A 121925-nucleotide genomic window follows, 5' to 3' on the forward strand; every position below is an offset into this window, starting at 1 on the left:
CAGTACCCTGGACATTCGTTTTCCACATAGCTTCGGATTGCCCAGTACTTTGGGAATGGAATTTAGAAGACAGAAACTGGATGAAGATGTATGTGTGTGTGTGTGTGTGTGTGTGTGTGTGCGTGTGTGTGTGTGCACGCGCGTGTATTTTAAGTGTAATTTATCAATTCGACAAATATATCGATACAAGCATCAAGCTTAAACAAGTAGTAGGGTTGATATAATCAACTAAACCCTCAAAAATAATGCTCCAGTATGTCCGATGACAAAGACAGAAACCAGTAAGAATCTAAGAATGTATTTTTCTAGTTATAGATCTTTTGTTGTCTTTTATCTTTTACTTGTTTCAGTCATTGGAGTGCGGCCATACTGGGGTACCGCCTTGAAAGTTTAGTCGAGCAAATTGACTCCAATACTTCATTTTTAAACCTGATACTTCTGTCGTCACTTTTGCCGGACGCAAACAAACCAACATCGGCTGTCAAGTAGTTGTGAAAGAATATAGCGCAAACACTAACACGCACACATATACATACATACATACATACATACATACATACATACATACATACATACATACATAATACATACATACATACATACATATGACGGACTTCTTTCAGTTTCCGTCTACCAAATACATACACAACGCTTTGCTCGAAGCAATAGTGAAAGATACTTGCTCAAGGGACTGAACCCAAGACCACATGACTGATAACCAACCTTCTCACCACAGCCACGCCTGCGCCTTTAATTGTTGATATGTTTATACTCCCGTTTAATATTTCGTTACAACAACTGTTTATCCAAAAATAGGAGGCGCAATGGCCCAGTAGTTAGGGCAGCGGACTCGCGGTCATAGGATCGCGGTTTCGATTCCCAGACCGGGCGTTGTGAGTGTTTATTGAGCGATAACACCTAAAAGCTCCACGAGGCTCCAGCAGGGGATGGTGGTGATCCCTGCTGTACTCTTTCACCACAACTTCCTCTCACTCTTACTTCCTGTTTCTGTTGTACCTGTATTTCAAGGGACCGGCCTTGTCACTCTCTGTGTCACGCTGAATATCCCCGAGAACTACGTTAAGGGTGCACGTGTCTGTGGAGTGCTCAGCCACTTACACGTTAATTTCACGAGCAAGCTGTTCCGTTGATTCGGATCAACCGGAACCCTCATCGTCGTAACCGACGGAGTGCTTCCTCCCTCCTTTATCCAAAATGACATGATGTATTCTACGTTATTATTTTCTTTAAGCCGATGTTTATCAAGGGAGTGACCAACAGCATTTTGGGTGGGACGTAGGTTACTTCAGGATGGGGCTGAACTAAGTAACAAAGGAATAAAACTTGCAATAAAGTTTTGATTAAAACTTCTTTTGAATATGTATACGCTGAAAAAGGTGGTAAACTGGCAAAATCATTAGCGCGCCGGGCAAAATACTTCGTGGCATTTCGTCCATCTTTACGTTCTAAGTTCAAATTCCGCCGAGGTTGACTTTGCTTTTCATCCCTTTCGGGATCGATAAAATAAGTACCAGCAGAGCACTGGGGGTCGATGTAATCGACTTACCCCCTCCACCGAACTTACTGGCATTGTGCCAAAATTTGAACCCTATATGTATACGCTGTATACTAATTTTTTCCGTTCATGCTGGATCACGCTTTTTTCCCCGAGTCATCCTACTCTGAAAATCGAAGTTGGGTGTGGGTCAAAAGAGAGTTTTGAGAAATGTTGCTTTCAACAGAATATTCTAAGAGTGCTGTAGCTTGTTTGAAGTGTTGTGATACAGAGGTAAAAATAAATGATAAAAGACAGAAGGTTTGTAGTAATGCGAAAAGGGCCACAGTAACGTTTATATATTTCAGGCACAAAGGACCATCATCAGAGTGAACATCTGAGACATGTGAGCTTAAGTTAATCCTTTGAAGTCGATTACCAATTTTTGTCTAATTGAAATTCCTGTCTACTCTGTGATATATGAAATGTCTTTAACTTATTGTAGTTTTTCTCTTTTCGTTGGCTATTAGGAGGAGGAGGAGGAGGAGACCCCCTTCGATCATGAATGACCATGGGATTGGACCTAGGAAGTTACCCTCCGAGGCACAAGTCAGGACAAGATTGTTTCTGGAAGGCTAGCAGTCGCCCATGCATACCAGCCTCCCCTCTCCATACCTATTTCTTTATTACCCACAAGGGGCTAAACACAGGGGGGACAAACAAGGACAGACATAGGTATTAAGTCGATTACATCGACCCCAGTGCGTAACTGGTACTTAATTTATCGACCCCAAAGGATGAAAGGCAAAGTCGACCTCGGCGGAATTTGAACTCACAACGTAACGCAGACGAAATACCGCTAAGCATTTCGCCCGGCGTGCTAACGTTTCTGCCAGCTCACAGCCCTCTCCATACCACTGATGTTATCCAAGGGAAAAGCCGATACAGCTTGGCACCAGTGATGTCGTAACTCATTTCTGCAGCTGAGTTAACTGGAGCAACGCGAAATAAAGTGTCTTGCTCAAGAACACAACACACAGCCCGGTCCGGGAATCGAACTCACAACCTCACGATCGTAAGCTCTAAGCTCTAACCACTGAGCTATGCGCCTTCACACTCGTTGGCTATTATTATTATTATTATTATTATTATTATTATTATTATTATTATTATTATTATTATCTAAGTTTTGTATACATCACCTAATCGGAAATAATCCAACATGATCACAAAATCGACGAAGAAACGTTTAAGGGGAGATAACTTTCTTTATTAGATTCTGCTGTTACTTCTCTTTAAATTGAACATGCTTTTTAATGCAGGTGATTGAATATATGCATACACTAAAAATCCTGTAGAAAACAAAATACAAATAACAGGCTAAGTTAACATAGCCTGTTTATAAATACAATAAGAACTGAACATATTTTCTGTCCTGTGAGTAGTGTGTTGAAAGACACTGTCTGATGGTCAGTCGAAATATTTTACTATTCTTTTATAGATTTCGAAGCACTATGGATTTTTACTTGATTACATTAACCTTAATACTTTGCCTGCCATTTATTTTATCGGCCTCAGAAGGGATCTGAAAGAATAAACTAATTGGCCGTGAAAGAAAGCAACTGAGACGAATCCAAATTCTGTTTAATTTATATATTTTTTTTAAGGTACCATTTCTTACCTTATCACGTACTAGCAGTATCGCCCGGCGTTGCTCATGTTTGTAAGGGAAATAACTATATAAGCATTTTTAGAGAGTTACTTCCCTTATATAATAGCAAAAAATGCATTAAAAATGGGAAAAAATGATGGTAAATTTTTTTTTAAATCGTAGACTCATAGACGCGCGCTAATACCCAGAAGGGCTCGATATGAATGACGACTATGAGATACCCGCTTTTGGTTAAACTGCACCGCAAAATGTGGGAGTAGTTAGGAATCTAAATCGTAGGAAACAGACACTCACACAACTTCACTTTTATATATAAAGATATACAGATGCGTGTGTGTGTGTGTGTGTGCGCGCGCGTGCGCGCGTACGTGTACATATTCCCTACAATATTATATACATAGTGGGCCCGAATGTTCATGTAGTTAGGAAGAACACTCCGCGATAACCTGACTCTTCGTTTGAACCAAGGATCACCTTATTGCGAAGCGAATTTTTAACTACATGACCAGTCCAGCCGACTAGGTATATAATCTAATACCACAGAAATGTATAAGAAATCTTGCAAAAGATAACTTACAGTAACCTTTTAAATGATCAATAAAATTAATGCCAGCAAAATATGGTAGTCTGTGCCATCGATTCTACCCTTCTTCGACAAGCATTAAATATCTACCTAATCAAAAGAAATCAATAATTTCCATTATCGTAGCGTCTATTGATACAAGGGAGATAAGTTTTTATTGTCCAGAACGCTATTATTAGTGGCTGAAGTCTTAGTTGAAATGCAATGGTCGAAAGCACAGCCAACGTCAGTACATTTTATGCAAGGAATATTAACTAGAAATAGTCACATGGTACAGGAAAAGCAATATTAGTCTACGACTAAAATTAATTTCATTTGTTCGAAAAGTATGGGAGACAAAACAGGTATTTTTTTTTTTTTTCAGGTTTATTGTGGACCTCACTAGCAAAATACATCCACAGTTCTTGCCTAAACATTGATACAATTACAAAGTATTCTTCTTATACTTTGTTTAACTAGTAGAGTCCCTAATGCCTCTCTTTGTCTCTCTCTCTCTCTCTCTCTCTCTCCTCTCTCTCCTCTCTCTCTCTTCCTCTCTCTCTCTCTTCCTCTCTCTCTCTCTCGTCTCTCTCTCTCTCTCTCTCTCTCTCTCTCTCTCTCTCTCTCTCTCTCTCTCTCTCTGTGTATTTAAGACATCGAAATGTTTCAGTCTCTAATATATTGAGAACATTTTCATATTTAAAGAAAATAAGACGAAATACAGCAAATATAACTTAAAACAGTACATGATATAAACTGAAATGATGCAATTAATAAAGATAATCAAATAGTTTTGACTTAATAGATGAAATAAGGGATGAAATAAGGAGTGAGTCTGTGTGTATATATGGATGCATGGATGTGTGAGTATGTATGTATGTATGTAGGTAGGTAGGTAGGTAGGTAGGTAGGTAGGTAGGCAGGTAGTCAGGCAGGCAGGCAGGCAGGCAGGCAAGTAGTTAACTACCGTATTTTAACGTGTATAAGGAACCCTTTTTTGTCAAAAATTTAGGTTTAAAAAATATGGGAGTTTCTTATATATAGATAGTATTATAATCCCTTACAAAACGATTTTTCCAAATTTTAAGCCCATAATTTGGGGGTTCCTTATACACGTTAAAATACGATAGATAGATATGACTGTATAATTCTCTGTTGATTCACCAGGAGCGATTAATTATGAGCTCATTACAAATGAAGAGTATTCTTTAATACATTATGACAGAAAGGCTCCGATTTCCAGTACTCAGAGTTGCTCCTTTCCGATCATCAGCTAGTAAGCCGAGCTTAGTTTTCCTTTGAATATACACTGTCCGAATACTTTTGAAATATGAAATGGGCGTTTGAAGGAAAAGCTCGTCCTTATGTTCCGTTTAAAAACCTTTGTGAACGACATGTGCGGAAACGGTTTTCATTCCATTTATGGTCCTCGTGGTAACACTAATATAAACGTCATGAAATCCCTACAATCGAAATGGTGAAAGTTCGTGGTTGTTTAAGCAATGTTGCGAAATAATATTTTTAATTAATGAGTGTGTATGCGTTGCTCATTTTGTATGCCCCTGAGTAGACGCATACATATATACGTATGTACACACATATACGAACATATATACACAGAATTACGCATTCGTGTATAATCTATGCGTATAAATTTGACATGGGCGATTCTTTCTTGTCTTGGGATTCACGGTCAAACGGCTGGGTGAAACTGCGAGAAAAATTACACAGATGTGTAGAATGATCTGCTGGTGATGCAGAGCTTTGTATTTTTTCATAGCTCCCATGGTTACCGGGATAATCTACTATAATAATACTCTTGTGTTTATGAATATTCAGATTGGGTATTGAAATGAAAACCAGGCTCGGTTTACCAGCTGTTGATAGGAAACGAGCAACCCTGAGTACTGGAAATCAGATCCCTTTTGTTACAAAGTGTGTGTGTGTGTGTGTGTGTGTGTGTGTGTGTGTGTGTGTGATATTCCTATTTGAACATAAATGTGGTTTCCGATCTGGAAGAGGAACGATGGATATGATTTTCACAGCGTGACAGAGGCAGGAGAAGTGCTATGAGCAGAATATGGATCTTGTCCAGGTATTCATTGATTTAACCGAGGCCTTTGATTCTGTGAATAGGGCCTCCCTACGGAAAATACTCGGCAAACTTGGATGTCCGGATCACATTGTATCAATAATTAAATCATTTAATGATGGAATGGAGGCTTGGCTCAATGTTGGTGGTGACATGGCGGAACCCATTCTTGTAGAGAATGGTGTCAAGCAGGATGACAACTCTCTTTTCTATGTACTTTGTTGCTACTCTTACTCATGCTTTTTCTGTGGACAGATCTTCTGTGATATATGTTAGGTATCGCTCTTCTGGCCGCCTTTTTAACCTGCGTCGATTTTCTGCCAATTCAAAAGTTTTCCAGTCTCTTATTCGTGACCCTCTTTATGCAGATGACTGTGATTTAGTCACTCATACAGCGGAGGATATGCAAATACTTGTGAATCATTTCTGCTTCTTGCAAGGCATCTGGACTCAGCATTAGACAGGACAAGATTGTTGTAATAGTCCAGCCTGCACCAGGAAATCCATTCGTAGAACCAGCTATCTTCGTTGAAGGAACAATACTGAAAGTGGTAGACAAGTTTGTCTGCTTGAACAGCACCCTCAGCCGGTCTTGCTCTCTGCGTGTTGAAATATCTTTCAGGCTGCAGAGAGCAACTGATCCCTTCAGGCCTCTTGAATCTCGTGTCTGGTCCCAACATGGTATCACAAGGCGAACAAAAATTGCTATGTGCCGTGCATGTGTACTGGCATCGCTCCTTTACACATGTGAGACATGGACCCTTTACAAATGTCATGTAAGGGCCCTTCAACGCTTCCATCAGAGATGTCTGAGACACTTTCTGGATGTTACCTGGACCTTAAGAACTCCAGATACACAGGTCCTGAGGAAAGCCGTTATCCTGAGTATTGAGGCGATGGTGCACAAACACCGGTTGTGTTGGACTGGACATCTTGTTAGAATGAATGATAGCAGGATCCCTAAACAGTTGCTATGTGAGCAACTTGTTAGTGGAAAGTGACCCCGGCAAAATCCAAGACTGCAGTTTAAGGACTGTGTAAAGTCCCCATTAAATGCCTGTGAAATGTTTGAGGCTGACTGGGAGAGTAATGCTTGTTATCGCCAAGGATGGAGGAAACAGGTAAAGGATGGAGCTGATAAATTTGAAAAAGCATGCACTCTTCATGAAGATTTTAAGCGTGCGACTCGAAAACGCATAGCTAGTGTAATGAATGGGGAAAGCTTGGTCTGCAATGTTTGTCAAGATCAGGGCTCTTAGTCACCAACGGAGCCGTGTGAAGTATGAGGTAACCTTGAGCGCACAATGTTCCTAAAGGTCAGTAATGGTTTTCCTCGGTTACGAGTGGACTGCCATCATGTATGTAAGCATGTATATGTATGTGTGGGGTGGAGGGGATGAATGGATGGATGGATGGATTAGGCCCATATGTATGAACCTGGGTATATATATATATATATATATATATATATATTATATATATATATATTCTTTTCTACACTCGGCACAAGGCCCGAAATTTTGGGGGTGGGGCCAATCGATCAGATTGACTCCAGTACGCAACAGGTACTTAATTTATCGACCCCAAAAGGATGAAAGGCAAAGTCGACCTCGGTGGAATTTCAACTCAGAACATAGCGGCAGACGAAATACCTATTTCTTTATTACCCACAAGGGGCTAAACACAGAGGGGACAAACAAGGACAGACATAGGTATTAAGTCGATTACATCGACCCCAGTGCGTAACTGGTATTTAATTAATCGACGCCGAAAGGATGAAAGGAAAAGTCGACCTCGGCGGAATTTGAACTCAGAACGTAATGGCAGAGGAAATACGGCTACGCAATTCGTCCGACGTGCTAACGTTTCTGCCAGCTCGCCGCCTTATATATACTATTTATATTATATTATACTATAATAAGGCAGTGACTTAGCAGAATTGTTAGCTCGCTGGGCAAAATGTTTACCGGCATTTCGTCTGTCTATGCATTCTGAGTTCAAATTCCGTCGACGTCGATTTTGCCTTTTATCCGTTAGAGGTCGGTGAATTAAGTACCAGTCGAACACTGGCGTAGATGTAATCCAATAACCACTTCCTCTAAAAAATGTCAGCACTTATGTCTATGATAGAAAGGAATATATATAGATAAAAATTCCAAGTATCGAAGTGTAGGAAGAAAAGTTAGCTTCAAGCAATACGTAGTAAATATTAAAAACAACTTTCAGGGACTATAGTAGTTTATTGAGACGGAAGGCTGTGGATTTTTTTCTTATCGAAGTACGATATATTGAAAAAATTTTATTTTTTTTTTATATTTCACGGTAGGCAACCAGGAGACGCCGCAAAACTATCAAGAAACAACAGGTCAAGGGAAATAACTTTTACATTTTGTTATGCTATTGCTTTGCCTTGATAATAAATTGTTATTGCTTCTATCCATTCATCTATGAATATAATGTTTTTTCATATATTAGGAGTGGTTTAGGGCGGCAAGGTAGCAGAATCATTAGCACGCCCGGCAAAATGCTAAACAGCATTTCATCCGTCTATACGTTCTGAGATCAAATTCGGCCGAGATCGACTTTGCCTTTCATCCTTTCGTGGTCAATAATATAAATTCCAGTTGAGTACTGGAGGGCATCTAATCGGCTTAGCTCCTTCCCCGAAATTTCTGGCCTTGTGCCAATATTTGAAAACAATATTTAAGGAGAGGTTTCTAATAAATGCACAGGATTGAAATATGGGTATAATGGAGGGATTTTAGAGTCTAATCTTTAGACTATTAAATCAACCGCGATTGACTAGTATTTTATTTTATCTATCTCGGTGGGATAAAAGGCGAAAATGACCACGGCAGAAAAGAGAGGAAAAAATTGGTGTACGATTTCGAAATGGGGGGAAACTCGACGAAATAAAAAGGAGGTGTGTGTGTGTGTGTGTGTGTGTGTGTGTGTGTGTGTGTGTGTGTGATTGTAAGACCCTAGGATCTAGGTGTAGGAAGCCATTAAACTTCAAGCAGTCCGTGGTAGGTATAAGGAAACAACGTTCAGGAACAATAATAATTCATTGACGTCGAAGGTTATAGGCTATTCCTAGATCGAAGTTCGATAAGCTGAAAAACTCTTTTGTTTCGCTCATGGTCAGCAACTAGAGTTGAGAGAGTGAAAACAGGTAAAATCCAGGCTACATATGTTTCCTAGCTAGCTGATCCTCTGATGTAATAATTACTCAACGAGGGATACTTACCTAGCTAATCGTCAAGCCGAAGGTACCTTAATTATATAAAAGTTACATTGTCGTTTAGGAACCCCAAGTTAACTCACCGAAGATGTAGTTTGAAATGACTGGTGAAGTCGGAAGAAGTGAATAAAAAAAATTAAAAGAAATAAATTGGTCAGTAAATAAGGAAAGTGAAGAAAGCGGTCAAATATTTGGTAGTGGGGAATCGTATAAAAATGTTAAGAATAAAGAAAAGGAAAATGGGGAAAAAGAGAGGAGTTAAGGTAAATGAGAAAAGGGGAAAGGTCGTTGTGAATATTAAGCTGGGGCCACTTTAGTATGTCAACGGTGAGCTGGCAGAGAAGACGGCGAGCTGGCAGATAAGGCGGCGAGCTGGTAGATAAGGCGGCGAGCTGGCAGATAAGGCGGCGAGCTGGCAGAAACGTTAGCACGCTGGGCGAAATGCTTAGCGGTATTTCGTCTGACGTTACGTTCTGAGTCCAAATTCCGCCGAGGTCGACTTTGCCCTTTATCCTTTCGGGGTCGATAAATTAAGTACCAGTTACGCACTGGGGTCGATATAATCGACTTAATCCGTTTGTCTGTCCTTGTTTGTCCCCTCTATGTTTAGCCCCTTGTGGGTAGTAAAGAAATCGGTATACAAATGCTTTGGTTCACCCATGCATACACATTTATACAGAATAAAAGACATGTTAGAAGAAATGAAATGGTAAAGATTAAGAAGAAAAGGAAAGGAAGAGGTCAAATATTTAGGAGTGGGAGTTGGGTGGAGTTGTTAGGAAAGAAGAGAAGAGGAAGAAGAAAGTGAGGGAGATAGTCATAAAACGTTGTAGCCTTTAAGGGGAAACATAACAAGCACAGGTAATGTTGGTCGCTAATGTTGGTCGCTTACTAATTTACAATAAATATACACAATCGCGCACCCATGCATACACGTGTACACTCACTGTGCCCCCATGATATCAACATAAGTGTGCGCGCATACGTGTACGCATATCCCCATATGCAAAACGGATGGTATAAAGAGATCACAAAGTTTTAAAAATGTATTTTAAAAATAGCTCAAAAAAGTACGTTATGAATACATAGGAGAAACTCAAATGGGGGGGATGTACGAGGATTAACTAGGGAATTATCGGGGAAGGTATATATTGGATCATCCCATAAATAATGCAGTTTTTTTATACTTTTATTTTTCAAAATCAAGATAAAAAAAAAGCTCTTTTTTAATCTAAAATATACTCTCCTTCATTTTCTACAATGCTCTTCCATCTATCTGGTAGACTTGCATGGCCCCTCTTCCAAAATTTACTTATCCATAACGAAAAATACACCTCCAGTATTGTTCTGATCTTGTCTACAGAATGCATATTTTTTCCGTCCAAATGATTTTGAAGACTGTGGAATAAATGATAATCAGATGGGGCAATGTCCAATGAATATAGAGGGTGGTGCATCATCTCCCATTCAAACTACTCCAGCCTTTGGAATGTCATCCTTTCTGTATGTGGCCGAGCATTATCCTGGTGGAAGAACATCTTTCGTCTTGAAACCAAAGATGGTCATTTTTCTTCTAGCGCTGACTTAAGCTGTTAAAGCTGCTCCCAGTAGATCTCCTTTGTTATCGTTTGGTTTGGGTTTAAAAGTTCAAAGTGGACTAAATCTCTCATATCCCATCAAATAGATAACAACACCTTACATGGGTGAATACCTTCTTTAGCCTGGAGTGCCGGTGTTTCTCTTTTCCCTACCCATTGTCTTCGGCGCTTGACATTTTTATAGAGAATCCATTTCTTATCACCAGTCGCTTTTTGGCCAAAAATGGTCCATTTGTGAGACGTGACAGCAAAGAATAACACACATTCTCTCCTGCGTGTAATTAGACTCGGAAAGTTTGTGAAGAACCCATTGACCCAATTTTCTGACTTTTCCGATGGCACGCAGGTGGCGAGGAATGGTTGACTGACCAAATCCAAGCTACTCTGCTAGTTCCTCAACAGTTACAACGGGATATGACGTCCTCGTCAAGTTCTACAGATCTTCCAGGACGAGGCTCGTCTTAAAGGCTGTGGTTTCTGGCTCAGAATTTCTGGAACCACCGCTGACATTGGCTTACGCTGAATGAATGACCATCTCCGAGAAAGGCAATCTCTCCGAACCCTAAAAAACTATTGCACCTTGCACTCACTTTTAATAGCTGTAAGGTGAAGAAGACAATGGCATCCCTAGCCTCACTCACCTTCTCTCTCTCTCTCTCTCTCTCTCTCTCTCTCTTACTCTCTCTCTCCCCTTCTCTCTCTCTATCTATCTTTCTCGTTTTCTCTCTCTCCCTCTCTCTATTTCTTTCTTTCTTGAGCTGTCTGGTCTCTTGCCATCTCCTCTCAGCTACTCTCCAACCACACTTTCTCTCCCCTTCCATCATCTTTGCCGTGTCCAATACCGTACGTCCGCATTAATCACTATGCCTAATCCTTCAATCCCAGAGTGTTGGTCCTCTGGAATTTTAGCTTATGTCAGGACACATGACGTTCTTGTTTTGGGGGTTTTTTTAATCAACAATAGTAACACATATGCGTAATAATGACGAAATAAAAACTCAACGTAAATATATTTTCAGTATTTCAAATGTTTCTTTTATTCCGTCCTTTTTCACCCCCAGAGGTAGAAAATAGCTAGAGAAGAAGAAGAGACCTATAATGAGCAAGACCGAGAAAGGACCTAGAAAATGAGTAAACTCAATCGAAGAAAACAAAGGACAGGATCAAAATAAAACGAAGATAAAATAAAGGACAGACTAAGACCAAGAAAACATTGGTATGATGTAGATTGTGTCTTGTCTGTTAAATCCATGACACCATTAAGATACTTCACAGGCCAGTATGGTAAGATAGACGACGAAGTTAGCCTGCAATCACCAAATACCTTTAAACACTCAACGAACACAGAGAATTTTATCCCTAAATCGTATGATATCCGGGTAAGGATATATATATATGAGATGCCAAATGAATCAATGATTATCTTATGAACTTCATTAGCTTACAGCTATTTTCTGCTATGAGATGCAGTTGAGTGGTTGCAGTCAAATGACAAACAAATAAGAGAATAAAAGAGAATAGAAAATATATACAGGGGTTGGACAAAATAATGGAAGCATGTAGCATCATAGCATCATAATTTTGCAATATCTATAAAACCGTCAAAAGCTTGTTTATTTTCATGCTTTCTGATTTATTATTAATGTTGCTTAATATGTTTTGATAAAATTGCTGTTTCTTTTCAGATATCACCAGAAAAAGGTAGTTAAAATTCATTAAAATGACAGATCTATCGGACTTTTAAAGAGGTCAAATTGTAGGTGCTCGTATGGTTGGCGCTAGCGTAACAAAAACAGCCGAAATGTTCGGTGTATCAAGAAGTACTGTCTCGAAAATAATGACAGCCTTTGAGAAAGAGGGAAAAACCTCCTCGTCGAAACAAAACTCCGGAAGAAAACCATAACTTTCAGATAGGGACCGTCAGACTCTTACGCAAATTGTTAGAAAGGATCACAAAAGTACAGCTGCCAAAATTGCTGCAGAGCTTAATGACCACCTCGAGAATCCAGTTTCCACAAAACCTGTTCGCCGGATTACGGGAGGGCTGCAATCAGAAAACCACTACTTTCAAAAGCAAACGTTGCAAAGCGTTTAGAGCTGAGTAAAAACCTACAGAATTGGTCCCTAGAGCAGTGGAAGAATGTTATTTTCTCGGACGAGTCATCCTTTACCTTATTTCCGACCACCGGCCGAGTATACGTGTGGAGACAGCCAAAAGAAGCATTTGATCCAGACTGCCTTAAACATGGAGGAGGATCTGTGATGATTGGGCGGGGGAGGCTATATCTTGGAAATCTGCCCGCCTAATGGTTTCCCTTCATGGCAGAATTAATAGTGAAGACTATTTAAGTATTTTCAAATTTCGGAGGGGAATGCAATCTTTCAGGATGATAATGTACCATTTCACACAGCTAAGATTGTTACTGAGTGGCACGAGGAACATTCTAGTGAAGTTGAACATCTTATCTGGCCACCACAGTCCCTAGATCTCGATATTACTGAACATTTATGGTGCATTTTAGAAAAACAAGTAAGGAGTCGATATCCTCTACCATCATCACTACAAGAACTGGAGACTGTTTTAGCTGAAGAATGGAGAAAAATTCCTATGGAAACAATTCAAACTTTGTACGAGTGCATACTTCGTAGAATTCAAGCTGTAATTACTGCCAAAGGCGGTCCTACCTCATATTAAAATACATTTGCTTGAAATTTTAAGGTATTTCCATTATTTTGTCCAATCCCTGCATATATATATGTAACGAAATGTGAATATCTTCTCTGCACTGTTTGGGTGCAAGAAGCAATCACTATCCGTTGCTTTTTAATAATCCAGATTCTACCTGTCAAAGAAACACAAAACGCAGACGTAAAAAATAGATATACTTTATTGTCTTATACCGGTGAGAAATAAGTGGTATATCTGATATCCCTTGGTTCTGGGCGCGCAAGGCTGAAAGTTAATCGCTTGTAAGATTTTACAATGTTCAGCCGCTAAAAACAGAACAGGTTAAAGATGGCTGCGGAAAAATGAAGACGATGTTGTCTGCAACAATTTGGTTAAAGTCTTCAGCCGACTGCTATCAAATACGGACAGAGAGAAATATACGTCTGCTTGTATCAAAAGCCTTCTGCTGTCTCCTCGACGCTAATGGTCAAGGTTTTTGCGTTCCCTTGCCTCTTTTCTAAGGGTCGCTTTTCCTAGCCAATCAGCTAATTCCACGATAGCAATATTCCCTTTTCTGGTGATGAAAACACGCGCGAATCAGAAAAGGGCGTTGCGCGCGCGCGCTGTTGTATAGTGTCACTACATATATATATATATAATATATATATATATATATATATATATATATATATATATATTATATATATATATATATATATTAAGTTTTAACGTTCTAGCCTACTTCTGCTGTTTACAGCAGTGCTTGGAAGAAAGGTGTGCAGCGTGTGATCGTCGCATTGACCATGACAGAGAAAGTTGTCATGGCGATACTTGCTCAGAGGCCTACGCAAAGTTGCAAAAAGATTATGGAGAGAAGTGTATGAGCCGCACACAAGTGTACAAGTTGTTCAGTTGTTTTCAGGATGGCCGAAAATATGTCGATATCGATGAACGTTCTGGGAGACCTGCAACCAGCAGAACTGAGGAAAATATCGCAGATGTGCGTGCAGCTGTGAAGGGAAATCGTCGAATCACCATCCGTCAGTTATCAGAAGATGTGCAGATTCGTTACGGTTCAGTTCAATCCATTATCACTGAAGATTTGGGTATGAGACGCGTGTCTGCCAAATGTGTACTAAAACTGCTTTCAGCTGACCAAAAAGATATTTGGGTTTCAGTTGCACAAGGTCTCCTTGATTGTGTCCAGAACGATGAAAACGTTTTTGAAAACTTTGCGTAGGCCTCGGAGCAGTTATAGCCAAGCTTTTGACAAAATTTGATGCAGATTCTCTGCTCAACTTACTGATCAAACTGCGTGTCCGCGTGCGCGCGCGCGTGTGTGTATTTGTGTGTGTGTATGTACTCTGTCTATCTTTCTTCCACTCCCTACTATTTTTTGTTCCTTCTCTCCTCACTCCCTTTGTTTCTTTCCCTCATCCTCTCTCTTGTCCTCCTTCTCCTCTGCTCACACGTGACTACGGGCCATTTTCTTGCCCCTTTCATTTCTGAACTTGACGTCCATCTGGCTGGACGTCATTTCGCTCGCCCCCTGACATTTTTCTCTTCTACTATTTTCTTCTATTTATTGTGTATCCTTTCAAAATTTCTCCTAGGCGTTACCCATTACAATGCGTCTAAGCCTAACGACCTTTAATGTTTGTCATCGTCGATTGTTTACTTTGTACGTCCACTTTGTTGTTGTTTGTTCATTCGAAGCTCTAACTCTCCACAAATTTTATATTTTTAAAATTTCTAAATGCTGCTGTCTTGTGAAGTTTTCCTATCTTGTCGTTGAAAGCACGAAATGTAATAAACAGTCGACAACTGAGGAGGGTTTAGACTTTCTTTAGTATTTTGTCCCGTAATTGTCTCTCGCTATGTGCTTATGTATTTTTCACTCGCTGGTGATGTGCTGTTCTTATTGTGTATGTTTTGATATTTTGCACTATACTTATTTCTCGTGCGCTTACGTATTTTTCTCTCGTTGGTTATGTCCTGTACTTAATGTGTATTATATATATATTATATATATATATATATATATATAAATATATATGTGTGTGTGTATTATATATACGTATGTATGTATGTATGTATGTATGTATGTATGTATGTATGTATGTATGTATGTATGTATGTATGTATGTATGTATGTATGTGTGTATTATATATATATATATAAATATATATGTGTGTGTGTATTATATATACGTATGTATGTATGTATGTATATATGTATCTGTATATGTATATATCTGAATATATCAGTGTGTGTGTGCGTGTGTATAGAATGTTTAAAATAAAACGATGGAAAATGAAAATCAACGGAAAAGTATAAATTAAAAATAAACAAGAGTAGACATAAAGATAGACAGGTGAGGGAAAGGATACAAAAAGCAGGATGTGCACGAAAGGGTGTTTAAGGGGGAAGGGGATAGAGAGGGTATATTGTAATGGTCATTATTTTAATTCAGTTCTTAAAGATAACACCTGGAGTTGGGAAAGTATGTGTGGCTTATGACCCTACGTTAAATTGGTAACACCTAGTAGATAAAGGAAAATGTAAGTAACATAGGATTTAAAGGTCACAATATATAACCTCAGTTATAGGTAGGATCAACAAATTACTTCATCCGGTGAGAAATAAATATCATTCAATATATACAATTTACAAAAGAGTTACAAATAGTTTCGTGTTTTAGAGATACAATAATTTGGTAGATTTATATAACATATATATGTATCGTTCTATATTTAAGAGATGAGGAGTTATGTATATGATTTACATTATTTACATTCGACAGGTATTTGTCCTCATCTTGTTTGTTGTCAACACAACATTTCGCCTGATATACCCTCCAGCCTTCTTCAGGTGTGTTGGGGAAATTTCGAACCTGGGTTCTTATTCCTAAGGTATTATGCCCGGGCATATGGTGTAGTGGTTAAGAGCGTGGGCTACTAACCCAAAGATTCCAAGAAGTGACCAGAACAATAATAATAATAATAATAATAATAATAATAATAATAATAATAATAATAATAATAATAATAATAATAACATCGAAAAATACCTTAGGAATGAGAACCCAAGTTCGAAATTTCCCCAACACACCAGCCGAAACATTGTGTTAACAACAAACAAGATGAGGACAAATATCCGTCGAATGTAAATAATGTATATATATATATATGTATCTCCAAGCAACCTTTCAAGGCTCAGTACATAGCGTTAAATGCATTTAAAAACCAAGATGCTGGTCTATAAGAAAGCATGAGAGAAAAACAGGAAGAAAAAAGTGAAGAAGGTAAAGGCAAAAAGTGGAACGAGAAGGAAAAAAAAATGAAAGGAATTAACCCAAGATCTTCTTCCCCTTTGTCTGCAGAAACCATAATTACCTCCGCCAAGGAAGGAGGTTATGTTTTCATTGGCGTTGGTTTGTCCCTCTATCCGTCTGTGTGCAAAATAACTCAAAAAGTTATGAAAGGTATTTGATGAAACTTGCAGAAAAAGTTGGTAATGACACAAGGAACAGATGATGAAATTTTGGTAGGGATCTGGGAATTTTTATGGTCTCCGTGTTGAGTATGAGGCTGTGTGGGAAAATGAATGGAGGCATAAACACCATGATGCTGACTGGATGTTTGATTTGATTTTTATCACTCTCGGTACATGTTTTGGGGATGTGGCAAGCCAACAGTTGTTCTGTGTGTTCACCATCTGATCCTGGCAGAAATTTTCCTCGTCTGAGATAAACCAAATCATGTTTGGTTGGAGGGGATGCTTGAGTTTGTTCAAAAATTTCGTAGCGCAGTCTTTCCTCTTGTCCTTGATGACTTGGGATAAAAGTTGGCCCTTTTTCATCTTGTATGAGGAATACCGAATGTCTTCATGCACTACCTCCCTGATCAGAAACTCAGACATTCCCATGTCCCTGGCGATGGATCTCACTGACTTGGAAGGATCGTAGTCAATTATGGCCTGGATCTCACAAATAAACTCATGAGTTCTTTTCTTATCAGAACGATCAGAGTGGGTTTTCCAAGCTGCTATACATTTGTAATCACCCTTAGACTCACCCAACTCTTTCCAAATCCTCTGCACTGTCCTCAGATTGACACCCAAACACTCTGAAATGTACAGCATATCGTTTCCAAATTTCTGGCAAAGGGAATTGCATCATAGTGCTGTTTTTCTCACAGACGGTGCCCAGCTGACCCTACTATACTGTGTAGTCAGCAAAATCAAAAACAAACTATGCACATGCACAAAATTAAAAATATAAAATGGTGACAATTTACCCATCGCTCCCTGTATGTGTGTGTATATATATATATATATATATATATATATATATATATATATATCTGGTGGTCAATGAGGAAACTAGGGATAGATGAATGGCTGGTGAGGGCTGTGCAAGCCATGTACAGGGATGCCGTAAGTAAGGTTAGGGTTGGCAACATGTACACAGAAGAATTCAAAGTAGAGGTTGGGGTCCACCAGGGTTCAGTACTCAGCCCCCTCCTATTTATCATAGTCCTCCAGGCAATTACGGAGGAATTCAAGACAGGTTGCCCCTGGGAGCTCCAATATGCTGACGACCTTGCTCTAATTGCTGAGTCACTATCAGAACTGGAGGAGAAGTTCCAGGTGTGGAAGGAGGGTCTAGAATCGAGGGGCCTTAGAGTCAACCTAGCTAAAACCAAAGTACTAATAAGTAGGAAGGTAGACAATCCACAAATGTCTTCAGGAAGATGGCCCTGCTTGATCTGTAGAAAAAGTGTAGGTAGAAACTCTATAAGATGTACCCAGTGTAAGCTATGGACACATAAGAGGTGCAGCAATGTCAAAGGAAGGCTAACTGGGAAGATAGTTTTTGTATGTGGCAGATGCTCGGGAGCATTAACCTCTGAAAATCTGCAGAAAACAACTTCTGTCACTTTCCAGGGGGAACAACTAGAAGTAGTTGATAGCTTCCGTTATCTGGGTGACCAAGTCAGTAGTGGGGGTGGGTGTGCTGAAAGTGTAACAGCTAGAGTAAGAATAGCCTGGGCAAAGTTTAGGGAGCTCTTACCTCTGCTGGTGACTAAAGGCCTCTCGCTCAGAGTAAAAGGCAGACTGTATGATGCATGTGTACGAACAGCCATGCTACATGGCAGTGAAACATGGGCCGTGACTGCTGAGGAAATGCGTAAGCTCGTGAGAAATGAAGCCAGTATGCTCCGATGGATGTGTAATGTCAGTGTGCATGCTCAACAGAGCGTTAGTACCCTGAGAGAAATGTTGGACCTAAGGAGCATCAGTTGTGGTGTGCAAGAGAGACGATTGCGCTGGTATGGTCATGTGGCGAGAATGGATGAAGATAGGTGTGTGAAAAAGTGCCAATCCCTAGCAGTGGAGGGAACCCGTGGAAAAGGTAGACCCAGGAAAACTTGGGACGAGGTGGTGAAGCACGACCTTCGAACTTTAGGTCTCACTGAGGAAATGACCAGCGACCGAGACCTTTGGAAATATGCTGTGCGTGAAAAGACCCGGCAGGACAAGTGAGTCCAGCCCACTTATGCATGCCTTTCCTCCCTTGGACACACAAAGACCTGTTGAGGCAAGCGAAGTCAATATCGAACCTCATCTGACGACAGGCACCTATGCTTGCGAAGACCTGTTGGGGCAAGTGAAATCGAAATCGAAATTGTACCAATCCTATGACTGGCACCCAGCAGATGCTGGACTGGAGATACGTAAAAAGTACTATCCGAATCTTGGCTGATGCCAGTGCTGCCTCGACTGGCTTCCGTGTCGGTGGCACGTAAAAAGCATCATCTGAATCGTGGCCGAAGTCAGTACCGCCTCGACTGGCTTCCGTGCCGGTGGCACGTAAAATGCACCAATCCGACCGTGGCCGATGCCAGCCCCGCCTGGCACCAGTGCAGGTGGCACGTAAAAAGCACCCACTTCACTCACAGAGTGGTTGGCGTTAGGAAGGGCATCCAGCTGTAGAAACATTGCCAGATAAGACCGGAACCTGGTGCAGCCTTCTGGCTTCCCAGATCCCCGGTCGAACCGTCCAACCCATGCTAGCATGGAGAACGGACGTTAAACGATGATGATGATGATGATGATATATATATATAAAATATAAATTAGAGACAAAACCACTATTATGCAACTCAAACAGTGATAGACATAAACCAAAACATAAATAACAAATAATATACATTTTTGTAAAACATATAACTTATAACTAGATCTCAAAAAGTATAAAAATGAATGATCAATATATATATATATATATATATATTATATATATATAATATAATATAATAAGTAAAAAAAACTATGTACGTTTCATGGCTACAATTAAATTCGAATTACAATTAGTTTTAAATTCAATTATTATTATTATTATTATTATTATATATATATATATATGTATACACACAATATTTCTTTATTCAGTATGTTGAAATTGTGTGACATTGTTCAAATTCCTTCGAAAGCTTTTCTGCCTTTAAGATGGAATGTACAAAAGGAATTTTTTTGTTTGTTCCCCCCACCCCCACTCCACTTTACACTTTTCGAAAGCTATGTAAAGAGAAGTTGCAGGGTGGGCGGGGCGAAACAATGTCATGGAAATACATTCAGAATGAGAAATAAGAGACAGCTTGACAGCAGACAAAGAATATTTAATGGGAAGTCTTTAATTACTTTTGTTAAATTGCTCGAAGAATTCTCAAGTGTAATTGGATCTCTGGCAACAATTGCTCATAAGGATGACTCACTTAATAAGTGCATCTTAAAACCTGGCAGAGCATGCCAAAATTAGTGAAACTGATATCCATTCTATTTGATAAAATTGTCATCTTATATTCTGCTGGTGATACAAAATTTTGACTATTGCACAGTATTACTATTATTCTTTGATTATTTTTATTTCTTGTATTTAAAAAATTGTATTTTCAATTTGTATTCGCTATCTTTTTGTTTTTTGTTTTCACTAATTTTTATTTCCATGTATAAATTGCTTAAATTTTTTTCCTTAAAAATTTGATTTTCAATATCTGTTTAATCCTTTTTTCATCATTTAATATTTTTTATGGCCGATTTTTTTTTAGACTATTTCTTAGAATTATTTAATATAGAATTAAATTGTTTGACAAAGAGACATTGTATTGATAAAAACTCTTTGTTCATGCATACGCATCTGTGTGTGTGCATGTGCATGAATATATATGTGCTCACATGATCATGGTTGAAACGCCTTTGATCATAGTTTATTTACTCATATCTAATCTGGAGCTAAATGATTGTTACAACACATCCTTATGGTTTTTCTCCTTCCTAAACTATTCATAGGAGACTAGTCAGTGTCTAAACTCTTTGGTCTAAATATATTCTGATTATTCACACTAAAAACACCTTCTGAAATGTTGAACTCATGTGTTTTGTTTCTTTATTAAAGAATAAAAAAAAATCAGCCCAGAAACTTTTTCTCTTAAGTATGGATTTTCTTTCTGTGCTATGTAAGAGATTTTGAAACAATGCAAGATAACTTTACACAGACTGTATGCTTTAGCTGTGTGTGTCTGTGTGCGTGTATGTGTGTGTGTAAGTAAACAGAGCGGTTATAGTAACTGACTAAGGGATAAAAATATCCGTATATACTATTGGTATCCATTACCTGTATTATCCCTGGGCATTGGTATGCAGGTACACCATACACGTAGAGTGCAGATAACAACAGGATAAACAAGAGTTTATCAGGAACCAATGCAAATAATTAGAAAATGGAGAAAAACCACAGATTAACCAACATATCGATTGGACCACATTTATTGCTTATTTTTTAATACAAAGCATGACATAACAAAATAGGAAACATAACAAATCTTATGGCCATTACTGATCAGATTGCCAAAATGCAGTCTATAAATAAATGTGAGAATAAAGTTCTTCATCTTCATAGGGCATTTGAATTAAGGCAACGGATTTTCATCAGAGTGAAAAACAAGAGCATACAACATAAACAAAAGGAAAAGGAAAAGGAAAGAAAATATGGCTTAGACAAATAGTCTAGAAGCCCAAAATGTTAAGATCAAATAATTTACCATCAGGGCTACAGGGTCAGTAGGTAAAAAAGTGAGCTATTAATGGTCTAGGGAATACTACAATTTATTAACAGGTAGGTGCAAATAGAAGCAGGGTGGTCAGGCTGTTTAAAAATGGAAGTTATCAAGAAACTATATATAAGGAAAATACTAACATGATTGTCAAAGGGCAGTACCCCAATGCTAATAAATTGTACCCATTAATAAATTGTAGCCCTATAAATATGAAGAACTTTAGTCTCGCATTTATTTATAGACTGCATTTTGGCAATCCAATCAGTAACAGCCATAAGATTTATGTCATGCTTCATATTAAAAGATAAGCCATAAATGTGGTCCATTTGATGTGTTGTTTAATCTGTGGTTTCCTCCATTTTCTAATTATCTGCTTTATATATATATGTATATAGCAAATATATATGTTTTATTTATTATTTTGCACATTACTTAATCATTGTTATATGTTTTATTTTATATTTAATCTTTCTATAATATGTAAATTTTCTAAATGGTATAATTTAATTTTTCATTATTGAATTGATAAAAGATGTTTTTTTCTAATTTATATATATATATATACATATATATATATTATATATATATATATATATATATATGTATTGTGAAATTTGATTTAGTATTTCTAAATTGAATTTTTCCCAGTAAGTTTGGAATAATATTCCCTCATAATATTATTATTATTGAGTGAGAGAGCAGTGCATGCCATCAAAGTGACACTGGGGTAAAATATACAAAGCCCAATATACCCATCATGACTACCTGTCTGATAAGGGTACACCAGGCACATGCATCACAACCATATGTGCGCGACATGCTGATCTCATATCAAGATAAACAGCACATGACCTTGCAGGTGGGGCCCAGTTAGAATTTTCTTCAGGTTGAGTAGCCCATCCCGCTCAAAAGGTCCCTGAATAAGGGTTGTTTAAGGATGTTGAAAGAACCACCCATGTTTCCAGAGGTGAATTATTCAAACCCCAAAGAATCCCTCTCAACACATGGCTATGATGCTCCCCCACTACTTCTGCTCATGATCAGAGATGCACATATCGTCAGCCACTAAGGGACATGCTCAACTGGTTAAGGTCAAACAACTGACAAGCAAATCTGTGGTATTGAGCAGAATATTTGCTGTAGCCCATCTTTTATACCAAGACAAAACAATGTACATGATAACACTTTCAATCAGTTAAGATCAGAAGCCATGAGAGCTACTGCCTGGTACTGCATCAGGGCATTTATTATTATTATTATTATTATTATTATTATTATTATTATTATTATTATTATATATAATCACATATATGTATATACATGTATATGCAAATATGTATGTATAGATTGTTTGAAGTAATATACAGATTTTATATATTAAGAAAAAAGAGGTAGTCAGAATTTTGGATAACTTTTATTAGTGCGTCCTGAAAGAAATAGAAAGAAAAGAAAAGAAAAGAAAGGAGAAAGAAAGTCAGAGAAGAAAGGGCTTTTTCCAGTTGCATAAAGTATCAATGGGGTCAGCCAGCTGAAGCTGAATTACAATTCAAGATGTCGATTTTGATTTGGTCATTGTTTTTGAAAACATCTCTCTCTCTCTCTCTCTCTCTCCCTCTCTCTCTCCTACTTACTCACTCCTTTATAGAGGGAGAGAGAAATCTTCCTGATTACCTCTTTTTTCTTAATTTATGTATGTATGTATGTATATATATATATGTGTATGTATATATATATATATATATAATATATATATATATGTATATATATATATATATATATATATATATATATATATATATATATATATATATATATATTATATATATATATATATATGTATATATATATATATATATATATATATATTATATATATATATATATATATATATGTATATATATATATATATATATATATATATATATGTATATATATATATATATATATATAATATATATATATATATATATATATATATATATATATCTATATATATATATATATATAGATATATATATATATATATATATATATATATATATATATATATATATATGTATATATATATAATGAAAATAGTAATGCAATACTTTTTCATATATATATATATATATACACACACACACACACACACATATAGAAATGTGACCACACGTAGACTGTAGGCGATTTTTCCTTCTTTCTATTTAGACTTTCCTGTTTCCGACGAAGAGCTATGCTCGAAATGTTAACAACTTTCTTTTTTCACCGAGCATCAAATTAATATATTGCTTGTGCCCGTCCTAACGTTCGTTTTTTTTTCTTTTTTTCTTTTTTCTCTGCTTTTTTGGTTTTTGAATTGACTACACACGCGCGCGTATGCGTGTGTGTGTGTGTGTGTGTGTGTGTGTGTGTGTTTATCTAATATTTAAATGTATTTATAATTGTGTTTACATCTGTGGGTGACTGCGCACGCATATGAGTGCGTATGTTTCTAGTAACCAATGAGCTATTTTATAGCGGGGACTTATTGATTTACAACACCGTCCTACATTGTACTGAGATAATCCTAATTCAGTTGTCAGTTGATCAGTCTTTGTTACATCATGGCATCGGAGAAGTGCTCGTTCGGTATTGGCCTGGGACTTTTAATTCTATCATTCACACTTTATATTATCGGATTTTCTACCTCTTATTGGTTAGAGACATTTGAGGAAGTTAAGGTTGGTTTAGAACGATTGGGACTGTGGGAGATTTGTTTCACTCGAGATGGAATGTCGTTGAATTCTGGTGACCAGGCTAGGGGAATAACTTACAAAAATTGTTATTGGGTCTTTCATGAAAACATAAGACTGGCTTCGGACACATTTGCCATACGTAAGTATATATAGATATAAATATACACATTGTACCACTTCTACGATTCACTGATTGATTTATTCATTAATTTTTGTCATATTTTCGACAATGAGTTAAGTTTCTTAATTAATGTACCATCATTTTGTTTTAATTACTTTTTTTTTATCACAAAAAATTATTTTCTCTGCGTAGTTTTGAAAAAGCCATATATTGTGTATTTTGATGTCACTATTTATTAAGAAGTTTTTTGATTTGGATTCAAATTAATTTTGTTTATCATATTTATGTATATTAAGCTTTCAAATGTGACATCAGCGAGCGAGAATACTGTACATTGTTACCTTTTGTATGCCAATCCTCCATGACATACTTAATGTAGGTATGCTATAATGACAAATAATTACAGGTAAATACATATGAAGGTACTATACAAATGTTTGGTTTTGATGTACTCGATCGAGCACGTATAATATTCTTGATTTCTGTCTTCTCAATTGTAAGTTCCAAAACTTTACAGAAAAATGTACAGGTAATATAAAGAAGTTGGGGCTGTGAAAGTTTCGCTATTCTTGTTGTGTGTGTTTGTTTATGTAAAATCTAACTAACGCATTATTAGTACTTTGTTGTAGCTACTGGTAATTGTATGAATGTTACAATTTCCCATTTATCTCCAATATTCAAGCTAAAAGGATAATTATTTAGTTTATTATTGTCAAAATCTAGCAAGTGAAATATTTAACATAGGTATTTTAGCTCCTAACTTTTTTTCTAGTTTCATTCCCTCCTTTTTAAATGGTCTCCGGCAGAATTGAAAAATAAGAGGCCTCCTGTAAAATCGTCAAATTTTCGTGATAATTTATAAAACCTAAAGCATTGATAATATGTGGATATAATTCTAAAATTCCGGGATATCTTCAATAAAAAATGGTCAAAAAACACTGAATTAAGTTTCTTTAATTTTTATTGTTTGGCTGTAAATCATTGGTCCCGCATCGCAGGTGGTTCACCCCACCCTTCAATTTTTTAAATAAAATTGGAGAATTTGCTGCTATTTCTAACAGTTCGAACTGCTACACAGAGGCTCCCGATGAGTAATCAAACTACACTCGGGACTAACGCCAACACCTGAATAGGTGTAACTTACTAAAATGAATACGGGCAAACACGGAAATTCCGTTCCAGTATAGCTATTTTCATTATTATCGATAATTAGTGAGATAAAAATAAATAATTGTGATGTAATGTTATAAGTGACGGTGTGTTTGTGTGTGTGTGTGTATTATTTCCGAAATCCAGCTCCTAAAGCTTTTGAAACTTACTTCCTGATGAAGCGTTTACAAACACGCCACAAAACTTTTGATAGTTAGTTACCTTTCACAAATGGTTTGCAATTATATTTTTGTATTACCTAATAACTAAATCCTTTACCTATAGTTTCTTCAATAATAATTAATGTGAATAATGATATGCGTCGGAAAAAAATGTGCAAATAGGTGTAAAAAAAGTGTGTATTAAACGAATATGAAAACCAAAATTTGAGCCAACGAACCGGGAGGTGGGGAGAGAGAACTTTCGGAAAATTCACAAGATCCGATTTTTTTTCCCTCATATCTTTTGAGAAAATGGTTATCTTTTAATGAAATTTTATATAAAAACCTTTCAAACTGCATAGATTACGATTATAAAGAAATTTGTGGCGAATTTTTTTTCATAAATTTTTATATTTTTTTTTGCTTGATTGTAATGGAAATAAGTTTGAAAAAAATTTTAGATTCATTTATTTTTTGTTTGAGTAAGAGAAAAAGGTTTTTAAAAAGATCACGTGTATCATGCATGGTAAGAGAAACAAATTCATAAATACAGTTGCACTACGGAAAAAGTTAAGAGCGATTTAGCTGTTGCTTTTTTAGCACGTCTCCCTCCACCGTTGGGATCATTTTAAAAATATTTTTCTATTACTCAAACGAAAAATAAATGAATCTAAAAAATTTTTTTCAAACTTATTTCCATCACACTCAAGCAAAAAAATAATTTATGAATTTCTTTCTCTTCGAAAGTCCCCTCCCCACGCCCTCGGAAAAAATTTTCCCCAGAAATTTCTTTATAATCGTAATCTACGCCGTTTGAAACGTATTATATAGAATTTCATTAAGATATCCATTTTCCTAAGGGTTTAGAGAAAAAATCGGATCTTGTGAATTTTCCGAAAGTCTTCTCCCCAACCCCTCGGAAAAAATTTTCCCCACAAGTTTCTTTGAAATCGTAATCTATGCTGTTTGAAAGGTATTTATATCAAATTTCATTAAAAGATATCCATTTTCCTAAAAGTTATGAGGGGAAAATAGGATCTCGTGAATTTTCCATCATTCCACTCTCCACCCCCCGGTTCGTTGGCGCAAATTTTTGTTTCCATATTCGTTTAATACACATTTTTTTACACCTATTATACTTTTTTCTTTTCTTTTTTTTTTTGCTGACCGGGAGTAAACATTAGCCGAAAATATTGGTTATTATTTGACCCTTTCACCCGCATGGTTTTCACTAAGGAAAACAAAATCCTCGGATTTTTTGCGTGGAATCAAGTATCCTGACCTAACGTTTTATTCGGAATCGTTGGAAATTTTTTTTTGCATTGATTGAATTCCAGTGACCTCCTAACATGCTACAAATCTTCTTTTTGGGTCCGGAAAACTGGGTGGGGTGGATCCCTCGGAAATTTCATCCCCATTTTCAAATATTTTGACCAATATAAAGATCTTCACCCGTGAACAAAAAAAATGATAAACCAGCCGGCTGGGTGTTAACAAGTATGTAGAAAATGAATAGGAAAAAAAAATTTGCACTAACGACCCTGGGGGGAGAGATGACTTTCGGAAAATTCACAAGATCCGATTTTTCCGTCATAACTTTCGGTAAAATGGATATATATTGACTTTTTTTTTTTTACCGAATCCCAAGTTTTTGGTTATGGAGGATCCGATTCTGAAAAAAAATTTTCAAAGATCGCAATCCCCACCCCTTCATTTTTACTTTTTCCGGGATTTTTTTTTTTTTTTTGCGAAATATGTTGAAAAATCTGAAGATTACGATTCTGAAAAATATTTGTTTGTAAAATTTTAATTTTTCAACAAAATATATATATATATAATATATATATATATATATATATATATATATATAATATAAAAAAAGGAACCAAGAAGTGGACCGAAACGATGAATCGGAACGAACCTGATGCGGGGCGCTGTCAGACAATAAGGTGATAAATAAAAATATATGCATACATGCATGCATGTATATATACATGTAGATGTAGGTACGTACATATATGTTTGTATGTATGCATATATTTTTATTTATCACCTATATATATATATATATATATATATATATACCCCAGGCCTTCAAGCAGGCTAGCCACTTGCTAGAAATAACAGCCATATCTCACAAAACTGCAGTAACATAATGTAATCAATTTACTCACCTTTCTACAAAGATTTCTTTCAGAGTAATATGACAAAGTAATTCTTGTGAAATAGACAAAACAACCGTTCATTTTTACTTTTAGGCGGCAGGGAGGGGAGGGGAAATTTTGGGTCGGAGTTTTTCATAAAAAATTTGAATTTGTGTTTATTTTTTCCATTTTCATAACCTCCGTATTTTCCCACGTAGATTGATTGAAAAAAATCTGTGGGAAAATACGGATATTAAGAATATGGAAAAAATAAACACAAATTCAAATTTTTTAGAAAAACTCCGACCCAAAATCACTGTCTAAAAGTAAAAACGAATGGTTATTTCATCTATTTCACATGAATTACTTTATCATATTACTACAGGAAATTACTCTAAAAGAAATCTTTGCAGAAAGGTAAGTAGATTGATTACATTATGTCATCGCAGTTTTGTAAGATTTGCAGGTCATTGGAATTCATTCAACGAAAAAATAAAATTTCCAATGTTCCAGGATATGGGAATGTCTGGGTCCCCCCCCCCTTTTTTTTTTCAAACAAAAATAAGGGGTTTACAGCATATTAGGAGGTCAGGGTACTTGATTCCATGTAAAATATCTGAGTTTTTTCTTAATGAAAATCATGCAGGTGAAAGGATCAAAATTTACCAAATATTGTAGGTTCAAAGAGTATAAAAAGTATTTATTTTAAATGGAAGTACAGTAATCCCTCGACTATTGCGGGTGTTCCAAACTCTCCCGCAATAAGTGAAAACCCACGTAGGAGAAACTGTATATTTTTTTTTATTATTTTTATAATTTGCATATATTATTTTATAATAAATGCAAAACAACACCATTAGGAACCGACATAAGTTTAAATAATATTCTAATTAACATTGCTATATTAGTCATTTGGCTCTAGACCCTTGATTTGTTGATGCTTTAAAAGCAACAAAATTTTTTATTAGGAAATTAAGGGGAAACTCATAATATTGGATCTATAGTGACTTTATTAAATCTCACTTATTACAGGCACAAGAGCATACATTTGATATGGTGATTTGTATCGTTGTGAAGATCCATTACACATTCCTTTCCTCCTTAGAGAAATAGCATAGATGAATCCCTACAGCTGAATTATCCATTCCACCACATTGTGACTGAAGAATAGGCACAGATGATGATGGTGGTGATGTGATTTTTTTTTCTTTATTGCTCTTCTTTTATATCTTAATATTGCACAGATCACAAGGGGTGGGGGCATTAATATTCTGTTGAAGAATTTGGATAGATTAAGACTGGGTGCTGAGTCATTTGTGATGAGTCAGTTATTCCGGTTGGAATTCCGAAGGAATTTTTCATTGGAATGTAGATGTAACATGCAGATACTGCACTGGTCATGGCAGCATCTCAAGCTAGAATATAATGGAACAAGTTGCTCTAGTAAACTATTGTTTCCTATACCCCTTTCACAATCATGAACTACGAAGCCTTACATTGTTATGTTTGTGGTTTAGTTTTCTATCTTTTTTAAAGTTATATAAGAATAAAAATGTTAGTTATTAGTTTGAGGAAAGCATCACTGTTTTAAGGTTATTTTTTTTACTTGTTTCAGTCATTTGAATTTGACTGCAGCCATGCTGGAGCACCATATGCATTTAAAAAAATTTTTTTTTTTTTTTTTTTTTTGGTAACTTTATAATTGTAAATATATCAAGCCAGCAATTCCTTCTTATCAGAAAATGCTGGTAGATCATTTCTATCAAAATTTGTGCCTAATAGAAACATAACAAGTCTGATATAGTTGTTTGAAACAGAAAAGTTATGTACAGTTATTGATACCAGCTGCTCTGCTGAAGTGAACATTTCTTTTAAAATCAGGGAGAAAGGAAATATTTACAGACTACGTTTTTGAAACCTACTGCTTTTCTTCAGGGATATAAATTCATTTACATTTATAATCAATGGTGCACTTGGCTATGTTGATAATTGAGGTGTCCAAATAAAGAAAATGATCTGCTAACACTCAATTTGAAAATATATTCCATAAGCAGAACAGTAAACAGTATGCAAAATGGTAAAAAAAAATATGTAAGTCCAACACACAAGCATGGCTGTGTGTTTAAGAAACTTGCCTTGTAACTTTGTGGTTTCAGATTTTCCTACATCATGGCACCCTGGGCAAGTATATTTTACTACAGCTCTGGGCTGACCAATGCCTTGTGAGTTCATATGGTTGACAGAAACTGTGTTGAAACCTTTCATATATGTGTGTGTGTTTGTCACCTACCTCTTGACAACTAATTTTGATTTGTTCACATTCTTGTGACTTAACAGTTCAGCAAAAGAGAATTATAAAATGTATACTAGGCCTAAAAAATAAGTGCTGGGATCAATTTGTTTGACTAAGCCCTTCAAGAGGGTACCCCAACAAGGCTTCAGTTCAATGACTGCAACAATTAAAAGATATAATTTTCCTCTTTTGTTCTTACCCAAATTCCAGCAATGGAGCTTTGTTTTTTGTTAGAAACCAGCTTTTTTTTAATTGGAAGAATTCAAATAATTAAGAAGAATAATGATACTCATTTGCACAAAAATTGATGACTAAAATGGTATAGATTATAATTGGATGAGACCTATCATATCTTGAATAAAAAGATTGTCTCAAAGAAAATATTGGTTTCAAATTTTGACACAAAGCCAGTAAATTTGATGATGGGCATAAGTCAATTACATTTACCCCAGAATTCATCTGGTACTTATTTTATTGACCCCAAAAGGCTGAAAGGCAAAGTCCACTTCCAGAATTTGAACTCAGAATGTAAAACCAAGTGAAATGCCACTAAGCATTTTGCTTGGCATGCTAATGATTCTGCTAGTTTACCATCTTAGTCTCAAAGAATATATTAGTAGAAAATAAAATAAATTAGAATATTTAAAATAGAAAAAAAAAAAGACAAAGAAATTAAATTGGTAAGACAGAATTTGTAAAAATATTGCTTGTGTGTGTGAGAGAGAGAGAGAGAGAAAGAGCCAGTAGCCATGTAGTCCCCTGACAAGAACCTGCTCTGCCCTTCCACTCGGATTTCATAAGCCTGCACAAGCTGCATGGCAACCTCATTAGTGTTGATGGCATGAGTAAAGTACCCAATACACACCAGTTGGCATTAGGAAGAGCATCCAGCTGTAGAAATCATACCAAACCATCCAACTCATGCCAGTATAAAAATTGAAATTAAAGATGTAGGACAGGGGTACACTCTGCAATTGTGTGATCTTTTAAGAAGTAATTGATCAAAGAGAGATAGATTGAAGCATATATGCATGCAATTTTGAGAGGAGATTCAAAAAGCATGGTCATAAGTTTTACTGATATTGAGAGCAACAACACTGCTTTCCCCAAATTTCTCCACAGTGGATTTGGCTTTATGGAAACTACTGGTGATCATTAAAGAGAGAGAGAGAGATTCAAGGTTTTGGAGGAAATCATTGTTAATAGTTGTTTCCATTACCTTAGAGATGGTGGAAATAACAGCAATAGCGCAATTGTTGATAAGGTCAGAGATTGCCTTACTTAGGAATGGGACACTGTGTAACATGTTTCCAAAAGCAGTTAATTCTTACTGAGAAATGGTGAGAAATGGAAGAGCTTGATGAGTGTAAGGGTGAGAAATGGAAGAGATTGATGAGTGTAAGGGCACTGGAGTACAATGCTTGAGGGTAAGGGAAGAGTCATTGTCTGTGCCCATGGCTATGTTGATTTGAATCCTGTGAGATTGCAGAACTTCCACTCTATCAAATGCTGGAGATAGGAGTTGAATGATAGCAATAAAAACGATTGATGGTAAGAGAAAATTTTGAGTATAAGGCAGTGTAAAGAAATTGCCTCCTATTACCAAAGGGTTTTTAAGGGCCAATAAGTATTTCACTCCATTCTTATGGCATTGAATAGATGAGAACTTTTTCCTGTATAGAACATTGGTATATCTCAGATAATGTATTCTTGATATGGCCAAGTGGTTAAGAAGTTCACTTCACATGTATGCAAACCCAGGTTCAATCCCACTGTACAGTATTTTTTGTTATTGTAGATTTGGATTGATCCAAACCTTGTGAGTGAAACTGGCTAGAAGGGAATTGTGAAAGTCTATTGGGGATGGGTTATACCTGTTCAAAGAGCCAGCTTTGTCACTTACTGCGTCATACTGCTTGTGAATTATGTTGAGGGTACAAGTGCATGTGGAAAATTATGTTACACTATAATTAGCAGGTATTTCAGGTGATTGAACAACAAGAATTTCTATAGACAAAACTGGCATGATTAATTTACTTTACTTTTTATTCATGACAAACAGATGAACTGGGGCAATGGAAAACAAAATATTTTGCTCAGAAATGCAGCAAAATGCTTGCTGGGATGTGAACTTAAACTGATAAACATGTGGTCACTTTGTCACTCCACAATATTCCAATTGCCACCAACCTTTATGGCTTTCTCTGCATGTTCTTCATACTTTCAGCTTAGATACTGGCCAAGGAATTTGCTTTTCATCTCTCTTGAGTTAATGAAAAACAGGTTTTGGATCTATTTAACTATTCTTCTTTTTCATAGAATATGCAATCTTTTACCATAATTACTTGTGTGACTCCACGAAAATTCTCAGTTTCGTAAATTTTATTTTTAATTTGATGCATAAATCTATCTTCATAACATTGTTTAATTATGTTAAAAACATGAATGATTATGAGCTAGACAAAGACTTACAAGTTATTAAAAAATTGGGATTTAAATAGAAGCAATATTTACCTCATCTTATTTCCTACTCCTTGACAGCTGCCATCTTCCCCATTAACACTTGTTAATTCTTCCCCTTCCCTTGTTGCCTGTCTGTTCAAATCATATAAGAATAACTATTGTGATAAACACAGCTTATTTCCCTTCAGCAAGCATAACATTCAAACTGAGTTCAAAAAAAAAAACAAAAGCGATGGTGGCAAGCAGCTGATTCCTCTCAAATTTATGAGAACCCTTTATTAATTATGTGGATGCTGTTGTTTAGCCTCAGATTTGCCCTGATCGGTCACTAGCCTTGCTAAAAGGACATGAGCGGGAAGCACCTTTGATGTTTTCTTAGGAAAAGGAGGGGGCAAACACAAGGGCTACCCAAGCAGCATAAACTCGCTCTGCACTAATGGCCCTGGTTGAGCCAACTTTTGTTCAAAGCTGTTCCAACCATCTCCTTCCCATATTTTTTCAAAGGCATAAGTGTACTCTAATGTTGTTGATTTTCAAACTGACAAATACCAGGCTCCACCATAGTATTAGGAAATTTTTTACCCCCTCCGCCTCATTATTAACAAAAAGACAAAATAGTGTATTCATATAATATTTTTTTTTTGTGTGTTGAGCAAGTTTTAAAATATTCAAAACCGTCTTAATTTTATTATGTTGTATCTTAGGAGAGTCTTTTTTTTATTAATTGACCCTTTAGCATTCAGATTATTTTGTCAAATGTATTGCTTATTTATTTACATTGTTTTGAATTAATCATACATTATCTGATAGTTTAAAATTTTGATGTGATTGTATATTTTTAGAATGGCATTGTAGAATAGGTTGAGAGTCCAGATTTGGTTGATTTGAACAAAACAGATAGAATATGGCCTGTTTAAATGCTAAAGGGTTAAACTTGGCAATTTGTCTACCTCCTTTTCAGTCTGTATGGGTCTCACTGTCATGAGCAATGTTGCTCTAATGTGTTTTATTTCAAGACAGTAGTGTGTGGTTTCTAGCAAGTCAACCAACCACATCAAAGAAGCTGCTTCTTCATTGTGGTAGTTGAGATTGTTGGCACAACCTGTTACCTGAAAGAAGTAATCTCTGCATAGTTGCTGAACCTGCTAGAAATAGCAAACTAAACCTCATTGAAATTACACCTCAGCCACCTCAGAAAGAAAGGACATTGGATAATGTTGTCCTGCATATGAAATACCCAACAGATGATAGAACGCTCATTGTTGGAACACATTTGATCCTAGGTCTGCTTAGTTACTTGACCTGGGATTGAACATGCGTCTCCTACCCACCACAAGGCAATTATCCTCTCCCTCTCCCGTCAATAGGCAAAACCCAGTTAAAAGGAAGGCTGAGGACAGTGCTAGTAATAAAAATCACTGATTGTGTCAAATTTACATTCGTAAAAACCCAACTATGAATCATGGCATGATTAAAACCTCTCGGTTTAATATGAAACTCATTTAGAACTTCTCTACAGCTTGAATTTTGAATTTTCCAATTTATCTCTACTTTTATATTTCAGCTCCAAATATTTTAGTTATGATTTTTTTTTTAATTAAAACAAAAAAAAGTGTATGACTGATTTTAATTATAATCATTCTTATATGATGTAACATTCATAGTATCAAATATTGTATCAAAAATTGATAAAGTTATTGTTATAGTAAAACAAGAAAATCATGTTGTCTAATTGAGCTTTATTTTAATATTATTCTTTATTGTGTAATCCATTTTCATTCTTACTCATTCTTTGAGCATTTAGATTTATTTATTATTTTTGTCATTGTTATTTTGCAAACTTTTGTTCTTTCCAACACTTAGCTGATTCTAGTGTTCTTTGATAGAGTAGTGCTTAAAGCTAACAGTGATTTATCAAGACTGGAATTTGAGTAATAGGGATGACATATGTTTCCGTAATCTGGTGACAAGATCTTGACTGGATTTCGTAATATTTTTTTTTTTTTATTTTGTAAAGAAATAGACCTCACACACACACACTCCCATCTCCTCCCATTCACCTTCCACTTCATCCTTTCTTCTTCCACAATGGTAAAATTGCTGTTGTAACATGTCAGTCACAGAAGTTGCCTTATGTAAAATTTTTATTGTTTGAACCTTTTAGTGGGCTGGGGGAGGGGAAGTTTTATTTGAGATTTATTGTTATTTTTCATTCTCTTCTGCCTGTTTTCAACAGTAATCTTGTTCACTCGTTTCTCACTGCTTTACTTTATGTCCTCATCTCCTGCCCTTATCCCTCACTTCCTCTTCTCTCCATCTCTCTTTGGTTTTTCCATCAACTTCTTTCTGTCTTCACACCCAGCTTTATTCACTCACTTTCTCATTCTCACTCTCTAAATCTTTTTATCTCTCTCTCTCACCATTTTCTAAATCTTTCTAGCTCTTTTCTTTGTTTTTACTCTTTCTTCAGTTACTTCCATATCCTTTTTTAACATTTCCTTTTCATTTTCTCTACCCCTCTCTCTCTCCCACAATATATCCTGTGCAATATCTTACTACAAAGGCAGCTGCTCTGTAGAACACCTTTCTCTTCTATGTCTTTTCACAACTAACAAACCTCTATCCCTCCAACTCAGTACAAACACTCACAAAATTAACAACAGCAGCATTAATTACCTCATTAGTTCCAAACATTGTAATGAGATGTACACTACTAAAGATAATTACAGAGGAACAGCAACTGCCACACTTCAACTGAGTCTACCTTGACCATCTCTACTGTGGCCACCACCAGGACTGACTAATAAAACAATTTAATAAGGGAAACTGTCAACTTTATAGAAAGGACAGCCAAATCTCCCCCTAAGAGTGTCTTCAAAAATGAAAAAAGAAAGACACACGTTAGATAATGCAGTCTTACATAAACTGTCTGAAAAAAAATGCGATTGTCACTGCTGGAATGTCTTTGATCATAGATCTGCTCAATCACTGATGATTGAGGCTAAACACTAGGTACATGAGTTTGAAAAAAAGTGTTTAGTGAGATGAAGACAGACAGATGGTATCAGGTACAATTTTAATTGATGGTAGTACACAACTTGATTGTTCAGAGAAGCAGGCATCAATGTAGTAGCAGTAGATAATACAGAGACAAAGTTTAGTGATTAGTGAATTGGTATGGAGTAACCCATCAGTGACTGAATATATTCCAGTAGAGATTGTTTGTGGTTCCCACAATCTCTACTGGAATATACTCGTTACCATTACCATTCCAGCTGTGTAAGCAGAAAGAACTCTGTGAATTCCATCCAAGCATTTTTCATACAGAATCAACATCTGATCAGGGATGAAGTATTTTCTGAGCCTGAAGAAGAAACAGTGTTAAAGATACAGTGAGAGTTCATCAAAATTGTGATGATTCTCACAATTTTGAAGGTTTGGGCTGTGTTATGTATGGGATGGGTATAGGGTAAAACTGTTTCCTTGATATGTACTGTAATTTTGTTTTGGTGTCAAAGGTGACCATTTGTCATATCCCCTAGTTCTTTATTTTATGAATGAAAAGTAAAGATGACTCCAGTTGTCAGCACATAAGTTTTCAAACTAGACATATCGAAGTATCAAGTATGGATACCCTACTGCTTTAAGGACTCTCTTCGTGAATATATTCAATTTTGATATGAATTAATAGAGTTTTGCATACATCTTTAAAATGATTATTTTCATCAAAATTTGATCTGCTTTGACAAGTTCAACATTTTATTAAATGTTTACAAGTGGTAGATTGGCAGTACCATCAAAGCATCAGACAATATGTCTCTAGTTATGACCTCTTATTGTTTACAGCCTAAGTTCAGGTCATGCTGAGGTTAACTCTTCCTTCATTCTTCTGGGGTCTATAAAATACCAGTGAGGTACTGGGGTCAATTTAATATTTTTCTAAAGTATCCATGATGTGAATGGCAGTCATAAAATACTATGACTTTTTGTGAGTGACAAAATCAATAGACTTCCTGATAAAATGCCTTGTGGTATTTAGTTATGCTACTACTTTACAATCAGTGTTCAGATTTTTCTACCACCACCACCACCACCTACATAAAAGGATAAAATAAATTTCAGGTTACATTATCTTAACATTACCTGAAAATCCCTTTTTTGTTTTCTCTTTATTGTAGCTTTCTTCCTTGGCACCCAGCTGCTCTCTGCCTTCTCTGTGGCTCTCCTCATCCTGGTTTTGATCATGGCAGTAATACGAATGTGTGGTTGCTGTCAGACTGGTTATAAGGTCCATGTTGCAGTGATTTCAGCTCTTCTGACACTATTAGCAAGTAAGTTTCCATTTCATTTTACTTTCTGTTTATGTATTTTGATGTTTGTTCATTTGTATTTCTCTACATAACATGGGAGCAAGGCTTAATTGTGTGGTTAACAACTTTATTTTACAGCCGTGTGGCTTCACATTCAGTTTTGTATAGCAACTTGAGCAGCTGCTTTGGATCTTTGTAGTTTAAGTCACTGCATGTTAAAATCTTTAAAAAACAATTTTGATGTAGACACAGACACATTGCAGCCTCTCCATTGGCAACGCCAGTACAAATTCCCATGAACTGTTTTTTTGGGGTTTTTTTCCGTGGGATGTCCTTTGTAATAAATCTTCTTTTCTGGTATTATTCCTTTCTCTTGGAAGAAATATGCTGCATCATCTTCTATCTTTACTTTTTCCATCAAACAGGAAAGGTTTAAAGTTGTGGCCATCTCGTCACTGGTCAAATCAAATTTCTACTATTAGGAAAACAAACAATTATTGAACATATGGTGGTTACACTCCTTGTACACATGTGCAACATATTTGGTTACTATGGAAACAAGTTCTTTACAAACGGTTATGGAACACAATGTGGTTACACTCCTTGGTTACTATGGAAATAGTTCTTTGCTAACTATGCTAACAGAACTTCACAGTGATGTGTAAAATACTCACTTCTGATTGGCCAAAGTACACAAATTTTGCAAACTTTAAAGGCTAATAACTTTTTAATTATAAATTAAAGGAACCAAGCCTAGAAGTTTTGTGATGCCTAAAAAATATGATAAAGACCTCAAGCATCTTCATGACATGCTAGAAGTCACAAATCTATGTTTGTTTTTGTTTCAAGTCCTTAAAATTATATTCTTCATTACTACCTTTAATGACATCTCATTCTATATTTCTTCTATTTCAGTAACATTTCAGATCTCGGCCCTGTTATTATTTGGTCTGAAAACTGGTCACAAAGATTGGCTTACCAACCATCGACACATCCATTTATCCTGGTCCTATGGTCTTTGTGCAGGTGGAGCTTTGATACTTATATTTGCAGCATTGTTTTTTGCTTTAGCTGCATTTTCTGCATATGATACTAAAAAGGCAAAAGCCAAAGCCAAAAAGTTTGCCCTGTCTGTGCATAGATATTAGCACTGATACTCTGGCTACTTAAATCATTCTGATTTTAAGTAGCTAAAGTATATTGGTTGTATATTATTTATTCATACTTTACATAAGAAACTGTAGAAATATTTTTTTACTTTTACAAAAAAAATATGAAACAAATGTTTTCTAATTCTACATAAAGCTATATTTAATCTCTGTAAGTCTGTCACTGCCTACATCTCAAACCAAGGCACAGCTCTTAGCAGAGCTGTACATTTGAAAACAGGGATCAATGGTGAGTGGCTGTTGATGGTTTGCTAATGAAAATATCTACTTTTACTTGAGTGTTGTTAAATATAGCAGCCTGCTTGTAATGCAACTTAAATCATTTAACACATATCATATGAGATTTATGTGGCAGTTTTACATGTTTAGATAATTGTTTACAAAATTTCAAAATTGCACAGTATCATTCTTGGTCAAATATTGTTGGTAACTTGGGTATTAACCCCCCAAACAATCTTTACATACATGTGACAGATAACCATGTTTATTGCATTTTCAACTTCTTTTATTGACACTTACCTCAGTATTTATGGAGTTGATTTAGAAACATCAACCTCCTTGATAGGGAACACTAATTTATTGCAAGTTTTATATTCTAGGATAACACTTGTCAATTCTACATTCCTCTCTGTCTAGAGCAATAAGCTGTGCATCAGCCATACAATAAGCTGTCCATCATAAAGCTGATTGACAGTAAACTAAATCACCTTCAAATTACAGTCCACCTTGGGAAAAAATTGACATTTTATAGTAGCCATAATAATCCTAAAATGATGAGGTGGTCATGGCTGAAATGCTTCATCAGGCTGACCGGGACCTAAATAGCAACTAATACATAGCTATGTAACTCACTATGCTTTTGTTGAGTACACTGCATATCAGTGACAAGATATGAACTGTTGAGCTTTGAATTAATTATTTCATTACTTTAAAATATTAAATATATTCTTGTAATGTCTTAGTTGAAATATAGACATTCATCAAACACTTCACATAATCTTTTCTAAACAAATATATTTTTTAAATATCAAATTCACATTTTTTACTTCATCATAAAATATTTTTTTAAATCAAATTCTAGAAAACATTTGACAAATTTGCAATCTTTGCTTATCAGCAGCATATCACAGCTAATAATTAACACCCTTTGTGATGCTAATTATTAGTTAAATATATTTTGTAAATAGATTTTTTTTAAATCCATTTTTATATATCCTGAATACACTGTACAACAAATTTCAAGGTCAAGAAAAAAAAACATAGTTCTCATGTACATTTTATTATGAAGGTGATTGTGCTAAGTTCAAATTTTATAACAAAAATCTCCATTCATGTCACATTTTCTTGTAAATTACCAACTTAATAACTATGCAATTTATACCAATTTCTATGATACCATAAATTTATTTTGCCCCCAAAGTCAGATTAAATATGTCCATTGTAATTACTTCATAAGCATTATATAATGTATTAACCTACATTTTAGTATTTACATCTTTGTTTATAAGACATCTTATGTGTCACGCTTCAGATTCCAGCAGAAGTCAGCCAGCATAGCTGGGCTCCATTTTCCCTTATACCTGTTTTCCATTGATGCTATATCTTGATGGAACTTCTCTCCGTGTTCATCACTCACATCTCCTGTATCCTCTGGGAAGAAGGACAGATGAGAATGAAGAAAGTGTATCTTCAGTGACATATTGCATCTGAGATCTTGGTAGCACTTGATTATGCTCTCCACTATACTCACTCACTGGGTCACTTGGTGCTTTCCCAGAAGTCCTTTGCATACATCTTTGAATGCATGCCAGGCCGCTAGCTCAGTTTTATCTATTGTCACCTTCAAGTCCTCATCAGCTATAAGTTGACAAATCTGAGGACCTATGAATATGCCTCCTTTAATCTTGGCATCACTTATTTTAGGGAAGATCACCTCAAGGTACTGGAAACATGACTTGTTATATTGCTGTGCTTTAGTAAATTGCTTCATTAGGCCTAATTTTATATGCAGTGGTGGCAAAATGATTTTAATTAGTGGGTCATGACATTCAGGTGTCATAGTTTCCCAAGGTGGCCATTCTGAGCATAATGTTCTGATCTAGCCCTACCGTCCCACTTGCAAAGGAAACAAACTTGATGTATCCAGTTTGTAGCCCATTAAATAGGGCTACTACAGTCAAGTCTGCACAAATTAGCCACTCATGCTCCTTGTAACTTATGTGGTCTAGAATAAAAGTGAGGTTCTCATATGTTTCTCTTGAAATGACCGAGTGAACTATCGGAACTGAAGGCATGGTGTTCCCAATGTGCAAAAGAACTGCTTTTATGCTGTAAAAGATGCATCTGTGAATAACCTCCACTCATTTGGTTCACAGGTCAGCTCAAGGGCATTGAATAGGTCTGATATCGTTATAATAAGTCAAGTTGTTTTCCAAAGTGAAGAATTGCTATAGACCTGCAGAACACTTCCCAAATATCGTAATTTTGAGCATCTTTATCCAACGGGTTCCATTGTTGCAGACATGAGGCCAGGATTGCTTACTATTGCTTAGTAAGTATTAAATCACAAACTAGATCATTGAGTTCAGGTTGAGTAATGAGGTGTGGTTTCTTGTCAAATTTACCACAGATTTGGACCCATATAACTATAAAAATATGGAGTGTACTTTTATAATTTTCATAGGTTAGGTTGACAAATACCTTTGGAACACACCACTAAAATTATATCAAAATCTGTTCATAACTTTTAAAGTTGTCAGTTTCAGCCCAGTCCTGTTTGCACTCAATTCCTATGGAACCATCAGTGTATTTAACATAAAATGGTAATTTACAAGAATCTGGAGGGTCACAAGAAGAAATGGATGTTAGATTTGTGATCTACACACAAAATATCCCTAGAAAAGATTTTTCTCATTTCCGGTTTTTTTTGTTTTTTTTTTGCATTGTTATACAATGATATCGAAGACTTATCATATTTGCTCTTCAAATTAAAATATTTGTAACATTTTTGGATTGAGTTATAAAGGTACTTTACATTTTATATTTTTTTTGAAAAGAACATTTTAGAGGAATATTGTAGCATCTATAATAATTTCTTTTTTGTTTATAAGTTTATTACTTCTGTTGCTAATTACATTATAAATGAATAGCCTGTATTATCAAATGATATTGAAGCTGTTTGAGTTGATTAAATGTTGTAATTATTCTTAAATGTCTCAATTTTTCCATAAACTAATTCCACTGCATTTAAAGCCATTGTTCTGAACTTAAGTTTTGCAGTAATTAAAATTGGAAATAAAGTTATTTTATTAATTAACTGGACAATGGGGTTTTATCAAATTAATAGCTGAAGTTCATATATTTTGATAATCTTAATATTTTTCATCATATACAAGAAGTTAAACATTTAGAATATTTTTCATTTGCTTCATTGTGTAACTTGCATATTTATTGAAACAGTTAGCTTGTGGGCCTTCTGAAATTCATGTTTCATCACACATTAAATGTTTTTATACCTGAAACTCCAATCTTGTTTGAGAAGTAAACATCTTAAAAGTCATAATTATAGACTTGTTATTATTGTCATGTTTATTTTCAGTGCAGTCAATGTGAGTTATGAGCTTTGATAAGCTTAGAAGTTACTTTGTCTTTCCTTAACTACAGGAGTTACGTAACCAAGCTGTATTGGTAAGCTGTATGTTTAAAATATTTCCCTCAGATTAGTGTTTGACCAACATGACCAATAAGAGAAACAAACAATCCAATATTCTTTTCTTGGTTTCAATCACTGGACAAATTTGAGAGAGTCACTTTTCCAGAATTTTCACTCAGTCATATCAACCCTATTTATTTCAGTGTGGTACTTAATACATCAATTGCTATTTTACCAAACTGCTAAGTTACAAAATACAAACAAAACTGATTTTGTTTTTGATCAGTTTAAATATAAACACATGCAAAACAGATGGGTTTTTACACAGTTTCTATCAACCACATTCCACTCAAAGTATTGGTAAATCAAGGTGTTACACAGTGGAACCAAATTTGTTACAAAGCACCTTGATTTACAAAAGCAAACCAAAGCAATTTCAACCAATTGACAATGGTTGTAATGCAGGAATCTCAAATGAATTTATGTTCATGCTGTGTGCAAAGGGAAGTGAATGAAAATTTTACTGCACTTTTCACCATTGAGATTGTAAATTTTATTGTATGGGAGACTAACAATTATTATAGTCTTTGTGAAAATAAGTACAAAAATTACCCTTAAGAAAAAGATTTGTTTGTTGTCTGTTTGGCACACACATTTATGCAACCCTCTCCTGCTATTTAAAGGTTATGGGATAAATTCTGAAGGGAAGACAAGCATTGAATCCAACTATTTCATCAAGTCAAATTATTGTTCTGAGTACACACAGTAACAAATAAGATATAACAAAATTTTGTTTAAGAGATAGTTGTCAGTACTATAGAAATGTTTTCTTCGCCAATATTTTAATAAAGAATTGAATACTAGAATAATGAATATTTACTATCAAAGTTGCATTTATATTTTTTTTTATGAGAAAACAATTTATTTTGAAATTGAGGAGGAAATAGAAAGGAATATAAAATAACAAAACTTTAATTAAAATAAAGTGCTTCCTAGGATTCCGATATATTGAAGCATAGAAATTATGTTAACTTATTTTTATTCTATTTAAATATTACTTCTCAACCCCCTTGGGCCAACTGGTATGAAATTATTACTGATAACAGTTCATGTTATTAGCAATAACTTAATATGAAGTTGCACATTGCTTTTTGAAGTCATTTCAGATTCTACTCAATTGAATGACTCTTGTTCCACTAATTATTCCAGCTAGAGGAATCAAAGAATCCCTTCCTTGAAAAACAAATGGTGGGGAGGGACAACAGCAGGAAAAGCATCTGGTCACACATGCCAGCATAAAAAAAAGTGGAAGTAAAATAAACAAACCAACAAGAAAATAACAATGAATTATTAAATACATATCTTTCACAAATTCTGTGAAAATAACTAACCTGCATAGGCATTAAAAAGAGTAATAGAATTGTTAATTTAGATAAAAATAAACACATCAAGCATAGAAAAGGCCTTGTAGAAAGGAATGTACAATATTTATTATGGCAACATATATATACATACACACTTATTAAAAAGTCATGGACTTTAAAAATAAACAAAAGTCTTTTGACTTCATGTTAAGCTATCACAATGACTGCAGGTCTTAAACAGTGTTTCAGACATGCATTAAAAGCTAAAAGTATATATTAGCTTGCATTTATTGGACTGTAAGTTCTAACCGCTTTATCACCTTAATTCAAAACTATCAGAGTAAAAACTTTCTGAAGTTTTACAATATATCTGAAAGAATGAAAATATTTTTGCATTAAATTCGAAAAAAATCATAAAAATAAAATTCTTTAAATTTTTTTTTTTAATTGTTTTATGTACAACATTTATTTTCTTTTAAGTGAGTCTGATTTTTAACATCTGATAAATTAACTGTACTCTTTGAGTGAGTAGGCTTTATGGCTAAGTCTGATGTATAAGGAAGACAGTATTGTAAAATGTATTCAAAAACTTCATCTACATTATATCCTGTACGACTTGAAGTCTCAAAATAAGGAGGCTTTTGTAATTTTTCCATTGGTTGGTTTGCATTCATTTCAAGTGCCAGTTTCTCAGCAGCTTCTACTGACACTTGCCTTGAGCCTGGGGATGTAATGTCATATTTGGTTCCAACTACTATTTTTAAGCAACTATCCTGTGCTGATGAAAGAAGTGGTAGAAAGCGCATCCTTTGAAAAGAAAAAAAAAACATTTTTTCAAAAGTGAAACAAGTTAAAGATAATATTACATTAAATGTTATCATAATTATAAAAAGCTAACTAGAAATATATATGCAATGAGGTAAAATACAATATTAGTTAATAACTAAAACTTAAATTATTTTAGCAAATACAGAAGACTTCAAACATGTTTTGGTCTTATGTCTTCATCAAAAAAACAGATTTTACTATATATGCCAAAGTAGTTGAAGATTGTACACTGGTTGGCATAGAAGACTAGAATAACTTAAATATATAATTCAGAGATGTTATTTGCATGAAAAACAACAGTCAATTTATAATGCTCAAAACATACATGTATGCATAAATATGCACGCCTGTCAGCTGTATATGCAACTGAATACCCATCTGCACAGCCATATACATGTATGGGTGCTTACATTGTAGATACCCATGACTGCACATCTGTGTTGGTGTAGCTTCATTTACATAAAAAAAAAAATCAGCTTATTCAATAATTTTATGCCTCCTTAAAGTTAAAAACAATTTTATTAAAATACCATAAAGAGAGAAAATAAAATTTCACACCGAAAAAATATCTGAAAGTGTTAGATTAGAAAAGAACTTACCCAAGAGATTCAAAAGATTTCAGGCAGTTCAAATTAAAGGCGAATATCGCAGCCCCTGCATTACGACAATAGAATGACGAAAGTCCGGTAAACCTCTCCTCACCAGCAGTATCCTACAGCAAAAGAAATCTTCAGTAATCAGCAACACATTTAAAATATTAATGTCTCGTTTAAAAAATTAAACCAACACAAATAAAAGATAAACATTTATTCGTAAGAAAAACTGCAGTTTGTTGGCTATACACAAAAGCTTTCAAACATTTATATTCAGAGCACATCACAGAATATGGCATTTGTGATTAATTGCATGAGATTTAGTTACACTGAAGTAATTTATCTGCTTGACGCAACAAAAAAGTTATCTCCCTTGAAAAATTTTCGTTGCGTCTTGCAACCTTTTCTGAAAAGATTGCTAATAAACCATCAGTCTACTTGTTAGTATGCAATAATTCTAAATAGCCCCTATCTCTTCTTGCAAGTAGGAGCAGAAAATTACAATACTATGACAATACAAAACTCTCTTCCCTTCGCCTATAGCAAAGAGGCCGACAGCAAGCATTCACCTTTGGTAATATTCTATAAGGTTGTTATGCTTTGCTTGATGAAGATATGCCTTCTGAACAGTTACAAATACTAGAACTGCTAAAATTTTCTGAAGTCGTAAAAGAAATGTAAACTTTACATAAAGACAATTGATAACATATTGTGAAAGCAGCTTTTCTAAAATAAATGCACAAGTATATCGTTCAGTATTTTTCATTTTATGCATTGTAGTGTAAAGAGCTTTTAACATTCTACAAGATAAAGGCTAGAAATTTTGAAAATAAAATGAAGTCAGCATTTTTAGTGTAGCAAACTTCAAAGATAACAGTAACTACATTAGATGAAGATTTTCAACTTGTTATATCACATAAGTGGGACTATACTGTGTTTACAATAAAAGAAGACCAATAGGAATATCTTGGAGTTGACAAAATAATAATAGATCAATAATTGATCTAATCTATATATATAAAACTATAGTTGTGTGAGTGTCTGTCTCCTACGATTTAGATTCCTAACTCCTCCCACATTTTGCGGTGCAGTTTAACCAAATTCGGGTATCTTATAGTCGTGATTAATATCGAGCCCGTCTGGCTATTAGCGCGCGTCTACGATTTTAAAAATAATTTAACATCATTTTTTATTCCATTTTAATGCATAATTTTTTGTGTGTCGATGGCGGCGGAGTTGGCATCCACGCTCAAACACCTGCACCTGTGTTTGCTTCTCCCCCTTCTTCCCTCCCTCGTGAAGCTGTGGGGAAGGGAGTTTAAGGAAATCAACGTCGTAATGCGTTGTCAAGGAGACCAGCGTTCTTTTAGAACAACGACTTCATGGCTTGAAGACACCAAAACAGAAATGGCTAAGAAAGCCCGAATTGGCATCTATAAGGGAAGTAACTCTCTAAAAATGCTTATATAGTTATTTCCCTTACAAACCCGAGCAACGCCGGGCGATACTGCTAGTAAGTAATAAAACTGTGTGGAGACAGCTACACTATGTTCAAAAATCACTATCTTCAGTGAATAGAATTTGCATTTAATACTGAACTTAGGTGAAGTTATTTGACCCAACTGTAGTGTTGGCTTTATAAGAAGGAAATAGCAATAGTGTTTCAACACTTAGTAACAATGCATTAACCTTTGCAACAACATATGCAGTTAATAAATCTCAAGATGTTTAGTACTGAATGGAAAGCTGCCAGAAAACATTGAATTCAAACTACATCTATTTTAATTCGTTGCAGCTGAAAAAAATGATTTTCAGTTTAAAATTTTAAGAGTTCAGAGTTACAACGTCAAAATTTACTAAAATGTACTATGTCGATATATTGCAGTACTGTTTCATACATAAGTTATTACCATTGTTAACTGATTTGGATACCAAAACTATGACATAAGAGATAACAATCGTAAGATCGTGGCAGTCTGTCGGTTACAACGACGAGGGTTCCAGTTGATCCAATTAATGGAGCAGCCTGGTCGTGACATTAAAGTGCAAATGGCTGAGCACTCCACAGACACTTATGCCCTTAACGTAGTTCTCGGGGAGATTCAGCATGACAGAGGGTGTGACAAGGCTGGCCCTTTGAAATACAGGTACAACAGAAACAGGAAGAAAGAGTGAGAGAAAGTTGTGGTGAAAGCATACAGCAAGGTTCGCCACCAACCCCTGCTGGAATAAACACTCACAACGCTTGGTCTGGGAATCAAAACCCCAAGTCCCCTGCCCTAACCACTGGGCCATTGCGCCTCCAATCATAAGATATAAACAATAGAAACAACCTTTTATGAAACGAATAATGAAACCAAAGTATTCTTACCCAAACAGCAACATTGTAGGGACCCCAGTGTTTCATGAAAAAGGAGGCTCCAATAGTCTATATAAAGATAAAATATATAAATTTTTAAAGAAACAAAGATTTAATAAAATGGCAGTAAAATAAATACATCTGTTTGATGTATCTATGGGGTACTACAATGGGGCTGAGAACATTGGCCTCGTTAGGTTAGTTATATTGGATACTATAAGGAAGCACACACATACCCATACTAAGGTTCTGAACAAGAAGGGCATCCAATCTTGGAAATATTACTTCAACAAATCTCATTCAAGCCATGACAGCATGGAAAAACATGCCAACACAAGGATACAGTTTTTCCTTACAGAAAACACAAAACACGGTGTCATAGCATTGAGAACTCAATCAATAAATGTACTACAAAGTTCAGTCTAATATGGCTTCCATTAATGAAAAATGAAGTTAATTATTCCTTCAATTGAGAATAATTAACTAGTTGTCTGTGGTAATGTGATATCCTATGTACACCCAGAACCACGCTAATAGCTTAGGAGTGAAATTTAGGATTTCCCAGTTTTCTGTGAATCAATTTTAATAAAACTTTTCCCAGCTGGTTTGCACACTATGGCAACATCATTATTCTGTGTAGCATCCTTTCTTTTTTATTTCAGATTCTTCAGTTTTTGGGTGAATCATGCTAATAGCATCTCTCCTCTCTAAGACCACTGGGATGTGGAAAAGGCCTTAATGAAGAAGGAAAGCCTGTCTCTTCATGTCATTGCAGAGAAGTCAGGTTGTCATGTGGACATGATTAGACGAGTCCTGAAGGACCCTTTGCCAAGGAAGGAACAATCTAATTGTGGAATCTCCAAGACTGTGACTAGGGATTTAAGGAATATTGGTCGTAAGTTATGTGGGAAGCCTGCACAAACAAGCAAAGCTATTTTCACCACTTCCGGACTTCCTCATGTACTGAAAACCACTGGAAATTGCATCCTCGGGACCATGGCTTCTGTGCCAGAACCCCTGAAACTGCCTCTTTTAAAACCCCATCACAAAGTTTGAGACTTTAAATGGGCCCAAAAGTACATGACATTAGACATCAGTTGTGTTCTGTTCACTGACGAAATCAGTGCAATCTTTGACAGACCTGATGGTTGGGTCTATTTTGGAGATGAGCAACACCAATGTTTACGACATCAACAACAGGGTGGAGGAGTCATGTTGTGGGCTGGTCTCATTGGGGACAGACTTGTTGGCCCAGTCAGGGTACCTGAAGGAGTTAAAGTGACCACAGCCACCTACTGAAATCTCCTGAAGGAGGTCTTGGATCCCTGGCTAGATGACTGTCACTTCTAAGGAATCTCATATTCATGCAGGACAACACTCCCACCCACTCTGTTAAGACCACCAAACATTACTAGGGTCTTACAGCATACAGAGTGAAAGGTTGATGGTGTGGCTGCCAGCGTCTCCAGATCTCAACCTTATCAAAAAATCTTTGGTCCATCATTAAACAAGATGTGTATGCCGATGGATGCCAATTTACATCAAAAGATGTCTTATGGGCGACCATCAAAACTGCAGTAGAAGCAGTCCAACCTGCTATTAAGAAATTGACAGATTCCATGACTAATAGGGTTTTTGGAAGTTATCCATCAAAAGGGAGCTCATGCGGCTAAATAATTCATTATGTCAATAAATGCTATCATATTATTATGGTTTACTGCTAAATATATATACTCAATGCATGCTTAATAAGTATCATTACCCTTCTTCATTTTCTGAAAAAAAATTGTCAAGATTAGCTACTTTTATTCAAAAGCTATTAACGTGGTTCACCCAAAAACTGAAGAATCTGAAATAAAAAAGAAAGGATGGCATACAGAATAATGAAAAGGTGTTGCCATAGTGTGCAAATCAGCTGCGAAAAGTTTTACCAAAATCAATTCACAGAAAACCGAGAAATCCTAAATGTCACCCCTATGCTATTAGTGTGGTTCTGGGTGTATGTCATGCATGGCACTTCATAACAAATGATGACTAAATAACTTAAAATATTGATGCATGTTTTCCAGATCAATTCCACACCCGAGAATTATCATAGACATTACAATCACATTTCTCCCTAATAATCTCCAGAGAAATATCTAAGATAGACAAGGAAGTAAACTAGGTATATTTATTTTAGCAAGTCACTGATGTTCTAACTATTCCCTCAATGTTTCAATGAACAATAATATTATCATTTTAAGGTCCTTTCATTTTCCTAACATAAGGTCCATACCAAAACATTATATATATATATATATATATATATATATATATGGAGTCATCTAAGAATCCATAATTCATCAAAAATATAAACTCATATATTTACCAATAGAGTGGACATATTAATCAAAGTATACAATGTCAGAGATCCATTTCAGAAGGATCTTACCAGTCAGTTTCACGCTGGGGATTATCTGGGTATTAGATAATAGCACAGTTAAATAATACCCCACGCTCTTCAGAGATGAAAGGTTTGGAAACAAAATGGCATATCTCAATGAAGTGCATGTGTGTGGGTGTGTGCACATAAGTTTACCCCAGGTTTTAGAATACACATGCTGCATCCCTACAGGTCACAGGAGACAACTAAAAGTGTTGGCATTAGTAAGGACATCTAGCTGTAAAACACTGCCTGAAAATATGCCTTTCAACCCGTTCAGGTTTAGGAAAACAAACAAAATGATGAAATTCATCATAATTTAATGTCCATGTCCCAAACTGGCATGTGTTGGATGGTTTAACAAGATGTGATGGATCTAAGAACAGCATCGAGCTGCATCTGCTCAGGCAGAGATTTTATGGCTTGACACCAACCACAATATTTTATACATATATGTATTTGTTTTGCAATATTCATCATCATCATCATCATCATCGTCATTTAGCGTCCACTTTCCATGCTAGCATGGGTTGGACGGTTCAACTGGGGTCTGTGAAGCCAGAAGGCTGCATCAGGCCCAGTCTGATCTGGCAGTGTTTCTACGGCTGGATGCCCTTCCTAATGCCAACCACTCCGTGAGTGTAGTGGGTGCTTTTTACGTGCCACCCGCACAAGATACCAATCTTGATGTGAAATCATATGTTGAAACAGATATTGTTATAATTGGGGATGGTCATATTTTTGAAGAGGAAACACATGAGATAAAGAGATGCTGAAGACGTCACAGGATGTTTGATGAAAGGGCTTACACAAAAGACACTAAAACAATAATGATGGTGATGATGATAAAGCTAAAACGAAGACCAAATATACAGTGCACGTGTTTAATTGACAAAAATATGACCATCCCCAAATATAACAGTGTGCATGTGTGTGTAGGTGCGCAGGCACATGAACTCACATGCATACACATGTCTGTTAACTATTTCCTATTTTAACACAATTTCTTTCAACAAGTAATCAAGCCTGAGGAGATAGTATGAAAAAGGATATCATTACAAAAAATAAACACCTCTCCAAAATATGTGTGTGTATATACTAAATACACACACACATACTCATACACACACAAACACATATACACACACAAACACATATACACACATACATGCATTTAAAACTGTGTACAGTTAAAAGATATTTTCCATGGGTACCAAATAAATGTACATTTCTGTCACACTTAGAAATACACTATTCTGGCTCATCTATTTAAAATCTCATCAGCATCATCATTCTAAGTTTATTTCTCATGCTAGCATCATTTGAACAAGTTGTGACTCCCTTTGTTGGATCAAGGGAGCATATTTTGTCTTGGCTCACACAGCTTTCCAATGACTGTTTGTACTACTATATACATAGAAATGAATTCCTAAAACTTTATTACATACATTGACCCTAACTCAATATTTACTGCATTCACTGAGCCTGACTTTGATAATACTACATATATATATATATTAATCCTGATTCATTGATAATATATACTAAATACATTAATCTTGACTTCTTGATATTAACTACATTCATTGATCCTGCTAATATTCACTACATTCATTGATCTTGATTCTTTAATAATACTAACTGCATATACATGGATCCTGATTCTCTGATACTACAAATACACTATCCTGACTTTCTGATAATACTTACTACATATATTGATCCTGACCGATAATAAGCATCTTGGCTAGGTTTACACTTTGTTCTAAGTTTAAATTACTCAAACAATGCTCAAATAATATGTTCATTTTTGTTTGTACTTTGTGTGCGTGTGTGTGCATGCGCATGTGTGTATAGCATAAAAGTCATCAGTCCTATACATGTTACTTCACTACAACCACAGTTCAAGTAGATATGGTTCTCCTTTATTTTTTTTTTTTTAAAAGTAACAAATTTTAAAAAGTGATGACATAGCAAATAGAACAGGTCACATTGCAGTACACTGAAAACAAGGAAAATAGAAAGATAAACAGCTGAATGATATGGATAAATAGAAAATAGAATATAATGGTCTAAATTTTAGCAACACAGAGCAGAGACAATGCATAAGATTGTTACTAATCTTCAGAATGGTTGTAAAGAAAGATGCATAAATACAAGAGCAGGTAAATTTACAAAGTTAATCAAGATACCATGGAAACAAGTGTGACCATGAGACAATAATAATATAACAACTATATATGGTAGCAATTGAATACTAAATATAACAATCATAGACGTTTTGTGAAAACTTGAGATAAATCTCCATTTGATGGTCATTAAAATAAAGAGCAAGTAATGCATTTAAAAATTATCTTTATTCTTACATTGAAAATGAAAACACGAACAGGGGCTTGTTAATTGTTGCTATTTTCATGTATTGATGTCAATATTCAGTAAACATAAATAGAAGCAACCCATACAAAAAAAAAACGACAATCAGAAAAAAATTCATGATTGAATATTAACTATAGTGCTCATATAATCCTTCAAATAGGACAGCACCTAATAAAAAGTTTTTAAAAAGTGAGAGAGAGATTAGCAAGAAGCAGCATTTGGGATGAAAGTCCTATTTGCAATGAGGAAGCAGTATTAAAATTGAGTATATTAGATTACATATAAAGTGAGATAATGAGATGATGTTTTCAAAAAGATACATTATATATAATTATATTTGTGCATAGCCTACATACGCACATATATACACAGAGCTTATGTGTTATGTTGTGGCACAGGTAAATGAAAACTAATCTTAAGTGGGTCTGACTTGATCTTTGAAATCAGTTTGCAACTGATAAAATTGAAGCATTTTCTAGCCATAAATAAGAAGTCAAGACCTAGTGATATAATTTAGGCAAAATTATATATTTGAGGTTATGATTAAAGATAATCAGAGATTGTAATGACCTTGCAACTGTTCAACTTTGAGAACATTAGTTGTGCATACAGAGAGAGTAGTGCAAAACAGTTCCTCTTCATGTTTAGCAATTGTATTTATGCTATCTTTAAAGTCACTGTTCATGAATGTAGTCTAAGTTTAGTTTGATATCTAGGTTGGATGTCATGACACTTGTGTGCAATACAATGAAGAAAGAGGGGGGTGTTGTCTTTAGAGCTGACTGCAGTTAGAAATAACAGCACAAAGGTCATAGTGTATGAAAAAAAAGAGTGTTAAAGTCTTAAACCAACCAAAGCATACCAGAGTTTACAGAAATGTAATACTAGAGAATCTTGTAAATGCACACTGAAATGGAATAGCCAGTAAGGTGAGAGACAGGTAAATTGATAAGGTAGTTTTTGTGTCAGACACAACAAAAGACTTTGTTAGTGTTGTGGACAACAAAATTACTTGCACTAAAACTTTCAAGACTGAGAGATCACTGACATTTGATGTAGAAAAGAAAATCTCCAGTAGATATAAATACAGGGTATTGCTAAAAAGCAGATAAAAAACAAAGTGTAGAAGCAAGTGGTTGTTTATGAAAGTTTGTACAATCATCTGAATATTAGAAGGGAAGGCTATAAACCAACAGTGACAGGTGAGACTGCCTTACTTTGGACAATTTGTCATAAATTTTCATGCATTTGAGACAAGTCCATGCAGAATGAAACTGAAAAATTAAGTGAGGACAGGAGCTTTCTCAAGAGCACTTATAATAAAAAGAACACTGACAAGACCTATTACCTTTGTAGATTGGAGTGGTCTGAAAAGCTTTTGCATTTGGTAGCTATGCATACATTGTGAAGTGGAGAAGGTAAGTTTGAGAAGGATTTTGTTGTGTACAGCTCATAGCTAAAGAAATAAAAAATGTTGCATAGCTTATTTGTAGATACTATATTAATTATAGATACTATATAACAACTTATTGTAAATTCAAAACTATATACCACAAATGTTTTGGTAACTGTATCACTTACAAGAGAACTCGAAATACATCTCCAAGATTCCTTCACCAGGAAGGTTGTTTTAACTATGTTAATATGGCATACAAAACATTTTAGTTTCCTTGATTGTTGTTGCATAGCACTAAGTTAGCTCATGTTTTAGTTCCACAATGAAGTGCTTCAATAATTGTACTAAAGAAATATTGGTACTTGACACTAAACACTTTTCCTTCTTTATCATCCATCCATCAAAACTCCATAGCTCAAGGAGGTCATAAATACATAGAAACATGTGTTTCAAAAGCATATAACCTGATGGTATTTATCTCCTCTCCAGATATAGCTGGCCATTAGCTTCTCTGTAAAAAACTCTTCAGCCTTTTGATAGGTATTTTTCTTTTTTAATTCTGCTAGATCCCCACACACCATTTTCACCCAGTAAACTGAACTGGAGGTGGTTAATTACCAGCCACCAGCTATGAGTTAGGTAGTAGTAGATAACATGACACAAGTAGCATGTAGCACATGACATATCAAACCCTTCTTATGATATTTTAAAACTTCATGATTTGAATTGTACACATACACTCAATGCTACTGCAGAAGTAAACTTGATTTCTTACTTAGACCAAACAATGTCTCCGATTCTGAGAAAAGGGAAAATGTCATTGCATACTATTTAAAATAAGTTAAATCTTATTAGTTAATTATTGCTGTTCCGATTCCATTCATATCGTAACTGCTACTTTATTTGAACGACTCAGGAAGGATGAAAGGTAATGATGACCTTGAAAGGATTTCATAGAGATTAAATAATAAATATTTACAAACTATTGAATTAAAACTGGTTCATCAAAAAGCTCTTTAATTTGCTCAACAGAGTAATAGAATGTAATATTAATTCATATATTCATCCCAATTCTGATGGCCTTAAAATCTCTGCTAATGACTTATCCTTTTTTTTTTGTTCTTTTTGATCTTTAAGAAAAAAAATACTATTCAACATACAATATTAGAGTTTGGAAAGCTAGTTCCAACAGAATATTGCTACATCATGCACTGTACAACTCACAGTACAACTTATGAACTGCCTCAGAAATTTGCTTGACTGTTCCAGCTTTTGCCCTTACCAAATGTTTAAAATAGTTTTATCTTTGGATCTGACCATTTATCTAAGTTAACATTGATTGTTTCTTCCTTCATCAGTAAAAATAGTGGTTTGTGTTATTACTTAACCCTACCCTGATCAAGTAGACCTATGACCAAAGGCATTTCAGCAGTGACCATATTTTTTTTGCCTTTTTTTATATATTTACATCTAGAACTAAACTGTGTAATGTATCATTTTCTGTTTTAAGACAGTATGGTGTGATTAGTGAGAGAGGGTCGGTTTTTTTTTTTTGCTTCTTTTTAGCATTCTGAGTAACACTCATGTTTAATGTAATTTTAATGATATATAAACATGTGACAGTGCTGCCAATGTTATTATGCAATTTGACCTTAACAACACAGAATTTCTGAAATTCATAGCTGACTTAATAGCTGCTACAACCATTAAATAAGGAGTTATTATCTAAATTAACCATTTTACTGCTACACCATTTTATACCGTTAAAAAAATAATATACTACTGAACATTTTCATACAGATATTGGTGACCGTTTTTTTTTAGCTTTGATATAGCTTTAGGTTTTCTTCAACAGGTCAATTGTAATGACCTATTATCAAAGATGTTTTGATATCATGAGACCTCTTGTGTAATGATCCTTTTCACAGTGGCATACTTGATGACAAAGTGTCAAAATGTGTCTCTTGGATTAAATTTGCTAAATAAATAGAAAGCAGAGTAATTTCTGACAAGTCTTTCCAAGATCCTACTTTCAGAATCACAGAACCTTTACTTCTTAAAAACTGAATTATCCTTTTTACCCTGCTGTTACTGTCACTTCTTTTTGAAACAAACCTCAGCAGGTTATTGTTTCTGTCTCATTGTGAAATTATTATTCATGTTTTGATGAATAGCTAGACTAGATGTATATAACTTATTTCACAACAAGTGAAATTTGGTTCCCTTTCACATCTAAGGGCTCAATAGTTTTAAATAAGAAATGACAGATTGTAACAACCAGTTCAATCTATGCTACTATGGAAAAGTGGACATAAAATGATAAAGACAAAGTGAGTTTAGCTGTTATTTCAGCATAAAAGCTGAGAAACAAACTATATAAAAAATTTCAAGCTAGATTCACTAATAAACTGCAAAAATATTATGAAGGCAAATCTTATAGATTAGAAGCTATCATAAGTGAATACCCGTAAGAATTATCATCAAACTTTTGAAATTTGAAATCACACCCAACAGAATAAAATGTTTGACTGTCAACCTAAAAAATTGACAAGCTCTTAATCTAGGCTGCACTATGACATTAGCCAAAACATTTAATAAAGTAAACTGTATAATCTAAGGAAAGTAGTGCTAATCTGTACTAGAAATTAGTGCATATAAACAGTTCAAAAATGAAAAAAATGTTTCTATAAGGAAGGGAAAAAAGTCAAACATTTCAAGTAGTTACACTTCAAAGAATGATACATTCAATCCTATTTTTAAAAAAAAGGACCCATTGCTCTTCAATGAAGGGCTCTGCCTAAAATATTAGTCTTTTCTTTCCCTACGGCAACCAATTTATTTCACTTTTGAACTGCTTGTTCTGAGAGGTTACCCTACCTAGCTACAAGTACATACACACCTTGTGGGACTGAACCCAAAAGAACATGATTGGAAAGAGAACTTCTTAACCACACACCTAAGCCTATAAATACTTCCTTGTAATACTAAGAAATTTCTGAGGCATAGCAATGTCACACTGTCATTATTTCAGAAGAAAATTTACTTGCAAATTCTTCTCTACAAATAATGTTAAGCAATATACATTTACAAAAAAAAAATTATGTGATTATACGTGTGCGGGTAGATGTAATTATTTATACATATATCTGTCTATGAACAAGCCTGTTTCTGGGTGTACTAACAAAGAAAAAGTGCTCAATATAAAGAGTTCATTCATATGAAAATGATGGCTCACTCCTTATTTCATGTTTGTTCATGCAACAAGAAATTAATCTGAAACTTGAATAAATATCAAAAAGAGAGAAACTCAAGAGTAGTGACAGAGTTAAATGTCAGATTTGACCAATATATATAAATATAAATATACGCATACATAAACACTAGTTATATATAAAGTAAATAAAGTTATATATAGCTGTTCACATCAACAGATTTATCAGAAAACTTTCTAAATCTGCAGACGCTTTCTATACCACAAAATGTGTATATGCCAGAATTACATAAACATTGCTTACTGAATCGGTGGTGACAAATTTTCCATCAATATATCGACATATTAAGGAGGTTTTACCAACATCTTTATCTCCAAGAATCACCACTTTCAAATCTCTGAAAAAATATGAAATTTAGGAAAGTTATTTTATTTTGATATTTCATCATATTTCTTAAATATAAACAAAATAGTTTTTCTATTAAGAAAAAAAATTATTTGTCAGTTGAAAATATTCAAATATATCTGAAATGTCAAATAAAGAGTGTTAATAGTCCATGAAGTCTCATACGCCACAGGACAGGATTGGCAATAACAAAGAGCATATTTATAAGCTTCATTAGGATGATGATGACAGTAGGTCAATCATGACTATGTCATATAAACTCTTTTAAACAGGAAACCACCAATAAAACATCTGCAAAACGTGTCAGCTTTTTAAGGACACCTAATTTAAAAGCTCTAACTTTCTTCTGGCTTATTTTTTTTTTACCTTACTTTTCAGATAAATAATGTCAGACATCAGGCTGACTCAGCAAATAAAAAGACGCACAGTAATCATTGTCTTAAAAATATAGAATGATGACACAGATGGCTCACTTCTTGAAAGCTACCTGATCCTTCGTTGTCAAAGTTCAAAAGGAACTGGGAGCTGCTGACAGAGATCCAACATCAGCAGCTAAATAGAAAACACATGCACAAGGTCCTAATACCATCAGGACACAACTTTTTGCAAAAAGTTGAAGGTGCAGGTATGGCTGCATGGCAAGAAGTTTCCTTCTCAGGATTATTTGTACCAATTTGTTTTCAAATACAGCTTTTCCTTATTGAGCTATGCATCTTTTTCTAAATTCAAACAAATGACCTCAAACAACTGATGCATCCTGTGTTGATTCAGTACAAATTTTTGCTATTACAGAAGAGTGTATCTTTGGGAAAGAAATTACAATTTCCTTCTTAAGCTTACTCCAAACTTACAATGTAATGCATTGAATGGTTAAGATATAAGAATTATGAAACAAATACTGAATTTTAAAGCATAACAATACTTTAAAAATCCAATATACCAAAGTACAGTTAATGCTGTATACATGTTTTTATGTAGATTGAAATAAATTATATTCAAGTTTTCACTAAGACAGTATAGGTATTAGAGCTGGTTCATTAATAAAATATATTACTTTCCAGTTTTAACTAAAAACAGTAATATAAATCTAAAACAATTAGTTAAAAAAAACAATACAACAAAATATTCTAATATATAAATGATCACAGCTATTTCTTCAGTAAGAAAGTGAACAACATGGATTTACCATTTCTCATATACAATGGATGGTGTATATATGAGGATGGGCTGAAAAGTTCATATGCTGACTATGAAGGAATGAAGCTAGAGCTATGAAATCTTGCATGCATTAACTTCAGATCTTCTTAATAACTGCATTGTTTCTTTGCAGGTAAACTGACATATGACTGTTCAAAGACTTCAAAAGTAACTAGTAGTGACTTCCTTTGAAAATTGACAAAATTTGGCATTATGCTGTTATCAAGTACCTGCAGAAAATGGGTTGAGCCCCCAAGGACATTCATGCTGGTATGCTTACTACATTAGGGAATGACACACCAGCTTTATCAACAATGCAAGTGGGCAGCAGAATTTAGGATTGGAAGGGAGAGTCTTGAAGATGACCCAGTGTCTGGACATACTGCAGCTATGATGACATGTTGAAAAATAAATCTCATTTGGTTACATTCCATGAGAGTATCTTTGTCAGCTTATGAACTTTTCACCACAAGAATGAATTGTTGAAAAAAATGAAAATTCAATTCCCTTAAGCTCAGTTATATTGTATCTTTAAAATCACACCAAATTTAGATTGTTTGTTATTCTTGGTTAGTCATCATTACTGAAACATAATGCAAACTTGTACTGTAAAAATATACAACACTCATTGTGGAACTGTTCCAATACCTATCAACTTCACTATTTTGCTACTATATCAGTTTAGGTAAATGAAATATATTGACGAACATTACTTTGAAAAAAAATTATAAGTAGAAATAAATTTCCTTGAATCAACCACTTCACACTAAATCCACTACAAACATTCTAGGAGAGAGTCACAAATACCATGCCAGATCACTCAACTATAAAATCTGTATTTATATCTAAGGGTCAAATATTATTCTTTTACTAGATTCAGTCATTGGACTGTGGTCATGATAGACTCTGAGCAAGCCCAGTACTTGACTGATATCTATTTTACCAACAAAGGTAAGATGAAGTGCAAAGTCAAATTGGGTTGGTTTTTGAACAAAAATGGGCAAACATAAGTTATTTTGACACTTCTGATTACTACTACCCTCCATATACTACTTTAAAAGCTGTTTTAAAGAAAGCTCTTCAGCTATGTGAAAAATAACAGATTATAAAGGAAACAGATTTCTTTAAATATCTAGGGGATCCTTATAAGTAGTAGATAGTTCTCATTACCAAATTAGCAGCAGAGGAGGACGTTCTGAAAGCATAGTTGCTAGAATAAGAACCAGCTAGGCAAAGTCCAGGGTCCTATTAGCTTTGTTGATAACAAAAAGCCTCTCTCTGAGAGTGAAAGGCAGATAGTAATATACCTGTGTACAGACAGTTATACTACATGGCAGTGAAATATGGCTGTGAATGCATAGGACATGTGAAGGTTTGAAAGAAATGAAGCCAGCATATTCCACTGGGTGTGCAATATCCATGTGCAAGTATGACAATGTGTAAATGTTTCAAGAGAAAAATTGGATATAAGTGACATCAGATGTGGCATGGAAGAGAGAAAACTGTGTTGGTATTGTCATGTAATGCATATAGATGAAGACAGCTGCATAAAGAAGTGCCATTCTCTAAATGTGAAGGGAACCTGTGGAAGAGGAAGGCTCAGGAAGATGTAGGATGGAGTGGTGAGAAATGATCTTCAGTTATTGAGCACTACAGAGAAAATGACAAAGGACTGAGACAATTGGCAATTTGCTGTGTTTGAGAAGATCAATCTAGTTAACTAAATTTAAGGCCATAAGGGCATATCCTTTATGTCCATCCCCCCACCCACCCACACACATAATCTGTCTCTGACAAACCTCACACCCGTATTCCATCTTCCCAACACCTCTCTCCTCTTCCTGGGTTCATCACTCACTCTATTCCCCTTCCCTCTATCTCCCACTCTCCCTTGCAAACCTACCTACACACAACCTGTCCCTGTCGAATCTGTTCTCCACAACACATCCTCCTCATACCCCCTCATCTACCTGAGTCCACTCACATCACTGCACCCTCCATTTCCCACTAACCTTTTGCAATCTTGCAAACTTACTCACCCACTTACCCTCCCCAATCTCCAGTCCACTTCATTATATACACCTCTCTGTAACTTGGGTGAATGCTCCCCTCCACATCTTACCTATCTCCTCCCTCTCTTCCTGAGGAAGCCATGTTTCTCCCCACTCTCTGCAGGGGTGGTCTGGTCTTGCCAGTTACTTGGTGACTTCACTGTTGCTGGTGCTATGTAAAAAGCACCCAGTACACTCAGCAAAGTGGTTAGTGTTAGGAAGGGCAGCCAGCTACAGAAACCATGCCAAAAAAGCAGTCAGTAGAGCTTGGTGCAGTTTTCTGACTTGCCAGCTCCAGTTGAACTACTGTCCCACCCACACCAGCATGGAAAACAGATGTTAAATGAAGATGATGATGTATCCCAATCCAGTTGTCTTCGTTAGTAAAACCTAACAGTGAAATACATAATGCTTAAACAATGAGCATAACACTTTCAAAAGCAAAAACTGTAGGAAAATTATAAATGAAAAAAAAAAGTAAAATACAACAAAATAACAACTAGCCAAAGCAGAAGTTAAAATATATTCTACAAGAGGAATATTTTTCTTTATTGGTATGGAGCTGAAGTGTTCATCTACTGTACCACATTTGGTGTACAGGTACACAATGGATTTTTGAGGTGAGTTGAACATGCCAGTTATTTAGAATACTAGAGTTGAATTAGTTTACAGCTTAGCTCTGTATCCATTACAGTTCAAATTGATTATGCACATTCTTGTCATTGAATTGTTAGTAACATTTAAATCGAGACAACATACTTCGTGTGTGTCAGTCACAGTTTGACCTTTGACAATAACATGAACTCGGTTTACTTGAGATCTTTTCACTAAGTAGGGGGAACCTCTTATAAATCAGATGGTTTATTTTTACACTTCCTTTGCTAGAATGATACTTAACATTTAAATTTATTGCACTGTATGTTTGTGCACAGGAGTGGTATGTCTTTAAAATGAAATGACTAATACTTCAATTTTTCTAAAAATCATTTATGCTTTCTGCATATTGTCTTCTATCTGAAAATAGTTTCTTTTCAGCACTTTTTTGTTATATTACTATTGTACTTATACCTGTATTACAATACATAGAGTGGACAATCTAAGTTTTAACCAATAGTATAGTGTTAATTGATATAATTAAACATTATTAAACACTGTAGTGCTTACCTAGATAGCTTTTGCTTTTCTATACATAATGGAAAAAAAAGGACCACTGGAAAGGTGAAAAAAAAAAAGAAAACAGGAAAGGGATAAAGATGCTATGGACAAAAAAAAAGAATCAAAAATGGATTCTGTGCAGTATTTGTAGTAATAGACATAGTGTCATTAGTGTTGGTCCCAAAAGCACAATACACCATTATAATAAAAACTATCTGTCCTCAGAAGTTAACCATGTCATATACATAATTGTGATGAGAAATAAGTAAATTTGATGATGGTCCCAAGCTATTTGAAAAAGACATCACTATTTATGCAAGAAACTGCTTAGCTTGATGATGACTGATCAAGTACACCAACTTACCATGTCCATAACTATTTTGGACCAAGTTCAAGAAGCAAGCTATGCAGCTTCTGAAATCCTGGCAAAATAGTTCAAATTACTGAGTCAGTAATTTTACTAACATTAATAAAAAGCACCTATTCTATTTAGCCATTAAAATCAAGGTTTTCTTCACTCTGTTCTTCAATAGAAACTGTCCAATCAAGGATTCTATCATGCATGGAAGTGAGACAGTTATCTCAAAGGTATTTTGAAGGCTTATGAACTAGGAACTTCTTTTGATGTTTCAAGATAACTGGCTAAGATATGGCACAATAAAGTTGCATTCGAAGCTGACATTTTCCTAACATTAACCCTTTCGTTACCAACCCGGCTGAAACCGGCCCTGGCTCTGAGTACAAATGTCATGTTTTCATAAGTTCTGAATTAAAATCTTCCACCAAATCTTAGTCACAATTTATGTTTCTAACACTAGCTTAATGATAACTAAGTTATTTTACTAAATTCTTTGTTATATTTAAAGTAATTGAAAGAAACACAGAGCATCTCAAAATAAATACAGTAATGAAAGGGTTAATACACTTAACAAAAATATGCAAGGAGTCACTGAAAATATTTTTGCTTGTACTGACAAAATTAACTCTTTTACAGAAATGCTTTGAATTGTCTGGACAAAAAACTTGAATTGATTCAGCAAAATTTTGTCACTGCTTAATATAAATAATGGTGTGGCACAAGGACAACAATTTCAGGGCATAAAGTAAGTCAATTACATCAACCCCACTACTCAAATGGTACATATTTTATCAAACCTGAAAGGATGAAAGGCAAAACTGACCTTGGTGGAATTTGAACTCAGAATATAGACAGACAAAATGCCACTGAGTATTTTGCCATGTGTGCTAACAATTCTACCAGCTTGCCACCCTACTGCTGAATGAAAATATTGATTTCAGATTTTAGCACAAGACCAGCAATTTTGAGGGAGGGTTTAAGTCAATTACATTGACCCTAGTACTCAATTAGTACTTAGGTTATTGAGGACAAAAGGATGCAAAGCAAAGTCAACTTCAGCAGAATTTGGACTCAGAATACAAAGACAGATAAAATGTTACTAAGCATTTCACCTGGCCTGCTAACAATTCTGCCAGCTCACCAACTTCAACATGAATATAAATATTGAAATGGCTCAATCCTCAGCCCTCTCTTGTTCATCATAGTCCTCCAGGTAATAACAGAGGAATTTAAGACAGGCTGTCCTTGGGAGCTCCTCTATGCTAATGACCTTACTCTTAGGACCAAGTCATTACCAGAACTAGAGAAGAAATTTTGGGTGTGGAGGCAAGGTCTAAAATCAAAAGGCCTTAGAGTTAATCTAGCAAAAACCAAAGCCTTAGAAATTAAGAAAGCAGACAAATCACAAATCCCTTCAGGTAGATGGCCCTGCTCAATCTGAAGAAAACACATAGGTAGAAACACCATAAGATATACCTGGTGTAAGCAATGGACACAAGAGGTGCAGTAATATCAGAAGGTCAACAGGGAAACTAGTTTTTGTGTGTGGAAGGTGCACAGATACAATTAACATTAAAAACATACAGAAAATAGACTCCATCAAATGCCAGGTGGGGAAACTGGAAGGAGTTGATAGCTGCTGTTATCTAGGTGACCAAGTCAGTAGCAGAGGCAGATGCTTTGAGAGCGTAGTTGCTAGAATAAAAATAGGTTGGACAAAGTTCAGAGAGCTCCTATCTCTGTTGGTAACAAAGGGCCTCTCCCTCAGATTGAAATGCAAATTGTATGATGCTACATGGCAGTGAAACATGGCAATGACTGTCAAGTACGTGCGCAGGCTTGAAAGAAATAAAGCTAGTATGCTTCATTGAATGTGCAATGTACAACAGAGTGTGTCTTGAGAGAAAAGTTGGGCATAAGAGGCATCAGATGTGGTGTGTAAGAGAGACAACTGCATTGGTATGGTCACGTGATGTGTATGGATATGGACAGCTGTGTGAAGAAGTGTCGATCTCTAACAGTGGAGGGAAGCTGTGACAGAGGGAGACCCAGGAAGAAATGGGATGAGGTGGTGAAGCATGATCTTCAAACATTGGGCTTCACAGAGGCAATGACTAGTGACAGAGACCTTTGGCGATATGCCATGCTAGAGAATACCCATCAAGCCAAGTCATAGCTATGGCTGTTGTTGATGCCATGTTACTGGCACCTGTACTGGTGGCACATAAAAAGCACCTTTTGTGCTGGGATATAAAAAGCACCTTTCATGCTTGAGAAGACCTGTCAAGCCAAGTGAAACCATAGTTGTGGCTGTTGTCATTCCCACATGACTGGCACCCATGCCAGTGTCATGTAAAAAGCACCATTAGAGTGTTGGACCTCACAAAGGCAATGTGGTCAATACCAGCATCACATAACTAGCATCCATGCCGTTGGCACATATAAAGTGCCTTTCAAGAACTGGACCTCATGGAGGAATGACAAATGACCAAGAACTTTAGCAATATGCTGTGCTTGAGAAGAAGACCCATCAAGCCAATTGAACTCGTAGTTGTGGCAGATACCAGTGTTGTGCAACTGGTACCCATTGCCAGTGGCACATAAAAGCACCCATTACACTCTCAGAGTGGTTGGCATTAGGAAGAGCATCCATCTGTAGAAACCATGCCAAATCAGACTGGAGTCTGGCACAGCCTTCCAGCTTGCCAGCCCTGGTTGAACTGTTGAACCTATGTCAGCATGGACAATGGACATTAAATTATAATGACAATGATGATTGAAAAGTATTTTTATCACTTGATGCATCTTCCTTGGAGTGGTTGAGAGATGTAATTGTCTTAAACTATGAGTCAACAAAAATGTACTGTTTCAGAAGAAGATGAGCTAACAGAAATTAAAAATGACAAAGGACTCATTGACATAGCCTCCTGATTGTTTTCCAGGGAGGAATGTCCCATCATCATAAAGAAAACACTTAAAGCACTCCTTCCTTCCTCAGTTTCAGATCTTTGTAAAACAATTTTCCCTATATTGAATATTATTAAGAACAAGTACAGGTCAGTTTCAAACACTGGGAGAGGAACTAAGAATAGGCTTGTCAATCATACAACCTCAGAAAAGATGTATCATAAGACATTAACAGTTATCATACATTCAGTCTAGAAATGCCCAGTATCTACACCAATATTACAATAAAATCTTTTCACTTTCACTACTTCATCTTTAGTTTATGTGTACAATTAGAAGTAAAATCAAACTTTATACTAGAGAACTGCAATTTTTAATGCAGTACACTGCTGTGCATTCCTTTACAGAAAAGTTTAGTATGTGCACCCATCTATTTTAAAACAATTTAACACTCTTTTTATATAATCAAACTTGAAATGCTCATGTGCTGTATACTTGTAGCACCTTATTCAGTGCACTGGTTGAAAATTACTAATCTGGAAAAAGGGTTTGTGCTGATGTCTTGTGTGGGCTCTTTAATATTGAAACAATGATTATGGTGTCTGGTATGCTAAATCAGGAACTTTTGAGATGAAGGTATTATTGTTTTAACCAGGTCAGCTTTAACTGACCAGAGTATGGTGAAAGGCATTCCACCCATGAACATCTCATTTTTTCTTCACTCAGTGTATCTAAGATGTTATCCATCTACTTCCTTTTGTTAAAAATAGGATGTGAACTGAAGGATATTTGGCTGCTATTTCTTGAAGCTCCTTTCTTGGTTAGTATGTAGTGTATGTTGTTGCACAAACATTTAACCAACTTTGCCCTAAGCCCATCACTAAGTTGCTTACTAATTATAGTGACTGTTCTTATTTACTCTAGAAATAAGTTTGACAGCTTACAGTATTAATTAACATAGTGTGTTGTTTAAAAGAAAACTGTAAATGACTGGAGCTAGCACAGACAAAAAGTAAAAATAAAAATCACTTGAAAACAAGACCAGAAGTTCAATGGATTCACTCTTTGCTCTTAAGCTAGAAGCCACCATTAGCAGCTCATTTGCTCCATCACACATCCTTAATGCTAAAGATAAGAGTTATTACATCCATAGCTGAATAAAATTAGGTACTGAAATACCTTTTTTAATTTTTTTTTGTCAGTTGATTACGTTTTACAGCCTGTGGCTTTTAGGAGATGCTGGATCTCTGTCAAAGAAGTTTTTTTACTTTTGCTAGCATCTGCCTCAGCTGTTCTGGTGCTTCAACCTTGCAATCACCTGTGGTAAAGTGGTGGATGTTTTAGGGATGACTTAAAAGATTTTCGTGGGAAACATCAGTCTCTTCTGGAGCAATGTACAATTACTGGGAGTGTGTATACCTGTTTTGATTATTAACTAATTTTCTTTCTTTGCCCCCCTCCCTCACCATTTTCTTACTGTTTACTTTAGTAAAATAAGTACTTTTGATGACGTACACAAGTTATTGGGAGTAACTTCAGACAAGAGCTTATTCTGTCATAATCTTAATTGACCTATCAGTTTATTAAGGCACAGAATAACACTTGTAACACAGAAAGGATAGTTATGTTCTTCGATTATAATATAATGTTCATGCTTTTTCAAAAACATTAGCAGTAGAAGTAATGTGATCCGAAGCCATTCGCAACTAGGATAACTTATGGGAATATGACTTTTTGTGTGTGTCTTTCGTCTAACACGCAATTTAACTTCTCCGTCATGAGCCAAAGAGGTAACCTCCACATTAGTCATGGGCAAAATACGACTCGCAGAATTTCCCAAATGGCACAACTAACGAAAAAAATCACCCTTAATCTTTTTAGTAATGCGGCCCACTTCTCAAAAAAGGTTGTCCATCCTTGTTCCTACGTGATCGCCCGACATGCTAGAAATAGCAGCCAAATCTCCCTGATATTACAACCTACTGTTTAAAAAAAGAACATGTTAGACAACGTAGTCTGCTGTCCATACAAAAAAGGCAGGATGATCATAGCTAGATTTGTCTTCGAATATAGGTCTACTGGATCAGGACTGATCCACAATCGAACAACAAAACCTCAGTAGGTGAGGTTGTATTGAATCGTAGTTAAAAGATTCCTGTTTTAGTAACACGCTGCTTTCAACAAGTCTTTGGTGCGTTATTTGTTATGCTTTTAAGCATGCGTGAATATCTTTTCATGTTTGTTTACTGTGTTCCTTAACTATATCAGTTCTGTATGTTGTTTTAAATATTATTATTAATATTTTCAGTAGTATGAATTAAAGTGACCTGGGATGACTGTGAAATCAATAGCTTACCACAAACTTATAAAGTGGTTAAGGGACTGTGACATCAGCGGGACGTATAAGTGAAACGGTTTCGAGTGAGATTCGAAACCGATTGGCTGATTGCCACGAGAAGCTTACTTCCCTCATTCAATGCATTTGGCATTTTATTATTAACAAAACTTGAAAAGCAAATTAGAAAATGTACAATAACATTTCAAGTATTTTAATCGATTTCGATATCACTTTCATAGAAACTTAAAAGCATATATATTGAAGTTTTTTTAATCTTTTTTTTTTTTAGATAAATTATCTAAGTTGCTTCCTGATTGTCGCATGTTAAATATGACGGATGGTAATTAACTCGAATAATAAACCAATTAACTTAACAACGGTAATTTTAACAAGTCATCGGTCGGAGAATGTATTGCAAACAATAAAAATATCTAATAATAACGAAGGCAAGTTAATTAGCTAGATTAATTTCAATTCAAACAATCTGTTTCTTTAAAAAACAGAAACAAAGGAAATTTTAAACTATCAAACTACAATCTGTGTAAAGAAAATGAATAGTCAGTTACTATAGACATATAACAATTTAAAATAATTGGAACGTTGGGATGTCGATGCCTCTCCCTCGTTTCATTGGAAACTATTTTACAGTAATTTGTTTTCTTAACAAAAACCTGAAATGTTTAGTGATGGAGCAACTATTAAAATTATGCGCTAGTACACGCCTTTTTTTTTTTTTTTTTTCTACATGACAGTTTCTATAACACGGGACAGCTAAAAAGCTATATAAAATCCATTTATAAAAATTAATATTTGAAATATACGAAGATTACACTACAAACATAAAATAAATATTCAGATAAAGATACTTACGCTTTGCTTTTTTTAGAACTCATTAAGAGTTTGGTGTGGACATGCAGTTGCTATGCTGGACAAATGGTCACAGTAAAAAGAGGCTTCAGCGCTGGCTGAAATTGAAGTAGTCGCCAAACAAGGCTTAAACATGAAAACTGTTTGTGTACATTTAACAATTAAAAGTCATTCTGTCTCCTTGATATTTACATGAGCTAAGTAATCCTGATCAACTGAACATATATATATCCATAACACTCCAGACATTACCCGGAAGCACTCCAGTCACGTGGTCGCTCTTAGTCATTACGTCACTGTGTTGACTTCGTCAAACTTCTGTTGTTTTGATTCCTATCTTTTTATTAAAAAATCATAATCGCTAAATATACTATGAAAATCAGTTACGAAATAATCATTTTGATGGCGAAAGTAAAGAATACGCACACGACCTATTTTCGGCGTTTAGGATTAGGGTCACGCCGAAACAGGGTAGTGTGCGTATTCTTTACCTCCACCCATTTTGACTTACTGTTTCAAAATATTATCCTATTTATGATAATTGGAGACAGGATTTATAAGATAGAGAACAGTGATGGGAAGGGTGGGTGTTACTCAGAAAGACGTTCCCTTCTTTTCAGCTCACAAAAGACTGGAGGCTTATAGCATCTTGTTCCACCTTCCCATTGCACCTTAATTCTTAGTAGCCTTTTGCATCATTTGTAGATAGAACAAAACAGATATACTATACTTTAATATTATCTAAACTTTGATATTATCTAACCTTTAACGTTGGGGTACAAAGAGAGACAATTCAATAAAACGTTAGGGGTTAATTTCTTACTTAAAGACGTTATCTGTAGGGGGTGGAAACAGATAAGCAGGCAGCGTTTGTTTACGTGTTGTTGTTGAGACGGTTGACTTTTATTTTGAAATGCTTATTTAACACGCCTACCTGTTTACTCAATTGTATATCTATTTAATGAGTCTTTCATCATTACTTCTGCAAGAAATATTTAATATTGTTCAATCACAAGTCATCCCTGACTCTACAGAGATCAATTATTAAAGGCATTCCATCTTTAACCATTTTGTTTTGCGTTCATACCTAATGAATCTATTATCCAGTATGTCCTTTACATTGGACTATAAGTTATGATTTCAGAAAGATTTCACTGTGTTATCTCTAGTAGGTCGAACCAACGTAGAGGTTTTCCCATTGTCCAGATGTGGGTCAGTGATGAGGTCTTTCACTGAGCGTACAAAGGGTGCAGGCATCCCACAGTACAAAAGATTTAGCAACTGTTGGTGAGGCACCACATGGGCAGAAAAATATGCATCCAAGTGAGCAAACCAAAGCGTGACATCACCAGAGTATGAGGGTAAGTTGGGAAGACTCATTTTGTATAGAGAAGAGAAAAAAGGACCAAAGAACTGACAAAAGTGTTGCTGGAATAGTAATGTGTGTGCAAAAAAAATATTCTTAGCAAAATTTTATTATTTTTTTGTATACTGTATGCGGCAATGAAAAAAGTTTCTTTTTTAGTCGCTAAACCTGTGTTGCAGTCTGCTGAAAAAAAATTTCAAAAACCATTTCAACTTTTTGTTTCAGGCATATTGTACTGTGGACACCACTATTCTATGTGTTTTTTTTAAGGTGATAGGAAGGAAATAATCTTGTACATTGAGCAACCATCAGCTCCCTTATTGGCTTAGTATCTGCTTCCTTTCCTCAAGAGTTAGTTTTATAAACCACATGTGTTATTTATCAAGCTCTACTTTATAGTACTTTCACTTCACAGTTCATCTTCCCAGATTTCCTACCTTTGAGCTGTCATAGCTGTCATAGGTTAAGAAATTTGCTTTACAATCATGAGGTCCAATTTCATCCAACAACTGAACAGCATGGCACCTTGGGTAAATGTCTTCTCTTGGCTATGAGGGTGCATGGCCTAGGAGTTAAGATTTGATTCCCAGACCAGATGATGCATTGTATTCTTCAGCAAAACACCTTATCTCACGTTGCTTTGCAATCACTTCAACATGTAGCACACTATATACCTGTACAGGCAATGTCAGTTTGATGGAGCGAGTGAGCTTATATAAGCACAAACATTTGATCACTGTAAACAAATCATTTTGTGCATGTTGTTCAGCAAGAAACTGTAGAACCATCTTTCTTAGACTCAGAGACAACCCATGAAGGATTATCTCAAGATTTGTGAGTTAAGTTGCATAGACAGAAGCTGTATGAAAGCCTGAATGGTTTGTATCTGTAATCTAAAGACCTAACTTTATCATACAGTGTATCCTATTTATTTCATTTGAGAATTATATAAAGGTATGTGTGGAATATTCAACCACTTACATAATCCAATGAACAGGCTGTTCAGTTGATCAAATAATTGTATATTCATCATAAAAACAGACATGTCTTTTATTTATTTACTTATTTATTACCTAATGTAAAGCCATGAAAATGGTTTGAACTTATGACTTCTTAATCATTAAAACAACATATTATCATCCCAACACCCTTAAAAACTAGTATGAAACAATCCTTTCAACTCTAGACACAAGGCCTGAAATCAACCCTGGTACTTACTTTATTGGCCCCAAAAAAGTGAAAGGCGAACTCAACCTTGGCAAAATTTGAACTCAGAAAGTAAAGCAAGAATAAATAGTGCTAACCATTTTGTGGTGCACTAATGATTCTGCCAGCTCACTGCCTTAAGCTTGTATGAAATAATGATATCTAAAATTTGCAAATAGCTGCAAATTTAGTTAGGTAATTCTAACCATTTCAAGTAATTCTAGTACAAGACAGGCACTTAATTTAAAATTCCAGAAGGATGGAAAGTTTAGTTAACTCTTGGATTTAAACTTAGAAAATATAAAGTCATAACTAAACATCCAAGATATTTAGTTAAGTACTCTTCCAATTTTGGCTACCTACCACTCATTGCATACAAATAACTTCCCATTAAAGATTGTGTCCTTACATCCACAGCAGTATTTTAAACAAGTGCACAGCAATCAGTAAAAATTGAATTAAAGATAAAAATTTTATAAAGCCAGAGCTTTCATCATAATTAAATATGTTATCTGAATTGAATATGAAATTGTTATCATGTTGGGAAATAATTTCTGTTAGCTACTCATTATACAGTTCATTAATCATAATCTTATAATTTAAATTTGTTTATCCCCTTTCTGTGTTGTGATGGATCTATTTTAATCTGTGCATCAGTAAGTAATTATTTACATTAGAACAAAATATCTGATAAGAATAATATTCACCTGCCCCTACTCCCACCTGTATATGTGAGTTTTAATAGGATGCATGACTACAAGTGTTTGTGTTACTATAATACATTAACTTAATACACATCAGCTTTCTTCTATTAAATATACTGAAGTACATTAACTGAACACATAAAATTCTTCTATTAAGCATGACTGCAGAAGAAGCCTCTAGACAATAGCTCAATCAGCTAAAAGCAGCAAATTCAATTGTAATAAAAAATAGGACATTGAATAATATAGACCTAGACATGCAAAAAGATGGAAATGACTATATAAAGATATAAGATATTTATTAGTAAGGAATTATTAAAGAAGTTTCTTAACTCTCTGGGTCATGAAGGTACCTCATAAAATCTTCACACAGTGAAATCAGGGTAAGATGGTTTCAAATAACCAATCCTTATGCAATACTTATAAAATGCTTTGAACCTAGCACTGAAAGACTTATTAACCATACATAGTCTCAGGGTCTGTTTACAGCAGTGAACTATACTCAAATACTCCAACAGTTCCTATTTGGAGTTAGATGTACTGTACTATTTTAAGTTAAATAATTTTGCCATTGACACAGGATATTCATTAACTATCAACTTTTCAATACAATTCATTATTTGATCATCTGCAGAAAATAAATAAATATAAAAAATATTTTTAAAATTGGCAGACTTAATCCAAATTCAACAATGTCAGCTGGCATATAATCTCCCTGTAAAATTACTGACAGACTTCATCTATATCTGGTCTCTTGGAATGGAGACTTCATTTTAGATCAGACCATCACAGCATGTACTGAAGGAGCTCTGTCATACTCATACTCTATCAGTTTTAGTATGCTCAATGCTCAGTTCTATGCCCTACATTCTTCTTACTCCACAGATGACATCACTTTTTGTTCCCCACTTAACCTTCAATAACTAAGCATTATTAGAGTATTAGCGTGAAACTTATACATCACCTGCCGAACCAGCACTGACTCTATGAACTATAACTTCATAAACAACATTCCCCAAAGGAGTCATGCCAATCTATCTACTTCAACACACAAGAGACACAACTACTACACATATCAAGAAAACAATGTTGTAGCCTGTCCCAAAACATGCAACTAAAATTCTCAAGGTTGCTACAAATGCCAGGCCTCTCCGGCAAAAACTAGGGCAAGAAATTCATCTACAAACAATCACTAACTCTTCACAAAGTTCAAGTGAGAGTTACAATAGAGTATATCTCCCACATCTATGTTAGTGCTGTACAAACAGATATTCCAGACTCCTGCATGCATGATTTTTTGGCATGAAGTCATTAGCTAATATAGACAAACCTCTTGGGCCACTGTCTTTTCACCCTGCATTTTCTACTACTACAACAATCATCTCTGTCCTTTAGAGCTGGTTAGTCTCATACCATCTCTACTCAACTCTCGTCACCCACATTGTGTCCCCACCTAAGATCCCATGCTATTTCCTGATCTTTTCTTGTCAGAACATTATTTCTCTGAAATTCCCTTTTCTCTCATACTGATCTTAATAGTCTTGGAAGACCTGCAAAGACCATGGACACAGCCACTTTCTCCAGCCCAAACCAGATATACTTTAGATATATATTTACCATTTCTGCAATAGCAAAGATAGAGTCCATTTATACTTTTGTAATCCTAGAAAAAATATATGTATATAAAAGAAGGTGGTGGTGGTGGTGATGATGATGATGATAATAATAATAAGCTTCACACAGTTTATTTTCTTAATATTTTATTATGTAGTGAACTTGTACCAAAGTTAGAAATCAATATTTCTTTATATAAAATATTACATACAAATTATATGTGTAGTTCATAATGAAGTGCAGAGAGCTGCAAAAATTAATTAATCAATAGCATTCAATGGCTAAGGACAAAAAGTTTACAATACATTATTAATCAGTTACATTGTACACTTTATTGATTAATCTTTCAATAGAATTCAAAATATGATTCAAAACACATATTCAATAGTCAGCTTTAAATTTATTCAATAAGTTACATGAGATATCGTTTTAAGTTAATGTCATTAGGGGAATTGTTATTCGGGATGAATATGATCCCTCTTAAAAAATATTCAACCATGAAGTTGGTATAGCATTAGGTTTCCAAAATGGTGTATTGCCAATGGGGCAATACACAAGGGTTAACGATAACAAGGGTTCAATTATATGCGTATTAACTCCTATACATATTCATCATAACCTCAAACTACAGCTATAACTCTATAACAATAATATAACTATATAATAGTAATAATAACAATAATGGTTGTTTCTGATATAGGCAAAATGTCATCAATTAAATTGACCTCAATATTTGACTGACATTTATTTTACCAACCCCAGTACTTGTCTGGTACTTTATTTTATCAACCCCAGAGGGATGAAAGGCAACACTGGCCTTGGTACGATTTGAACTCGGAATGTAAAAAACCAGAACAAATACTGTAGGGTATTTTTTCTGACACTTTAATAATCTGCCTATCTACTAGCCCCTTAAGAGTTTCTAATATAAGCACAAGGCCTGAAATTTTTAGTGGAGAAGGTTAGTTGATACCATCTACTGCTGTATTTGACTGGTACTTTTTTCTTATTGACTGCAAAAGGACAAAAGACAAAGTTGACCATAGCAGTATTTAAATTTAGATTGTAAAGAGTGGCAACAAATACTGCAAGGCATTTTGTCCAGTTCTTTTGCAATTCTGTCAACCTGCCTTCCTAATCTTAATATCAATATCAATATTAATAAATAATTATTTCTGTTAATCTTAAATAAGTATTTCTACTCTTAAATAAGGAATATTTATGAAATGCAATTTAGCTTTGATAAAATTTAAGCAATGCAATGGTGAGAGACAGTTGAGACAGTAGAAAGTTAACACAGGTTGTTGTTCTGAGCTTAACTCCTGCCAGAGTTGATTCTGCTTTCATCCTTAAAAAGGTTAAATACGAAAGATGAAAATAAGTAAACATACTGATCTGGTTCAATCATTCATATCTTCTGTTATACAAACTTAGCTTTGTGACTAATCAAATGAAATTAATATTTAACAAAAGCAGTAGAATAAATAATATAGTGCATTTGATATTTTTTTTAAACATAAAAACAAATAAACAAGACAGAAAAAACTATTGATACTATTGTATTTGTATTGTACACTATTGTATTATTCTCATCTGGTTAACTTGTTATATCGGTAAAGATGCCATATGGTCGTGTTCGTAATTGGTGATCATCCCCTAAAGTATCTCGCACCATCTAAAATAAACAAAGTTATACAATTTAGTTGGTGAAGCATTGTGAAGCAATTTCAAGAAAAACAAATACATACACACACACAAAAAAAAAAAAATAGGTACGAAGTCAATGGACAAGCTGTTGACAAGGGAAATGACAGCAATGTCAATGCTTGCAGTTTAGCAATTTTCAGAGATGCATAAATGTAAACAAACATGAATGCATGCATGCACTAACACACACACACACACAGAGGATGGCATTTGTTTTAGTTTCTGTCTATCAAATCCACACACAGGACTTTGGTTAAACTGAGCCTAGAGCAGAAGTCACGCTTTAGATTGAAAACTTTTTTCTTGAGTTTGTATGCATTAGCATGCATTAACTCACACACACAAACACATATCGGCAAGCACACAATTAAAGATATACACTACAAAAATTAATAACTTGGATTAAATTACATTTTAAGAAACTTGAGATACAAGAACATAGAACTGACCTTCTGAGCTTCTGATCTTGTCATGTCACCTCGACAAAGCAAAAGATTGATCAGTTGATCTCGACGCATGTCTGGGTATTTATTCACTAGACCCTGCAAAAAAGATAAATTGCATAGATATATATATATATATATATATATATATATATATACATACAGACCTATTGAGTCAAGTATATCAACATCAAATAAAAATCAAATGGAAATTGTAGTTGTGATACCCGCACTGGTGGTACGTAAAAAGCACCATCCGAACGTGGCCAATGCCAGTGCCGCCTTTGCTGGCTTCCATGTTGGTGGCACATAAAAAGCACCAACCGATCGTGGCCATTGCCAGCCACCTCTGGCCCCTGTGCCGGTGGCACATAAAAAGCACCCACTACACTCACGGAATGGTTGGCATTACAAGGGCATCTGGCTGTAGAAACACTGCCAGATCAGACTGGAGCCTGGCTTCCCTGACACTGGTCAAACCGTCCAACCCATGCTAGCATGGAAAACGGACGTTAAACAATGATGATGATGTTATATATATATATATATATATAGGGAGAATTCACACAGAAAAAACAGAAGACGAAGACAGGTGGTGTAGACAACAAACAGATGTATTAGTATAATGCTTGGGAAGTGAAAAAGTCTTTACCGTTTTGAGCCTAATCTCTTCCACAGAAAGGAACACAGAAAGAAACAAGGAGAGAAAATAAAGAATGTGTAGTGGCTAGCGATCTATCATGCTACCCGGGTAAGCACATAATGTGAAATAAGGTAAGAAAAAAATAGTGCTCAAATACCAGAGGTAGAGTAATTATATATATTCAAGGTGAATTATAGATGTTTCATTAAAGCATCTATTTTTCAACATGCATAGAAACAGTCACTTCTAATCTCCCTCCCTTTTTATATTTGTATATTGGAAATTTGCTGCCAGGCAGAAGCATGTTGAAACCTGATAAGGAAGTTTAGCTTGCTTTCACTCTTGTTTTGAAATACTTTTATACCTTGAAATTTGAATGGCTGTGGGCAAATAAGGTAATATTTTAAAAATTATTCATGTTACTTTGTAAATATGGAGGGATGGTACTTGACAAATTTAAATTAAATTAATTTTTTTAAAAATTGATTTATTTAATTTGCAAGTTAATCCCAAAACTGTAGTACACTATTAACTCACAATAATTTTTCAAAAATTATTCTGTTCGTCTCACCCGCTGACTGCTTTTATTCATATCAAGGTGAATTATAGATGTTTCATAAAAGCATCTATTTTTCAACATGCATGGAAATAGTTGCTTCTATCTCCATTTACCTCATGAAGACCACTCGCGTTTTTTTTCCCTCTGTCCTCCCACCTCGGGATCTTTCTTTCTCTTATGTTTCCGACGAAGAGCTCCGCTCGAAACGTCATATCCTCCTTCTTCCCTCTTTTCCTGAGCGCCTAATAATACTTTAATTGTTCCACCTTTTGCGTTGTTGTCTTTTTTGCTTTTCTTGTTTGGATTAACTTTATATATATATATATATATCATCATCAGCAGCAGCAGCATCGTTTAACATCTGCCTTCCATGTTGGCATGGGCTGGACAGTTGACGGTTTGACACCAGACTTCTGTGACTGATTTGGCATGGTTTTTACAGTTGTATACCCTTCCTAACACCAACTACCCATCAGAGTGCTTTTTATGTGACACCAGCACAGGCAAAGTCAGAATTGGTATGGCTTTTACAGTTGGATGCCCTTCCAAATGCCAACCACTTCACAATGTGGACTGGATGCTTTTAACATGGTACCAGCACTAGCAGAGTCACCAAGTAACTTGCAAGACAAGGAATTTTGAGAGGAGGCGATCTTGTGTCAGACAATGAAAGGTTAAAGTGTGACAGAGAAGCAGAAACAGATATCTTGCTATAGAGGAGGTACATGGTTACTCAGAGAGAGAGAGAGGGTGAGAGGAGGAGAGGGAGAAAGAGGGAGGGAGGGAGACAAAGAGAGAGAGGGGGAGAGAGAGAGAGAGTTATAAAATAATTAAGAGTGGCTGTCTGCACAAACTACTGCATGCTGAAGACCTACTTCTTTTTGTCAAATCTGTAGAGAATAACAAAGAAATTCCAAATATGAAAGCAAAACCTAGAATTAATAGGCTTCCACGTAAACTCAGCAAAAACCAAAATATAAACAGTGTAAACTATTGATATACAAGAGATGTAAAGGGATTACAAGCAGGCTAACAGAGAAGGTAGATGCCATGTATGGCAGATGTACAGGAGTGATTAGTATTAAAACTATATAATGAAATAAATTCCTTAAGATGTTATGAAGACTCACTAGAAGTAGTTGGTAGCTTTTCTTTTTGTCTTTACACCAAATTAGTAGTGGAGGGTAGATGAGCCAAAAGCATAGTATTCAGATTGAGAAGAAGATAGGAAAAGCTAGCTGAGGGAGGTATTGCCTCAGCTAGCAACAAAGGTATCTATCTCTCAAAGATTATGGTGTATGCAAAGTGCAATGATGCACAGGCATTTGAAACAGCTGGAAGGAAATTGATACAGACATGTAATGTGTATAGAGGATGTTAGTTGTGCCAAGCACTTGAAGTGGTTGACAGTTTGAATGGCACCCAGCTATGGAAACAATGCCAAAAATGGAATATATAAGAGAAGCATAATCCCAACATGTCTAGGAGCACAGTAACTTCAAATAAGACCTAACTTGGATTGTAAGTAACCATTCAACACATGACAACATAGAAAGAGGACGTAAAATGGTGATGATACACACACACATGCTTTTTTATATATGTATGTTTGAGGGTTGTGATTCATTGCTACATTTGTCACTGTAAAGGGTTTAACTTTGGTAGAACTAAATGTAGTTTGTGTTAAGAAGAGCATCCAGCTGTAGAAACCATGCCAAAACATATTATGGAACTTGGTGTAGCTCCTGGTCCTGCCAGCTCCTGTGAAACTCTCGAACCCATGCCAGCATAGTAAACGGATATTAAATGATGATAGGATAGATGCCTGAGTAAATGAAGTATTAGACAACCTGCTAATGGATTACAAATTCAATTTTGCTGCTGGTTCCTTGTATTTCTGAACAGAACACTTTATATTATATTGCCTCAGTTCTATTTGTTCTTAGTGCAAGAGGGTAAGTACTCATTCAATTTGGCTTATCTTAAAACCAGCTGTCTCAGTCACCCATCTTGCAATTAGATGAGAAATCTGGTTCTAATTACAGGCTAGCATACAGATATCAATTCAATCTGTTGTTTGTTAACATGCGAATGGGCAAAGAATACATCATCATTATCATTTTATGTCTGCCTTCCCACGCTGGGATGACTTGGATGGAGGCAGTATTTTATGGTTGGAAGATAATATAGTTGAAAGCAATTAAAAGATTTAGTGTCTCCATGACTTCTTTCACTGGAGAAAATATGACATTTCTCTCAATTCTTTTTTATTGTATAAGAACACAAAAGAAAAAGAAAAAAGAAAAAAACAGAAAAAGAATGGAAGACAGAATGAGGAATTTGAAGAGATAAAAAGAAGACAAAAGTGAGAGAAGAACAAAAACAAAGAAAAGAAAAAAAGAAATCATAGTGATACCAGATACTCACAGTAATTTCTAGTGACATCATAGATGTGTCTCGCAGACGAATAACTTCAGCTAAATTGTTCAACACTGCAAAACTGTCCTGTGATAAAAAGAAAATAGTGATTTTTTCCTCAATTTTTATTTAGAGTAAACAAACAATAAATATTTCTGATGGTCTTTAAGAAGTAAGAAGTGACTAACTTTCAATAAATACAATAGAATAGTATCAGCAGCCAGGTCATAGATATATGACAAACTCTTTGAATACTTTATGATTTATGATACTATAACAAAAATAAAATACAAATGAATAAAATGGTTAATGTATGCTTTAAATGATTATCATGATTCTTCCACAATACATACGTTTTACTTCCATGATATGATCCCTGATCAAGTTATTTGCTAAACAATTTGTAAATTTTTATTTGCATAAATTTATTATTCCATATCAAAGCTTCAGAGTTTTAATACACAGTTTTCTCATTTAGCAATCTTAAGATGATCATGTGATGTTTTAGTTTTGGAGGAATAAATTAGAAAACCATACTCTAAGTATTATTTAGGTTGACTTTTCATTTCAAAGTTCTACAAAATATGCTTGCTTCTATACCTTAACCTTTTAGCATTCAATTTACTCTGTTATATGTAATGCTTATTTGTTTTGAATTAATCATGCATTATCCTGTACCTTTCAGATTTCAATGATGTAATTGCTTACTTTTACAATGACATTGTAAGGTTGGTGCAAGAGCCCAAATCTGGCTAGTTTTAACATAAAACAGGTAGAATATTAGGGTCGGATATGGCCAGTTTAAATGTTAAAAGGTTAAAGGGCTTCTTTGTATCCTTAAAAACTTACGCATATATTATATATATGAAAAATGTATATTTTTATACAATGTTATGATGTCAGTTTAGTTTGTGGTAAAAATAAGAGCTAGTAGGCTGATCATGAAGTTATTTTAATAAAAAAAATTTATATTGGATAAATCTTTTGCAGCATAAGTTTTTTGAAAAGTGAGATGAACAGTAAATAGTAGTTCAAAGATTCTGATAGCAATAATAATTCAAAGGAAAGAAAAGATTTGTTTTACCTTCTTTTGAGTTTTTGAGAGACTAGCAAAAAATTCTTCAAGTTGTTCTGCTTCATTACAAATTTTTTCAGCAACTCCTTTTCTGTCTTCGTAATTACGGAAAGAAAGTCTCCTGTAAATAAATATAGTTACTTTAATGTAAAAACCACAGATATCACTCACAAGCAATAGTGACACAGTAGCATGTCCCCCTACTCTTACAGTTTAAGGTGTCTATGTAGTTGCAAGCAAACATAGACACCTTGGTCCATCCATCCCTTGACTCAGTTGAACAGCAAGGACAGCAGCTTAAAGAAAAAGAGCTAATCCAGCCCAATGCTGGTACTCATTTTCAGCGGAGTATTCTAGAGCAATGTAAAATGAAAAGCCTTGCTCAAGGATACAATGCACTGACCAGTCCAGAACTGAATACACAATCTAATAACTGTGAGCCAAACACCCAAACCACCAGGTCATGTGCCTTCACTACTACTATAATACAGAAAACAAATATTTGTAATTTTAAGTTAGCTGATACTTTTAGAGGTAATCTACAGATAAATTACTGAATTAAGGAAAAAGGAAGATTTCCCAAAAGAAGTATAGCATCTACAACTGTTTTAATTTAGACTCATTCATATATTCATATGGAGAGAAATGTATATTCTTCAAACTTAATCCTGAATATAAATGTACATGTCACTATATATATAGACATACACATACATACAAACACACATACAAGATATACAGGCATTGCAGTGTGGTTAAGAAGTTCATTTCACAACCCCATAGTTTGGGGTTCACTGTTCCTTACTATAACCTCACACCAACCAATGCCTTTCTGAGTGAATTTGGAAGATGAAAACTGTATGAAAGCCTGTTGTACAAATGGTAAACTTAATCTGTCATCTGTCTCAACATCCCCATCAGGTACTCTGGTACAAGCATTCAGGCCAGAATTCCTGTTTGAGAAGACCTCTCTCTCTCTCTCTGTCCCATTAATCTCAAAGGCCATGTGAAGAGTCACGAACACTGCTTTCTGTTTTTGGCTATAATGATTACATCATCATCATCATTTAGCATCGATCTTCCATTGTCAAACTAGAAAACTATGTCTGTTTTGGCGCACACACACACACACACACGAGGATGTACCCAAAAAACACTGGAATTTTGTAATATTCACTTAGTTTTACATGTTTACACTTTTATTATTTTTAAAGGCTTCTCCATTTGAGGCAATGCATCAGTCCAGATGCATTTTCCATTCTGAAACAGTCCTGGAAGTGATTTGAAGTGATGCTTTTTAATATCTCTATTATATTTTTCTTTGCCTCTTTCACATCTGCAAAATGTTTTCTTTTAAGGACTTTTTTTCATTCAGGGGAACAAAAAAAAGTTGCAGGGGGCAAGATCAGGTGAATAGAGAAGGTGGGTAAATGGGGTCATACCACTCTTGGTCAAAAAGTGTCTCACACTCAAGGCAGTGTGCAATGGTGCATTGTCATGACGAAACCACCACTCTCCACTTTTTCACTGGTTGGGGTGTTTTTGTCTCGTCATGACTTGAAAACAATTCAGAACTGCCAAATAAAATGTCTCGTTAACAGTTTGACCAGGAGGAACAAATACTGTGTAGACAATCCTTTCACATCAATGAAACAAATCAGCATCATCTTGACACTGGACTTCACTTGATACACTTTTTGGAGGCATGGTGACATTGATCCAAGATCAGTTCATGAATTTTTGTGATGTTTTCATTCATTTGGGAGGCTGACGGTCACCCTGAAAGAGATTCGTATTCAAACAACAAGTGACCATTTCTAAAGCATGAAAATCACTCATAAACTTGTGTTTTTGCTCATAGCAGAGTCCTTGTAAGCTATTTGAAGCATGAGACCTGTTTCAGTCATCATTTCCCCAGTAGAAACAGCATTTCATGGAAGCATGCTGCTTCAGCTACTGCAAGATTCAATGAACAGGGGAGAAGCACTGCAAAAGAAAAACATACCATGTGGCAGTACAACTCTACCCAACACTAATGGTCAGCAGACTGATACATAAGGGTCACATCAAGTGGCTTCTGGCGGTGGAAGCCGGAACTAACACAGGCTTGTCCCACAGAGAACATTTCCAGTTACTTTTGGGCACCCCCTTGTGTATGGTGAATATAAGGAATTATAATCCAAGTCGTGTCTTCATAAAGCACATCTTCATGTTCACACTAATCCAATATATGTACAGAGATGTTTTATTTTAAATGTGATATACAAATCAACTGAAATTTTTGGTGAATTCAGTCTGCAGAGTAATTACATATTAACACAGAAGATTGAAAAATATATATCAAATTATTCCAGTAGACTGTTTTAATATGTTTTTGTGTGTGCATGCATATGAAGTGTTCAAAACAAGATGGAAAAAAACCCAGTAAAATAACACTTACTTTAAGAGTATAGCCTTTAGGTATTGATGTAGAACCTTTCTCTGAGCTTTTACGAGGATTTTGTCATAAGCTTTTGGTCGGAGATGTACAAAATCATTATTATAATCTTCTAAAGTAGCACAAATAGTTTTCACAGCATCACTACTTAACATCCTAAAGAAAGAAACGTCATTACAAATTATGGCTTTTATTCTCAATAACAAAACAACTACTACTTGCCTGGTGGGTTTCAGAAAGGAGCTTTATACTTGCTGTTTAGAAATTCTATGTAGATACAGATATGGCTTTGTGGTCAAGCAGTTTCCTTTACAACCACATGGTTTCAAGTTCAAGCCCACTGTACAGCACCTTGGACAAGTGAGTGCTTTCTACTATAATCTTAGGTTGACCAATAGATTGTGAGTGAAACTTGATAAGTAAAAACTGTGTAGAAGCACAACATCAGACCTAAAATATCTTTCCTTAGCCTAGATTTTTTATACATTGCAAAATAGGGTAATTTATTTAAGATGGCTGTGTCCATATGAAAAATGTGCTTGCATGTTTCAGCATATATAATAGCATACTGTAATATGTAATAATGATGAATCTTTATTTTGCATAAGGTTTCTTAGTCTTGTATATAAACTGCACACAGATTTTTCCAAATTGAAGTTGAGTAGGAAAATGTGTGATCAATGAGTAAACATTGTGTGTGTGTGTGTGTGTGTGTGTGTGTGTGTTTAAGCTGGATTAAAAATCAAAACTCAAAATCAAAGTAAATCAAGATTGAAATCAGAATGGAAATTGTAGTTGTGGCTGATGCCAATGCTGCCTGACTGGTTCCCCATGCCGGTGGCATGTAAAAAGCACCATCTGATTGGGAGTCAATGCCAGTCCCCCCCGACTGGCTTCTGTCTTGGTTGTATATAAAAAAGCACCATCTAAACATGGTCGATACCAGTGCTGCCTGACAGGCTCATGTGCCGGTGGCATGTAAAAAGCATCCACTACACTCTCAGAGTGGTTAGCGTTAGGAAGGGCATCCAGCTGTAGAAACCTTGCCAGATCAGATTAGAGCCTGGTGCAGCTTACTGGCTTGCCAGTCTCCAGTCAAACCATCCAACCTATGCCAGTATGGAAAACGGATGTTAAACAATAATGATAATCAGCACTGCCAATGACTGTGTGTTTGTGCAAAACTACGTTTTGGCCAAAATTTTGATGTGCTGTACATTCAGGTGAATTTGTTGTATGTTATAGTGATCTTGCCATTGGATTTTAAAATTCAGGTTTTGACTCATTGATTGATTGATTTTTCACATATGCATATTTGTGAGCTTAATAAAAATAAAAGTACACCCAGTCTGCTTTCGCAAACACGTCTGCATGCACACACGTGTTGACTAATGCGGTCAAGGGCTGAGTGTAGGAGTATTCACAATAAGGTATTTTCTTGAAAGTGTGGATCTGACACTAGATGTTTATCTTGGTAGACTGGTCTGAAAGTTGATCTTGAAGAAAATTTATAAATGGATAATTATCCAGAGTATCATGATCTCTATCATGTGAAAGCATTACTTATTTTCCTGTATGATAATCTAAGGCAAATATATTACTTTAATCCCTCAATAACAACACACAATTCATGTAGTGGATGATGGATTTATCAACATATGCAATTATAATCAAGACATAAGTTGTAACCAATGAAGAGATGGTGTATATTGTTAAAGATATCAAAAGTAATTCTAATTTACCATTGTTTGGTCATGAGTTGTTCTAAGTGACCACTTGTATGTAAATCCAACAACACCACATCTAATAAGATCTCTAACCTGGAAAAATAAATAAATAAATATTCATTAAAACAGATTTTTATAAAATGGAAAGTATTGAAAAGTAGAAGGATACTTTGAAAGAAATGAAGCTAGTATGCTTTGTTGTCAGTGTGCATGTACAACAAAGTATAAGCATCTCGAGAGAAAAGTTAGTATGGTCATGAGATGTATATGGACAAGGACAGCAGTGTAAAGAAGTGCCAATCTCTAATTGTGGAGGGAACCTGAGGAGGAGGTAGACCCAGGAAGACATGGGATGAGTTGGTGAAGCATGATATTCAAAAGTTGGGCCTCACAGAGGCAATGACTAGTGACTTTGGTGATATGCCATGCTTGAGAAGACCTGTGAAGCCAAGTGAAATTGTAGTTGTAGCTGATGCTGGTGTTATATAACAGGTACCTGTGCTGGTGGTATGTAAAAAGCACCTTTCAAGTGTTGGGCCTCAAACAGGTAATGTGGCCGATGCTGGTGCCAGGTAACTAGCACCTGTACCAGTGGCACATAAAAAGTACCTTTCGAGCGTTGGGCCTCACGGAGGCAATGCGACCAATACCGGTGTTGCATAACTAGCACCTGTGCCAGTGTTGTGTAACTAGCACTGTTCAAGCATTGAGCCTCATGGAAGCAATGACAAATGACCAAGACTTTCAGCAATATGCTGTGCTTGAGTAGAAGACCCATCAAGCTAAGTGAAATTGTAATTGTGTGGCAGATACTAGTGTCATGCAACAGGCACCCAGATACTCATTACACTCTCTGAGTGGTTGGCATTAGGAAAGGCATCCAGCCATAGATACCAAGTCAAATTAGACTGGAGTCTGTGCAGTCCCTCAGCTTGTCAGTCCTGGTCAAACCATCCAACCCATGCCAGCATGGACAACAGATGTTAAATGACAATGATGATGATAGTAAACACTGGTTCACATAGTTGATAGTTCTCTGATTACAAAGAATATAACAAATTGAAGCCACTTCTAAACAGGAATCAAATGTAAGTCATAATTTCAGTTCAATTCAATAATAAAGCTGAAACACTGGAGCAAGAAATGGTCCTCCAATCCACTGAATTCTGTCAAACCATCCAGACCATATCAACATGGAAAGTAGCTGTAAAATGATGATGAGATAACATACTTGAGGATATTTTTACTACTGTTCAATGCAAATTTAACATCAAAATTTAACTATTATTTGAAATACATATAAAAAGGAATACCCAAACTCTCCAACATCAGTAAACTTATCAGCAAGTTGAAGGAAATTATCTTTGCGTATCATATTGAGATCATCTTCATCTTCTGTACGTAGATTTTCTTGACCTTCTAGCTCCAAAAACCGTTTACGAAGTTGTCTGACATAACCGGCAAATGCCAAACAGTTGTTGACGTGAGCAATCTGGTGAGAAACAAAAAAAAAACAATAAAAAAATTTTAATTTTTATCTTGAAAAAATCTCTTGATAAAAGGCAGATTTTCTCTGCCTCCTAAATAGTTTGTTTTTTATACAATTGTACAATATAGAATTTCTTCAATTAAGCAAAAATTTGAGAAAAGTAAATATTTTACGATTTGCCTCTCGAATTTCAACTGCTTCACTCATGCTATCACCCTAATTTCTCCTACTTTCTCTTTGCAAGTGTACCTTAAACCACTACTCAAAAAAAAATACACAGCAAACAGAAACAAATAAATACATAACGATTTACCCCTCACACAATTTCTTCAATTAGAGTTTACCTATGATTTTTCTAAGTACATTCCATTCAGTCATGGCATACAAATTTCTTTCAATTTGACCCCCAATTAAGCAAAAATTCGAGAAAACTCAATATTTTACGATTTCCCTCTCTCACTTCAAAGGCTTTACTCTGCCTATTACTCCCACTTCCTCTTTACACACATAGACACGCAAACATATACATATATGACAGTGTCAATTGTTGAAAGAAAATTGTAAGCTAAGAAAATTGTAAGCACCAGGTGGTGCTATTAAGTTAGACATGGCCTGGGCCAATAATGGCCGAAACCTATCAAAGTATCAAAGTATAACGTGTGTGTGTGTGTGTGTGTGAGACAGGGATGAGCCATTCATACTGGTCATCCTTTTTGCTAGAGGAAGATCCGCTATGGTCTTATATGCTACACCACTGGTTTTCAATTCATATTAATCAAATCAATATTCAATTTTTCACCCTTAATATGTGTGTGTGTATTAGCAATTCGTATAAAATTGCATCAAAGACTTGAACTTGAATAAGTGGCTTCACATAAATGGGGATAAATTAAAAAGGTTTGTTGTTAGTATTATTACTGTTTGACTATTGTAATCATGTTTGTTGGTTCCTCGCCAGGGAAACATTGTTGTGTTGCATTTGTTAAATAATTGTAAACCGTAACCCTCCCCCTTTCGGAGAAGGGGCTTTGGTTATTGTTTCAAAATTGAATTGTGTCCCTGTTTGGGGAAATTGACAATATTTTCACCGTCTTTACACATATATATATACACATATATACATGCATAATATATCTACCCATACACACACACGCACACAAACACACACACACATACATAGGGGCAGGTGTGGCTGTGTGGTAACAAACTACGTTCGAAGATACTGTACTTGATATGGGCGGTAGTGCCTTGCCGGTCTATGGCCTACCTTCAACAAACCGGGAAGGCACAAACACTCTGTCTTCACATTTGCTGTGTGAGACATGTTTTAATGTTGATGAGCTTGCCGAGTACATAGCCAACAATGAGCCAAAGCTCCTTCCAGAACACAAGTTCACTTACAACTCCGTTGTTAATTCAATCCGAGCCAAAACTGGGAGGAATTTTTTCCTGGACGCTCCTGGGACACTGGGAAAACTTTTGTCAACAAATTAACATTGGCTGAGATTAGGCGAACACAAGGCATTGCCCTAGCTGTGGCATCATCTGGAATTGTGGCTACTTTGTTGCCAGGCGGCAGGACAGCTCACTCTACTTTCAAGCTTCCGCTTCACTTAGCGAAGACTGAGACACCAACTTGCAACATCAATAACAGCTCCGATCAGGCAGAAGTCTTCAAACGATGCAAGCTTATTGTTTGGGATGAATGCACGATGGCCCACAGATGTGCTCTTGAGGCACTAGATAGATCTCTCAGAGACATCAAACACTCTTCAGCTCCCATGGGAGGCATAACACTTCTTCTTTCAGGGGACTTCCGACAAACACTTCCCGTTATTCCCAAAGGGACTAGAGCTGATGCAGTAAGTGTGTGTCTTAAGTCATCCACATTGTGGCCACTGGTGAAGACTCTCAAACTTCACAACAATATGCGTGCTCAAATGCGACGTAATATCACATTAGCAGCATTTTTTCACAACCTCCTTGCACTTGGCGAAGGCAAAATACCAGGGGATGAAAATGGTAATATTGCCATCGATTCCATTTGTACCATTGTCAAAATGCCTTCTGATCTCAGAGATGCAGTGTTCTCAGATCTACAAGCTAATTATTAGAATATGGATTGGATTGGCCAAAGGGCTATTCTGGCCCTGAGGAATAAAACTGTTCACCATATTAATGATGAAATGCTAAAACTCATTCCTGGGGAAGTCTATGTATATAAGTCTATCGATACAACTCCTGACCCAGAGGACGTCATCAACTATCCAATAGAGGTACTCAATTCCTTTGAGCACCCCAGACTACCACCACACATTCTCAAACTTAAAGTTGGTGCCCCTATAATGCTCATTAGAAATTTGGTTCCCCCAAAACAATGCAATGGCACACGTTTGATCGTTAAGTCCTTATCTCACACCGTAAACTTATATCAATATTTGCCTGAATAATCATCAGAATTCAGTGCAATCATTAACAGTACTTTCAAGCAATTCAGCCCCGAGCATCGCCGGGCAATTCTGCTAGTATTATATAAAATAATGTGTCAAAATGTTAGTGTTAAACCTCTGACCACATAGGCAGAAGTTAATATCTTGTTGTGCACTTCAGCAAGGCATCTGATACTGCTTGCCTGACGGAACTAAAATGAAACTAGCTCTCCTCCTCTTTCATGATTGACTGAGTGCTTAAAAAGGTATCAAAGTATAAAAATATACAAATATTTAGGGAGGAAAATAGATATGTTTGTTTTTTAATGAAAGAATTAGAACTATCAAAATGCTTTATTCACAAGAAGTACTTGTAAGACAAAAGAAAAATGAGCTGAAAGATAAAGAAAAGGAACCAATTTTCTGCCACTATTAATTAAAATAATGGGTATTAGTACAAGTAAATTATAAAATAGACAAGTGTGAAGAATATCTAAATATTATAAGAATAAAATTATTTTTTCCATGAGAAATTGTTAGGAATAACCACAAGGAATAAATAAACATTTATCATATGCTCAACTACACATCCAGTGGAAGACCATTCTGTCTTTTTGTCTTTTGCAATGACCATTCTGGGTTTTTTTTTCTTTGCCTTTTGCAATGACCATCCTGTTTTTTTATCTTTTGCAATGACAACCCTGTCTTTTTTGTCTCTCCAGGACTAAAGTGTATAATTAGTTAGAGATAAAATAGTTATATAAATAATTTATGAGACAACTAATTCACAATTTATGAATTCAAATCCACTGCAAACTTTCATTGTTTCTAAAAGACAGTACTATATAACAAGTACAATAGGAATAAGCACTATATTATCTGGGAATGCTACCAACAAAAGATGGACATCAACTCCAAGAAGAGATGTATTTCTCATCCACATCAGAATATAAACTCAAAAGCCTTATATGTTTAAGAGATATTTATTTAAAAGGTTTATGCTTAGCTGAAATAAAAAGATAAAAAGGTGCCATTTTACTGGTTAATAGTTCACCTGCTATACCTCATGCAGCATTATATATATATATATATATATATATATATATATATATATGTGTGTGTGTGTGTGTGTATATACATCTTTTTCTCTTTTACTTGTTTCAGTCATTTGACTGCAGCCATGCTGGAGCACCACCTTTAGTCGAGCAAATTGACCCCAGGACTTATTCTTTGTAAGCCTAGTACTTATTCTATCGGTTTCTTTTGCTGACCCGCTAAGTTACGGGGATGTAAACACACTACCATCGGTTGTCAAGCGATGTTGGGGGACAAACATAGGCACACAAACATATGTATACATGTGTTTTTAAATGTCTGCTAAGCCTTAAGTGCCTTTTTAAGGATCAGTACCCAAACTCCAATTATATAGTATAAGACAGATGAGAAATAAATCTCTCCATGGATAGGATGCTAGGTTATATTCCCAAATGTCCTGCTACTTATTTCCAACAGCTATGTGAGTAGAAGCAATGGTCAACTATCTGAACAATAGTAAAGTGAACTGTAAGAATTATCTCTTAATTGAATTGAAGTAACACCACTAGCAAATTTAACACATAACCTGCTGAATATTGTCAATAACACTCAGTCAATAACAACAACGTTTTGTCAATAATTACTGTCAATAACACTCACTTTTATTATGTTTAGAATAGCACTAGCACTGTATAAAAGGCAAGTTTTCTAACAAACTGACAGTTTTGTGCTGAAACCTTTCCAACATTAATTTACATGTGGAGAAGATTAGATTCTACCAAGCAAGGTTTCTTTAGATATTCTACATAATGACATTTTCAATGGTTCAGATAACCATGATTAATTAGTATATTGTACATGCTGAATAATAAATTCAAATTGTGGATTTTCACTTTTGTACTATAAGAAATACGAGTAAAAATAAACAAACGATTACCATGTATTGAGGAAAATATATTGATTCATTGCGATTACCAATGTGTCTTTCTTTGTAGACTTTCATCTCAACTGGAAATAGGAGAAAAAAACAGCTATTAATATGTATTAAGATATTATCATCATCATCACTATTATTATTTTTATTGAGCTGAAACAAAAGCAGCAAGCTGGAAGAGTCCTTAGAGACTAAAAAAGAACAAAAACAAAATGCCTTGTGTTGCTTATTCCAACTCTTTATACTCTGAGCCCAACTCCTGCCAAGGTCAAATTTACTTTGCATCACTTTCGTTCATTAAATAATACACCAGTCAAGTTGTGGTGGTGGTGGTGGTGGTGGTGTCAATGTAATTGACTGCCCCACTCTAGCCCTCAGAAGCACTAGCCTTGTGCCTAAATTAAAAACATTGATATTATTATTATTTACTTTTAATCTGCATGCTTGTTACAATCACTTGCCAAGATACACCCACCGTCCTAGAGCGAGTGAAGGATAAGAGATGTTAGAGTATGACTGAAAGTTTGGGGAGGGGTAGTGGCAGGGGAAGTAGCAAAATATCTTCATGTAATACAACACAGACATTTAAATTGATAGGGTTTTTCTAAGGATTTGGGCAGTATTTGTCAGCACAATCTTGATATCAAATCACTCGACTGTTAGTTAATCATCATCATCATTTAACATCCACGTTCCATGCTGGCATGGGTTGGATGGTTTGACAGGATCCAAAAGGATTTAAGGACTGCATCATGCTCCATTGTCTGTTTTAGCATGATTTCTATGGCTGGATACCCTTCTTATGCCAACCACTTTATATTTCGATGCTTTTTTCATGCCACCAGCAATACCAAGGTTGCAATGCAGCTCACAGGATGATGAATCCTGGAGTGGGGGTGGAGGTGGCTCAGTTACAAATTCATACTTTTGTGTGGCTATAAGAAATCACTGTTATTACTAAGAATAAACAAAGAGTGGAAAAAGGTAAATGTTCAACATGGCAGGAGAGATATGGCAAATATTTTCAATGATGGAGAAAATGTATATCTGGCAGATACTCTTTTACTTGTTTCAGTCATTTGACTGCGGCTATGCTGGAGCACCACCTTTAGCTGAGCAAATTGACCCCAGGACTTATTCTTTGTAAGCCGAGCGGTCTCTTTTGCCGAACCGCTAAGTTACAGGGATGTAAACACACCAGCATCGGTTGCCAAGCAATTTTGGGGGGACAAACACACACACATATATATACATATACATACATACGACAGGTTTCTTTCAGTTTCCGCCTATCATATCCACTCACAAGGCTTTGGTCGGCCCGAGGCTACAGTAGATGACACTTGCCCAAGGTGCAGTGGAATTGAACCTGGAACCATGTGGTTGGTAAGCAAGCTACTTACCACACAGCCACTCCTGCGCCTGTTGATGTTCACAGAAGAAATACCAGGGAGCTTAAAATATTATACTTAAATGATTTGATTTATGAATTACTGTTAACAGTTCAACAGGATATGATGAGTCACAGGACTGTATATCAAGCTGACACTGAAGTTCAACACAGTCCTCATAAACATTGGATCCAATTGAACCAGCCTACCTATGCCAGCATAGAAGATGGACATATGATGATGATGATGATGATGATGATGATGATGACTGGTAGTGGATAGAAGACAGCATAAAATTTGGATAAAAAATATTTAACAGAAGTTTTTTTCTTAATAAAGAAGAAAAAATTGCTGGAAACAATTCAACTTATTCAACTCATGCCAAAACTGTAAAATTAATATGGAACCATAGATAATGTAGATGGTGTAATAAAATATGAAACTAGAGATGTGTTGTGACTTAAGTAAATGAGAAAAAGTGTTTTATATACTCAGTTTATTTTTTGCCAAATCAGTCCAAAAATAGAGAAGAGAAAAATTTAATCTGTTGAAAAAACAAGTCTAATCTACTTACACTTGTAATCATTTGCAAATCCACTGAGATTTTCGACAAACAGCATAATGACTTTCTTTGCTAATTCTGCACTCACTGTCTGAGCAACTTGCAACTACACCAAATAAAATACAAAGAGGAACTTTTAAACAAAGTTTATAGAAAATGAACAAAGTTACACAACCCTTTTCCATTTGTGTGTGTGTGTGTGGGGACGACGACTATATTCTGTTTTTCTATTTTCAAAAGAGCAGTGTATTTTCATACTTGTTTTGAGAGTAAATTTCAACTTTATTGTGGCTGTGAGTATATTTTAATTCAAAACTTAGCAAATGAAATTTTCCCTATCAGATATTTTTAAAGCAGATACTATCAAAGAATAATTGCAGAATGAGCTATTTAACATCATATGGCTGGAATATCCTACAAGTGAAATCAAAATAATTCTAAATGAAATAAGTATTTAGTATCTACAGAATGTCCATAAATTACCTTTATAATTTTAAAAATTAAGAAAAAATTTTAAAATAAGGATAACTCAGCAGAGTTTATTGAAAAACAGAAGCAAACAAATTATATCTTTAATAAATAATATTTAACATTCAAAGAAATTGAATGATGGATCTCAACTTTTATAGATATAATAAATTGTGGATGTTGTAAAGATAATTTATGGACACTGAGTATTTTAAAATCTGCCTTTTATTTAAACAAGAAAGACAAAATTAATCTGTTCAGAAAATGATAAGACTTGTTCCTTCAAGAAACTTGCTAACTCAACTTACATTCTGATCAACCATCTCAAAAATAATAAGTGTCATTGGTGTACTGTAGTATTTATCTTTATCTTGCTCAGGTAACTCTTCTTTGAACCAGTCCTACAAATTAGGAATACATACATATTAATAAACATCAAAATGCTTGCTTTATGATAGAAAAATACATAGCATAAACATTTTAAATACAGATGTACAAATATCTTCACAAAATACAGGAGGTTATGAAGCCATAGGGTAGGTTTGAATGCACTGCATAACATCTTCAAAATATTTGGTACCTAAATTAAATGAAGCATGGAAGATTGGTTATTGTGCCAAGAGATAACAAAGTACCCACAGCAGATGTGAACTCATGGTCCACAATATTATGGACATTAGGTGTTCTATCATGTCATTTCTGCTCATCATCATCATCTTTTCATGCCAACATGGGTTGAACAGGTTGTCATGGATCAAATGAATTCTGATTTAAAGTTACTGTTCTCCTATATGGATTGGAAACAATAACTTATTCATATATTCCACTTCTGGGATAGTTTCTACAGCTTAATGCCCTTTCTACTGCCTACTACTTCACAAAGTTTAAAGGGTGAATTTTATTGTCCACTGGAAAATGTATTATGTCCTTGACAAGACTAAAGCATCCCCTATACCAGCCACTTTACAGAATATTCTGGGTGCTTTTATCATAGCACCAGCACTGCATAGTTATTTTACCCCAGCAAGACTAAAGAGTTCTCCCTATGTTGTCATCATTCATTTTCCAAAACACTTTACTCTTGACATAAAACCTGCAAATGCTCAACATGCAAATGTTATTTTTAAATATGTTTTCACTGCCAGCTCGATAACCAGTAGTTACTGTGCACTTACAGTCATTAAGAAGTCAAATCAGAAATTAGGAACAGAAATAATTTAAACATGAAGAAGAAGATTTGGTGTAATGGAATGAGGTTTTTAAATAGCAATATTTATCTAAAACCTAAGAATACATACAAAAATAAAATAGCAGTCTAAAAAATTAGCTGGGAATCATGCTGTCTCCTTTTTCTTTACCTTTTCTACTACAGTATGTAGTATATATGGAGGTGCATGGCTTAGTGGTTGGATGTTTTACTCTTGACCATAAGACTGGTTTCAATTTCTGAGCCAGGTGATGCACTGTGTTCATGAGCAAAATACTTCACTTCATGCTGCTCCAGTTCACTTGGCTAGCAAAAATGAGTGACTAACTGACATCCCATCCAGTAAGGGAATATATACACCACAGAATCAAAGAAAACAGCCTTATGATCCAATGGCTTGGAAAGAAGTTTTGAGAAATAGTATAGGAGCTAACTGGTCTTGTGTCACTTCCACTCAAGTACTCCCAACTCATTCATCTCTCTTCTTCCTTTCATCAACCATATTGTGTTTACCATCAAGGTTCATGCATTAACCACTGTAGTGCATTACTGTACTTGAGAAGACCTGCCCACCACAACAGAACTGACATCCTAAAACCAACAACAATTATGAGATATGAAATAAATGTTATATGGAAAATTTTTCCATGAAAGAAATAGACATGATCAAGAGCAATTTACTTTTTCATCACTTTTCAAGGCATTGTGAGTCCATTCTATAATATCTTTCCTTTTATTCTTTAAAAATCTGAAAAGAAATAACAGGATATTTGTATAATTATAATACAAATTACACTTTCTTCCTTAATTCCTTCAAGAATATATAAGACCAATAATATTATATTATAATCTTTTTCCTATTGCTTAATGTCTAGCATCTAAATTTATAACAAATCTCTCAACCAGAAACTCAATTTTTCTTTGACAAGAATTAAATTCAAGTTGATGAGATTAAATTTATATGCTCTTATTGTTATATTAATGTAAACGTTCATTCTTTTGTTTTAAGCTTGATTTTTTGTATTGGTATTACCTGAAGGCAATATTCTTATGATCTGATGTTCTTTCAGACGCCTGTCTCTTCCTGCCTTACAAATAAATGAGTTTTTATTCCACTATTTTGAGAATGCAGAAAGCTACAGGACATAATATTCACTGAGATTGTAAATATGATGTCACTGATTTTTCACTCAGGTAATCTCATGCAAAGAGCAGAAACGATAACTTACACACACACACACGACAAGCTTCCAAACAGTTTCCATAAACTAACTTCACTCACAAGGCATTAGTAGGTCCAAGGCAACAGAAGAACATACATATCCAAAGTGCTACACTGATAATAAAAGCAAAATTAGGTCAACTGCACTTAGTCCATTAACTGCCCAGACACTTATTTTTCATATGATAAAAAATAAATAATAAAAAACTTACTCATCTTGTAACATTTCAACCACATCATTTTCCAAGAGTGGCCCAAGGTCTTTGGTATCAAAATTTAATTCTGGGTTTTTCATAAGCTCTGGGGAACTGAAAGTATTTGACATTAAACATTTGTTTATTTATAGTTTTGATAAGAAAATTCAATAGCTAAAAATATATCTAAAATCATTCAGAAAAAGTTAGCCTATATCCAATCTTATCTTGTACACTGATTACTAGTTAATATGAAAATAAAAATGTATTTCTGATTATTAAATAAAATACATGTTTAAATTCTATCAAATCGGTCTCTTATGCCTAGAAAAATGCAGCCACCTCATGAACTAACAACACTAACAACCTTGTGTATGAGTGTTTGATTTTGTTTATACACCTTGAGCTGCTTCTAATTCATATTTGACTTATTTCTGTGGCATGAAACATTGGGACATGCCAGAAGATGGTTTTTAAACAATTTAGCATAAAGTCATAGTCAGTGACATAGCTTTCAGCAGGCCTTGTTTGGTATGAGGCATTAATAAGTTACAACAATGACAAAACATTGATGTCTGTCGCTCTGAAAAGGGACCTGATGTGAGTTGTCTTGCTTGCCTATGGCTTTCTTTCAGGAGTTAACACCAGGAGCTTTGAGAATATATTCTCTTACACTTAAAAAGATGAAGGCAATCCACAAACTAGTAACACACACACACCTTGTGTATGTGTGTTCGATTCTGATTATAATTGGTTTTATGTCTAATTACAGTAATTGTTAATGTACATGCAGGCTTCTATCAAAGACAGATTCCAAAATTACCAGGACTGATTATAAAAGCTAAGTTGAATTAAGGATTTCTATTTCACAACTAGTGCTTATGATAATTCCAAGTTTTATAAAAATTTATGAGATATTTCAAGCTTCAAATGTCATCTCATATTGCCATCTACAAAGAATATGTTAAATCATAAGTTCATTTCCCAAAATGTAGACAGCTAAATCAATAGGATATTAATATGTTAGAGGTTTATATTCTAGTAGCTGCAATTTTGTATTTGTGGCATAGACATTTAACTCTTAACTGCCAAATATGCCAAGCTAAATTGATACTACAGGGAGATACACTCTAGAACACAATAGGGTAAAATGTGAAGATTGTTAGAGAGGATAAGACACTGAACTACTTGTTTGTAGATTCAACTCCACAACAGCAATTGCTTTGTATTTCTAAATAAAACATTTCATTCTCCATTAAGTCAGTTCACCAAACTGTCAAGAATGTAGGCACCAGATCATTAGGAAATGATACCTGTGAGAGATCAGGACTTTATCTAGTGGCAGACACATCTTTCCAATGCTTCACAAAAGAAAAAAAAACACAAAAGAGTTAAGTACCAACTCTTAAAATTATTGTAAGGCAGCAGTACTTAATTTATGAGTCTTAGTATAAAAATAAAAAAGTCATAAAGTTAAACTCTTTAACTTTTGAAATATCTGATAAAATATTCATGAATATGTTATACCATAAGTGCCATGACATAACATTTTCTGCAAACAAAAACTGAGGAATATTTTCCCCCGCAAAAATATAAAACGTTATTTACCTCCATTGGACTGTATTGAAAAAAAAAAAAAGAGTAACAAAAGATTATTGATTTGACAGAATGAATTGCAATGGTAACAGGTTGAGAACCACTAGTTTACAGCTTAGGAGCTATCTGGTAAGTGAATTCTTCAGAACAATATAGTAGTAACCGAAAGAGAGGCCTCATTTCAGAAATGAAAATGTTACCCAGTATAATCTGCATTAAGGCTTTCTAAAGTATTAACATCAGTTAAATTTTTAAAAAGAAACCTTGGCTTAAAAGGAAGTTCCTTTGATAAGGTTTTTTTACGAGAAGCAGAAATGGTGAATTCAAGAAGTGAAATAAAGTTACACAGAAATAATTATGAACAGAGAATAAGACTTACTCATAGCTGTTTAACCATGTAAGTAATGTAATGAACTCATTTCCTTCTAATTGCTGCTGGATAAGATCTTTCAACTGGAATAATTAAATTAAATATAAAAAAAACAACAGTATATTGAAATATTAGATTAGACAAGATGGCAATGAAAAGATACCAAATTAAAATAGTAATTGTTTCATTGATAATACAAAATTCTAGATCAATTCATTAAGGACAAGTTATGAAACTCTCATCCAATTCAACAACTAACTTTTTCCTCAATTAGGCAATTGGAATGCTAGTATTAGCCAAAATACAAATTCTGATGGTGGATTGCACATCCATACATCCATATTGTCATCCAATTTTTTCTAATCTAATATATATTTTTGAAATGTCCTGTATAAAATCACTTATTACATGGTCTTAATAAGCTACAATTGAAAGCAAACATATAAATGAAATTTTGTAATATCTTAACTCCTCTGAGTAATGTGTTTAGAGGTGTGCATATAAACAGAAAAGTCTAAGAGAAAATATTTAAAATCCTCAAGTGATAGAATAAACAGTCATGAAAGTCAAACATTTTCATCTGACACAAGAATTTTACAGCTGTGTATATAGCTTTTCTAAAGCAACACTAATGAACTAAGGCTAATAGAATGTTTACTTCAATATTTTTCTTAGGTTGCATTACAAAACTTTAACTAACAAATAGTTTCTGAGGCCTCTACTGGTCACAGTTGACCATGTAACTGCACAGACCTGGGTAAGGTGTTTTTCCTTCCCTCTCCACAAAACAAATGTTGTCCAAGGGAAAGCCTGCAGCCTTAGGGCCAATACAGCTTCACACCAGTGTTGTTACAGACATTGCTGACAGAATACAAAGGGCCAGAACAGAGACCATCAGACATTACATCTTACATTCTAACAATTCCTCTAATTCACTTCCCTGGATTGGTAATTTTTTATCAACCCTGAAAGGATGAAAGGCAAAATTGACTTTTGCCATATTTGAACTCAAAGCATAGTAAGTCAGAACAAATGCTGTGGCGTACTCTATCCAATGCTTCAATGACTACTAGCTTGCTGCTTCAACAGGTAGGTTATAAGCAATGGAAAAATGTGTTGACTTGTAAATCATAATTTTTAGGTAAGTATAACATTCAAAAGTTGAAGTAAAATAAATTCTTAAAACTTACATGATCTGATAAACATTTATGGTACATTTCAACATAAAGCTTTACAATGTTATATTCTTCAGGAAAAATTGGAGGGAAAAGTGTCTGAAAAATGAAAAATATGAAGGTATTGATTTTTTAAATAATAAAACAACTGAAGTCCAAGAAGAGAATTTTCTTTAGCCAAGGATATAAATTAATTTTGCTTTTGTAAACTTTACCATCAACTAAGGGTGAAATTTCATAATGTCTTTTGTTGATTAAATGAGATAATTTACTGAACCTCTAAAACTTCACCACAAGAATGTAGATATTTTTGCAACAACTATCCAATATATCAAAATATTCCAGTTCTTTGCAACCATTAATAAACTTTGCAATACATTCTCATACAAGATATTATATTAGATTAATAACATTAATAATATATATATGAAATGAAAAAAAAAAACCCACAATAGTTCTGAATTACTAGTCATCTCTTTTCTTCACTTTCTTCACATGAAGGTAGCATGAATCCTTAAGTAGAATAATAATTTCAAGTATTTGGAATATGCCAAATCTGCTTCGGCCATAATTATCATATTTATACCTTTCTGTTATATAGAATGGAAAGCTATATTAATACAGTTTAATAAAGAAGCAAATCAGTCTTCTTATTGCACTACATCATCAATTTCCAACAACTGCATTGAATAAAAAAGTTGTTTTCTAATTTTTTTTTTTTTTTTAAATTTGTAAACCCTTTGAAATAAATATTGATTAAATAACATGAATTGCACTTCCGAATTAATTAAATGCTAAAGAGAAATCATTATTAGGATTATCACTAGTATATTGTTTTGAAGCTAAAATCTTTATTTCAAAGATTATTGAATGAAACTGTCATCTAACTTAGTAGCATGGGCCATTACTTAGCTTGGTTTCATAAATCTCCCGTTGGATAGGAAGCCACTTTATAACAGCTTATATTTCCAATTGACTTGATATCTATTCTTGACAGATAGGTAAACTGAGAACTGAGGTAATGTAGAATAAAGTATTTTCCCCATAAATACAACAAAAAACCTGCTAGGGATTTGAATTCATCATCCATTTGAACTCAAATCTACTTGACTATTTCACTTCTTATTAGATCACTGACAATCAACTAAAGTCTGTCTTGAAGTGGTGTATCAAGAGTAAGTGAGCCTAACAGAACACATATTTCTCTCCTTGTTATTGGCAAAGGCTAGATCTGTAGGCATGAGATATATATCTCTTGGAATTTGACTCAGTCACAGAATTAACTCACTTGGAGTTTACCATAACTCTACATTAAAAGTTTTGCTATTTCCTATTATTTTTGACAATACTTAGCATTTTGAGAAAAGGATTATCAAGAACAAAGAATATCTTTAATAATGAAGCACTATTGTATTGCTGAGGACAGGATCTCTTACTTTACAAGTACCATATTCTAAAGAATATAAAGACATCTGAGTTAATTGGGATGAATCAGAGAATAATATGTATAAAGAGCAAGTTAAATGAAACATTTTAACCAGGAATCAAAGCTACATAGCAAACTGCTTTCCATGAGCTTCTCCCTATCATATAACATTTGTATATTTAATTCTTCGGTTATAAGCTGTAAGAAAAATATTAAGTATGAGATACAAATAATGTCTTTTGTCTCTCTCTTCTTCTTGGGTGAAAATACTTTTTAGGTTACAGAATAATTACATAGCAGGCATGAAATAGAATATAATATACAACCTTAACAACTCTGAAATCTTCTATCATGAGTTTTCTGGTAATTTCCAAATGGCGTACGAGCCACATTTTATTATCTGAACGGTCTTCCAGCTGGTTGCATTCAATTCTGAAAATATAATTGCAACAATTAACAACCATAAAACTAATACATATTTGAAAAGGGTAAGATTTTATATGGGATTCTTGCAAGTGAATGTCTTTAAAAATAAAAATATGAAAGTATAAATTAAATAGCTAATATTTTTGATTGAAACAACAAAGAGAAATCGGTTCAGTAACAGAACTTGGATAATTATCTGTTGTTTTCCAAGTGATTGTGTTACCGATTACACTACTAGCAGGTGCTCTGTTTGTAGTACAATTACAAAGCTATAAGGTCCAAATCATCAAAATAATAATTCTGAAAACCAGTATCATCTTGACAAAAAGTATGTTACAGAAAATAAAAAATTTTTATCACACACTTTGACAACTGTAGGTTCTTTGAAATTCAGATGTGGAAATGTAAAGGAAATTGTGATATTGATTCCTTTCCCAAAGGTATTAACAACATCATTAAGATAAAATAGTTGACTAGCAGTTAAAGTAGGATCACAAATTCAGTTTGCTGAAAGTTTGCTCATGTGGAACTTATGTCAATTCCAATATAATCTTTTCTTTTCTCTATGTGCAGGGTTAATACTTTAAGAGAGGAGATAAGTCAACTGATTCAACATCAGTACATCACAGTTAAATATTTTCTATTTCAGACAGGTGAATAGGATGAAAAGCAAACTCTACTTTGGCGGGATTTGAACCTGAGATGAAGCTGAATATAAAACTGTTATACTCGCTACCTAGAGAACATCCATAATCATTTGAATACAGAAATATTACTAAAAATAAATAAAATATTGAGTCTCAACAATCTTAAAGATGTAATATCTCTAGAAAAAAGAAGCAATAAGGGAGCCTTTAAATGGTTGAACAACTTGCTAAATATAGCAGCCAAATCTCCCTCAAATCACACCGTAACATCTTAAGCAAAGAAGAATACATTGGGCAATGTAGTTCCTAGAACACTTCTGATTCCAGATCTGCTAGATCAGGGCTGACCTGGAGTTAAACAATAACAAGAAGAATTCTAAAGATACAGACCTGTCAGCAGTGGCCTCTCTTAAAACTTCAAATGCTTTTTTGCGCCATTGTTTAGGTCTACCAGGAGGCAGGAAACCAAATTGGTCATGCTTTTTCAAAGCAACTGTATCAATTCTGGAAATATAAGACATTAAAAACTTAACAAAAATAAAAAAAAAGTTATAACAATTCATCATTATCATCATCATTTAACATCCACCTTCCATCCTGACATGGGTTGCATTGTCTGGTGCAGGAGCCTGCACCAGACTTCTGTATCTGTTTTGACAGGGTTTTTACTGCTGGATGCCCTTCCAAACACCAACCACCCATAAGAGTGAATTAATTGAAGAAAATAATTTTAAAATTATAAAGTGTGTTTGAATAATGATATAATCAGAAATGAAATAACAAATTTTTACAAAAGAAAACAGCAAAATTGTTTCTTACATTAAGGTTTAGACTGTTAGAAAAGATAGAAAGATCTCTAATATCAATGCCTTCCACAAGCTCATTAGTAACACAAAACAATGACGGAGACAACACATTCACTCATCATATTAAAAATAACATCCAAAATTCCCCAAAATCCCAACTCAAGGGAAAAAACTGGATAAAGCAGTATTGGATACACTATATAAAAAAAAAAAAAAGAAAAAAGAAAATGATGGTGACAGCTGGAATGCCTTTGATTATAACAAGATTCCAAATAGACCCTTGTGAATCATTTTATCAAGAATTTCACCAAATGACAAAACATAAAAGTCCTACTCCTGAATCATTTAACATCATTGTGATACATTTGCCAAATTGTTTCTTGAGTTAATACAAGATTGCAGCATGAGTATTTCTTGCATATTGAAGAAAGAAAGTTTGAGTATCCAACAATGAAATGAAATCAAAACATTCTATCATTTCATAATCATCACCATTTAACATCCATTTTCCATATTGGCAACGGTTGGACAGTCTGACCAGAGCTGGCAAGCTGGAGAGCTAGACCAGGATTCAGTCTGATTTGACTTGGTTTCTATGGCTGGATGCCCTTCTTAATGCCAACCACTTTACAAAGTGTGTTGAGTGCTTTTTATGTAGCACTTTCACAGGTGCTTTTTCTGTGGTACCAGCATGAACGACTGCCTGACAATTCATGGGCTGTCCCTAAGCGTTTGATTGGTTGCCTTCACATTATAAGTTTGCTTAAAAAGAAAAGCTCAGAACAATTCTACAGTAACATTATAAAAAAAGTGAGAGTAACTATTAACATGATTTTAAAAAATCCATTTCCTAAATTACAGGTAATAATAAGAAATTATTGAAAAAGATTACCTTTCTTCTCGTTCAATGATACGAAGCACAGTGACAATGATAGTCGGCTCTTGCCTGACAGATATTAAGGCTCGTTGAAGTATAATCCACAATTGTTTGCCAAGTGCTTCAGAAAGTTTTTCAACTTCAGCAAAATAATGCTTTAAAGTCTAAAATAAAATGGAATGGTAAAAATTAAACAGTTGATACAGTAATTGAAGCAACTCTTAGAAATATTGGCATAATAAAGAAAAACACATGAGAAGCTACATCATGTTGCAAACAACTGATATCAGCAAATCAAAGTGAAAGGTAATATTCATATTAATTTTACAGAGAGAGAAAGAGAGAGATATTTCGTTTTTGGATTTGGTTTGCAAGATTCTTTATATGAGTTCGTGTGTTGAAGCATATTCTGTTGTGTCTGGGGAGAATCATTTTCTTTTTGTGCCTCATGACACAGCAAAATATGCTTCAATACACAAACTCAAAGAGGAAATGATTCTCCCCAGACATAACAAAGAGAGAGATGTTTAACACTTCAACTAATAGCATATTATCAACAATGCAACAGCATGCAAAATATTAACATTTTAAATTCAGAAACATTCTAACTGATTGAGTTCTTGTAAAAGATTGCTGTTAATAAACATAAGCTTAACTTTTATAAATTAACCAGTTCATATTTAGTCAAAACAAAGTTAGGCACAGGCATGACTATGTGGTAAGATGTTTGCTTGTCAACCACATGGTCTGGAGTTCAGTTCCATTGAGTGGGTAAGTATCTATAGCCTTGAGTTAACCAAAATCTTGTGAGTAGAGATTTGGTCAGTGGAAAGTGAGACAAGCTAATCGTGTGTATATGTATGTATGTATGTGTGTGTGTGTGTGTGTATACTCTTTTTCTCTTTTACTTGTTTCAGTCATTGACTGTGGCCATGCTGGAGCACCGCCTTCAGTTGAGCAAATTGACCCCAGGACTTATTCTATCAGTTTCTTTTGCAGAACCGCCAGGTTACGGGGACGTAAACAACCAAGCTATGTTGGTGGGGGACAAACACAGACACAGAAACACACACATATATATATGATGGGCTTCTTTTAGTTTCTGCCTACAAAATCCACTCACAAGGCTTTGGTCAGCCTGAGGCTATAGTAGAAGACATTTGCCCAAGGTGCCACGCAGTGGGACTGAACCCGGAACCATGTGGTTGGTAAGCAAGCTACTTACCACACAGCCACTCCTGCACCTATATATATGTATATATATATATATATATATATATATATAATATATATATATATATATAAACACACACACACATATTTATTTGTATATGTTTGTGTCTGTCCCCACTTCATTGCTTGACAACCAGTGTTGGTTTGTTTACAGTCCAGTAACTTAGCAGTTTGGCAAAAGAAACTGATAGAATAAGTGCCAGACTTAAAAAAAGAAAAAAAAACTAAAATGAAACTTTTAAAAATAGTTCATTTATCTCAAAATCATAATATTCCAAAAAATTTCTTACATTTTTGTCAGTGGGACTTTGTTGAGGCTGTCGGTGAAGTTCCAGAAGTAAATCATCTCGAGACATTTCCAGGTCCATTAAACTACAAAGTAAAAATAACATAATCAATAAACTTAATAATACTAAAAGTGATATGAGAATTATACAAGATACCACTACTACTACTACTTAATAATCATAATCCTTTCTACTATAGGCACAAGGCCTGAAATTTTGAGGAGGGGACTAATTGATTACATCAACCCCAGTGTTTCACTGGTACTTAATTTATCGACCCTGAAAGGATGAAAGGCAAAGTTGACCTCAGTGGAATTTGAACACAGAATGTAAAGACAGACGAAATGCTGCTAAGCATTTTGCTGGCATGCTAATGATTCTGCCAGTTTGCCATGTTAATAATAATAATAATCCTTTCTACGATAGGCACAAGGCCTGGAATTTGTGTGGAGGTGGGGATAGTTGATTACATCAACCCCAGTACTTGACTGGGACTTAATTTATCAAAGAAAGGCAAGTCGACCTCGGCTGAATTTGAACTCAGAACATAGCAGCAGATGAAATGCCACTAGGCATTTTGCCCAGCAGGCTAGTGATTCTGTCTGCTCACTGCCTTAATAATGATAATAATACACCAATTTTTCCATTAGTTGGTAATTATAATTATTATTATTATAAAGTAGTGGAAAATCAAACTTCACAGAGATATTAAGTTGTGTCTGTTTATGAACTGAGTTTAACTTTATCTTCTGGGGTTGAAAAAACAAGTACCACTCAAGCATGTCTGTTAATATGACCAACTACTTTTGTTTAGTCCTCTAAAATAAGTAGCCTTATGCTTATGTTAGAAATCATTCTTATATAATCTAAGAGGTGGTAGAAGGCTGGGCTCAATGCAGTGTGGTATTTCATTACAATCCTTTATATTCTGAGTTGGAGTTGACTTTATCTTTCACTCTTTTGAAGTCAATAAATAATGTATCAATCACATATTTGGGCTATTTCAACCAATTATAACCATCCCCTTAAGTTAGAAATAGGTTAATATTATTACTATTATCACTGTTATGATGATGATGATGATAATAAAAATGTATCATCATCATCACCACCATCATCATCTCTGATGCACAGTCAAAAACAGAGTATTTTGGTTCACTTGCACCACATAGTTGGCAATAACAGAGTTTTGTTTTTTATTGCCAACATATGATAAAATCATGCAAACTATATATATAAATCAACAAGAGAGACTCCATATGGTCACTTGATCTGCTAAATCAAGTGACTACAAAAACAGATAAGAATCCTTCAAATCACATGCAACCATCTTAACCATTTTGATACCAACCCACCTGAAACCGCCTCTGGCTCTGTAATACAAATGTCTTGTTTTTAAAAGTTCTGAATTAAAATATTCCACCAAACCTTAGTCACTATGTTCCTAACACTAGCTTGATAACTAAATTATTTTACTAAATTCTTTGTTATATTTAAAATTGATAGAAATAAACAAAGATCATCTAAACAGAAATATGGTAACAAAAGGGTTAAAAAAAGAAAGACATGTTATAATGTAATCTTGGCTGTTGCAAAACTTATATCATAGGTCAGATTCTTCAAGGCTGATCAAGGGCTACAAATAATTAAACCTAATAATTGTAATATCAGCAGAAATAATTGACGATATTCACATATAAATATATAATTTAGGAAACAAATCTGAACTACACAAAAGTTTGTTTTTTATAAATAAGGAAATAAAAAAAGAGTTTAATTAGAAGCTGAAATGTTCTTTGAGAACTTAATACACAACAACTTCACTTCATAAAACACTGCACCTCACTGAGAATTTTCCCTAAGAATATTTACAGAACGGTCAATATCGACTTACAACCTCACAAACTAGATGCAGTGGAATCGTGTCAGTAACCAAGTCATATTAGGTGTGATGAAAATTTTGACACCAAATAATAAATGTTTAAGTGAAGTGAACAGTTTTTGTGTGTTTCTGAATGGTTAATATATGCCTTCCATGCTGTAATCATTTTAGTTTCAACACATGGTCTCAGATAGGATTACCTGTCAAGTACGTCTCTAAAACTTCAACAAACTGTCTTAAGTATATCTTTGGTCTCTTGATTTAACTAGAGAACAATCAATCAATTAACACAATACAACATGGGTACCATCTTAAAATGTGAAAAATAAATTTTGCCACATACTATTTGTGTGCTTGAAGTAGCTTGCTTTCATTTATTAATTCTTGTGTTTTTCTTACAGTTTCTGGAACTTGAAATATGTGTTTCAAATTTTCAACTGCAGCATCCAGCTACAAATTAAATACATATCATTAGTGAGTGTATAATATGATAAATTATAGGTCTACAAATGATTATTTATTTGTGTATAATACAATTTAATGATATACTATACAAGATGAGAATTTATTTGTGCACAGTTTATTGCAGTATAAGATGATTTATATAATTTAGTTGAATTAAATATGATTATTTCTTTTTCACAGCGCAAATTATACCAACCCTGATCAATTGTTGACTCTTTGTGCAAATTATACTATATGTTACATTATATTATTTTACATATATATATTGTTGTTCATTTGCTTAATAACTGTTTTTTCCATGACAGCCTGGTTTAGACAAGGTGTTATTTGATGCAGGATTTTACAGCTGGAAGCTTTCCTTTTATCTGCCTTCACTTGTTTTCAGATGAGAGATTTTTATATTCTACAAGTCTTTGAAAGCACAGTGACCAGACAGACTGTCATCAAGGAATGACAGCATGAGTACCATTTTCATCAAATGGTGACAAGCAATATATCAACATACATGCACATTCACATGCATAAATATAATGTACACTATATGCTTAATAAGTTTCATCATCATCATCGTTGTCATTTAACGTCCACTTTCCATGCTGGCATGGGTTGGATGGTTTGATTGAGGACTGGTGAGCCAGAAGGCTGCACCAGGCTCAATCTGATCTGGCAAAGTTTCTGCAGATGGATGCCCTTCCTAATGCCAACCACTCTGAGAGTATAGTGGGTGCTTTTACGTGCCACTGGCATGAGGGCCAGTCAGGCAGTTCTGGCAATGACCATGCTCAAAAGGTGAACCAAACTCTTTCCAAGGTATTGGTTAGACTGGGGACAATAGAAGACACCAACCCAAATGCTGCACAATGTAGAGAGTGTATATAAGACAGACATAAATTACTAACATAAAAACTCTTGCACAATCACTCAAATCTTGATTTAACAATTAAATTTCCTTTATCAAACCTGAAAATACTTGAAAATATTTCTAACAGAAAAGACTATATATGGCTGCTTAATCTGGTAGAAATCTCACCCAAATTTCCCTCAATAACATTGATATTGTAGTCCCACGTATGACATATTTAAGTGAAGGCTGAGACAGTCACGATTGGAATACTTTTGATCATAGGTTTGACCTACCGGGAGACTAAACAACAATAATCAATCAATCAATAAAGTTTGAAACAGATCAACTCACAGAACATCCTATCCCTGACCAGTCTCTAACAATTGTATGAGATGGAAATTAAACATAAGGAGAGGGGTGAAAGAGAGAGAGAGAAAAATGAAAGTGTGAGACTTCATAGCTAAGATATACAAACCTGGCAGAAGTTAGCGTTTTCTTCTTTCACTTTGCTCAAACTTTCATGTAAGGAAGCAATGGACTTGTAAGATTCATCAATGGCATCCATGCTGGTATAAAAGAAGATAAAGAATTTAGCTTTTTATTTCAGTATCTTGTTAACAGTATTACAACTCATCAACTCTCCAGCTGCAATAGAAAAGCAATTCATCATTACTGTTTTACAACCACTGATTCTATATACAAATTGACATTTGCATTTTTGGATGGACCCAGTTCTTCTCATAGATGGATATCCAAAATTATACAGATTGATAACATCATCATCATCATCATTTAACATCCATGTTCCAGGTTGGCATCGGTTAGACAGTTTGACAAGATCCAATGAGCCCTAAGGCTGCATCATGCTCCAGTGTCTGCTTTGGAATGGTTTCTCTAGATGGGTGCCCTTCCTAATGTCAGCCCCTTTACAGTGCGTAATGGATGCAGTGTTTATGCCACCAATACTAAATGAGTTCACCATGCAGCTTGCAAATCTACATAACCAAAGGAAGTAGGGAGACACATCTCTATGCAAGGTGGAGGTTAAGGTACAATAGAATGGGTTGAAGTAAAATAGGTTCTTGTTGTAGAGGAGCTACATGGCTACTCATATTTAGGGGAAAATGAGAATGAACCAGTGGTATCTCTAAAGAGTTAAATAGTAGTGATAGTATCCTTTGTCCAGAATTCTAAAACTTTCACAGATTGAATGTTTTCTGTGTGAGAGAAGTACCACATACAAAATTCCAAAAAATGCTGAAAAGATTTCCAAGCAATGTACAGCTATTGTTAGTCAGGTGTTGAGTTTGTCAGCTGTTGGGAGTGATCTCATCAGCCAAGGCATCTATCCATTGTCAGTGATTACCTTTTCAACACTTTCATTTGTGAATCACTTATGATGTATTCTGGACTCAATTGGTTCAAAGAATGTCTGAAAGGTCTTTAGATAATCTATCAGTAATAGTGAACAGAAAGAGAGGAGGTATTTGTTTATCAATACCACATAAAAATTTGACAGTGGTGAAAGCATGAAGCATCTGACTGAGAAGTCTGGCACTAGAGCAATCACTATATACAGCTTTAAATATCAGAACAATAAACTATTGAAGTTCTATGCTGAAAATGATGACCTGAAGTTATTATAAAACAGAAACAAAACATAGCATAGAGCAAAAAATGAAAAGCTGGATCATGTGTTAGTTGAGTAGACATGTCTACTCTAGAGTGAACATATGTCATACAACTGACTGATGATCATGAAACAGGTAAAACTCTATGATGAAGTGAATACTGAAAGCAAATGCAAACATTCACAAGGCTGAGAAGAAAAATTTTTTAACAAGTTATGACATAAGATATTCTAAGAGTGGTAGTGATATGGTACCTGGTGATCACAAAAAAGCTGAGAAATTCAGTGATGTTTACAAAGATCACGACTAATAAAAATAGCAGAACATATACAGAGGCAAAATCATTTGCATGCTGGATAAAATGCTTAGAGGTATTTCATCAGTCTTTACATTCTGAGTTCAAATTCCACCATGGTTGTCTTTTCTTTTCATCTTTTCGGGGTCAATAAAATAGTATACTTTTGCTGAGATGTACAGGCATTCATAAGGATAAACTTGCAATGGTAAGGAAGAGCCTGCATCTTCACTGTTTTAAACGTATGAATACATTACAAAACATTTTTGCACTAACAAAGGGGTAACCATCACTAGGGACAGATTTATCTCTTTTGTCTATTTCTAGTAGTCAAAGGAAAAATTATTACATCGAAACACAATATTGCATGCAAAGTCAGGAGATGGACTGTTGACATTTTGGTCTGTTGGCTGAAACAGTAGAGGAAATAGAATATGAATAATTTATCTTCCAATCAGTTGTGGTTCCAGAAGTCACAAAACAGACTTTGCAGATTTATACTGTTGTAAAATGTTATTGGAAAAGGTTTAGAAATGTTGGAATTGTTTTAGGCAGCTCACCTTTGCTTTATCTCATAGACATCTTGCAGTGCACTCTGTAGCTGATTTAAGCCAGTCCTTACTCCATCAAGTTGTGACTGTACAGCTGTTTTCAGCATTGCTTCTACTGAAGCCTAAATAAAAACAAAGAATAATTTAAACTTAGTGTAATAGATGCAATAGATCATCATCATTGCTATTATCATTATTAATATTATTTACAGGTTAACAATTGTTTTCCAATATTTGCATGGGTGAGGAGATGTTTATTTGCTACAATAATGGAACAATCAGTGTTAGGTGCCTTGCTCAAAGATAATATAATGAGTTGTGAGATCTGAACTTATGATATTGTGCTGAGTACTCTCACATCTTAGCCTCAAAGACATTTTATACAAATTTTTAACGATAAAAATTTCAATTTTACTTTGATCTTCTGTTTTTTTTTCATTAGATTCAATTGTTAAGTCATTTGTAGTCTATGTTAGACAACTTCACAAGAGTTTCTCATAGCTATTGATAATGAGGCAGACTGAGTGATTGAGAATGAAATATTTCTGCTCAGAAGACAACATTGACCAGCTTCAGCTGTACTGGAGCTAGAATATATACCATTGCAATAGAATAAGAACAATTGCAACTCATTATAGTTTTGGTCACTGATTATATCTATTCACAGCCACATGCAATAAAGCACTCACAGTCAAGGGATGAACTGTCATTATTTTGCTCAGCTGGAACTCTGAATGTAAAATAAGTCAGTTTACTTGAAAAACAAGAAAAATTATAGATACCTTTTTGCGTGCAACACGTCTCTTATATTGATCAACTTTTTCCAGCTGGTCAGGCCTCTAAAACATAAGATAGACAATAAAATAATATAAATAGATTAAGTAATGTTCAAATAAGAAGTTTCCCTACATCTTTAATTTTAAACACATAATCATCAACATTATCATCACATTGCAGGGTGTTGTGGCGAGAGTCATTGATACCACTGGGGGATTGGAAGAATGGACTAGCCCAACTCTTATTAATAGTGGTTGGTAGTAGTCAGTGAATATTTGGTAGTCTCGCCAAGTACTTCATGTGAACACATTGATTTAACCTCTGCTGCATAATTTATCTATACCAACCTATGGAAGGATATAAAACAAGGTCAAGACAAACTTTCTACAGTTGGATGCCCTTTCTGTCACCAACTCTTGTTTCCAAGCAAAGAAATACATCCCTCTAGCCCTTTGAACATGACCAGAACAATGGCTAGGTAGGTTTTCAGGGAAGATTGCAAATGACAGACATCACTTGTATCATCATCATCATCGTTTAGCGTCCGCTTTCCATGCTAGCATGGGTTGGACGGTTCAACTGGGGTCTGTGAAGCCAGAAGGCTTCATCAGGCCCAGTCAGATCTGGCAGTGTTTCTACGGCTGGATGCCCTTCCTAACGCCAACCACTCCGTAAGTGTAGTGGGTGCTTTTTACGTGCCACCCGCACAGGTGCCAGACAGAGCTGGCAAACGGCCACGAACGGATGGTGCTTTTTATGTGCCACCGGCACAGGGGCCAGGCGAGGCTGGCAACGGACACGAACGGATGGTGCTTTTTACGTGCCACCGGCACGAGGCCAGTCGGAGCGGCGCTGGCAACGGTCGCGAACGGATGGTTCTCTTACATGCCACCGGCACTGGTAACACATCTGCAATTTCCATTGATCGATTTCGATGGGTGACATTCATTGACAACTATTGCACAATGTCAAGATGAGGAGACACCAACATGTGTGCATGTATGTGCACACACACATGCATGTGCACATGCGAATGTATGTATGCATGATGGAATTAAGAAAGGCATCCAACTGTAGAACTATACTAAAACAGGCAATGGAACCTAGAGTGGCTCCTAGCTTTGCCAGCTTCTGTCAAACTGTTTGCCCTATGCTAACATGGACAATAGACATTGAATGATAATGATGATGGGCTCTTTTCAGTTTATGTCAACTAGATCCACTTACAAGGGTTTGATTGGCCTGACACCTTTGTAGCAAACACTTGCCCAAAGTGCCATACAGTGGGACAGAACCCAGAGTCATCTCAGTGGGAGGGTTTCCATTGGTCAGGTTTGATCATGAATCAGAATCTCTATGAGCTGATGTGAGCAAGGATTTTTTGTAAGACAGACAGTTGCCCATTTATACAAATCTCCTCTCTCCAAGCTACAAGTGCTGTCCAAAGGAAAGACTACTGGTCCAGGGTTGATAGAGCCTAGCACCAGTGTCATCACAAACATGGCTGTTAGAATGCAAAAGGGTATCTCGTTCAACACTGTAACATCATTATCATAATTTAACATCTGTTTTCCTAGCTAGCACAGGCCGGATGGTTTGACAGGAACTGGCAAGCCAGAGAGCTGCACCAGACTCCAGTTGTCTGTTTTGGCATGATTTCCTAACAATCATTTACACATTGCAATGCTTCAAATAAATCACAATACTCTTAAACTATGTTTGATTTTTCTTTTCTTAGAAGAAAATCTGGATTTTGCCTCAAAACATTCACTTCACTTGAAAACTTCAAAACTGCATGAATTTTACACAGGCTCATGAACTGTGGGTACAAGCACACCCACTAAAATGTTTGGGTGGGGCAATGAAAATGCTTTGAACATCCTGGGTTGGATGTGGGTTTGCACCCATTAAACAAATTTTGTTCCTGCACTTATGGAATTTTGTAATCATCAACATTATCATCATCATCACCACCATCATTGTCATCAACATTTAATGTCCATTTTCCATGCTGATATGAGTTGGATGGTTTGACAGGATTTGGCAAGTTACAGGGTTGTGTTGAATTCTAATGTCAGCTTTGGCATAATTTCTATGGTTAGATGCCCTTCCCAATGACAACCACGTTATACATTTTACAATGTGAATATATATTACAACTAAACAAAAAAAATAAGAAGAAGAAATGTGCAAAGTAGATGTTTCAAAATAGGTAATTTTGTTAAATAAATTATATAGAAAATATTTTTTTTTATAAAAAAATTGATTAAAAAAGCACACAATTAATTACCTGGAAACGACTGGATACATGCTTTGCTGCATTATCAATAGCTTCAGCTTCTAACCTTCCAAGATCCAGCGGAGCTGGTGGTGTTGAGTTACTTTCTCTCATTGAGGAAATTTCAAAATTTACTGCAAAAAATGAATAAACAACAAAATATTAATAAAATTTAATCACAAATTTTAAATAGAAGACAATCTTGTCTTATCGCTGACGTTTGTTCAAGAGTTTGTAGACATTTAAATTTTATATGCATATTTGAAAGCATGGCAGTGAAAATAAGAATAGGCTAGACAAAGTTCGGTGAGCTCCTACCTCTGTTGGCAACAAAGGGCCTCTCCCACAGACTAAAAGGCAGACAGCATAATGCCTGTGTGCGAACAGTTATGCTACACAGCAGTGAAACATGGGCTGTAGCCATCAAAGACATGTGGAAGCTTGAAAGAAATGAAGCTAGCATACTTCATTGAATGTGCAATGTCAGTGTACATGTATGATAGAGTATACGTATCTTGAGAGAAAAGTTGGGTATAAGAGGCATTAGATGTGGTATGCAAGAGAGACAACCTGCGCTGGTATGGTCATGTGATGTGTATGGACGAGGACAGCTGTGTAAAGAAGGGCTGATCTCTAACTGTGGAGGAGGTAAACCCAGAAAGACATCGGACAAGGTGGTGATTATCTTTGAGCGTTGGGCCCCATGAAGGCAATGACTAGTGACCGAGAATTTTGGCAATATGCCGTGCTTGAGACGACCCATCAAGCCAGTGTCATGTAACTGACACCCATGTTGGTGGCATATAAAAGCACTTTTTGAGCATTGGGCCTCACAGAGGCAATGTGACTGACGGTAGTGTCACATAACTAGCACCCATGCCAGTGGAATATAAAGAGCACCTTTCAAGCATTGGGCTTCACAGAGGCAATATCATCAATACCAGTGTTGCATAACAAGCACCTTTCATGCATTGGGCCTCACAGAGGCAATGTGGCCAATGCAGGTGTTGTGTAACTAGCACTTGTTCTGGGGGCACATAAAAAGCATCTTTCCAGGATTGGGCTTCATGGAATAAATGACAAATGACCAAAACCTTTGGCAATATGCTGTATTTGAGTAGAAGACCCATCAAGCCCAATGAAATTGCAATTGTGACAGATACGAGTGTTATGCAACTGGCACATAAAAGCACCCATTACACTCTTTAAGTGGTTGGCATGAGGAAGGGCATCCAGCCATAGAAACCTTGTCAAATCAGACTGGAGTCTGTGCAGTTCCTCAGCTTGCCAGCCCTGGTCAAACCGTCCAACCCATGCCAGCATGGACAAAGGACATTAAATGATGATGATGACATACATACATATACATATATTGGCATTACCTTGAATATGCTAGGCCATACTATCCCTGAAGGTCTCTCCTGGCAATAGTACAACCTTAACAAAGCTAGCATTCTTCAAGGCTCAGGTAAGACAAACAACAGAATACTGCTCTCAAGGGTCGGACGGTGCTGCTACTACAGCTAAACTGAGATAACCTAACCTGCATCCAGAGAAAGGTTACTCACTGAAACGCCCACCCTCCTTCCTACAGTTGTTTGTTTCTATAACCTGCCTTTTTTTTTTAACGCTACTATAATGGTCTCTGTTAACCAGAGCTAGGTCGTCTCGTACCGCTTCTGCTCAGGCATTCCCGGCTCACTCGTCTCTTTTCCTTTCGTCTATGTTGTGTCTATCCTTAACGACAGGTACGGTGCAAACCACAACTCCCGATGGTTTCTCCCTAAAAGTTTTGACCCACGAGAAATCTCTCCCTGTGAATTTCGACTGGCAACAGTTTAAGCAGAACATTAATACCATCAATCATACTGATAAAGGAGGACTTGCGACGGTCATGAACAGTGGATGCGAAACCATTGGTCACTATATGACCAGACATATACTTAACACATACACACACACAAACTTGGGTTTTGTCAACTGAATCTGGAATTACTATTTTAATTGAAAGACTGTTTTCTTTTTTCAAGAAGAAAATTCAGAGTTCCACAAAGTATCTTTAAAACGTGATATTGATTACAAAAGCATTTGACAAGTGTTTGTTATTTCATCGTATCTGTACTACAAGTAAAAAAATATACGTAAATATATATCGTCAGTGGTTACAGAAATTACAATAATTCATGAATTATAATATAATAATAAATGTTTGTTGTACTTACGATCGCAAGAGTATAAAACAATTTATCATATCACGTAAATAAACAGTTTAATATATAAATGTCGAGAAAAATCATTAAGTATCAAATTAAACGATTTCCTGTCTCAAGGGAGGTAATTCTCATCTTCAAATATTTTGCAACTCACAAACTAAAGATTTTCATTTTTAACTCAAGAAAACGTTACTTCTCAATTTACTTGGTGTACAGATAGGCATTGTTCTGTAATCAGCAACGCGTGTGAAGAGACAAGTTTTAAGTCCCTCTTTTATTTCTTATTTCTTGAAAAACGTGCTATCATATCTGCCCCCGACATCTAAACAGAAAAGGACACATTGCACAGTGTAGTAGTTTTGGATATACAAAAAAAACATGGGACGGTCGTATAAAATTGCTAAATACGTAATGTGTAAAATAGTAGATGTTTTTATTTAATCCTATGTCGGCTTTGATTGTTTCTGTCAATGCATCTCGTATGTCTGCATATCAAGGACTACAATATGGAATTTTTTAAAGATGCAAGAGTGTGATTTGGGGAAAATTTGGTTGCTATTTCTAGCAGGTCGTGTTACCGTGAAGCGCCGTCATTGGCTCACTTTTCACTGAGTGTGCCTTTATTGTTACTCCAAAGTTCCTCTAATCCACTCCTTTTTATTATACCCCTACTTTAAGAGCAACCATAGATTTGGTGTTTCTAATGTATGTCTTAATGTACAGGAATTTTGGCAAAACGTATTTTGCAAGATAGTGACTGATTGTTCCTCGTCTTATTTGTCAACTTAAGATGTATCTTCAGTCCAAGATTACGATTTATCACTTGCAGTAGAAGCCACCAACCTCATTCCCATCTAGGAGACACCTGTAGTTAGACAATTTAACAACTTCCCAGTTGTGCCCTCTGTTTATTGACAGCTACATGCTTAGTGGGCCTATAGTTCATCTAAAGAAAACTTTTATTTGTTAAACGTTCTTTCTCTAGAGAACTATAAGTGAATGAGATTAAAAAGTTCATCAAGACTATATGAACACACTAGCAAGAGTTGTTCGGGTCCTGAGGTTACAACATCAAAGTTCCCTGAACATTTTTCATTTATGAGTGATTTTGGCAAGTGCCTTCTACTTTTGTTCCGGGTGTCTCTAAGATTCTTGAATCATGCTTACTCGTAATTAAATTTAGGAACGAATATGAATGTTGTGGATATAAACTTCTTTCAGAATTCCCCTCATACAAATTTGTATCTGTATATATCATTGGTCACAGGTAGTTGCAGACCCTAAGAGCACTGTTATGCATGTTTAAGGAGCATGTTACATTATTCTGATCTAGATTTCTCACATCAAGCATTTTCTCGTGTTTTTATTTCAATTCATAAACAGTTTGTGTTTTGTATTATATTGTAAAATTTTATGAACAAGTGTTCAGGGTCCTGAGGTTACAACATCTAAGTTTTCCAAACATCCTTCTTTTATAGGTGCAGACATAGTTTGTGGTTAAGAGGTTCGCTTTGCAACTGTGTTCATTGAGGGTTAGGGTGCGACATCTACTTTAGCCCGGGCTGGCTGAGACAATTGGGTGGAACATTGTCACATGTGTGACAACTTGACAAACTGAGCGGTGGCAAGACAAGATTAACTGGGTATTTACCAAACTTCAAAAGAAGTATTCGCAGCAATTTGAGCGACAAAACAGTTCAAGAGGGTGCCCTAGCATGACTGCAGTCCAAAAACTAAGACAGGTCAAAAAATTATACTAAAACAATATTGCGGAACTATGAACGATAAGTCATGGCGTAACCACAAGTGACAAACATGAAGAATATTCAGGAACTGCGGGCGATATTGGGAGCATTATATTTCTATGTTAGTTACATTCATTGGTATATGCTATATCTATAAGTTCTTATTGTGGGAAAAATTACATTCAATTTTCACAATACGCTGTTTATAGTTAATGTACAAGGAGCAAGAATTAAGCAAAGTTATCTCCCTTTGTTTTGAAGTTCTAAACTTTTCATGTCTGCAGACTATTTACATTTTTTCTCCCCTTTAAGTTGAGCAATTTCCAAAAGTTCATTCGGATGTAAATTATTACTTCTAGTCCTAGTTTGAATGATTCAGCATATCTAAATCCGATCGTTTGACCTCAGTTTGCTGTATCTCTATTCCCCGCAAGTTGATTTCTTTTTATCTCGGCAACATCCCATCTACTCTTATCTTTTGCTTCTTGTTTTAGTCATTGGGTTGCAGCAATGCTAGGGTACCACCATGAAAGGTTTAGTTGAAGAAAACAACCCCAAGACTTATATCTTAAAGTTTGGTACTTATTCTATAGGTCTTTTTTCACCAAACCAATCATCGTTTAATGTCTGCTTTCCATGCTAGCATGGGTTAGACGGTTTTGACGTTGGAGCAGTTCACACTCCAGTTGTCTATTGTGACATGGTTTCTAAGGCTGGATGCCCTTCCTAGCGCCAACCACCTAACAGAGTTTACTAGGTGCTTTTTATGTGGCACCGGCACCTGAAAGGGCATGCCAGTATGAATGGAAGACAGCAATTTTACTCAGCTTGACATGTCTTATCAAGAAGTACAGTAAATCGTCACATCTCCTGGTCCCTTGTCATTTCCTCAGTGAGGCCCAGCATCTGAAAATCCATTCTAACCACTTCATCTCATGACTTCCTGGGTCTACCCCTTCCCCAATTAGGTCAGCCGTCCTCACCCAACCAAACCACCAGTCTTCTTTCTTGCACACATCTGAAGCCACTTATACTGTCATATCTCACTACCATGTAATATAGCTGTACGTACACAAGCATCATACAATGTGCCTTTCACTCTAAGAGAGAGGTCCTTAGTTACTAACAAATGTAGGAGCTCTCTGAACTTCGCCCAGATATTCTTATTCTAGCAACTACACTTTCAGAACTTCCTTCACCACTGCTAACTTGGTCTCTTAGGTAACAAAAGCTATCTATTACTTCTAATGACCCCCGCCCCAAGCATTTGAGGGAGTCTATTGTCCTTCTTTTACTTGTTTCAGTCGTTTGACTGCAGCCATGCTGGAGCACCGCCTTTAGTCAAAGACATCAACATCAGGACTTATACTTTGTAAGCCTAGTACTTATTATCGGTCTCTTTTGCCAAACCGTTAAGATACAGGGACATAAACACACCAGCATCGGTTGTCAGGCAATGGTGGGGACAATATATATATATATATATGTGAGCTTCTTTCAGTTTCCGCCTACCAAGTCCACTCACAAGGCTTTGATTGGCCCGAGGCTATGGCAGAAGACAGTTACCCATGATTCCATGCAGTGGGACTGAACCCAAAACCATGTGGTCTGGAAGCAAGCTTCTTACCACACAGCCACGCCTGCACCTATGTCTCGATTCTAGAAACATGATTACTTGTAAAAATGTGAGCATTTTTAGTGCTTATTGTACCTGCACATCTTCCATACACAAACCTTCCTGTGACTACTACACCTATATAGTGGTATCAGGAAGGTTAACGGAGAATAAATTACATAGATGGAAACAAACCAACACTGGTGGGAAACAAGGCTTCTCTCAGTTTCCATCTACTACATCTGCTCACAAGGCTTTGGTTAGTCTGGGGTTATAGCAGAAGACACTTGCCTAAGATACCATGCAGAGGGACAATCCAAAATCATATTGGGAAGCAAGCTTATCATACAGCCATGTAAGAAAAAAAAAAAAAAAAAGTATCAGGAATATATGAATTACACCGCTAATGTTTCAAGTATGTTTATGAACACACTAGTTCTCTCAACAACTCAAACCTAGTTTTTATGAATGTTGCAATTGAAAATTACTTTTCATTGAGTAAATTGCTGACTGATTTCAACCTGCATTGTATATGAACATTTGGAAGTACATGTATTATCATATTGAAACAGTGTACCACTGAAACTGGTACTGATCTACCTTTTGGTGGTATGTAGGAAATAAAAAACAAAGTAATATTCCATTATGCATACAAATAAAAAAAAAATTTTTTTTCATAAAATACAAATTTATTCTTCAAATTATTACAGCTTTCCTTTATATTTATTTATGTGAAGAAACAGATGACTATACAAATTTTCAACACTCATTTTTCAAACAAACTAGCCAAATTTGCTTCAACATAAGTATTTTTGACTTCAAAGGCCGAAATTATAAGGGGCAAAAGAAAACATAAAGACAGGCAAATGTGTTGGTATGTACAAGTAATGAGAAAAAACAAGATCAATTAGGTATGTGTTCTGAATATTGATGGAACTTACGGCAGGTGCAGACCAAAGTCAAGTCATGTATGAAAATATTGGGTATTACTGACAAACCCATGCTAGCAAGGAAAGCGGATGTTAAACAATGATGATGATAATGAGTGACAAAAAGGCACAAAACCAAGACCTCACAGGCCTGACATGAAGTAGAAATGCTAACTAAAACCAAACAAGAAACAAAGCCCACAAAATAACTGCAAAAACAGAAGAAATTATGTGGTGTATCACTGACAAGATGAAAAAATTTGCTAGTGAACTACTATACAAAGCTAGACTTAACTGAGAATATGCCAGTACAGGAACTTGTAAATCAAATTTGCAACATTAATCCTCATTGGAAATTACAAGAAATAAGAAACTATTACACGTATTTTCAAAGTTATATGGTGTAAACATCTAAATTACTAATATAGAACTGAAATGATATATCTAATAAAGCACATATTGTAGGATCACTAGCTATGTTGCATATCTCTCCATAACTGCACTAACAGAAACATCGAAGACTCCATTTACAGCAAAAACTATAACATTGAATGAGTGTATTTTTCAGATAAATGCCGAGAAAGACACAGTGAGAACAGACATGAAATAATAATTTGCTAGATAAAGCAATCACATTTCCTTGAAATCATACTTTACGATCAGAAAAACATGCTAGATAAATGCAATTTTAGATGTATAATGTTCTGCTTAAAAAAACCAAAAACATGATGGTCAAAGCAGGAATGCTTTTGATCATAATAGGGCAAGTCAATCAAACCTAATGAACAAGATTTTGACAAAGTAGCTAGAAATAATTTTTTAACTTTAGGAATGAAAGCTTTATCCTAATGAATAGTATTTTGTCTCATAAAATAAATAGTACTGACCAATATGGTGGATGGAAAAAATCCTAGAAACCCAAAAGATTGTTTCCCCACCAGCCCTGCCTTCAATTTCCATAGACAATTGTCTAAAAATACTGTGTATCATTGTTCTGGTATATCTTCTACCATTGATTCTAACTTTTTATTAAACATTGTACAGAATATAACTGAAAAAAATTCTCTTGTTCTGATTTTGGATGATGACACTGCAATAATGTATACAGAAAACTGAGGTGAATTATGTTTGCAATTACAATGAAAAAGGTGATTGCAAGAATCATGAAAGCATTGGACATCAACTTCCATTAGAGCTGACTTTGCCTTTAATCCTGTTGGTAAAATGAGTACCAATCAAGTGCTCCAGTACTGGTTTCAATATAAATGAATCCCCACCACCATCACAAAGTGGCCTTGTGCCAATGAAAGAATTCAATAATAACGATTTCCAACTCAAGCACAAGGCCATAAGTTTTTTTATATTAATGATGAATAAAGTTAGTCATTTAAATCAATTCCAGAGGGAAGCAAGGTAAAGTTGACCTCCATGGGATTTAATCCTTTTGATATGAACCTGGCTGTAGCCAGCTGAAAATTTTTTGGTTCATAAGAACAACCTGGCCAAGAGTACCCATTGTTATTTAAATGTGAATTTAAGCACAAATCTTGTTAGTGCATTTGTAAAAATACATGATTTCACTTTGTAAATAGTTGAGTTATAGTATCCGACATTGCTTGATGTGATATCTGAACTCAGTGAATTTTGGGAGATTTCTTTTCCACATTTTTTCGGCATTGATGTTTCTTCAACTTTGAAAATGGATAGGAGTTTCATGTTATCAAGCAGTGATTCCAAATTTAATGTTTTTTCAACGGAAAATAAAGAGATATTGAGAAAAAGAATGAATGAGATACAAAAGCTCGTAGTGTACAATAATGAATAGGATATTTCTGTATGCAAAACCAAAAGCAGCGATAGCGACAGCAAAGACAATTTTACATCTGAATGAAGAAAAAACTTTAAAAATGTTTTTTATTAGCAATTTTTCTGAGGAGATAGAGTCTATCCATAGTCTTTCTTAGGAAGCAAAACCATTAGAGTTTTATTTTTTTTCAGTATGCTTGTTTGAAGCGATCACTGCGGAAACAAACTTGCGCAAAATGTAAACAAACAGAAAATGGGGGATCAAAGTTTGAAAAATTTGCGAAGCAAATACTGGGTACTGCTGTGGATTTAGTTTTTCATCATCATCGTTTAGCGTTCGCTTTCCATGCTAGCATGGGTTGGACGGTTCAACTGAGGTCTGGGAAGCCAGAAGGCTGCACCAGGCCCAGTCTGATCTGGCAATGTTTCTATGGCTGGATGCCCTTCCTAATGCCAACCACTCTGTGAGTGTAGTGGGTGCTCTTTACGTGCCACCGGCACGTTTTTATATAAGGAAAATAATGTTAGTCAGCATGGCTGAGAATTTATCATTTCCATACCATAATCAGGGCTGTATGTTATTTTTTGACCGATTTCTTTAGTTCAGTCAAACTTGCGGTGGATTCCGGTATTTCAGCTTATTTCACCTTTATGGTACACCTATTCTGTTGTGCATTAAATTCAACTGATGATCTAGTGATGTGCACAATTCTTCTATCTCAAAATTTTGTTGCATACCCAATTGAATATTAGCTGATGATTCATTTTCTATGGTACTGTTTCAACAATATTTTAATATCTTTATTTTTTGTTCAGTTTACCTGGATTTACCTGTAATTAAAGTCACTTTAAGACAAAAGTTATGCAACAGAATTGATTACAAACTCTTTCTTTAATTATGTTTCAAATATCACATTAATATGTTGATAAGTAAAAAAAGTTACAGATGTTTAATGAAACTAGTCTAAATTCACGATTATTTTAGAATTTAATTGAAACTCATCAGAGTGTATTTTGGTTAGAAATATAGTAACGAATGGGTTAACTTCAAAAATATAAAAGTTAACTTAATGTTGCTAAGCATTTTGTCTGATATTTTACCACTTTGGTCAACCTATCTCCTTTATAATAAAATTTATTTAGCAGAAATAGGTACTCCGTCCACATATTCCTCAAAATCCAGGAACTGCAGATATGACATGTACAACAAAAATAGTTTAAGAAATCAGAGAACAATCAAGTATATGAACATAGCTTGGGAATTTAAACTTCACAAACAATTCCTAAAATAATTAAACAGGATTGCCAGAAACAACAGAGCAAATACAACTTCAAAGATGACTGACAGCTTGACAAATGCCCAAAAAAAGGAAACTGGTGGTTTGATAACAGCCATTCAGGAGAATCAGGGTTTCCTAAATAGATATTACAAGAGGTATATTCTGAAACAATCAGGAATGTAACATATGTGGAGGGTTTGACAAGACTTATCTGCCTTCAAAGTAGCCTCCAGTTGCAGAAAAATGGTACAAAAAATTCCTAGAGACTTTGGTAGAAAATAAAATGCTGAGATTATCTGGAATATACAAGTATATACAACAAAGAGATAAGAGCAAACCAAACAGCCATCATTATTGACAACAGATCCAGGTTTTGCACACTAATTGATGTGGTTTACCTAAATGACAAAAACAACTTGGTAAAAGGTAGCTGAAAAACTCTCTAAGTATAAAAACCTTATGATAGAAATAGCAAAAATACA

At 35.1% G+C, this 121925-nt stretch overlaps 3 protein-coding genes across 4 annotated transcripts; 1 reads left to right on the top strand and 2 right to left on the bottom strand.

Annotated features, from left to right (window-relative positions):
- Positions 1–23959: 23959 nt before the first annotated feature.
- On the top strand, positions 23960–41538 carry LOC115209321. Its single transcript, XM_029777665.2, has 3 exons — positions 23960–24305; positions 36676–36828; positions 37723–41538. Exons 1-3 carry the CDS (start codon positions 24035–24037, stop codon positions 37953–37955), a joined length of 657 nt encoding a protein of 218 aa, XP_029633525.1. The 5' UTR covers positions 23960–24034; the 3' UTR covers positions 37956–41538.
- A 1558-nt stretch (positions 41539–43096) lies between these two features.
- LOC115209147 (ras-related protein Rab-20) lies at positions 43097–67751 on the bottom strand. 2 transcript variants are annotated; one of them, XM_029777316.2, is made up of 5 exons: positions 67463–67751; positions 56485–56578; positions 46785–46841; positions 44420–44532; positions 43097–43799 (listed from the first exon to the last, which is right to left on the bottom strand). In XM_029777316.2, exons 1-5 carry the CDS (start codon positions 67483–67485, stop codon positions 43445–43447), a joined length of 642 nt encoding a protein of 213 aa, XP_029633176.1. In that variant the 5' UTR covers positions 67486–67751; the 3' UTR covers positions 43097–43444. The 2 variants fall into 2 exon arrangements, with proteins under 2 accessions (XP_029633176.1, XP_029633177.1); XM_029777317.2 differs by lacking the exon at positions 67463–67751 and adding an exon at positions 52922–53029.
- A 4982-nt stretch (positions 67752–72733) lies between these two features.
- LOC115209336 (exocyst complex component 3) lies at positions 72734–114230 on the bottom strand. Its single transcript, XM_029777698.2, has 24 exons — positions 114078–114230; positions 111868–111989; positions 109583–109639; positions 108810–108922; positions 106799–106889; positions 105358–105464; positions 103136–103217; positions 101628–101776; positions 100320–100433; positions 99183–99288; positions 97446–97529; positions 96265–96338; positions 94308–94403; positions 93555–93621; positions 91975–92067; positions 91211–91304; positions 89249–89319; positions 84672–84850; positions 83374–83451; positions 81635–81787; positions 79204–79315; positions 78129–78206; positions 74506–74598; positions 72734–74024 (listed from the first exon to the last, which is right to left on the bottom strand). The coding sequence occupies exons 2-24, from the start codon at positions 111967–111969 to the stop codon at positions 73947–73949; spliced, it is 2271 nt and encodes a 756-aa protein (XP_029633558.1). The 5' UTR covers positions 111970–111989; positions 114078–114230; the 3' UTR covers positions 72734–73946.
- Between the last annotated feature and the right edge of the window lie 7695 nt (positions 114231–121925).

Source organism: Octopus sinensis, linkage group LG3 (assembly GCF_006345805.1).
Source record: "Octopus sinensis linkage group LG3, ASM634580v1, whole genome shotgun sequence".
In the NCBI taxonomy this organism is placed as follows: domain Eukaryota; kingdom Metazoa; phylum Mollusca; class Cephalopoda; order Octopoda; family Octopodidae; genus Octopus; species Octopus sinensis.

What these genes read in the sequence shown, in the direction of transcription:
- LOC115209321 (XM_029777665.2), top strand. Translation starts at nt 24,035, where the DNA reads ATGGCATCGGAGAAGTGCTCGTTCGGTATTGGCCTGGGACTTTTAATT. An exon ending in TTCGGACACATTTGCCATAC is followed by an intron (nt 24,306 to 36,675) that starts GTAAGTATATAT and finishes TCTTTATTGTAG; the next exon opens with CTTTCTTCCTTGGCACCCAG. An exon ending in TCTTCTGACACTATTAGCAA is followed by an intron (nt 36,829 to 37,722) that starts GTAAGTTTCCAT and finishes CTTCTATTTCAG; the next exon opens with TAACATTTCAGATCTCGGCC.
- LOC115209147 (XM_029777316.2), bottom strand. Translation starts at nt 67,485, where the DNA reads ATGAGTTCTAAAAAAAGCAAAGC. An exon ending in AATTTGTCACCACCGATTCA is followed by an intron (nt 46,842 to 56,484) that starts GTAAGCAATGTT and finishes ATCTTTATATAG; the next exon opens with ACTATTGGAGCCTCCTTTTT. An exon ending in CCTACAATGTTGCTGTTTGG is followed by an intron (nt 44,533 to 46,784) that starts GTAAGAATACTT and finishes CTTTTGCTGTAG; the next exon opens with GATACTGCTGGTGAGGAGAG.
- LOC115209336 (XM_029777698.2), bottom strand. Translation starts at nt 111,969, where the DNA reads ATGAGAGAAAGTAACTCAACACCACCAGCTCCGCTGGATCTTGGAAGG. An exon ending in GTTGAAATGTTACAAGATGA is followed by an intron (nt 93,622 to 94,307) that starts GTAAGTTTTTTA and finishes ATTTCTTTTCAG; the next exon opens with ATTTTTAAAGAATAAAAGGA. An exon ending in TATATTTTCCTCAATACATG is followed by an intron (nt 84,851 to 89,248) that starts GTAATCGTTTGT and finishes GTTTCTCACCAG; the next exon opens with ATTGCTCACGTCAACAACTG.